At 40.0% G+C, this 144,179-nt stretch overlaps 3 protein-coding genes across 3 annotated transcripts; all 3 read right to left on the bottom strand.

Moving 5' to 3' along the window:
* Positions 1–3,230: 3,230 nt before the first annotated feature.
* On the bottom strand, positions 3,231–6,513 carry LOC134607686 (lymphocyte antigen 6E-like). The gene is made up of 3 exons (XM_063450229.1): positions 6,408–6,513; positions 3,630–3,749; positions 3,231–3,539 (listed from the first exon to the last, which is right to left on the bottom strand). Exons 1-3 carry the CDS (start codon positions 6,484–6,486, stop codon positions 3,331–3,333), a joined length of 408 nt encoding a protein of 135 aa, XP_063306299.1. The 5' UTR covers positions 6,487–6,513; the 3' UTR covers positions 3,231–3,330.
* Positions 6,514–28,794: 22,281 nt separating this feature from the next.
* TOP1MT (DNA topoisomerase I mitochondrial) lies at positions 28,795–71,848 on the bottom strand. The gene is made up of 14 exons (XM_063450989.1): positions 71,357–71,848; positions 66,920–67,035; positions 66,159–66,280; positions 65,501–65,623; positions 64,416–64,603; positions 56,021–56,165; positions 55,755–55,898; positions 55,218–55,403; positions 52,965–53,033; positions 48,996–49,110; positions 46,527–46,654; positions 33,199–33,293; positions 30,093–30,242; positions 28,795–29,043 (listed from the first exon to the last, which is right to left on the bottom strand). The coding sequence occupies exons 1-14, from the start codon at positions 71,782–71,784 to the stop codon at positions 28,941–28,943; spliced, it is 2,112 nt and encodes a 703-aa protein (XP_063307059.1). The 5' UTR covers positions 71,785–71,848; the 3' UTR covers positions 28,795–28,940.
* Positions 71,786–91,448, bottom strand: LOC134609290 (myb-like protein X). Its single transcript, XM_063452970.1, has 9 exons — positions 91,305–91,448; positions 88,409–88,480; positions 87,320–87,429; positions 81,840–81,924; positions 81,419–81,486; positions 75,214–75,291; positions 74,079–74,133; positions 71,849–72,528; positions 71,786–71,795 (listed from the first exon to the last, which is right to left on the bottom strand). The coding sequence occupies exons 2-9, from the start codon at positions 88,460–88,462 to the stop codon at positions 71,786–71,788; spliced, it is 1,140 nt and encodes a 379-aa protein (XP_063309040.1). The 5' UTR covers positions 88,463–88,480; positions 91,305–91,448.
* Between the last annotated feature and the right edge of the window lie 52,731 nt (positions 91,449–144,179).

Here is a 144,179-nt window from a genome sequence, read left to right as displayed (position 1 = left end):
GCTTACATTTTTCCTCTCCAATGTTACTTACCGAGCTTATTTAAGTTAACTTAACGATCTTTAATAGACAACTGTATGAGGTCCTTTAGTTGCTGGGACACTAACTGCAACTACCGAGGGGGTAGAAGTTTTTTTACTTACTATCTCCGGGTTGGTGCTAAGATTTGGGTCTGATAGTACTGTACGTGTGTCTGTGTAATATCAGTGTGTCACTGTGTCTGTGAGTGAGTGAGCATGTATGTCTGATAGTACTGTACGTGTGTCTGTGTAATATCAGTGTGTCACTGTGTGTGTGAGTGAGCATGTGTGTCTGATAGTATTGTATGTGTGTTTGTGTAATATCAGTGTGTCACTGTGTCTGTGAGTGAGTGAGCATGACTGTCTGATAGTACTGTACGTCTGATAGTACTGTATGTGCTGTCAGCCCCTGACGAAGGAGTCCTGTACTCTGAAACGCGCGTCGGGTTTCTCTTGTGGATTTCCCTCACTCACTGAGCACATCACGATGCACGAGGGAATCCTTCATTGACACTTATTCATTTATTATTTTTTCGTTTCTTCGTTAGTTTAAAATGATTGTTTATTCCTCTCTAGAATCTGGACTCGTTTAGTAATGGTAGTTTAAGGGGACAGAGCATAGCGATCTATTAAGGATAGAACACCCATGAAGGTGTTGGGGGGAGTTGATAGGAGTTCAGAATAGTGGTGATTACTAGGAATTTCGTCCTTTATTTTACTACTTATACCACTGTATATACTCTATCCTATCACTCCTAAGTTTGCCACAAGCAACTACAAACTATCGATTAATGGATAGTTTGTGTCCTTTCTCAGACTATGCTACACTGTATCTACTACTCTACCTGTCTAACTTCTATATGAATTTAAGGTATTATGTTTACTTCTTTTCTCCTTTGTGGATTACTCAATAGCAATACATTTCTATACTTTAGCTTTTAATATGCCTCACTTGTCATTTGGACATTGAGATATATCCACTCAGGATTTTTAGGGCTCAAGCACCTCTTGGACACTGACACATTGTATCCTCTCTACAGTTTGTTTAATAAAGTTACAGTGTATCACTGTTTATGTTAGGATACATGTCTATCTAGTGTCTCTATGCTTTCCCTATAGATACCTTTTTTATTTTTACTTTTTGGACATACCTATAGGTATATATTTGCATAAATTAGTGTTCTATTTCAAACACCAGGTTGATTGGGAGCTTCCCCCTTATCCTTTTTAAAGGGGAACTATCCAATCTATACATCTCTCTGCAATTCTTGTGTTTGTGTAATATCAGTGTGTCACTGTGTCTGTGAGTGAGTGAGCATGTATGTCTGATAGTACCGTATGTGTTTGTGTAATATTAGTGTGTCACTGTGTCTGTGAGTGAGCATGTATGTCTGATAGTACTGTATGTGTTTGTGTAATATCAGTGTGTCACTGTGTCTGTGAGTGAGTGAGCATGTATGTCTGATAGTACCGTATGTGTTTGTGTAATATCAGTGTGTCACTGTGTCTGTGAGTGAGCATGTATGTCTGATAGTACTGTACGTGTGTTTGTGTAATATCAGTGTGTCACTGTGTCTGTGAGTGAGTGAGCATGTATGTCTGATATTACCGTATGTGTTTGTGTAATATTAGTGTGTCACTGTGTCTGAGTGAGCATGTATGTCTGATAGTACTGTATGTGTGTTTGTGTAATATCAGTGTGTCACTGTGTCTGTGAGTGAGTGAGCATGTATGTCTGATAGTACTGTACGTGTGTTTGTGTAATATCAGTGTGTCACTGTATCTGTGAGTGAGTGAGCATGTGTGTCTGATAGTACTGTACGTGTGTTTGTGTAATATCAGTGTGTCACTGTGTCTGTGAGTGAGTGAGCATGTATGTCTGATAGTACTGTACGTGTGTTTGTGTAATATCAGTGTGTCACTGTGTCTGTGAGTGAGTGAGCATGTATGTCTGATAGTACTGTACGTGTGTTTGTGTAATATCAGTGTGTCACTGTGTCTGTGAGTGAGTGAGCATGTGTGTCTGATAGTACTGTATGTGTGTTTGCAGGTGTAACTACATGTGTGCATGTAATGTGTGTTACTGTGTTACATGTGTGCATGTAATGTGTGTTAAGTAGTGTTGTATGCATTTGTGTAATGCATAAATAAAGAAATATTGTTTGACTAAGTATTAACACATGTACCCCATATAAAAAAAAAACGTCAGACCCTATAAACCAGATTAAGATGTTCTTAGTGGGTTTTTTTTTATCTATATTACTCCCCAAAACACCCCATTTCCTTCTTTGTTTATTATGTTTTGTGTACTGAATACCCACAGCAGCTGGAATGACAAATATTGGTAACCCGCCTTCAGGGATATTAAACAAACACAATCTCCAGCACTCACAGACACATATACCCAAATGATGTCATTGACACATGCACATATTTACAAACACAGACACAGAGACAGACACACACATGCACCCAAACAGACATACATACACAATTTGGCTTCTTTTTTAGCACACCATCAGAACATATTTGTTATGGGCTGCCTGAGGTTGATGTGAGTCACACTCACAAATTAAATTGATGACTTGTGGTTGCCGTAAATAATTAAGTCTCTCTTTTATTAGTGGGCTGGACTGGGGACACAATATATCAATCTCATGGTCAAGAAAAGGGACCCCACAACTCAGTCATGTCCCTGTGAGTTATATTTCACAGTGTGCTATCATATCGCGCACTATAGTATTTGAAAACATTGTCTGTCCTTTGAAATACCAGGAAGATGACAATAAATATAGACATATATGATATTTTTATTTTCATGCAATACCTCAATATTTACAGAGAGTGAAGACTCGGCCCTGTCAGTTCTGCTAAGTTCAGGCAGGTACCCTGCGTTACTCATTGACCCACAGAAAGAAGGTATTAACAGAACAGTAAATTGCTTTATATTAATTGTTAATTCTGCAGACAGTTTGCCGATCTCAGGGTAGTAATACTTATGGAGACGTTATGCAGCCAAGAAAATAATAAAAAATAATAGAAGTATAAAAATAATATTATTAATGTCCAATTATTTTTTCCGTGAGGGTACAGCTAGCTTTCACTGGTCTTTAGGTTTGTACAGGTACGTCGGAGTTGAGATTACAAGGTTAGACATTCCGTCCAGGTTTAACCAGTTCAGGCCTTTCCTCCGATATTTTGTTGTTATCTCGCCCCAACTCTGGGTACAGGAGAATTCAGTTAGGCCTGGTAATATTATTAGGGCGTCCGCTGTGGTTGGATATTGTAGAATGATCTTTGGGTTCTGGTAAATCACAGAGATGGGTTTCTGATGAGCGTTAAGAAGAGACCCAGACACAGAGCCAGGATGGCGTAGCTGGACTTCACGCTGGTGGCCCCGCTTTTGTTACACAGGTCAGTGCTGCAGCATGACATGGTACCCGAAACAATCAGAATATCAAAACCGCCTGCCTTGCATTCGGACTCACAGGATTTGTAAATGGTGGGCGCAGGCAGACTACCTGTGGGATTAACACAAAGTACTTTAACTCTGGGAGAGGGAAAGGGGAGAAAAGGAAAGGAAGAAAGTCTATGTTATGTTTGACTCTTACCGATTCCCCCAGTAACCACCGAGGTCTGGCAGTAAGTACTGGCTGCCGGGCAGTTGGTCGCATTCATACAGTTGGTGTTACTGGCCTGGTCTTCACACGTGTAACACTGTAATGCAAAGCCTAGAAATAAAAATGCCTAATGTGAGTTAGTCCAGAAGCAAACAAGGCAAACAGCTATATAAAGGGTAGTAGATACCTGGAATAGCCTTCCAGTGGGAGCAGTAACATTGATATAGAAAGGGTAGTAGATACCTGGAATAGCCTTCCAGTGGGAGCAGTAACAGTGATATAGAAAGGGTAGTAGATACCTGGAATAGCCTTCCAGTGGGAGCAGTAACAGTGATATGGAAAGGGTAGTAGATACCTGGAATAGCCTTCCAGTGGGAGCAGTAACAGTGATATAGAAAGGGTAGTAGATACCTGGAATAGCCTTCCAGTGGGAGCAGTAACAGTGATATAGAAAGGGTAGTAGATACCAGGAATAGCCTTCCAGTGGGAGCAGTAACATTGATATAGAAAGGGTAGTAGATACCTGGAATAGCCTTCCAGTGGGAGCAATAACAGCAATATAGAAAGGGTAGTAGATACCTGGAATAGCCTTCCAGTAGGAGCAATAACAGTGATATAGAAAGGGTAGTAGATACCTGGAATAGCCTTCCAGTGGGAGCAGTAACAGTGATATAGAAAGGGTAGTAGATACCTGGAATAGCCTTCCAGTGGGAGCAATAACAGCAATATAGAAAGGGTAGTAGATACCTGGAATAGCCTTCCAGTAGGAGCAATAACAGTGATATAGAAAGGGTAGTAGATACCTGGAATAGCCTTCCAGTAGGAGCAATAACAGTGATATAGAAAGGGTAGTAGATACCTGGAATAGCCTTCCAGTGGGAGCAATAACAGTGATATAGAAAGGGTAGTAGATACCTGGAATAGCCTTCCAGTGGGTGCAGTAACAGCGATATAGAAAGGGTAGTAGATACCTGGAACAGCCTGCTGGTGGGAGCAGTAACTATGATCTAGAAAGGGTAGTAGATACCTGGAATAGCCTTCCAGTGGGAGCTGTAACAGTGATATAGAAAGGGTAGTAGATACCTGGAATAGCCTTCCAGTGGGAGCAATAACAGCAATATAGAAAGGGTAGTAGATACCTGGAATAGCCTTCCAGTAGGAGCAATAACAGTGATATAGAAAGGGTAGTAGATACCTGGAATAGCCTTCCAGTGGGAGCAATAACAGTGATATAGAAAGGGTAGTAGATACCTGGAACAGCCTTCCAGTGGAAGCAGTAACAGTGATGTAGAAAGGGTAGAAGATACCTGGAATAGCCTTCCAGTGGGAGCAGTAACAGTGATATAGAAAGGGTAGTAGATACCTGGAATAGCCTTCCAGTGGGAGCAGTAACAATGATATAGAAAGGGTAGTAGATACCTGGAATAGCCTTCCAGTAGGAGCAATAACAGTGATATAGAAAGGGTAGTAGATACCTGGAATAGCCTTCCAGTAGGAGCAATAACAGTGATATAGAAAGGGTAGTAGATACCTGGAATAGCCTTCCAGTGGGAGCAATAACAGTGATATAGAAAGGGTAGTAGATACCTGGAATAGCCTTCCAGTGGGTGCAGTAACAGCGATATAGAAAGGGTAGTAGATACCTGGAACAGCCTGCTGGTGGGAGCAGTAACTATGATCTAGAAAGGGTAGTAGATACCTGGAATAGCCTTCCAGTGGGAGCAGTAACAGTGATATAGAAAGGGTAGTAGAGACCGGGAATATCCTTCCAGTGGGAGCAATAACAGCAATATAGAAAGGGTAGTAGATACCTGGAATAGCCTTCCAGTAGGAGCAATAACAGTGATATAGAAAGGGTAGTAGATACCTGGAATAGCCTTCCAGTGGGAGCAATAACAGTGATATAGAAAGGGTAGTAGATACATGGAACAGCCTTCCAGTGGAAGCAGTAACAGTGATGTAGAAAGGGTAGAAGATACCTGGAATAGCCTTCCAGTGGGAGCAGTAACAGTGATATAGAAAGGGTAGTAGATACCTGGAATAGCCTTCCAGTGGGAGCAGTAACAATGATATAGAAAGGGTAGTAGATACCTGGAATAGCCTTCCAGTGGGAGTAGTAACAGTGATATAGAAAGGGTAGTAGATACCTGGAATAGCCTTCCAGTGGGAGCAGTAACAGTGAAATAGAAAGGGTAGTAGATACCTGGAATAGCCTTCCAGTGGGAGCAGTAACAGTGATATAGAAAGGGCAGTAGATACCTGGAATAGCCTTCCAGTGTGAGCAGTAACAGTGATATAGAAAGGGTAGTAGATACCAGGAATAGCCTTCCAGTGGGAGCAGTAATAGTGATATAGAAAGGGTAGTAGATACCTGGAATAGCCTTCCAGTGGGAGCAGTAACAGTGATATAGAAAGGGTAGTAGATACCTGGAATAGCCTTCCAGTGGGAGCAGTAATTTCTAACAGTGATATAGAAAGGGTGGTACTTGGAATATTCAGATGGTGGAAGTAGTAAAGATAAAGTGTCGACAATTATTTACGATTTAGTACAAAATAAATAAACTGGCAGAGAGGAAGGTGGATGGAGTTGGTAAGGCTGAAAACCTTTCTGAATATCTCACACCACTGATACAATGTTACAGGTAAAGGCCAAGAAAGTCCGGCATAACAGAAATCGCCAGGAATTATATCATCACAGGCTAATCTGATGGAAATACTATGAATGGACAAAAACAGAATATGACAGCAAATCAAAGTGTCCGATCCTACCTGTCCCTGTGCAGAGGGCAGTCAGCAGGAAGATGGCTTTCAAGGTGTCCATGATGGGTGAATGAGGACCAGTGGACATATTGAAAGCCAGAAGCTTCTTATATAGGGGTGTTGGTTTCTACCAAGTCAATGGGATTTCCTGAATAGGAAGGGTTTTCCTGAATAGGAGACATGTTTCTGGGTGGGAACCCAGAAACATGTCTCCTATTCAGGAAAACCGTTCCTGAAGCTGCCTACCTGTTTATCAAGATTGTCCTGATGTAATTGTATAGAGACAAGACCATCATCCTCCATGGAGACAGAACGAGTATTGTCTTCTCTTTAATCCTAGGTGTGCCTGTTTCTCTGGGATAGAGATCTCCATAATGTAAGGCTGCCCCATGGGATTTCTTGTTAGACACTAGGATTAAGAGATTCAAACAAAACAAGTTTATCTTCTTAATATTGAAAGAACTCTGTGTGCAATGGTGGACATTATCTCCCCCCTTAACATGAAGGAAATTGAATGAGGTTACTGGGTGAGCCCCAGGTTGGTGTTAAATAAATTACTGAAAACACCATTAATTGTAGATACCACCTGCTGGGGTGTCATTTATGGCCCCAAATCACTTGAATAAGATTTTTGTGATGATCCTGTCCCTTAATTGGGGATTAGTCAGTTTACGCATTAAGGACCGTGTTCTTAATATTTTTGTTTTCACGTCTCAGAATTCATCGTGTAACTCAGCTTTAGGTTGTGATAAATTGGATTTTCTTGTAAAATGTGCACAGCTGATATCTTACGCACTGTGTGAAAACCATTAATAAATATGGAGATTAGAAAGGGGGTCTAGAACTGAGACTCAGGAAGATGAACACGAAATCCTTGATTTAATATTCTGGTGTAAGCTTTTCAAATGATCACAATCTGTTACAAGAATCTTTCAAAGGATTTACCGTATCTACAAAAATTCCCATAGAATATAATGGAATCTGTAGATTAAAATGTATCAATAGTGACATTGTAACACTGTTATCTCTCATAAATCTCTAAATCACATCTCACACTTTTTTAAAGTAGACAACCCAGGGTATTGCAAATGGGGTATGTCCAGTCTTTTTAGTAGCCACTTCGTCACAAACACTGGCCAAAGTTAGTGTGTTAAAAACGCAAAAATAATTATGAACGCTAACTTTGGCCAGTGTTTGTGACAAAGTGGCTACTAACAAAGACTGGACATACCCCATTTGCAATACCTTGGGTTGTCTTATTTTGCAAATGGTATGCCATCATGGGCATCTCACTCCTGGGCTACCATACGCTCTCAAAGGCAACATAACCAATTTGGCACATTTCAATGTAAAAAAAAAAACAGTAATACAATTTATCATTTTTAAACACTAATATCTGTGTTCAGCGAAGTCTCCCGAGTAAAACAGTACCCCCCATGTACAGGTTTTATGGTGTCTTGGAAAGCTACAGGGTTAAATATAGTGCTAGCAAATTAAATTCCCTGGACTTTCGGCCTGGGTTGTCAGGCAGGTCTCGCAAATGGTAATCAATAAAATTACTTAGTTATGTAAAAATATTACATAAATACGTAGAATTTAAATATATATCTGTTGTAGAATTATTAGGCCCCTTATAAAACTATAACCCTTACTGGCCCCTTAAATATCATACTCTCATATTCCCTTTCTTAGGCCTCATAGTTTAAATCTTACAAGAATGCTTTGTCCATAGAAATAGTGTGTCAGCAGGAAATGCTAGAATCCTGTTAAGTGAAACACTGTAGCAGATAGTCTTGATAAAATGTATAATTGCTAAAAAGGCCTTGAAGAAAGTAACCTTGGAAGACTAACCTACCAGCTACTCCAAATGGATAGCTGCCAAAGCCCCCCTCCCATCGAGTGAGCTCCCTCGTGCCAGCAAGATGGTGCTGAAACCTGTAGGAGCTCGTCATGACGTCAACTATGACATAAGATGTAACACCCAACAGGGAGGGCATTTAACGAACCACTTTACACCTAAGCCAATTGACAGTGTTTTCTTGCTCATATCTTGATTTCTTACAATGATGTAATTTTGCCTTTAAAAGGGTCTGCGTGCCCGCTTTTTAACAGATGCCATTACATTTTCTGAAGTTCTTTCATTTAACCTGAACTTGTGTCAGTGTGAATTTACTTCTGCGTATACGCAATTTAATCATCTTTAATTTGGTCAGGAACAGATAGTCATTCAAACTCATTGGTTTGCTTAAAATAATCCTTTATCATATACATATTTATATATTTGAAGTATACGTGTAGAATTATGAAATTACTTAAGTAATCATGTATATGGATATATATATATATTATTTTTTATTTATTTATATATATATATATATATAACATGTCATTCTAAGTGTATTTTGATATAACTTTGATATTGTTATTATTTTAAAATGTTTTATTTATTTTTATTTACTTATTATTTATATTTTATAACAATATATATATACAATATATATTGTTATTATATATTATAAATACGTGTGTAATTTAAATCTTAGTGTATGTATATATTAATATAAAAATACACTTAGTATGCCAATATATATATATAAGACATCTTTTATAAATATATAATTATATTTTGATGTAATAAAAATGTTTTCATTTTATTTTACAGATGCAGGGAGACAGCCTGTCAGTTTAGGCAGTCCCCATGCATGCAGATACAGGGGCAGGGGCCATGTATCTGTATATTTTATTTATATAGCACTGACAGGTGTACTCAGCACTTTACAGGTTACATTACAGTAGAGGGAGGTACAGTAAGTGCAGTAGGTATACAGTGTATGTATATTATATTTCTATAGCGCTAACCAGGGCCGGACTGGCCCACCGGGATACCGGGAAATTTCCCGGTGGGCCGTCGGCACCTGGGGCCGGGGTGACCTGCGGCCGCAGGGAGAACTTGATTGGCAGCCGCAGGGGAAGCTCTTCTGGGCCGGCGACCGGTGGGGGAGCAGGCTGTTCTGTCTCTGCTCCCCCTCCCTCGCGGGCTAGAAAGAGACCGGAGCCGGAATATGACGTCATTAAGCTGGGGGAGCAGAGACAGAACAGCCTGCTCCCCCACCGGCCGCCGGCCCAGAAGAGCTTCCCCTGCGGCCGCCAATCAAGTTCTCCCTGCGGCCGCCAGCACAGCAGTCTGCCCACCCACAGGTACCAAAAAGTATGTATGTCAGTGTGTGTGTGTGTGTCTGTCTGTCTGTCATGCTGTGTGTGTGTGTGTCTGTCATGCTGTGTGTGTGTGTCTGTCATGCTGTGTGTGTGTGTCTGTCATGCTGTGTGTGTGTGTGTCTGTCATGCTGTGTGTGTGTGTGTCTGTCATGCTGTGTGTGTGTGTGTCTGTTTGTGTCACGGTGTGTCTGTATCATGGTGTGTGTCTGTCATGGTGTGTGTCTGTGTCATGCTGTGTGTGTGTGTCTGTGTCATGCGGTGTGTGTGTGTGTCTGTGTCATGCTGTGTGTCTGTCTGTGTCATGCTGTGTGTGAGTCTGTGTCATGCTGTGTCTCTGTCTGTGTCATGCTGTGTGTCTGTCTGTGTCATGCGGTGTGTCTGTCTGTGTCATGCGGTGTGTCTGTCTGTGTCATGCTGTGTGTCTGTCTGTGTCATGCGGTGTGTCTGTCTGTGTCATGCTGTGTGTGTGTGTCTGTCTGTGTCATGGTGTGTGTGTCTGTCATGGTGTGTGTGTGTCTGTCATGGTGTGTATGTGTCTGTCATGGTGTGTGTGTGTGTGTGTGTGTGTGTGTCTGTCATGGTGTGTGTGTGTGTGTGTCTGTCATGGTGTGTGTGTGTGTGTGTGTCAGTCGTGGTGTCTGTGTGTGTTTTTAAAAATAATGTTTTACTCACCTTTATTTTTTTTCCAACGTCGTGCTGGTCTCTGCCTCTATGACTGAGATCATCAAGCTTGATGATCTCAGCCAATCCACACCGACACAGGAAGCGCCTCTAGTGACCTTCTGAGTGTCTGTCACTAGAGGTGTCACTAGGAAGCAATGTAAACACTGCCTTTTCTCTGCAAAGTCAGTGTTTACATTCAAAAGCCTGCAGGGACAGGCTATAGACACCAGAAACACTACATTAAGCTGTGTGTGTGTGCGCCTGCTAGTGAGCTTGCTTGCTTGCGTGTGTGTGTGTGTGCCTGCTAGTGAGTGAGCTTGGGTTTTTATGTCAATGAGCTTATGTATATTAGTGAAATTGTTTGTCTATGAGGCTGTGTATCAATGAGCTTGTGTGTGTCAGTGAGATTGTCTGTGTCTGCATGTGAGTATGCTTACTGTATAATTAAATGTTTTACTCTGAAAGGACCAATATATTATATTAGAAAAAGCTATATATATATAACATAACTCTATTATCTGGGGTGGCAAGACATAGCCTTACATATTACATGCAACAATATATGGCGCAATGACTTATGGGGCTGGCATAGATTTTTTTTTCCAGGGCTGCTTTGTATCCCCAGTCCGGCCCTGGCGCTAACAGGTGTACTCAGTGCGTTACAGGTTACATTACAGTAGAGGGAGGTACAGTAAGTGCAGTAGGTATACAGTGTTTGTATATTTTATTTATATAGCGCTAACAGGTGTACTCAGCGCTTTACAGGTTACATTACAGTAGAGGGAGGTACAGTAAGTGCAGTAGGTATACAGTGTTTGTATATTTTATTTATATAGCGCTAACAGGTGTACTCAGCGCTTTACAGGTTACATTACAGTAGAGGGAGGTACAGTAAGTGCAGTAGGTATACAGTGTATGTATATTTTATTTATATAGCGCTAACAGGTGTACTCAGCGCTTTACAGGTTACATTACAGTAGAGGGAGGTACAGTAAGTGCAGTAGGTATACAGTGTATGTATATTTTATTTACACAGCGCTAACAGGTGTACTCAGCACTTTACAGGTTACATTACAGTAGAGGGAGGTAGAGTAAGTGCAGTAGGTATACAGTGTATGTATATTATATTTATATAGCGCTAACAGGTGTACTCAGCATTTTACAGGTTACATTATGGTAGAGGGAGGTACAATAAGTGCAGTAGGTATACAGTGTATGTATATTATATTTATATAGCGCTAACAGGTGTACTCAGCACTTTACAGGTTACATTACAGTAGAGGGAGGTACAGTAAGTGCAGTAGGTATACAGTGTATGTATATTATATTCCTATAGCACTAACAGGTGTACTCAGCACGTTACAGGTTACATTACAGTAGGGGGAGGTACAGTAAGTGCAGTAGGTATACAGTGTATGTATATTATATTTCTATAGCACTAACAGGTGTACTCAGCACGTTACAGGTTACATTACAGTAGAGGGAGGTACAGTAAGTGCAGTAGGTATACAGTGTATGTATATTATATTTCTATAGCACTAACAGGTGTACTCAGCACGTTACAGGTTACATTACAGTAGGGGGAGGTACAGTAAGTGCAGTAGGTATACAGTGTATGTATATTATATTTCTATAGCACTAACAGGTGTACTCAGCACGTTACAGGTTACTTTACAGTAGAGGGAGGTACAGTAAGTGCAGTAGGTATACAGTGTATGTATATTTTATTTATATAGCGCTAACAGGTATACTCAGCACTTTACAGGTTACATTACAGTAGAGGGAGGTACAGTAAGTGCAGTAGGTATACAGTGTATGTATATTTTATTTATATAGCGCTAACAGGTGTACTCAGCACTTTACAGGTTACATTACAGTAGAGGGAGGTACAGTAAGTGCAGTAGGTATACAGTGTATGTATATTTTATTTATATAGTGCTAACAGGTGTACTCAGCACTTTACATGTTACATTACAGTAGAGGGAGGTACAGTAAGTGCAGTAGGTATACAGTGTATGTATATTATATTTATATAGCTCTAACAGGTGTACTCAGTACTTTACAGGTTACATTACAGTAGAGGGAGGTACAGTAAGTGCAGTAGGTATACAGTGTATGTATATTTATATAGCGCTAACAGGTGTACTCAGTACTTTACAGGTTACATTACAGTAGAGGGAGGTACAGTAAGTGCAGTAGGTATACAGTGTATGTATATTATATTTATATAGCGCTAACAGGTGTACTCAGCTCTTTACAGGTTACATTACAGTAGAGGGAGGTACAGTAAGTGCAGTAGGTATACAGTGTATGTATATTATATTTATATAGCGCTAACAGGTGTACTCAGCACTTTACAGGTTACATTACAGTAGAGGGAGGTACAGTAAGTGCAGTAGGTATACAGTGTATGTATATTATATTTATATAGCACTAACAGGTGTACTCAGCACTTTACAGGTTACATTACAGTAGAGGGAGGTGCAGTAAGTGCAGTAGGTATACAGTGTATGTATATTGTATTTATATAGCGCTAACAGGTGTACTCAGCACTTTACAGGATACATTACAGTAGAGGGAGGTACAGTAAGTGCAGTAGGTATACAGTGTATGTATATTTTATTTATATAGTGCTAACAGGTGTACTCAGCACTTTACATGTTACATTACAGTAGAGGGAGGTACAGTAAGTGCAGTAGGTATACAGTGTATGTATATTATATTTATATAGCTCTAACAGGTGTACTCAGTACTTTACAGGTTACATTACAGTAGAGGGAGGTACAGTAAGTGCAGTAGGTATACAGTGTATGTATATTATATTTATATAGCGCTAACAGGTGTACTCCGGTCTTTACAGTTACATTACAGTAGAGGGAGGTACAGTAAGTGCAGTAGGTATACAGTGTATGTATATTATATTTATATAGCGCTAACAGGTGTACTCAGCACTTTACAGGTTACATTACAGTAGAGGGAGGTACAGTAAGTGCAGTAGGTATACAGTGTATGTATATTATATTTATATAGCACTAACAGGTGTACTCAGCACTTTACAGGTTACATTACAGTAGAGGGAGGTGCAGTAAGTGCAGTAGGTATACAGTGTATGTATATTGTATTTATATAGCGCTAACAGGTGTACTCAGCACTTTACAGGATACATTACAGTAGAGGGAGGTACAGTAAGTGCAGTAGGTATACAGTGTATGTATATTTTATTTATATAGTGCTAACAGGTGTACTCAGCACTTTACATGTTACATTACAGTAGAGGGAGGTACAGTAAGTGCAGTAGGTATACAGTGTATGTATATTATATTTATATAGCTCTAACAGGTGTACTCAGTACTTTACAGGTTACATTACAGTAGAGGGAGGTACAGTAAGTGCAGTAGGTATACAGTGTATGTATATTTATATAGCACTAACAGGTGTACTCAGTACTTTACAGGTTACATTACAGTAGAGGGAGGTACAGTAAGTGCAGTAGGTATACAGTGTATGTATATTATATTTATATAGCGCTAACAGGTGTACTCAGCTCTTTACAGGTTACATTACAGTAGAGGGAGGTACAGTAAGTGCAGTAGGTATACAGTGTATGTATATTATATTTATATAGCGCTAACAGGTGTACTCAGCACTTTACAGGTTACATTACAGTAGAGGGAGGTACAGTAAGTGCAGTAGGTATACAGTGTATGTATATTATATTTATATAGCACTAACAGGTGTACTCAGCACTTTACAGGTTACATTACAGTAGAGGGAGGTGCAGTAAGTGCAGTAGGTATACAGTGTATGTATATTATATTTATATAGCTCTAACAGGTGTACTCAGTACTTTACAGGTTACATTACAGTAGAGGGAGGTACAGTAAGTGCAGTAGGTATACAGTGTATGTATATTATATTTATATAGCGCTAACAGGTGTACTCAGCACTTTACAGGTTACATTACAGTAGAGGGAGGTACAGTAAGTGCAGTAGGTATACAGTGTATGTATATTATATTTATATAGCACTAACAGGTGTACTCAGCACTTTACAGGTTACATTACAGTAGAGGGAGGTGCAGTAAGTGCAGTAGGTATACAGTGTATGTATATTATATTTATATAGCTCTAACAGGTGTACTCAGTACTTTACAGGTTACATTACAGTAGAGGGAGGTACAGTAAGTGCAGTAGGTATACAGTGTATGTATATTTTATTTATATAGCACTAACAGGTGTACTCAGTACTTTACAGGTTACATTACAGTAGAGGGAGGTGCAGTAAGTGCAGTAGGTATACAGTGTATGTATATTATATTTATATAGCACTAACAGGTGTACTCAGCACTTTACAGGTTACATTACAGTAGAGGGAGGTACAGTAAGTGCAGTAGGTATACAGTGTATGTATATTATATTTATATAGCTCTAACAGGTGTACTCAGTACTTTACAGGTTACATTACAGTAGAGGGAGGTACAGTAAGTGCAGTAGGTATACAGTGTATGTATATTTTATTTATATAGCACTAACAGGTGTACTCAGTACTTTACAGGTTACATTACAGTAGAGGGAGGTACAGTAAGTGCAGTAGGTATACAGTGTATGTATATATTATTTATATAGCGCTAACAGGTGTACTCAGCACTTTACAGGTTACATTACAGTAGAGGGAGGTACAGTAAGTGCAGTAGGTATACAGTGTATGTATATATTATTTATATAGCGCTAACAGGTGTACTCAGCTCTTTACAGGATACATTACAGTAGAGGGAGGTACAGTAAGTGCAGTAGGTATACAGTGTATGTATATTATATTTATATAGCGCTAAAAGGTGCACTCAGCGCTTTACATGTTACATTACAGTAGAGGGAGGTACAGTAAGTGCAGTAGGTATACATTGTATGTATATATTATTTATATAGCGCTAACAGGTGTACTCAGCATTTTACAGGATACATTACAGTAGAGGGAGGTACAGTAAGTGCAGTAGGTATACAGTGTATGTTAGTATTTGTAGAAGAGTGTGAACGACCGTATGTGATCATTCATACAGCTTTATATACACATATATCTTATATATAATATTTGAATAAATATTTTTATTTCATTTGTCCATAAAGCTACTGATGACAAACAGTGACACTCACAGACATGTTCTGACAATCTTAAATTGTGGTTTTTTTTGGGGGGGAGAGTGTGATAGCTTCGGTCGATTTCCTTTTAACATTTAACAATAATGTGCGCCCAATGTGGAAAGTATCTGCTACTGCGTCATTATCTATCAGGCCAAACATTTCAACTCAACTCTTGTTAAAGCAAAAAGAAAGAGGCTACTGGTCGGCAACTCGAAGCACGGATTGCCCTCCAAATAGACCTTATATCCTTAAATTTACAAAAAGGCTTGTGCTGCAGGTACCCACTCAAGGGAGTCTTTGCATGCAGTTAGCCAAAACAAAAAAACTCTTTAATAGTCCCTCTTGAGGAAGAAAGCAAAAACGTGATTATATATACAAGTGTGAAGTTAAAATAAAGGACCTAGTGGGGTACGGGTCATAGCTATGCCTGGCTGTTACTTATAGCGAACACAAAGGCTAAGGAGATATAAGTGTGGCTTCAAACATATGCCGAATACTCCATTAGAATGATTGTGTCGAAAAGACCAAGGTAGCAGAGTGTGCAGCAACAGTTGCTAAAGCGTCTGATTATATTTTGTATCAAAATGGTGGAAACTGGAAAGATGTATACCCAAAGACTGCAAAATATAAACACAATAGAATATCCAGAAAACACCTAAGATATATGCAATAATACTTTAGTATATATTTTAGGTGGATTGTTTAAGATAATACTTGTTGTATGAGACAAGGGTACAGTTGTAAAGGATATACAACTGTGGATGGCTTAAAGGCTGTGGATTGCAATATAATTGTACCTCAAATTGCCATAAAACTTTTTATCCCTTGCAAAAATGTGAAAACAGGCTCTAAATATCTCGTTAGAATATACAATCGATATATATCACCATGTGAAAATATCTGGAGATGATTTAAGAGCTGATTGGGTTACAAATACAGTTCAAAACTGTTAATATACCTTTAAGTGCCATAAATAAAGTTCAGTGCAAAAAGCAAATCTTAATTGTTAAGGCAGAAGGTATATGCATATCCATGTTCAATCATATAGAAAAGCATAAAATGAATAATGTAACAATATGTACTTAGATGCCTAAACAGCTAAATGTGATTTGGGGGTAGGAGTCCCTAGCATCTTGTACATATCGCATACATATATATACACAAGGTCTTGAAAGTGCTCAGGATCATAGAGAAGACACAGCCCCAGAATTGTCCAAACAAAGAAATTTTAAAAGGTAAAGATGAATCCGCTCATGGTGAGCTGCTCTGCTCGAGCTGCTCTGCTCAACGCGCGTTTCGGCGATACCAGTCGCCTTTGTCAAGAGCCGTTTTCAGAGTGCATGGCGCCTCTTTTTAAATGAGTCTTAGGACTTCCCCCCAGTATGACGTTAGACTCCCTGTCTAATCGGAAAGTCCGTATGGACGGGAGGGGGCGGGGTAATCCCTTCAATCGATACAGGGTCTAAGTTGCAGTTAACCCGAAACGGGAAAGCAAGTGCTGGAATGAATCAGACACTGATTCAAACACTAAATGCAGGTAGCAATATTGGGACCCTGTTGTGAATTTATAGAGATATAAAGGTCGTCCAACATAAACAAACGGATGGATTAAGTACTTAAAAAGGGGTTGTAAAGATTTTACAGTATGTAAACCAAAGTACATCCAATTAGTGTTAAGGGACGATATTATTCTATAATAGGCAAACAGTTGCCATGGTTAGGGATCGAACTGGAAGTTCAAAAGAGGCATAAATGAACACTCAAGAAATAGATGTTCATTATAAATGGAAAAGAAGTAATAAGCATTCTAACATGCAGAGAAACTAAGAGAAATTGTTTGAATGGACGTGTTGTGTTGACAGTTGTTATTAGAGGGTTAATAAATTAAATTAACCTTCAATGAAGTAAAATAAAATAAAATAAAATAAGAAAAAGGGAATTTTAAACCAAACAAATGAACTTAAAGATATATATGCAGGGTATTTACATAGTATGAACAATGTAAAGTTTTGCAAAATAACTTGACAGGATATATGAATTGGAATATTTAGATAAACGGGGCAAAAGAGAACTCCCCCCCTGTACGTACCTGGTTACACAATACCACGGTGGGATCATATCAATGTGGCCACTGTGTGGCTTGTAAGTTCATTAAACGGGACTCCAAAACCATCTCCGATAGCACCGGAAAAAGATTGTTTAAGATCAAGTCTTTTTTCAATTGCAATACCGCGGGTTTGGTATATCTCCTCACATGTTCTTGCCACTTACAATACGTGGGAAAAACCTTTAGACCCTTCAAGGAGCATATCAAAGAGCATGTCAGATCACCTAAACTGCTCGTTGATACCCCCATAGGTCGTCATCTAAAGGAAGTCCATGCTGGTAACCCACAGGGACTTCGTTTCTGTGGATTAGAATTGGTCCGGAAGGATAGACGTAGGGGAAACTATGACCGCTTTTTGAGACAACGGGAAAGTTTTTGGATTTTTCAACTTAAGACACTACACCCAAAAGGTCTCAATGAAGGATTCTCTTTTGCCCCGTTTATCTAAATATTCCAATTCATATATCCTGTCAAGTTATTTTGCAAAACTTTACATTGTTCATACTATGTAAATACCCTGCATATATATCTTTAAGTTCATTTGTTTGGTTTAAAATTCCCTTTTTCTTATTTTATTTTATTTTATTTTACTTCATTGAAGGTTAATTTAATTTATTAACCCTCTAATAACAACTGTCAACACAACACGTCCATTCAAACAATTTCTCTTAGTTTCTCTGCATGTTAGAATGCTTATTACTTCTTTTCCATTTATAATGAACATCTATTTCTTGAGTGTTCATTTATGCCTCTTTTGAACTTCCAGTTCGATCCCTAACCATGGCAACTGTATGCCTATTATAGAATAATATCGTCCTGTATACTAATTGGATGTACTTTGGTTTACATACTGTAAAATCTTTACAACCCCTTTTTAAGTACTTAATCCATCCGTTTGTTTATGTTGGACGACCTTTATATCTCTATAAATTCACAACAGGGTCCCAATATTGCTACCTGCATTTAGTGTTTGAATCAGTGTCTGATTCATTCCAGCACTTGCTTTCCCGTTTCGGGTTAACTGCAACTTAGACCCTGTATCGATTGAAGGGATTACCCCGCCCCCTCCCGTCCGTACGGACTTTCCGATTAGACAGGGAGTCTAACGTCATACTGGGGGGAAGTCCTAAGACTCATTTAAAAAGAGGCGCCATGCACTCTGAAAACGGCTCTTGACAAAGGCGACTGGTATCGCCGAAACGCGCGTTGAGCAGAGCAGCTCGAGCAGAGCAGCTCACCATGAGCGGATTCATCTTTACCTTTTAAAATTTCTTTGTTTGGACAATTCTGGGGCTGTGTCTTCTCTATGATCCTGAGCACTTTCAAGACCTTGTGTATATATATGTATGCGATATGTACAAGATGCTAGGGACTCCTACCCCCAAATCACATTTAGCTGTTTAGGCATCTAAGTACATATTGTTACATTATTCATTTTATGCTTTTCTATATGATTGAACATGGATATGCATATACCTTCTGCCTTAACAATTAAGATTTGCTTTTTGCACTGAACTTTATTTATGGCACTTAAAGGTATATTAACAGTTTTGAACTGTATTTGTAACCCAATCAGCTCTTAAATCATCTCCAGATATTTTCACATGGTGATATATATCGATTGTATATTCTAACGAGATATTTAGAGCCTGTTTTCACATTTTTGCAAGGGATAAAAAGTTTTATGGCAATTTGAGGTACAATTATATTGCAATCCACAGCCTTTAAGCCATCCACAGTTGTATATCCTTTACAACTGTACCCTTGTCTCATACAACAAGTATTATCTTAAACAATCCACCTAAAATATATACTAAAGTATTATTGCATATATCTTAGGTGTTTTCTGGATATTCTATTGTGTTTATATTTTGCAGTCTTTGGGTATACATCTTTCCAGTTTCCACCATTTTGATACAAAATATAATCAGACGCTTTAGCAACTGTTGCTGCACACTCTGCTACCTTGGTCTTTTCGACACAATCATTCTAATGGAGTATTCGGCATATGTTTGAAGCCACACTTATATCTCCTTAGCCTTTGTGTTCGCTATAAGTAACAGCCAGGCATAGCTATGACCCGTACCCCACTAGGTCCTTTATTTTAACTTCACACTTGTATATATAATCACGTTTTTGCTTTCTTCCTCAAGAGGGACTATTAAAGAGTTTTTTTGTTTTGGCTAACTGCATGCAAAGACTCCCTTGAGTGGGTACCTGCAGCACAAGCCTTTTTGTAAATTTAAGGATATAAGGTCTATTTGGAGGGCAATCCGTGCTTCGAGTTGCCGACCAGTAGCCTCTTTCTTTCTACATATTTCAAGGGGTTAAGCCCCACTATATCCTATAACCACCACAACATTGGCGGATGGAGTATATCCATTTCCTCCCAGTGGTTGTTCTTTATCTTGTTAAAGCAACACAACGTTGTAAGGTGAAAGTTGTTGTATAATCCTTCTCTCACCACCAATACTTCCAATTGGTATCCTTTTGAGAGAAATCCGCTCTGCGTTGTGTATTAATAGTGAATGTAATATGCCTGTGTCACCTCTTCCAAGAACTAACATATATCTTTATCCCCTTGTCCAGATAAATATATGACTAGCACTACTAAGGTATTCTACCCGATATTACAAATAAACAGCCAACACCATAGTTCTTACAAGAGAGAAATCTTTACTTAGAATCTGCCCAGTTAAATATTACAGAGGAAGAATGTTACAGAGTTATAGTATTACAGAGTTACAATACATTCATAACACTCATACATTCCATCAATCTAATAATATCTGCTACATTGTGTATGTGCTGTGAGATGTTATGTGCAGCGTGTGTGTCTTACCAACCTACCAAATCTTCTATTTTAAAGGGATTTGTTCCCAGGTTGTAAATAGCCAATTCCTCTGCTCACTTGATATGTAAATGTGATTTACTTTCCCAAGGCCCCAAAGTGTTGTCTATCCTGTTATTTTATTTAAGTGTTAACTCTCCCAGCCATCCCTTTGTCTCTAACCTAAGGTGTGTTTTCCTAAATAGAGACTCCGTTGGAGACTAGTTGATATGTAAATGTGATCGGTGCCTTTCAGGTGCTGTATGTGTCCAACTATCTAAACAGAAACTCCCTTTAAAGATAATTCCTGACCTCCCATACACACAGACATAATCAAGCACAAATTAAACAGATATATATATAATATTTTCCCCAACAAAAGTGAGTTCTCTATTGACGAGTCCTGACATAGTGCGCACGTGAAGAGAGTGCCCACAGGAAAGCATTGAATCAGTGTTTACTATGGGGTTTCCGCGTTTTGCGACACGTTTTACAGTGCGATAGTGACTGGAGGTGGATTTATCCTGCAATGTATAAGATTTCAGGGTTAAACAGACAGAGCACTGCACCCAGATTACTTCATCGAGATGTGGCCTAAGTGAATTTAGGGGTCCTTTAACCCCTTAAGGACACATGACATGTGACATGTCATGATTCCCTTTTATTCCAGAAGTTTGGTCCTTAAGGGGTTAAAGGGACAATCCAGGCTAGAGGTCATCGTACCTGTGAGAATATAGGCTATAAAGACAAAACCATTGAAAAAATAGATTAAAAATGTACTTGTTTTACTAGGTCAACCTGCTCAAATCCATCTCTCCTCACCAACCATGATGTATCTAACAGTGTGTGACAAGTAGCAGAATAAATGAGATTATTGATGCCATCCTGGTTATAAATATACTGTACACACGGACTGTGCCTCTGTATACGTATGGTACAGAGGGTATGGCAAACGTACAAAACACCTGCAGCCCAACCCATTGCGGTTACAGTTGGACAAAGACTCCAGTCAATAGCCTAAACTGGCGGACCAAACCACACAATGTGTGCAAAACCACCATTTTCTCGGAGCCTGCGACTCGGGTCCCCTTCTCTGCATACACACTCCCATATAGCAACCTGCTCCTCAACTCTGAACTGAATATACTTTAGTTATTTTATTGTTACTTTTTAAAATGTTCTTTCCACTTATGCGGGCAAAGTGGGAAGAGAACTAAAACATTACGTGGTTGGCTGATATCATATGCACTTCCCTGCCTCCACTACCTCCTCAGCCAACTATGATTGTCTGGTTCTGGGGGAGGTCGGGGTGGAATGTGAAAGAACTCAGAGAGGATAGTAAGAAGGAGCAGCTGCTAACACAGGAGGGGACAAGATACAAGACGAAGGCGGCCAACACACAGTAAAGACAAACAAAAAAAGTAATACCTTTTAAACCATTTACAGGTACACAGTAAGAGTAAAATTATAGTCTGTATTCCTGTTAGTGTTCCTTTAAGCTCACTGTGCAATTTACAGTGCTAAGACTAACTCCCTGCAAATCTAATTTGCTAAATCGCATTACATAGAAACATAGAATGTGACGGCAGATAAGAACCATTCGGCCCATCTAGTCTGCCCAGTTTTCTAAATACTTTCATTAGTCCCTGGCCTTATCTTATAGTTAGGATAGCCTTATGCCTATCCCACGCATGCTTAAACTCCTTTACTGTGTTAACCTCTACCACTTCTGCTGGAAGGCTATTCCATGCATCCACTACCCTCTCAGTAAAGTAATACTTCCTGATATTATTTTTAAACCTTTGTCCCTCTAATTTAAGACTATGTCCTCTTGTTGTGGTAGCTTTTCTTCTTTTAAATATAGTCTCCTCCTTTACTGTGTTGATTCCCTTTATGTATTTAAATGTTTCTATCATATCCCCCCTGTCTCGTCTTTCATCCATGCTATACATGTTAAGATCCTTTAACCTTTCCTGGTAAGTTTGATCCTGCAATCCATGAACCAGTTTAGTAGCCCTTCTCTGAACTCTCTCTAAAGTATCAATATCCTTCTGAAGATACGGTCTCCAGTACTGTGTACAGTACTCCAAGTGAGGTCTCACCAGTATTCTGCATGAGCACTTCCCTCTTTCTACTGCTAATACCTCTCCCTATACAACCAAGCATTCTGCTAGCATTTCCTGCTGCTCTATTACATTGTCTGCCTACCTTTAAGTCATCAGAAATAATCACCCCTAAATCCCTTTCCTCAGATGTTGAGGTTAGGACTCTATCAAATATTCTGTACTCTGCCCTTGGGTTTTTATGTCCAAGATGCATTATCTTGCACTTAACCACATTAAATGTCAGTTGCCACAACTCTGACCATTTTTCTAGTTAACCTAAATCATTAGCCATTTGGCTTATCCCTCCTGGAACATCAACCCTGTTACATAACTTAGTATCATCCACAGAAATACATACCTTACCATCAAGACCTTCTGCAATATCACTAATAAAAATATTAAAGAGAATGGGTCCAAGTACAGATCCCTGAGGTACCCCACTGGTGACAAGCCCAAGCTTCGAATATACTCCATTGACTACATAGTTACATAGTTAGATAGCTGAAAAGAGACTTGCGTCCATCAAGTTCAGCCTTCCTCACATGTGTTTTTTGCTGTTGATCCAAAAGAAGGCAAAAAAAAAAAAAAAAACCCAGTTTGAAGCACAATTTTGCAACAAGCTAGGACAAAAAAAATCCCTTCTTGACCCCAGAATGGCAGTCAGATTTATCCTTGGATCAAGCAGTTATTACCCTACATTGAAAGATTATATCCTTGAATATTCTGTTTTTGCAAGTATGCATCTAGTAGCTGTTTGAACATCTGTATGGACTCTGATAAAACCACTTCTTCAGGCAGAGAATTCCACATCCTGATTGTTCTTACAGTAAAAAAACCTTTCCTTTGCCTTAGACGAAATCTTCTTTCTTCCAGTCTAAACGCATGGCCTCGTGTCCTATGTAAAGTCCGGTTTGTGAATAGATTTCCACACAATGGTTTGTATTGGCCCCGAATATATTTGTATAATGTTATCATATCCCCTCTCAGGCGACGTTTTTCTAAACTAAATAGGTTTAAATTTGTTAACCTTTCTTCATAGCCGATATGTTCCATTCCTTTTATTAATTTTGTAGCCCGCCTCTGCACTTTTTCTAGTGCCATGATATCCTTCTTTAGAACAGGTGCCCAAAATTGCACAGCATATTCAATATGTGGTCTTACCAGTGATTTATAGAGAGGCAAAATGATATTCTCGTCCCGAGAATGAATGCCCTTTTTCATGCATGACAATACCTTACTGGCCTTGGCCACTGCTGATTGACATTGCACATTGTTGCATAATTTGTTGTCTATAACAATTCCCAAGTCCTTTTCGTGTGTTGTTATCCCTAATTCACTTCCATTAAGGGCATACGTTGCTTGTGTATTCTTTACGCCAAAGTGCATAACTTTGCATTTTTCAACATTAAATTTCATCTGCCATTTGAGTGCCCAGTCCTCCAGTCTATCTAAATCATTCTGCAGCAAAGTAATATCTTGCTCACATTGTATTATTTTACAAAGTTTTGTGTCATCTGCAAACACTGAAACATGACTTTCAATGCTGTCTTCAAGATCATTTATAAAAATGTTAAATAGAAGGGGTCCCAGAACAGACCCCTGAGGGACACCACTTGCCACCTCTGTCCAGCTTGAAAATTTACCATTAACGACAACTCTTTGTATTCTGTTTTTAAGCCAATGTTCTACCCAAGAACAAGCATTTTCATCGAGACCGATTTCCTTGAGTTTGAACACTAATCTTTTGTGTGGAACTGTATCAAATGCCTTGGCAAAATCCAAATAGATCACATCCACTGCAACACCCTGATCTATACTTCTACTTACTTCTTCGTAGAACGCAATCAAGTTAGTTTGACATGACCTGTGCTTCATAAAACCGTGCTGATTTTTGCTGATAACCATATTCTTCTCAAGGAATTCTTGAATATTATCCCTTAATAACCTTTCAAATATTTTACCAGCCAGAAGTTAAGCTCACAGGTCTATAATTTCCAGGCAAGGATTTTGAACCCTTTTTGAATATAGGAACCACATCTGCCTTCCTCCAATCCTCCGGAACACTTCCTGAAAGAAAAGAATCTTGAAAGATTTCTACACTTAGTTCCTTAACTACAACCCTCTGTTGCCTGTCACTCAGCCACTGCCTTACCCATTCAACAATATTGGAATCCAAACTTAAAGATTGCAGTTTATTGATAAGCCTTCTATGTGCAACAGTGTCAAAAGCCTTACTGAAATCTAGGTAAGCAATGTCTACTGCACCACCCTGATCTATAATTTTAGTTACCCAATCAAAAAAATCAATAAGATTAATGTGGCATGATCTCCCTGAAGTAAACCCATGTTGTCTCTGATCTTGAAATCCATGTGTTTTTAGATGTTCAACAATCCTATCCTTTACCATGGTTTCCATCACTTTCCCTACTACTGAAGTAAGGCTTACTGGCCTATAGTTGCCCGACTCCTCCCTATTACCTTTCTTGTGAATGGGCACAACATTCGCTAACTTCCAATCTTCTGGGACTACTCCTGTTAACAATGATTGGAAGCCTGTTCCCTTTAAAAACAGCACTACATAACTATATATAGATATACCAGACTTAGAGCATCCAGTGCTTCCCACATGTTTCATTTGTCTACAGGGATTAAACCATCCCCGTAAAGGATACATTGTTTGTCATCATTTAGTCCATAACAATGTAAACGGCCTTCAGCAAATCTAGAATTCTGACATTTTATTTTGGAACATGTCCGGTAAAGATCAGAGTTCAGATAGTGCAATCAAGTATGTTATCCACCTGCAGTCCCACACTCTGAACAAGCCGTATACCCTGCTATCCCCCTGCAGTCCCACAGCACTGTCAAGCCGTATACCCTGCTATCCCACCTGCAGTCCCACAGCACTGTCAAGCCGTATACCCTGCTATCCCATCTGCAGTCCCACACTCTGGACAAGCCGTATACCCTGCTATCCCATCTGCAGTCCCACACCCGGCTATCCCATCTGCAGTCCCACACTCTGGACAAGCCGTATACCCTGCTATCCCATCTGCAGTCCCACACTCTGGACAAGCCGTATACCCTGCTATCCCACCTGCAGTCCCACAGCACTGTCAAGCCGTATACCCTGCTATCCCATCTGCAGTCCCACACTCTGGACAAACCGTATACCCTGCTATCCCACAGCACTGTCAAGCCGTATACCCTGCTATCCCACAGCACTGTCAAGCCGTATACCCGGCTATCCCACAGCACTGTCAAGCCGTATACCCGGCTATCCCACAGCACTGTCAAGCCGTATACCCGGCTATCCCACAGCACTGTCAAGCCGTATACCCGGCTATCCCACAGCACTGTCAAGCCGTATACCCGGCTATCCCATCTGCAGTCCCACGCCCGGCTATCCCATCTGCAGTCCCACGCCCGGCTATCCCATCTGCAGTCCCACGCCCGGCTATCCCATCTGCAGTCCCACGCCCGGCTATCCCATCTGCAGTCCCACGCCCGGCTATCCCATCTGCAGTCCCACGCCCGGCTATCCCATCTGCAGTCCCACGCCCGGCTATCCCATCTGCAGTCCCACGCCCGGCTATCCCATCTGCAGTCCCACGCCCGGCTATCCCATCTGCAGTCCCACGCCCGGCTATCCCATCTGCAGTCCCACGCCCGGCTATCCCATCTGCAGTCCCACGCCCGGCTATCCCATCTGCAGTCCCACGCCCGGCTATCCCATCTGCAGTCCCACGCCCGGCTATCCCATCTGCAGTCCCACGCCCGGCTATCCATCTGCAGTCCCACGCCCCGCTATCCATCTGCAGTCCCACGCCCCGCTATCCATCTGCAGTCCCACGCCCCGCTTTCCATCTGCAGTCCCACGCCCCGCTATCCATCTGCAGTCCCACGCCCCGCTATCCATCTGCAGTCCCACACTCCGCTATCCATCTGCAGTCCCACACTCCGCTATCCATCTGCAGTCCCACACTCCGCTATCCATCTGCAGTCCCACACTCCGCTATCCATCTGCAGTCCCACACTCCGCTATCCATCTGCAGTCCCACACTCCGCTATCCATCTGCAGTCCCACACTCCGCTATCCATCTGCAGTCCCACACTCCGCTATCCATCTGCAGTCCCACACTCCGCTATCCATCTGCAGTCCCACACTCCGCTATCCATCTGCAGTCCCACACTCCGCTATCCATCTGCAGTCCCACACTCCTTTACACACAAGGCTGCTGATCTGATGCCTTTTCCTATACATTTTTACAGTGTGTGTTATTTAGAAGTGTAAATGTAATCCTATACATTATTTATATTTAAAATGGTATATTGAATACCCGGAGAACCATCATAATATTTATTATGCTTCTGTATTCCTATATTTATCAAAAAGGTAGAGAGTTACAAATAAAAAAAAAATTTAGAAACCACACTTATCGTGTAACTGGGCGCCTCCATCTTAGCTCCCTGTCAATCACCTCAGCATAGGGAGGCAGACAGAGAGGAGGAGAAATGAAACAACGTTTCTGTTTCTTCTCAGTTGCAATGTGTGCTATGGCTGTGCCTAGTCTGAATTTTGACATTTAAAAAACGATAACAAATCATAGACTAGACATTTTATTTAATGGTGTATATGAATCCAATTCAAACTTCTAGCACCAATATACAAAGCCCTTCAAAGATCCCACTTTATCAAATTCTCTCGTTAAACTATCTTCTCGCTACCTCTTGCCCTCTGTTCCCAGTTCTTATCTGCAGGATCTCTCAAGTGCTGCACTGTTCCTATGGAAAGCCCTACCACATCCTTTCAGACTTTCCCCCAGCCCCCAGCACTTTCAGCCTCCTAAAACCAGGGACGTATTAGATGCGAGGCAAACAAGGCATTTACCTTGGGCGGCATTTTCCAGGGGGCGGCAAAAAAAAGCAGCCCCCAAATGCCCAGAGCAAATGTCTTGTTAGCCTTGCAGCCAACTAAAAATCCGGTCGGGCAGCGCTGGCGAGGGAGCACTTGCCCTGAGCGCTCAGCTCCCTCGTGCGCCACCCGCAGAGTGATGATGTCATATTCCGGCTCCCGGCATCACTCTGCGGGTCACAAAGGGGTCTAAGCAGAGCGCTCAGGGGAAAGTGCTCCCTCGCCAGCGCCGCCCCACTAGACCTCAGGGAGAGGTAGAAACCCCCCAGCATTCCCAAAGGTAAGGAGGCTGGGGGGTTAAATAAAAAAAAGTGTGTTAATGTGAGTGTGTGTTAGTTAGTGAGTGTATGTCTGTTAGCTAGTGTATGCGTGTGTGTGTTTGTGTGAGCGTTAGGGGCGCCTGAGTTTTGTCCTGCCTAGGGCAGCACAAAACGAGGATACACCACTGCCTAAAACCCCTCTCTCTGGGAAAACCTTTCTTCCGGGGGAAACATCTAATGTGTTTCAACTGTACTCCTGTCTCTCCACAAATATTGCTTCCACAGTCCACTAGACTTACATTCCATTCTACGATTCTACCCTTGTTACAACCTCTCACAGATACAGGACAGGTACCTCTCCTACCACCCAAATTATTATAATTCCCAGATTAAAATCTCCTTCGGTCACGGCTTTTTTCTGTGTCATCATTTTCATGTTTTTAGATCATCTGCCAATGATATAATATAGAATTACAGCACAAACATTCTTCAATGCTTCAAATACATGCTGGTAAACTGCACTCACAGACATTAACTATTTAATGGTGAGTTTATTTTTTCTGAACACATGAATTTGAAATAGAAAAGAAACCAAAATTACAGGAAGTGACCCAACTTTTATTATATTCTGACAAAACAAAACAAAACTGAAATGCTGTACAATAAAAGGAAATATGACCTTTTGTCTCCCTCCTCCTGTTCACACGAAAAACAAAACAAAACATTACACAATATTTTAACCTCCATAGTTGTAACACAACTGCACACATTAATGATATGTAAATAAACAATGGATAAACTTCATGGACTGATACCATTTAAACGGGCCGAGTGATAAAAGTTCCAACAGGATTATCCCAAACTCAGGTGAAGGACTTTTATTTAACCAGTAATTTTGTCTTCAAACCAAGATGCAGAATGTAAGGAAACCAACGTTGTGCGGTTCATGTTATCGTTCCTAAAATATTTTAATAGAAATTGAGCTAAATTTCGTTAAAGAAAAGAAAAAGCAAGACAGGACTTTAGACTTTAGGATCCTGGTTTTTTCCTTCTTACACAATGCATCCTTTCCAAAATACCCCCCTACATCTGTACTAACTCCATTACAATCCCTTATATGATGTATTCAAACCCATACGTTATTAAAATAAGAACCACGAATGGTCTCTGGTACAGATTCTCTATTCCCTTCTCCATTTTAGCAGTGATGTTTTTGAAACTACATTTAGGACATATGACCAGCAAGCAGGGTCAGACATGAAGTTTAGAGGTAGAAGTTTATTGTTTGTGACTACGGATCCGATTGCGTTAGAATTCAAAGTCCTCATCTGTCATGTCAATTGCCCAGGCAAACTTGTCTCGCTGCGTCTTGTTGTAGATCTTCTCAATAGGCACGCCAAACTTCTTACACCTTAATAAAATAAGGTAAACATTTAACCAGAGCTCATGCTTACAAGTAATTAGACATTTAAATTCAAATTGTGGGACAAAATTATGGGAGTTGAATCAGCAACAGGTGAAAAGCAACAGGTGGAGAAAAGTTTACAATCATTTTAGTATGAAAAACAGTAGAGCAAGGAACAGAGCTGTTACCATGAGGCAGCACACAAACAGTTTCTATGTAGACAAACAAGAATGTTCAATGCCACAGTTCTAAACATCTCAGAAGACACCCTTTGTGCGCAGCCCAGACTGCGGTCAGAGAAGGGTGCTGCCTCCGGGCGCAGCCCAGACTGCAGTCAGAGAAGGGTGCTGCCTCCGCGCGCAGCCCAGACTGCAGTCAGAGAAGGGTGCTGCCTCCGCGCGCAGACCAGACTGCGGTCAGAGAAGGGTGCTGCCTCCGCGCGCAGACCAGACTGCGGTCAGAGAAGGGTGCTGCCTCCGCGCGCAGACCAGACTGCGGTCAGAGAAGGGTGCTGCCTCCACGCGCAGACCAGACTGCGGTCAGAGAAGGGTGCTGCCTCCACGCGCAGACCAGACTGCGGTCAGAGAAGGGTGCTGCCTCCACGCGCAGACCAGACTGCGGTCAGAGAAGGGAGCTGCCTCCACGCGCAGACCAGACTGTGGTCAGAGAAGGGTGCTGCCTCCGCGCGCAGACCAGACTGCGGTCAGAGAAGGGTGCTGCCTCCGCGCGCAGACCAGACTGCGGTCAGAGAAGGGTGCTGCCTCCGGGCGCAGCCCAGACTGCGGTCAGAGAAGGGTGCTGCCTCCGGGCGCAGCCCAGACTGCGGTCAGAGAAGGGTGCTGCCTCCGGGCGCAGCCCAGACTGCGGTCAGAGAAGGGTGCTGCCTCCGGGCGCAGCCAAGACTGCGGTCAGAGAAGGGTGCTGCCTCCGCGCGCAGACTAGACTGCAGTCAGAGAAGGGTGCTGCCTCTGTATGCAATCAAGACTAATCACAGAAGATAGCATCCGAGTGCAGCCCTGAGACTGGTTGGAGATGTCAGAGGCCAAGTTACCTACCAGGCGACACTGATCCTCGGGTCTAGATAGTTGAGCTTAGACGTCCCCAGAGCAACCTGTTTGTTCTCTTCTTTATCGGTAGCCTGTAGCTTCAGCTTCATTAACTGGTCCTCTAACCTCTTATATTGCTTATCCTTCTTCTCCAAATCCCTGAGGGAGAGAAACAATTGCAATGTTATGCAGAGTACCTATACCCCTGATATACAATACTCTAATGGCATGTAAAGCATTAATGGGACACAAGCATAGGCGTGCGCACGGGGTGTGCCGGGTGTGCCTGGGCACACCCTAATCCCCGCGGCACGCCTATGTATTGAGACCGGCAGGGGAGATCTCAGGATCTCCCCTGCCGGCTCATGCAGAGCCGGCGCTATCCGAGCGCCGGCTCTGCTCTCAGCCTCCCCTCACCGGCCCACATGCATGGAGAGAGGCAGGGGAGGACCCGGGGAGCTATTGCCAGCAGCTCCGCCGGGTTCCTCTCGCGAGATCTGAGCGTTGCCGCGGCAACGCTCAGATCTCGCGTGAGTGAACTCTAGCCCTGCGGGGCTAGAGTTCACTCTCCACTGGACCACCAGGGATGGCAGCAGCAGCAGGATCCCCCCTCCCAGGCATAAGGTAAGAAGGGAGGGGGGATAATTGATCTGCCCCCACCTCCACTGGACCACCAGGGAAGGCAGCAAGGAAGGATCCCCCCTCCCTACATAAAGTAAGAAGGGAGGGGGGATATTAAGTAATGTACCCCCACCTCCACCCCCCACAATCACCCACACACACATACACAGCACCAACACACATACAGCACCCACAGACACACAGCACCCACAGCACCCACACACATACAGCACCCTCACACATACATCACCCACAGACATACACACACACAGCACCCACAGACACACACAGCACCAACACACATACACAGCACCAACACACATACAGCACCCACACACATATTACACAAACAGCACCCTCACACTCACACAGCACACTAACAGTACCCTCACAAACACAAACAGGACCCTAACAAACACATACACAAACAGCACACTACCAGTACCCTCACACACAAACAGCACCCTCACACACAGTACATTTACAGCACCCTCACAAGTGCACACACACACACACACACACACACACAAACAGCACCCTGACACACAGTACATTCACAGCACCCTCACAAGCACGCACACATAAACACCCTCACCCACATAGTACACTACCAGCACCCTCACACACACATCACACATCACACTAACAGCACCCTCACACAGCACACACACAGCTTTGTGTGTGTGTGTGTGTACACATATGTGTATATATATATATATATATATACACGCCGCATGTGCTTGTGCTTTAGGGTGCACACCCTAATGCAATAGGCTGCGCACGCCTATGGACACAAGGCAAAATAAACATTACAATACAGTATAGCAGTTATGTTGGACAGAATCTGTGAGTGCTGTCCCCTAATGTTATATCATTAGGAAGCAGTTTGACCAACAACGGGCTCTCCACGGCATCTGTAGCCCACAAGCTCTTAGTATGTAAGAAAACTACAGCACAAGTAGTATATATCTTAGTGATAACTGCAATATGGAAAAGCAACGGTCTTCCAAGTGTCCAGCTTACTGACGCCACTTACTTCTGGTTTTGCTAAATAAAACATTATAGCATCACTACCATGTAAAATAATGGGAACTTAAGAGATACTTTAGATGCTAGATATGTGCAACACTTTGGTTCGTCAATAAACAAAAACCTTTCAATGCACACCAAAGTAATAAATGTGTCTGTAAAAAATGGCTTGACTATAACCGATTCATTTATAGTAATTATTAGTAGTCTGCTTGCAAAGGCGAATGAAGAAAATGTAAATATATACATTTTAATTCTACAATTGCAAAGAATTGTCTAGAACAGTGGTTCCCAAACTTTTTAGATTCAAGGCGCCCTTAATATTGCAGTATTTTCCCATGGCACCCCAAGTCAAAATTTCTAGGTTGTATATCTGTACAGCGCTGCGGCATTTACTGGCACTGTAGTGTAATGTACAGTGTTGGTGTTTGAAGTCGTGCTTGTATACATTTATAGTGTTTTAATACAGGGGTGTGTTTGTATGTGAGGTTTACGTTTGATTGCCGGGGTGTGTTTGAATGTAATGTTCACTTTTAAACGTGGATGTACATTTGTGTGAAGTGTTTGAGTTAAGGGGTGAGTTGTATATTTGTTTTGTTTGATTGCAGGGGTGTGTTTGTATGTGAGGTTTACATATGATTGCAGGGGTGTGTCTGAATGTAATGTTCACTTTTAAATGCAGATGTACATTTGTGTGAAGTATTTGTGTTTGAGTGAAGGGCTGTGTTTATGTAATATTTGAATTAGATTGCAGGAGTGTGCCTGTATGTTGTGCTGGAGTTTGACTGCTTGGATACATGCACATACACACACAGATTTTTATGCACATTAACACACAGATGCATATAAAGACACTGATATATACACACATAGATACAAACCGACATATACACACATGCTCCCTGACACACACAAATATTGATACATGCCCACACCATGACACAGATACACACGGACAAACATACACCCTGACACACACACACACACAATGCGTGCAGCACAGTTCCAGAGCCACGTCCCATCATCCTGTCACTCAGTAACCAGGATGTGAGGTTCCTGCCAAGGTAGCATGTGGTTTAGTCTGCTCCCAGTCAGTAAGGATACCCACATGCTTTATTTTAGTGCATAGGTGACCAGCCTTAAATGTAGATTTAGGGTTCTGCACCTCCAGTAGCTCAGTTCCCTGCATTGGGCAAACAGACGTATGTCAAGTTAAAAGGACACTTCATACTAGCACCACCAAATGTAATTAGACATTCTGCTGCAGAGAGACTCTCCCTGCAGTCTCTGCTCTGTAAACAGTTATGTGAAAAGGCTGTGTTTACATATGTCCCCAAGGACACATCTAGAGGTTGCCACTCAGACAGCCATTAGAGGTTATTTATAAATGTTCCCTATGATATGCTAATTGGCAAACCAGGCTCCCTTCAATGCTTGGAGCACCAATATTTTATTAACTCCTTACCTTTTGGATTTTTCAGTCTTCCTGGCCTTGTTGTCTGCTTTTGCATTCTTTAACTCTTTCTTTGCATCTTTCACCTGCTGTTCTTTTGCATCAATCTGTATAGCCAGAAAAAGAAGGTACGCATATGGGTCAGAATAACAAAATCAGATCAATTTGGAGAAGCCCAGCAGTTTTACTCCGTAACATTGTAAGAATACTAGATGTTTCTAGTTTGGTTAATAAAACATGAATTGCAAATGTTTTGCTTCTGTAGAATGACATCTATAATTATTTTTTATTTTTAAGCAACACTTATTCATAGCAGTATATCAGGAGTAAAAAGCTCACATATATATATAGAACTAGATCCAACTTTCATTTCACACCCTTGCTAAAGGACATTGGCTTTCTTTAAGTCCTCTTTGGTTGTAAGCGCTGCTTATCCCAAGACTGTGCAAGTACTTAGGAGCCAGTGTGATTTTGTGAATCCTGCAGGGCCGGACTGGGAATTAACCCCTTAAGGACAGCGCTTCAGAAGCTTGTCTTTCACTTAATGACAACGGCATTTTTTGCTATTTGCGTTCAACTGCAATTTGCATTTTACTAATTTATTGCACCGACACATATTATATACCGTTTTTTAAAGGACAGAAAGGGCTTTAATTTAATGTAACACATATATATATAAATGCTTATTTATTCTAAAAAAAAATACAGAAATATGCAAAAAAATGAATTTTTGTGTGTTTTTTTTTACAGTTTTTGCAATAATAATGTGCACATAATTAGTGCAGGTTAAGGAAAGTAATTAAAAATAAATTCATTTAGTTGTTCTGAATTACAGAATATATAATGTGTCTGGGATCTTCAGTTTTTTTTGGTAGTTACAGGTCACAAAGCACAAGGAGTAAAATAAACTTTTTATGTGGAGCGATTTTAGAATTTGGTATGTTTGTCTTGTAAGCCTAATAGCCATAAAAGAAAACAAAATTGCCACACAAAAGTATATATTTATATAAAGTAGACACCACAGGCTATTTACCTAAGGTTGTTTTGACACTTTCTACGTAGCCATTTTACCGCCAACCTCTGCTAAATATTGGAGTAAAATTGTGTTTTTTGGGGGTTTTCGCACACAAACTTATAACAAAGAACTTCTCATGTGTATTTTGTAAAGTTGGTGTGTGCTATTCCTGTACAAAGTTTTATTATGTGTTCAGTTACTTCTGCTGAGTACAACGGTACCCCCATTGTATGTCTTTGGCACTATTTCGTGAAGCTACAGTGCCATATAGGAGACCTGTCCTTTTCAGTATTCACAGTAGAATTTTGAGAGACGGATTTAATGAGCCTATGCTTCCATTTGGGGTATTATAGTAGTTTGACTGTTCAAAAAAACCCCACAAAGGCCTACCATTTGTAAAAGTAGACACTCCAGGGTATCTCGTAAGGTGCATATTGTGCCTTAACATGCCCCCATTTTTTTACCATTACATGCCAAAGTATGTGGTAAAAAATAATTTTGTGCATATTTTACATACGGATTGCATTTTTGCTGGGCATTTTGTATATTTCATGTGTGCCACTAAGTTCAAACCCCCCAAATTATGCTCAGCTAAGTCTTCTGAGTAAAAGGACACCCCCATTGTATGTCTATGGCACTATTTCGTGAAGCTACAGTGCCATACAGGAGACCTGTCCTTTTCAGTATTCACAGTAGAATTTTGAGAGACGGATTTAATGAGCCTATGCTTCCATTTGGGGTATTATAACAGTTTGACTGTTCAAAACACCCCACAAAGGCCTACCAATTGTAAAAGAAGACACTCCAGGGTATCTCATAAGGTGCATATTGTGCCTTAACATGCCCCCACTTTTTTACCATTACATGCCAAAGTATGTGGTAAAAAATAATTTTGTGCATATTTTACATACGGATTGCATTTTTGCTGGGCATTTTGTATATTTCATGTGTGCCACTAAGTTCAAAACCCCCAAATTATGCTCAGCTAAGTCTTCTGAGTAAAAGGACACCCCCATTGTATGTCTATGGCACTATTTTGTGAAGCTACAGTGCCATATAGGAGACCAAGCCATATCAGTTTTGACCGAACTTTGAATTTTGACGCCGGGCCTATGTGCAATTTCCAAGCATCTTTGCAGGTTTTAAATTCAAACTACCCCACAAAGGCCTACCATTTCTTAAAGTAGACACCCCAGGGTATTTCAAAAGGCATATTTTGAACCTTAGTGTGGGATAATTTTTCCGCTAGCTTGTACCAGGTGTAGTGGTTATAAGCGTTTTTTTTCTGCCTTTTTGACACACACACATATGGTTTGCAAAATATACTGTGCAAACTCACTTTGTACTACCACTGTATAATACTTCATATTTTGCTCAGCTATGTCTGCTGAGTACAAAAATACCCCCGTATGTACCTTTGCCAGGTATATGTGGACATCGGAGGGGCACATTTGGGACACAGCCATTCCATTTTTTTTTCAAATTTTGAATTTTTACGCTGTGCCCATGTCCCATTTTAGAGTATTTTACCAGGCTATATAATCCAAATACCCCATAAAGCCATACCATTTCTTAAAGAAGACATCCCAGGGTATTTCAAAAGGCATATTTTGAACCTTAGCGTGGGATCATTTTTCCGCTAGCTTGTACCAGGTGTAGTGGTAATAAGCGTTTTTTCTGCCTTTTTGACACACAAAGTGAGTTTGCACAGTATATTTTGCAAACCTTATGTGTACTACCACTGTATAATACTTCATATGTTGCTCAGCTATGTCTGCTGAGTACAAAAATACCCCCGTATGTACCTTTGCCAGGTATATGTGGACATCGGAGGGGCACATTTGGGACACAGCCATTCCATTTTTTTTCAAACTTTAAATTTTTACGCTGTGCCCATGTCCCATTTTAGAGTATTTTACCAGGCTATATAATCCAAATACCCCATAAAGCCATACCATTTCTTAAAGAAGACATCCCAGGGTATTTCAAAAGGCATATTTTGAACCTTAGCGTGGGATCATTTTTCCGCTAGCTTGTACCAGGTGTAGTGGTAATGAGCGTTATTAAATGCATTTTTTTACTTTTTAAAACTTTTTTTACTTTTTAAAACTATTTTTTAAACTTTTGTTTTGATTATTCATTTTTTTTTTAAAGTTTCCTAAACTTTCGTAAAACTTTTTTTTACAGATTTAACATTTTTCTAAGCTTTTTTTTTACGTTAACCCCTAACTAGCAGTAAGCAGCACTAACAGTAAATTCCCCATTTTCCCAAAACTCCCACCCACCCCAGCTAGCAAAATATTTAATTATACAATATTTAAATTAGTTAATTAAATAAATTTAACCCCTGAGGGTTAAAAAATAAATAAAAGTTAATCGTCAGGGGTTAAAAAAAAAAAAAAAATTAGAACAGTATAATACTGTGATCTGTATTTTGATCACTGTAGGCAGTGATCGACTGGCAGGGAAGGGGTTAATTTTATTTGGACTGGGTAAAGGGTTTATTTTTTTAAATTTTTTACTTAAAGGACCACTCTAGGCACCCAGACCACTTCAGCTTAATGAAGTGGTCTGGGTGCCAGGTCCAGCTAGGGTTAACTAATTTTTTTATAAACATAGCAGTTTCAGAGAAACTGCTATGTTTATCAATTAGTTAAGCCTTCCCCTATTTCCTCTAGTGGCTGTCTCACTGACAGCCGCTAGAGGCGCTTGCGTGATTCTCACTGTGAAAATCACAGTGAGAGCACGCAAGCGTCCATAGGAAAGCATTATGAATGCTTTCCTATGTGACCGGCTGAATGCGCGCGCAGCTCTTGCCGCGCGTGCGCATTCAGCCGACGGGGAGGAACGGAGGCGGAGAGGAGGAGGAGAGCTCCCCGCCCAGCGCTGGAAAAAGGTAAGTTTTAACCCTTTTCCCCTTTCCAGAGCCGGGTGGGAGGGGGTCCCTGAGGGTGGGGGCACCCTCAGGGCACTCTAGTGCCAGGAAAACGAGTATGCTTTCCTGGCACTAGAGTGGTCCTTTAAATGTTATTAAAACTTTTTTTTTAACTTAATTTTTTAACTTTTTTAAGCTTATTTTTAAACTTTTTTTAACGTTAACCCCTAGTTAGCGTAATACTAAATCCCCCAATTCCCCACTAACTTCCACCCTCCCCAGCTAGCTAAATTTATAATTTTAAAATATTTAAATTAATTAATAAAATAAATTGAACCCCTGAGGGTTAAAAAAAAAAAAAAAAGAATTAACCTTCAGGGGTTAAAAAAAAAAATCAGATCTTAGTAAAATGTAATCCCTGCCAATTGATCACTGTAGTCAGTGATCAATTGGCAGGGAAGGGGTTAATTTTTTATTAAAATGGGTAAAGGGGGGTGGGATTTGAATTGTACTATGTTTTCTTTCCACCAGGGGGCAGGATCACTGAAGATCCGTCTCCCTGCACTTCACACAGAACCAGGAAGTGCAGGGAGGCGGAGGTGAGTATACACAGCACATGTGCCCGCTCAGACATGCTGTCAGAGCGGGCACATGTACTGGGGCAGCCCGATCCGGTGCTCCCGGTCTGCCTCTAATGCAGAGGCAGATCGGAGCACCATTAACCCCGCGATCGCGGCGATCTGGGGTTAATTTTAACGGGTGACGGACGAGGTCCGTCACTCGTCATTAACGCATTCAAGAGTGCAGATTTACTTTAAGCAGACGTGCCTTTGCATGTAATCAATGTTTAATGGTGAATGTATGTAGGGCACAACTGTGAAAAATTGACGTTCTCTTGTTTATTTTGAAGTCCTGTGGGTGCGCTCTTCACTTTCAATATGTTATTGTGCTGGAGTATGCACCTAGCAACAAGACTCGGCCAATATCTGCTCATTACATATAGTACATATCAATGACATTTCTCTGTGTATTATGCATATATAAATGTACATTAATATATGTGTAAATATTAAAGGCATAATATTATTTATATATATATATATATATATATCTCTCGTGTGTCTCTCTCTCGTGTGTCTCTCTCTCGTGTGTCTCTCTCTCGTGTGTCTCTCTCTCGTGTGTCTCTCTCTCGTGTGTCTCTCTCTCGTGTGTCTCTCTCTCGTGTGTCTCTCTCTCGTGTGTCTCTCTCTCGTGTGTCTCTCTCTCGTGTGTCTCTCTCTCGTGTGTCTCTCTCTCGTGTGTCTCTCTCTCGTGTGTCTCTCTCTCGTGTGTCTCTCTCTCGTGTGTCTCTCTCTCGTGTGTCTCTCTCTCGTGTGTCTCTCTCTCGTGTGTCTCTCTCTCGTGTGTCTCTCTCTCGTGTGTCTCTCTCTCGTGTGTCTCTCTCTCGTGTGTCTCTCTCTCGTGTGTCTCTCTCTCGTGTGTCTCTCTCTCGTGTGTCTCTCTCTCGTGTGTCTCTCTCTCGTGTGTCTCTCTCTCTCGTGTGTCTCTCTCTCTCGTGTGTCTCTCTCTCTCGTGTGTCTCTCTCTCTCGTGTGTCTCTCTCTCTCGTGTGTCTCTCTCTCTCGTGTGTCTCTCTCTCTCGTGTGTCTCTCTCTCTCGTGTGTCTCTCTCTCTCGTGTGTCTCTCTCTCTCGTGTGTCTCTCTCTCTCTCTCTGTGTCTCTCTCTCTCGTGTCTCTCTCTCTCTCGTGTCTCTCTCTCTCGTGTCTCTCTCTCTCTCGTGTCTCTCTCTCTCTCGTGTCTCTCTCTCTCTCGTGTCTCTCTCTCTCTCGTGTCTCTCTCTCTCGTGTCTCTCTCTCTCGTGTCTCTCTCTCTCGTGTCTCTCTCTCTCGTGTCTCTCTCTCTCTCGTGTCTCTCTCTCTCTCGTGTCTCTCTCTCTCTCGTGTCTCTCTCTCTCTCGTGTCTCTCTCTCTCTCGTGTCTCTCTCTCTCTCGTGTCTCTCTCTCTCTCGTGTCTCTCTCTCTCTCGTGTCTCTCTCTCTCTCGTGTCTCTCTCTCTCGTGTCTCTCTCTCTCGTGTCTCTCTCTCTCTCGTGTCTCTCTCTCTCTCGTGTCTCTCTCTCTCTCTCGTGTCTCTCTCTCTCTCTGTGTCTCTCTCTCTCTCTCGTGTCTCTCTCTCTCTCTCGTGTCTCTCTCTCTCTCTCGTGTCTCTCTCTCTCTCGTGTCTCTCTCTCTCTCTCGTGTCTCTCTCTCTCGTGTCTCTCTCTCTCTCTCGTGTCTCTCTCTCTCTCTCGTGTCTCTCTCTCTCTCTCGTGTCTCTCTCTCTCGTGTCTCTCTCTCTCTCGTGTCTCTCTCTCTCTCGTGTCTCTCTCTCTCTCGTGTCTCTCTCTCTCTCGTGTGTCTCTCTCTCTCGTGTCTCTCTCTCTCGTGTCTCTCTCTCTCGTGTCTCTCTCTCGTGTCTCTCTCTCGTGTCTCTCTCTCTCTCGTGTCTCTCTCTCTCTCGTGTCTCTCTCTCTCGTGTCTCTCTCTCTCTCTCGTGTCTCTCTCTCTCTCTCGTGTCTCTCTCTCTCTCTCGTGTCTCTCTCTCTCTCTCGTGTCTCTCTCTCTCTCTCGTGTCTCTCTCTCTCTCTCGTGTCTCTCTCTCTCTCTCGTGTCTCTCTCTCTCTCTCTCTCGTGTCTCTCTCTCTCTCTCGTGTCTCTCTCTCTCTCTCGTGTCTCTCTCTCTCTCTCGTGTCTCTCTCTCTCTCTCGTGTCTCTCTCTCTCTCTCGTGTCTCTCTCTCTCTCTCGTGTCTCTCTCTCTCTCTCGTGTCTCTCTCTCTCTCTCGTGTCTCTCTCTCTCTCTCGTGTCTCTCTCTCTCTCTCGTGTCTCTCTCTCTCTCTCGTGTCTCTCTCTCTCTCTCGTGTCTCTCTCTCTCTCTCGTGTCTCTCTCTCTCTCTCGTGTCTCTCTCTCTCTCTCGTGTCTCTCTCTCTCTCTCGTGTCTCTCTCTCTCTCTCGTGTCTCTCTCTCTCTCTCGTGTCTCTCTCTCTCTCTCGTGTCTCTCTCTCTCTCTCGTGTCTCTCTCTCTCTCTCGTGTCTCTCTCTCTCTCTCGTGTCTCTCTCTCTCTCGTGTCTCTCTCTCTCTCTCGTGTCTCTCTCTCTCTCTCGTGTCTCTCTCTCTCTCGTGTCTCTCTCTCTCTCTCGTGTCTCTCTCTCTCTCTCGTGTCTCTCTCTCTCTCTCGTGTCTCTCTCTCTCTCTCGTGTCTCTCTCTCTCTCTCGTGTCTCTCTCTCTCTCTCGTGTCTCTCTCTCTCTCTCGTGTCTCTCTCTCTCTCGTGTCTCTCTCTCTCTCTCGTGTCTCTCTCTCTCTCTCGTGTCTCTCTCTCTCTCTCGTGTCTCTCTCTCTCTCGTGTCTCTCTCTCTCTCGTGTCTCTCTCTCTCTCGTGTCTCTCTCTCTCTCTCGTGTCTCTCTCTCTCTCGTGTCTCTCTCTCTCTCGTGTCTCTCTCTCTCTCGTGTCTCTCTCTCTCTCGTGTCTCTCTCTCTCTCTCGTGTCTCTCTCTCTCTCGTGTCTCTCTCTCTCTCTCGTGTCTCTCTCTCTCTCTCGTGTCTCTCTCTCTCTCTCGTGTCTCTCTCTCTCTCTCGTGTCTCTCTCTCTCTCTCGTGTCTCTCTCTCTCTCTCGTGTCTCTCTCTCTCTCTCGTGTCTCTCTCTCTCTCTCGTGTCTCTCTCTCTCTCTCGTGTCTCTCTCTCTCTCGTGTCTCTCTCTCTCTCGTGTCTCTCTCTCTCTCGTGTCTCTCTCTCTCTCGTGTCTCTCTCTCTCTCTCGTGTCTCTCTCTCTCTCGTGTCTCTCTCTCTCTCGTGTCTCTCTCTCTCTCGTGTCTCTCTCTCTCGTGTCTCTCTCTCTCTCTCGTCTCTCTCTCTCTCGTGTCTCTCTCTCTCTCGTGTCTCTCTCTCTCGTGTCTCTCTCTCTCTCTCGTGTCTCTCTCTCTCTCTCTCTCGTGTCTCTCTCTCGTGTCTCTCTCTCTCTCGTGTCTCTCTCTCTCTCTCTCTCGTGTCTCTCTCTCGTGTCTCTCTCTCTCTCGTGTCTCTCTCTCTCGTGTCTCTCTCTCTCTCTCGTGTCTCTCTCTCTCGTGTCTCTCTCTCTCTCTCGTGTCTCTCTCTCTCGTGTCTCTCTCTCTCTCTCGTGTCTCTCTCTCTCTCTCTCGTGTCTCTCTCTCTCTCTCTCTCGTGTCTCTCTCTCGTGTCTCTCTCTCGTGTCTCTCTCTCGTGTCTCTCTCTCTCTCTCGTGTCTCTCTCTCTCTCTCGTGTCTCTCTCTCTCTCGTGTCTCTCTCTCTCTCTCGTGTCTCTCTCTCTCTCTCTCTCTCGTGTCTCTCTCTCTCTCTCTCTCGTGTCTCTCTCTCTCTCTCTCGTGTCTCTCTTTCTCTCTCTCTTTCTGTGTCTCTCTCTCTCTTTCTGTGTCTCTTTCTCTCTCTCTCTTTCTGTGTCTCTTTCTCTCTCTCTTTCTGTGTCTCTTTCTCTCTCTCTTTCTGTGTCTCTTTCTCTCTCTCTTTCTGTGTCTCTTTCTCTCTCTCTCTTTCTGTGTCTCTTTCTCTCTCTCTCTTTCTGTGTCTCTTTCTCTCTCTCTCTTTCTGTGTCTCTCTCTCTCTCTCTTTCTGTGTCTCTTTCTCTCTCTTTCTGTGTCTCTTTCTCTCTCTTTCTGTGTCTCTTTCTCTCTCTTTCTGTGTCTCTTTCTCTCTCTTTCTGTGTCTCTTTCTCTCTCTTTCTGTGTCTCTTTCTCTCTTTCTGTGTCTCTTTCTCTCTCTTTCTGTGTCTCTTTCTCTCTCTTTCTGTGTCTCTTTCTCTCTCTCTCTTTCTGTGTCTCTTTCTCTCTCTCTCTTTCTGTGTCTCTTTCTCTCTTTCTGTGTCTCTTTCTCTCTCTCTCTTTCTGTGTCTCTTTCTCTCTCTCTCTTTCTGTGTCTCTTTCTCTCTCTCTCTTTCTGTGTCTCTTTCTCTCTTTCTGTGTCTCTTTCGCTCTCTCTGTGTCTCTTTCGCTCTCTCTCTTTCTGTGTCTCTTTCGCTCTCTCTCTTTCTGTGTCTCTTTCGCTCTCTCTCTTTCTGTGTCTCTTTCGCTCTCTCTCTTTCTGTGTCTCTTTCGCTCTCTCTTTCTGTGTCTCTTTCGCTCTCTCTCTTTCTGTGTCTCTTTCGCTCTCTCTCTTTCTGTGTCTCTTTCGCTCTCTCTCTTTCTGTGTCTCTTTCGCTCTCTCTCTTTCTGTGTCTCTTTCGCTCTCTCTCTTTCTGTGTCTCTTTCGCTCTCTCTCTTTCTGTGTCTCTTTCGCTCTCTCTCTTTCTGTGTCTCTTTCGCTCTCTCTCTTTCTGTGTCTCTTTCGCTCTCTCTCTTTCTGTGTCTCTTTCGCTCTCTCTCTTTCTGTGTCTCTCTCTCTCTCTCTCTCTTTCTGTGTCTCTCTCTCTCTCTCTCTCTTTCTGTGTCTCTCTCTCTCTCTCTCTCTTTCTGTGTCTCTCTCTCTCTCTCTCTTTCTGTCTCTGTGTCTCTTTCTCTCTCTCTCTTTCTGTGTCTCTTTCTCTCTCTCTCTTTCTGTCTCTGTGTCTCTTTCTCTCTCTCTCTTTCTGTGTCTCTCTCTCTCTCTCTCTTTCTCTCTCTTTCTGTGTCTCTTTCTCTCTCTCTCTTTCTGTGTCTCTTTCTCTCTCTCTCTTTCTGTGTCTCTTTCTCTCTCTCTTTCTGTGTCTCTTTCTCTCTCTCTTTCTGTGTCTCTTTCTCTCTCTCTTTCTGTGTCTCTTTCTCTCTCTCTCTTTCTGTGTCTCTTTCTCTCTCTCTTTCTGTGTCTCTTTCTCTCTCTCTTTCTGTCTCTTTCTCTCTCTCTTTCTGTCTCTTTCTCTCTCTCTTTCTGTGTCTCTTTCTCTCTCTCTTTCTGTCTCTTTCTCTCTCTCTTTCTGTCTCTTTCTCTCTCTCTTTCTGTCTCTTTCTCTTTCTCTCTCTCTCTTTGTCTCTTTCTCTCTCTGTGTCTCTCTCACCTTTCTGTGTCAATTTCTCTCTCTTTCTGTGTCTCTCTCACCTTTCTGTGTCTCTTTCTCTCTCTCTTTCTGTGTCTCTCTCACCTTTCTGTGTCAATTTCTCTCTCTTTCTGTGTCTCTCTCACCTTTCTGTGTCTCTTTCTCTCTCTCTTTCTGTGTCTCTCTCACCTTTCTGTGTCAATTTCTCTCTCTTTCTCACCTTTCTGTGTCTCTTTCTGACCTTTCTCCTACCTCCCCCCACTCCCCCCCCCCATTTACCCGAGAGGAGTCAGGGGCGCCGGCCGTGTTCCACGCTGGAGCTCCTGGGCTGCAGCCTCGCCGGTCCGGCGGCACTCTTAATGCTGAGGACTGAAGGAGGAGGGAGCATGTCTCTCTACCATGCTCCCTCGCGGTTCCCACAATTCACAGCAGCTGCTGCTGTGAATTGTGGGAACCGCGAGGGAGCATGGTAGAGAGACATGCTCCCTCCTCCTTCAGTCCTCAGCATTAGGAGTGCTGGCGAGGCTGCAGCCCGGCTGCTCCAGCGTGGAGCACGGCCGGCCCCCTCTAAGTGTGCCACCGGACCGGCCACCCGGTGGCACATACCTGCGCAGCCCCAGATGCTGCGGCCCACCGGGAAATTTCCCGGTATCCCAGTGGGCCAGTCCGGCCCTGGAATCCTGACATAGTGGACAACTGAAAAGGCCTCAACTTCTGGGACCTTTTCAGACGGATTGTACATGGTCTTCCAACCAAAGAGGATTTACAAATGGGAGCCTTATGTACAAGCCTTATGGACAAGAATTGCACAAAATGTATTGACCCCTTAATGCATAAATATAGGTAAAGTCAAGTAAAATTAAAATAGAGAACACTGGCTGGGAACTTTTCCATTTCATCTACTGTGGCCTATTTAGTAAATAACCCAGAATCGGTGTCCATTTTTATTCTGTCCCGACTGGCCACGAGTCGAGCCAGACGATTTACTGTATACTATTGAGAGAATCACAACATAGGCCAGACATAAAGCTCAATACATAGAGTGTGGCTTATACAACGCAGCCCGGCACAGAGAACATGTTATCACGGTTACCCAATAGAGAGAATCAGAGTTCAAACTGTAGGGAGTTTCAGAAATCACGCACATACATTAAAATAAAAATAATTTGTCTTTTTTTTTTTTTTTAAAGCCTCGGGTTCCTCTGTATGCAAGGTTTATTGCAATAATTTGAATAATCAAACTCAGACAAAAGACCACAAGTACTGGAACTTTGAATTGGACACTGTGCTTCTGCCAGACAACAAAGTCGTGGAGACAGACATATAATTACTGGAGAAAAACAAAAAAATAATTACAGGTCTGGGATATCACCAGCATTTATTTACTTTTTATTTGTAAACACATGATTTCACAGCCGCTTTTTATGTATTGTCAGTAACCTGTTCAAGGTTTATTGCAATAATTTGAATAATCAAACTCAGACAAAAGACCACAAGTACTTATTGGAACTTTGAATTGGACACTGTGCTTCTGCCAGACAACAAAGTCGTGGAGACAGACATATAATTACTGGAGAAAAACAAAAAAATAATTACAGGTCTGGGATATCACCAGCATTTACTTTTTATTTGTAAACACATGATTTCACAGCCGCTTTTTATGTATTGTCAGTAACCTGTTCTATATACACAGAATGACAGGCACTGGGTACAGGTCAGCTGTCTGGGAGCTCTGCATTGTCACTAAGACCCCAGCAGCACTGACATGGTTTGTATGGTCAGGAAACCTGTTCTATATACACAGAATGACAGGCACTGGGTACAGGTCAGCTGTCTGGGAGCTCTGCATTGTCACTAAGACCCCAGCAGCACTGACATGGTTTGTATGGTCAGGAAACCTGTTCTATATACACAGAATGACAGGCACTGGGTACAGGTCAGCTGTCTGGGAGCTCTGCGTTGTCACTAAGACCCCAGCAGCACTGACATGGTTTGTATGGTCAGGAAACCTGTTCTATATACACAGAATGACAGGCACTGGGTACAGGTCAGCTGTCTGGGAGCTCTGCGTTGTCACTAAGACCCCAGCAGCACTGACATGGTTTGTATGGTCAGGAAACCTGTTCTATATACACAGAATGACAGGCACTGGGTACAGGTCAGCTGTCTGGGAGCTCTGCGTTGTCACTAAGACCCCAGCAGCACTGACATGGTTTGTATGGTCAGGAAACCTGTTCTATATACACAGAATGACAGGCACTGGGTACAGGTCAGCTGTCTGGGAGCTCTGCGTTGTCACTAAGACCCCAGCAGCACTGACATGGTTTGTATGGTCAGGAAACCTGTTCTATATACACAGAATGACAGGCACTGGGTACAGGTCAGCTGTCTGGGAGCTCTGCGTTGTCACTAAGACCCCAGCAGCACTGACATGGTTTGTATGGTCAGGAAACCTGTTCTATATACACAGAATGACAGGCACTGGGTACAGGTCAGCTGTCTGGGAGCTCTGCGTTGTCACTAAGACCCCAGCAGCACTGACATGGTATGTGTTGGTGGAATGATTGTTTAGAAACAACTGGGGTCTATTTACTAAACAATAAAAAAACAAAAAAAAATTAAAAAAACAAAAACAGGACTTAAATGTTGTTCAGTTTTCACAACTAAACGTTATCAATATCAACCCATTTGTCTAATCACAAAATGCATACTTTGAAGATTCAAAAGAACTTTCAAATTTAAAAAGGGATACCATAAGCACCAGGAATATATAGCTGTATTCCTGACACTATAGCTCCCTCTGCCTTGCTTACGCACCCCTACCGATGTGAATAAATGGTTAAAAACCGTTACTTACTTACCTTACCCCAAATGCCGCGCACGCATTGGACCTCCCTGCAGGAAAGCATTGAATCAATGCTTTCCAATGGAGAATAATCTGACGCTGGATGTCCTGATGCAGAGCATGCGGACGTCCGGCGTCAGTTACCGGACCAAAGGTAAGTTTGGTAGACAGCCACTAGAGGCAGACTTAGACTTGCATAAACATTGCAGCACTAAGTGCAATAGGGATATTGCACCCAGACCACTTCAATGAGCTGAACCCTACACGGATACACCAACCCCTCCTCCCAACTTTACATTACTGCCACTATTCTGTAGTCACAATTCAATGAATATTGGTTTGGAAATAGCAGGGATCCATGTAGCTCATTCTGTTTAGCATTCCGTTAAGTATTTGGAAATCGTGAGTAACTGAATTGCAATAGAGTAATTAGACATAGAAACATGGAATGTGACGGCAGATAAGCGCCATTCAGCCCATCTAGTCTGCCCAATTATCTAAATAAACCATGTCTAAATAGACAAAATTACCGGGATCCCTCTGCAAGTATACTAAATACGAAAAGCAAAAGGACAATTTGTATTTAATACACAACATGCAAGTTTTTGTGCATTTAGAAAGAAATGAAAGCCTAACAGCTTACCTTCGCTTGCAGGTTTTGCATGGACTTTTCAAAGGTTTTGGGTAGCGCCCTCTGGTGGTTACAAAGTAATGCAACAGCTCTGTTTGCCCGATTATAAGACAGGATTTTAGCAGCTACATTATCATCGGCTGTTACAATCCAGAATTTTCATAAGAATTAAATCATTCCCGAGCCATGATGGTCAGAGTACACACATGTAAGGAGAAATCAAATTAGTTACACTGAATAAGAAGAAAAAAAAAAAACAACAAAATTGCCATTTACTCAGCATGGTGTAAATGGAACGGTCAGCAGGTAGGTAGCAGCCATACGGGATAGCAGAGGGATTCATTCTGTGCGACAAGTACAGGCAGGAGGTTATGGTCAGGACGGAGCACACAGGCTGAGCTCACCATAGATGCTATAAAAACTAGGATCAACTAGTGCAAAACTAGTAGGGATCAACCGATAGTTTTTTTTTAGAGCCGATAATCTGTGAACTCTCAGGCAGATAGCCTATAAACTTGCCGATATTCTGTACATTTACCATTTTGAAAAAATAAACTATTTCTAAAGGTAAATGCACAAAATATACATACCACGTGTAGTGGATGCAGTGTGTGTGTGTGTGTATATATATATATATATATATATATATAAATATATATAATGCAGAGTGTGTGTGTGTGTGTGTGTGTATATATATATATATATATATATATACATAATGCAGAGTGTGTGTTTGTATAGTTTGGGTGTTTGTGAAGGGATGTAATTTGTGTAAAATGGGCAGGAGGGAAGGCATTTTTAATATTTATAGGTTTTATTTTTTTGTCCCCCCTCCCTGCTTGTTACCTGGCCAGGGAGGGGGGCTATGACATTCCCTGGTGGTCCAGTGGCATGCACTGATCAGTCTGGGGGCCCGCAGCAAGCAGTTACCTCCCAGCAGCTCCTCCAGCTCCCTGTGTAAATCTCACGGCCAGCGTGTCGCACGGAGCGTTACCATGGTAACCAGTGGCAACGCTCTGATGGCCGCGGGACTCGCAAGATTTACACTGGGAGTTGGAGGAGCTGCTGGGAGGTAAGTAACAGCTTGCTGCGACCCCCCCCCCCCAGGACTGCCGGGCTGGTAATGGGCCTGGTGGTCCTGGGAGGTATTATTGGCAATATCGGTATCTCTATTGGCCGATACCGATATTGCCGAAAATCGTCCGATCCCTAAAAACTAGCTTTTTTTTGCATGTTACATTTTTATAAAATCTATGCAGTAGTGTCCTTACAGAGCGGAGATATGGTGCCCTATTTCTCTCACTATATTGCACAGTCACATTAACAGTAACAGTGTAGCTGACATTATTGAAGAGTTTTACTTTTACAGTAGCAATGCTGGCCAGTGAGCCCCTCAAATCCTGCCTTGGTTTACTTGTGTAGTTGTTTGCACATCATTGTGGGATTGAACCAGCAGCATCGTGGGATTAAGTAGACACAATGCACTTACTAGACCAGTAAGAAAACATCAGTAAATGCAGAAAACCCCCCAAAGTAATTATTATTTAAATGATCATTTTGTAATGCATACATACTAGTACTACCCTCACTCCGGGGTAGTCCCACTTAGTTGGAAGCACAGCTTATCCAATCAAAACTATGCAGACAACCAAGAACAGAGCAGGGGGATTGGAGTGAAGCATTAATGTGCTCATTAACAATGTATTGAATAAAGTAGCAATATAAACATGTGAAATTTCCAGTAATAAGGATATATAAAAAGGTTTCCCTTAATCTACATTTGCTGCCCAAAATAATTTACATTCTGTGACATCAGTGGGGGGCCACATGCTTTCTCTATTGTAATGTGACCCCCAATTCACAGACCAGCTCAGTCATCAGCCGGCATAAAGAGGATGAAATAGTTGTTTGGTTCACAAACATCTACTGTTATTGTGAAGGTTTGTATTTCTGGGACAGTCACAGTCATGTTGTGATCAGCACTTTATTTTCACTTTTATAACTTTTAGCACAGTTCACGCAATGATCTCTATGCCTCTCCCGGCTCAGAGCACAGTGTGGGGGAAAGACAGGCAGACACAATGTTACAAATCATTTGCTGAAGTTTGACGTCTTTGGCAGCAGCGGGACAGCTTTGGATGTCAGGCATGCCCTCAGACAGATTTGGGAGGGGAGGCGGACCAGAGGGAGGACTAAAACGTTAAGTTGTGTATGCTGCCCCAATGGCGGTTTAGCCCTCCAGGACGTGTTAATGGGTTAAAGGGACATTCAAAGAACCATAACGGTACGCAATGGAGGTTAGCACAATTGGGATTGCCCTTTTAAGCGCTCCATTATCTTAGCAACTAGAGCGTACTGTAGTAGTTATGGTGCATAGGTTGCCCCTTTAGACCTAGAGTGATCCCTTGAACATGCAGAACACAATATGGCTGCCCATTGAACATTAAATGAATCAAGGCAATGCAGGAAAGGGCGACTTGCCATTGGTCAGCGCTTTCAGTTGGTTCTGCAGTGTAATGGAGGCATTGTACGTTCGGAATACTTTAGCTGTCAACCCGTCCATCAGGTCCTGCAAATGCTTGTTGACAATGGTGGTCTTGATGGGTGGGGATGTGGGAGAAGAGGAGAAAGTTTCATCAGTATGAATAAATCAAACTACAAAAACCAATAGAATAACTCACAAACCAGGGATAAATTAAACCTACTTGTCCAAAAGGGACTAAAACAGTAGCACAATCGACTTGTCCTGACACTAAATAATTTCAGACAAGAGCAGTTGCCAAGAGACCGAGAGAAAGGATTATTCACTAAACAGAATATTTCCCAAATATAAAATCCAAGCGGAAAAACAGACAAAAAAAAAACCAAAACGTGCTTTGGTTAAATTCTCCAACACAGCTATTATCACCAGCGTTTGTCTCCATTTTCCAATTCAGATTTAATTTGTCAAAATTCAAGTTTAGTGAGTAACCGAGTGTTTAACACACTGTCCCTGCAGAGCGTGTCTAGTGTGTATGCAGGCTGAGTGTAATGTGCGTGTGTAAAGTGTAACGCAATGGAGTCGGACTCGGTTGGTACTTTGCCAGTTAAAAGAACTCCCTGCCCGGTATCTGACACTATGTTCTGGGCATCATGCAACAGCAAACCCACGCCCTGTACCAGCTGCTTGATTGAAGGAGGCCTTTTTGTGGCTGGTCTTGCTACATGAACAGCCTAAACGTATCTGCAAAGTAAATAGTAGAAATATCTCCAGGCACTCAGGATGTTAAAGCCGCAGGCAGGTTTATGGAAACAGAAAAGACAGCAACGTTTCAACCTAACAGGAGGTCTATGTCAAGCTAACACCAGAAACAACATGAGTGTATATATAGCAAACAGTGTGAACAAGCTCCGCAAATAATTCAATAAAAAAAAATCAATACAAAAATATTAACATGATTAATTAGAAGAATTGGTTTAAACAAGCCGTGCAAATTACAACAGAATCCATACATGTAATAAATATGATAATCCGTGACTTACCCCTGTGTATCAGAGGAGGGAGAAAAAATAAATGAAAATAAAGTAAAACAAAATAAAGAAAAAAAGAAAAGAAAAGAAAAATGCAAAAAATAAGCAGAGGGCGCTTACCCTAAACGCCAATGGAGTCACTACCGGGTAGGTGGAATGCATGAAAGCATTTCCTGGTCTTGGAACGCATAGTGGCAGTGCATGCGCACTAGAGAGGGGGATAAATAAAGGCCGTTGGTATAGTAATACACAGACGGCCCTAAACGTTCGCGCGTGCGTACACATGAGCTCACAAAAAATTAGCACAAAACTGTAATAATCCAGTACCTAATCTGCCAAATGGAGACCAATATATGCACACATATAACCGAAGCTAATGAAAAATGTGTATTATATGTGTATTTGTGCGTACATGCAGATTTTTCATTAGCTTCGGCTAATGATGTGATAATTAATCATGTTAACATTTAGATTTTTTTTATTGAATTATTTAATTTTATTGAATTATTTGCGGACCTTGTTCACACAGTTTGCTATATGTTGTTTTGTAGTGTTAGCTTGACAAAGACCTGCCTGCGGCTTTAACATCCTGAGAGCCTGGAGATATCTATTTGCTTTGCTGTTGTGGGATTGCTGGTCCTGCTCTGGAGCAACAGGTGGCTGCTTAGGGATTGAGTGTAATTCCTACCTACAGTTCTGTAAACGTGTCTGCAGGCCAATCAGTACTTTAATTCTGAACCATTTAAAGCTGAAAATCTGTTCCGTCTTTGCCAGTCAGTTATATTCTCTCCATAAAACACCTACACTCCCAGAGCGAGCAAGCTATTCCATATCACACCTACACTCCCAGAGCGAGCAAGCTATTCCATATCACACCTACACTCCCAGAGAGAGCAAGCTATTCCATATCACACCTACACTCCCAGAGAGAGCAAGCTATTCCATATCACACCTACACTCCCAGAGAGAGCAAGCTATTCCATATCACACCTACACTCCCAGAGAGAGCAAGCTATTCCATATCACACCTACACTCCCAGAGAGAGCAAGCTATTCCATATCACACCTACACTCCCAGAGAGAGCAAGCTATTCCATATCACACCTACACTCCCAGAGCGAGCAAGCTATTCCATATCACACCTACACTCCCAGAGCGAGCTATTCCATATCACACCTACACTCCCAGAGCGAGCGAGTTATTCCATATCACACCTACACTCCCAGAGCGAGCTATTCCATATCACACCTACACTCCCAGAGCGAGCAAGTTATTCCATATCACACCTACACACCCAGAGCGAGCAAGTTATTCCATATCACACCTACACTCCCAGAGCGAGCTATTCCATATCACACCTACACTCCCAGAGCGAGCTATTCCATATCACACCTACACTCCCAGAGCGAGCTATTCCATATCACACCTACACTCAGTGGTGTATCTTGGTTTTGTGCTGCCCTAGGCAGGACAAAACTCAGACACACCCCCCCCCCCCGCGCGCGCGCGCGCCACCCCCACCCAACCCTTCCCCGCCTTCTAAATACACACACATTCACTGACAGATACGCATACACTAGCTAACAGACACACACACTAAGACACACACACTAAGACACACACACACTAACAGACACACACAGTCAGACACACACACACTAACAGAAACACACACACTAACAGACACACACTAACACACACAGTCACAGACACACACACACTAACAGACACACACACACTAACAGACACACACACACTAACAGACACACACACACTAACAGACACACACACACTAACAGACACACACACACACACACTAACAGACACACACACACACAAACAGACACACACACACACAAACAGACACACACACACACAAACTCACATTAACACATTTTTTTTTTTTTTAAATTTACCCCCCCCAGCCTCCTTACCTTTGGGAATGCTGGGGGTGGGGGGGTTCTCCCATTCCCTGGTGGTCCAGTGGCTGCAGGACGGCACTGGCGGGCAGGCTGGGCGGCCGGCGAGGGAGCTCTTCCCCTGAGCTCTCTGCTCAGCTCCCTCGCGCGCCGCCCGCAGAGTGAGGCTGGGAGGCGGAGCCGGAATATGACGTCATATTCCGGCTCCCAGTCTCACTCTGCGGGCGGCGCACGAGGGAGCTGAGCAGAGAGCTCAGGGGAAGAGCTCCCTCGCCGGCCGCCCAGCAACCAGCCCAGCATGTCTGTTAGCCGCAAGGCTAACAAGACATTTGCCTTGGGCATTTGGGGGCGGCGTTTTTTGCCGCCCCCTGGAAAATGCCGCCCAAGGCAAATGCCTTGTTTGCCTCGCGGCTAATACGCCCCTGCCTACACTCCCAGAGCGAGCTAGTTATTCCATATCACCCCTACACTCCCAGAGCTAGCTATTCCATATCACACCTACACTCCCAGAGCTAGCTATTCCATATCACACCTACACTCCCAGAGCGAGCTATTCCATATCACACCTACACTCCCAGAGCGAGCGAGCTATTCCATATCACACCTACACTCCCAGAGCGAGCTATTCCATATCACACCTACACTCCCAGAGCGAGCTATTCCATATCACACCTACACTCCCAGAGAGAGCGAGCTATTCCATATCACACCTACACTCCCAGAGCGAGCGAGCTATTCCATATCACACCTACACTCCCAGAGCGAGCGAGCTATTCCATATCACACCTACACTCCCAGAGCGAGCTATTCCATATCACACCTACACTCCCAGAGCGAGCTATTCCATATAACACCTACACTCCCAGAGCGAGCTAGTTATTCCATATCACCCCTACACTCCCAGAGCTAGCTATTCCATATCACACCTACACTCCCAGAGCGAGCTATTCCATATCACACCTACACTCCCAGAGCGAGCACACACCATTTCTTACTGTAACTGTATTAAAACATTACTTACATTGAGTCTGTCAAAGAGATCATCATCTGGGTCTTTATTTTCCATGAACAGTTTCAAGTTCTTGAACACCTAGAAATAAAAAACAAAAAACAAATGTATAATTACATTATAGTCCTATGAATGCACTTTATGACAGAAGATGATAGTGTGCTTAGCACATCGTGAGAAGATCTCGCCATCTGTGAGTGCTGCTGAAATCTTTATTTCCCAGTAAACCACGTCTATGTAAATGATTTTACATTTACTGATTGCTGGGGTATAAAAACTGTAAGGTGACTTTTCAAAGACTAGAGATTTTAGGACTCATCGCATCTGGTGTGCTGAGTGTTTGTGCGGCGCTGCAGCTTGTATTGAGATACAGAGGAGAATCTCATTATTTTAAGACTGGAAGATTGCATAAACATGTGCATGGCTTTGAAATGTACAGCGCTTTATAAATTAGCCTCAATCTTTGTCGTAAAATTCTATAAATTTCACTCCATCAAGTCTCCCACAAAGCTTGTGCTTCTTCTTGGGTGTTCGAGTAAGCATAGAACCTGTACAGTGTGTAGATTTGGGACTAAAAGCGGCACTGTCATGGCCGAATCCAGTTTTTTTTTTTTAACCCCCCCTCCCGACTCCACTACATCTAATTGACCCCTTAGTCACCCCCAAATGCCCCTAAGCTCCCCATATTACCTATTTTTTTATTCTTTATTTTCTGCCTCGACCGATATTCAGGGCGCCGCCATCTTTGTGTGGGTAGAGGAAGTCCCTGTGAGACACGTCATCTGCCCACACTAGATAACACTGAGATTGCCGCACATGCCCAGATAAACACTTGGGCATGCGAATGGGAATTTCATCTATTCATTCATTCGTCAGAAAGACGAATGAATGAATAGAAAAATCAGACGAACAAACACTGTGTATCAGTGTTCGTTCAGTTTATTACAAGGAGGGAGCTACCGGCGCCATCCAATCACAGTGCTCTGTCATTTTACACAGCGTGGAAAAGTTCTTTGGAATTTTCCCACGCTGTGTAAAATGACAGAGCACTCTGATTGGCTTAAACCAACCAATCAGAGTGTTCTTAGCCTAATTGCAGGGGCGGGGCAAGGCTTTATAAGCCCTCCTCTCCTCCCTCCCCCTCAGAGCTCAGTCTGCGTGGAGCCCTCCATGGGTAAAGAAGGAATTTTTTTTTTTTGCACTCTGCTTTTTTTAATTTTATTTTCAGTTCGACGGGTATGTTTGTTTTTTGTTTGGCCCTTTTTGGGGCTGAAAAAAGAAGATTTTAGAAAAAAGAAGACGCTGAATTGTAAGTTTAATTTTTCTTTACAGGTTAGTTATTTTATTCCCCCCTCACTATTTTTTAGGGTGAGGGGGGTAGGTAGGGGGTAACTTTTTATTTTGGTGCGTGGGGGGGTGGGTGGGGTGACTAGGGGCTTAGGCACCCCCCCCCCCACCAAAATAAAAAGTTACCCCCTACCTACCCCCCTCACCCTAAAAAATAGTGAGGGGGGAATAAAATAACTAACCTGTAAAGAAAAATTAAACTTACAATTCAACGTCTTCTTTTTTCTAAAATCTTCCTTTTTGCTTACTGCAAGATGCAGCCGTGGCACAAATTGAATCGAAGTTTCATTCATTCGAATGAAATTCCGATACGAACAAAGTGCTGAATTGAGTTCTAAAACAAACGAACATACGGTCTAAAATGGCAGGAAGCATCGCAAGACCACAGAGGAAAGGTAAGAATTATGGGAAAATTGCTCTGACCAGCGGAAATGAAGCACACTTTGCTCCTCCGCTGGTCAAAGCTGGTCAAGCGGAGGAAACCTCCATAAGGCAAAGAGTCCCTTACTTTGTCTTATGATTTTAAAGAAGACAGGAAGAAAAGAATAACAGATCCCGAGAAAGGGGGATAAGAGGAAGAGATTGAGGAAAGGTAAGTTCGGCATGACAGTGCCGCTTAAAGGCTTTCTGTATAAAACATTATTGGTTATAAAAGCAAAACAACCCGCTGTAATACTGAATTAGATCCACTCTTAGAATTATAATACTCCTAAACATGCTACTAAAAAATATACACACATAGACAATGTAATTTAGATGAATATATCACGGTCATATCTCCAACAATTAACTATTGCAAACCAGAGGCAGTTGCTAAACTAGTTTGCATTATATTCCATTTTGAATTTTACCTTACAGTGATAGACTATACGTACAGCAGAGTTTTGAAGGGAGGGGAAGATAATGGGACTTTGTTACCTCCTTCTCCACGGGGACCTTGTTATAATATCGGATTGAATCTTTTCCCAGAAAGTCGAACTCCACCACATTTTTCTGCCCATCTATCTCAGAGTGTAGCTGTATGTGCTCGACTCTCAGAGAGCAGCAGCCCACAGTGTCTGCCGTTTCACCTTCTTCTTTCTCATTCCCCGCCCTGAGTGCAAGCTGTTAAATGGACAACATTCTCAAATTAATGGATTAAAAAAATATTAACCATGTAACTTTAAACGAGTGCAACTTTAAGCTGTAACAGGGTGTAAGAACACAGAACAGAGATATGAAATAACTTTTCCCATTGGTTAGTCCCAGGTGAGAGAAGATAAGACCAATCCCATCCACATGGGCAGTTCAAGACCTGCGCGAGGAATACAAACACCAGATGATCGCTCCATTCTTCTTAGCCTTGTCAGTGAGGTGTAGCGGATACCCCTCTAGGAACAGCGAGTCAGGTTTCAGCTCTAGATCACACTTTGCCACGGAGACATAAGTCAAAACAGACAGTAGGAGATGCGTCACCTTATCAATGAAATAGAGGGCCACTGCTCTCTGTCGCTTCATCATCTCACGAGACTTCCAATCTGCACGGTACTTAGATCGTATCTGATCAACTACATTCTTCAGACGGCGTGCTGTTTCATACTTCTGCCAGTCTTTCTCTCCCTAAACATTGCAGATAGAATTGCCGATCAGTGGACTTTAAGTGGCTTATTATTGTGGTGCATGTTAAATGTAACTACATCACACATCGCTTGGTCATGTTCTGGTAACTAGATCTCACTCACCTTAAGTTTGGAGCTGGGGTTTAGCATGATGTACTTGATAGAATTCTGGATATTTTCAGTCCATGAAGCCAGCCAAGTAACTGAATTGTCATATCGAACTTCCTTCCACTTGTGACCAGCAGGTGGCTCAGGAACTTTTGATTCTCTGGGAAGGGAAATGTGGATAGGGATTAGAATTTTGATACATTTTATTGCAATTATATTTGTGCAACAATGGTGTTCACAAATACCTTAAAGGAATCCTATAGTGTCAGGAAAACAAACCCGTTTTCCTGGCACTATAGGGTCAATAGGTCCCCCTCCTCTCACTGGGCTGAAGGGGTTAAAACCCCTTTAGCTACTTACCTTAATCCAGCGCCGGGCTCCCTCTGCACTGGTGACCTCTCCTCCCCCTGCCGACGTCAGATCCAGAGTGGAGCGGAATGCGCATGCGCGGCCGGAGGCAAGTGCGCACATTCAAACCTGCCCATAGGAAAGTCTTACTCAATGCTTTCCTATGGGCAGGTTTCGTGAGGATGTCCAGCGTCATTTCAGTGCGATTTACTCACTGAGAATCGCGGAAGCGGCTATCAGGGAGACAGCCACTAGATGCTGGATTAACCCTGCAATGTAATCATAGCAGTTTCTCTGAAACTGCTATTTTTACAGGCGCAGGGTTAAAACTAGGGGGACCTGGCACTTAGACCACTTCATTGAGCTGAAATAGTCTGGGTGCCTATAGTGGTCCTTTAAGGACATATGATAGAACATTTCCATCATGCAGTATTTTTCCAGCAGGGGCCGTTTCCCTGTTGGTAACCAGGAACCCCAGGTATTATTTGATTCCTGGGGCCAGAATCATGGGGTTAAATCCCTGCTCACACCAGGAAGCCCAGGTGTCAATAGTTGCTCTCTGTCAGCTGGGCACATTTTTAGTGGTCCCAGACTTTTTGATGCATTTAAATGCCTATATCTAAATCACTGTGTGAGCATTGTTAAATTCCTGTTTACACCAGGAAGTCCAGGTATCAATAGATAAATGGAGCAGCCATCTGTCAGCTGGGGACATTTTTAGTGCTCTCTGACTGACAGGTGAGTTGCATGCAGTGCTGAAAGTCCTTTAACTCGATACAGAACACTGCAGCTAAGCGATTAAACTCAGCTACAGTCATTCTCTTAAAGGATATGGTGCATGGGAGACCCACAGGCCCTAAGGGTCACCCTCTGTGCCGCAATGTCATTCTGATAAGTGCTGGACTTTGTCATTTGCCCAACACAGATTGCAATGCACTGGGCATACTATCTTCAGTATTGCAGATAGGAAATTGCCATACTTAAAATACCCAGGAGATGGCAGCAATGTAGCTTAGAGCCTCTTTACTAATGTCAGTACGGCTTTAAACAGAGGAAAACCTTTGGGGTTAAGATTAAATTTAAGGATTATGATTTGGCTTAGAGTAAGCATTTGGGTTATTATTAAGTTTATGTTTAAGATAAGGTTTAGAATTAAGGGTAGTATTGGGATGCTTATGTTTCAGGTTACGGCTCGGATTATGGTTGATTAAAATTAAGGTCAGAATGGGGATCCCTCGATTGACAGTAGCAGAGTAAACCCTAAAAGATTGCTAGGTTTAGGATTAGAGGGACACTATAGTCACCAGAACAACTACAGCTTAATATAGTGCCTCTAGTGTGTATAACCAGTACATTAAGTTATTTTCATGTAAAAACTGCCTTTGCAGAGGAAAAATAGCAGGGTTTACATTGCTGCCTAGGGACACCTTCAGTGGCAGTCACTCAGACAGCCACTAGAGGTTCCCCTACATTCTGAACATTTCTCATAGATATGCATTGATTCAATGCATCTCTATGAGGACGTGCTGATTGGCCAGCATGGTGTTTGGCTCCGCCCCCTTCACAGGAATGATCAGAATTGATTATTTCAGTCAATCCAAAGCTTTCCCATAGGAAAGCATTGAATTGGCAGTGTCAATTCTGGTGATCTCAGCCAAGGAGGCGGAGCCAGCACCAGCAGACCCGCTAGGTGCTGGAATAAAGGTAAGATATAAGGTAAGGGGGAGCCAGCCACCTAACTATGTTTTTTAACATTATAGGGTTAGGTTACATGCTTGTATTCCTGATCCTATAGAGTTCCTTTAAGAGTATAATTATATGATTAGGGTATAGGTTAGGATAGATGTACGGTTTATGATTAGAGTTATGGTTATATTTGGTTTATAATTCGGGATAGTTTAGGGATTTAGACTGTTACTTTCCAAAGATTTACATATTGCTCTTTGCTGTACTCAGGTGCTGCTGCTGGGTACGGCTAAGAATTTTATTACAGTGGAACACATGAGATTTAGAGAATAAGCATACTGTGTATGTAAAAATAAAAATAAAGTCTCCGCTTTTGCAATTGGTATTTAAACATTTTAAAATATAGGAGTTACTTAACCCCTTAAGGACCAAACTTCTGGAATAAAAGGGAATCATGACATGTCACACATGTCATGTGTCCTTAAGGGGTTAAATGTCCCAAATATCCATCTTCAATTTGCCATTTTTCCCCCCAAAAAATGTACTGGGCAGGATATATTTTCATCCCTGTTTTTAAACAACTTGACAAAAAGTAAGCGAAGTGGGTCACATTCTATACCTGGGATATATTGCTGAACATAATTTAGTGATTTTTTGTCTTTTTTTTTTTTACACACACTAGCATATATTAACTTTAAATTAAAATTCTATAACATTTTTAAGACATTGGGGCTAAAATGGCTTAACAATAAGGCTCAACATATACCCATATGGAGTGTCTCCCTTCACAAATTCATTACATTTATTAAAATTCTAATTGTTAAAATTGAAATGTTTAGGTCTCATATGTTGAACCCTAAAAAAAAAAACATATATATATATATATATATATACACACACACACACACACACACACACACACACCTTTTTTTCTCCAAAAATTGGCTCCTTAAGCGGCTAATATACAGGTGATACTTGAAAAATTTGAATATCGTCCAAAAGTTCATTTATTTCACTTATGCAATGTAAAAGGGGAAACGAATATAGGAGATAGACGCATTACATGCAAAGCAAGATAGTTCAAGCCGTGATTTGTCATAAGTGCGATGATTATGGTTTACAGCTCATGAAAACCACAAATCCACAATCTCAGTAAATTAGAATACTACATGCAATCAATAAAACAAGGAGTGTACATAGAACAATATTGGACCTCTGAAAAGTAGAAGCATGCATATGGAATTAGTACTTTGTTTGGAAGCTATAAGCCTGTGGCACTGCTTAGGTGTTATGGAAGACCAGGATGCTTCAATAGTGGCCTTCAGCTCTTCTGCATTGTTCGGTCTCATGTCTCTTATCTTTCTCTTGGCAATGCCCCATAGATTCTCTATGGGGTGCAGGTCAGGCGAGTTTGCTGGCCAATCAAGCACAGTAATCCCACGGTCATAGAACCAAGCTTTGGTGCTTTTGGCAGTGTGGGCAGGTGCCAAGTCCTGCTGGAAAATGAAGTCAGCATCCCCATAAAGCTAGTCTGTGGAAGGAAGCATGAAGTGCTCCAAAATCTCCTGGTAGACTGCTGCGTTGACCCTGGAATTAATGAAGCACAGTGGACCAACACCAGAAGATGACAAGGCTCCCCAAATCAACACAGACTGTGGAAACTTCACACTGGATTTCAAGCATCTTGCAGTGTGTGCCTCTCCATTCTTCCTCCAGACTGTGGGTCCTTGCTTTCCAAATGAGATGCAAAAGTTGCTCTCATCAGAAAAGAGGACTTTGGACCACTGAGCAACAGACCAGGTCTGTTTTTCTTTAGCCCAGGTAAGACAGTTCTGATGTTGTTCTGGAGCAGCTTGACAAGAGGAATACAACATCTGAAGCCCATGTCCAGGATCTGTCTGTGTGTGGTGGCTCATTCCACTCCTTGTGAAAGTCCCCAACACATTTGAATGGCCCTTTCCTGACAATCCTCTCCAGGCTGCGGTCATCCCTGCTGCTTGTGCACCTTTTTCTTCCACACTTTTCCCTTCCACATAACTTTCTATTAATGTGCTTTGATACAGCACTTTGGGAACATCCAACTTCCTTCGCAATCACCTTTTGAGGTTTTCCCTCCTTATGGAGGTTGTCAATGATGGTTTTCTGCACAACTGTCAGGTCAGCAGTCTTCCCCATGATTGTGATTCCTACTGAACCAGACTGAGAGACCATTTAAAGGCTCAGAAACCCTTTGCAGGTGCTATGGCTTACTTAGCTGATTAGAGTGGGACACTGTGAGCCTAGAATATTGCACCTTTTCACAATATTCTAAATTTACTGAGATTGTGGATTTGGGGTTTTCATGAGCTGTAAACCATAATCATCGCACTTATGACAAATCATGGCTTGAACTATCTTGCTTTGCATGTAATGCGTCCATCTCATATATTAGTTTCCCCTTTTACGTTGCATTACTGAAATAAAGGAACTTTTGCACGATATTCTAATTTTTCGAGTATCACCTGTAGTGCTTTTGTTTTGTTTGTGGATAATCCTTGCATGTTTGCACCAGGTATATTTACACAATACACTGGCTTCAAAATTCATCCCTGAAGTGGACAAATGCTCTGCATACAAACACAGGTGAGCATAGACGGTCAGAAACTAGCTTAAAAGGGACACTCCAGACACCTAAAGCGCTTTATCCTACTGACATGCTTTATGTGTAAAGTTACCAAGGATTGCAGATGTCAATAGAAATTGTTACTTGTATAAAATAACCTTGTTACATCCCGCTGGTTATCATATAACCGGTCCTGCTACTTCCTGGTTTGTTTAGCTCAGTGGAGCTAAACTCAAGAGGCAACAATTTCCCAGAGCACCCCTTGGAAAGAGTTCTCATTGCGCTGCATTGGGAGGTCTGATTGGACAGACACAAAGACTGGGAGGGGATAAAGGGGAGAGTTCGCAAAGACTGCAGACAAGAGATGTGCAGCTTTTGCAAACTGTTTCTAGATATACCCCAAGTGGAGTGTCCCCTTAAGTGGGAAGGCTTTGACATAGGCAGAATACTTTTAATAGGACTACACATACACGACCTATGGACAACCTGACTGCACAAATTAGGGGCACTGTGAAAGCATATCATAACGTTTGGGAACTGTGGATGGCGGGAGACAGTGGAGGTGGGGGGGGAGGGTTGCGATAGTATTCACCCCGAATGCAGTAATAAGAATCCCAACCCTGACCCTCTGATGTGGCTGACCACAGGAACAGACTCCTACCATGAACAGGCCAATCCTGGGGTACCCCTTATATATACACACTAATGCTGACCCCTGCTTGTGACCCAGGCAACCACCATGACTTCTGAACCAGGAGCCTCTCCACATATGCACCACCTGTCTCTTCCCAAGTCTTCCTCTCCCCTTTCTATTCATTTATCCAGTGGGCCAAAATCAAGCTACGTAAGGGAAATGTTTATTATGTTCTTTCAGGTTATTAAAATAACAAAACGAAAAACTTGTCGTCACATTATACTAATGCATAGACTGAGAGGAAGCCAACTCATCAGGCAACAATTAGACAACAGAACCTAAGCCAACTATTGCACAACCTCATGTATGCAACCATGCTATGTAATCTGAATGCATTTATATTTTGTACTGATGTACGTGCAATGGAAGCGATGACAAACGAAAAATAAAGAATTAAAAAATAAAAAATAGGACTACACATTTACAGATACATAGAATATCTTCCAAATGTATTCAGACCGTTGACCAATTCTCAGTTTAAAAATAAATAAAAATAAATCCTATATATTTAAATATTGTTTACAATTTAAAAGCAATTTGTTTAACCCCTTAAGGACCAAACTTCTGGAATAAAAGGGAATCATGACATGTCACACATGTCATGTGTCCTTAAGGGGTTAAGGTGATGCTGATTTTATGCCGAAAAATATTTTGAATAAATATTTAAAACTAAAATATGAAGTTTGCAAATATATTCACCCCTCTGGTCTGCAAACATTTACATACCTGAAAAATGCCCCAATGACAAAACAATTATCTAAGAACTGGGCTCTACCTGTAAGATACTAAAGTAACAGCGATTTCTCTCTGAATAACAGTCACACTCTAGATAAGGATGGCAGGCCAGCCTGTAGACCTGCAGCAATGCTTTGACAATGAACTGTGACACATTCTACAGCAGTAAGACAGTGTGCTCAAACTAATACACCAGTTAGGAAAGGAACATCGAAATGAAATCTGCTGGATCGATCATCTGGAAGTAGAGGCTACATCACATCACCTGGGCACAAGCAAGGAGGAATGTGAAGAAGAGCCAGTCAGTCACTTTAAAGGAGCACTATAGTGCCAGGAAAATAAACTTTGTCCTAAGCACTATAGGGTTATAATAAGGCCCCCCCCCCCCATCCCGCTGGGATGAAGGGGTTAAAACCCTTCAGCCACTTACCTTAATCAAGTACCAGGCTCCCTCGGCCCTGGTGACCTCTCCTCCCCCTGCTAACGTTAGCTCCGAATGCGCATACGCGGCCAGAGCCGTGAGCGCATTCAAACCGTCTATAGGAAAGCAGTACTCAATGCTTTCCTATGAATGTCCAGCGTGTCCTCAATGCGGCCTCTAGTGGCTGTCAGGGAGACAGCCACTAGAGGCTGGATTAACCCGCAATGCAGGGTTAAAACTAAGAGGACCTGGCACTCTGACCAATTCATTGAGCTGAAGTGGTCCTTTAAAGGAGAAAACCGTTATGAGCATTTGGATATAATTTAGCTAATCTTGTAATAAATGGTTGGTTTGGCTTACATACGGCTAAGACATTGTGTAGGGTAGGAAAGGTGAACCCATTACAATACAGAGGTCAGTGGCAGAGTGTGGAGTACAGTTGCACCTGTCATCCATTTCAATAGCTCTGCATTAACGTTTGTCTGTTTGGGATGGTGGCAGGAAAGGAGCCACTGCTCAGAATCAGCTACAATTCAAACGCAAACAAAACACCTATAACTCAACACGATCCATACAGAGAAGCCTGGTGGTGGCAGCATTATTAAGATGTGGGGGTGCATTCATCAATAGGCCTGGTAGTCTTAAGTCAGGCCGAAGAAGAAAGGGAGAGATCAGTACCTGGGAACATGTCTTTAGTGTTGAACCATTTGAGAAAAATGATAGATTTTCAAGGGGTTTGAATACTTTTACAAGACATTGTAATAAGCTCAAAAATATGCTGGGAAGTGCCATAGTGGGTTTCTAGGATACCATAAATTAAATGTACTCAAGTAATCAACAAAATATTTATACAAACCTGCTGTGTTACTACATTTCTAAATGTCCTTTAAGCGGTGTTCAGAAGCAGAATGCCAACAATTACAACTACTGGAGACCCTTGTTCTGCTCATTAAGGTCTGTTGTGCGGGAACCTATGGGATAAAGGCAACAACCAGCCTGGACTGCCTAATCTACACTTTGTAAAATATTTTACAATAATTAACATCTTGTAGTCTGACTAATATAGTGCATATATTGTGTCCTTTACAAAAAATTGTTAGTTGTTAAGGTAGTTATTGTGGACTACAAACAGAAAGTGTAATTGTGGGGGAAGCTGGAGTGCTGTGGAGGTTATTAAAGGGACACTATAGTCACCTGAACAACTTTAGCTTAATGAAGCAGTTTTGGTGTATAGAACATGCCCCTGCAGCCTCACTGCTCAATCCTCTGCCATTTAGGAGTTAAATCCCTTTGTTTATGAACCCTAGTCACACCTCCCTGCTTGTGACTTGCACAGCCTTCCATAAACACTTCCTGTAAAGAGAGCCCTATTTAGGCTTTCTTTATTGCAAGTTCTGTTTAATTAAGATTTTCTTATCCCCTGCTATGTTAATAGCTTGCTAGACCCTGCAAGAGCCTCCTGTATGTGATTAAAGTTCAATTTAGAGATTGAGATACAATTATTTAAGGTAAATTGCATCTGTTTGAAAGTGAAACCAGTTTTTTTTTTCATGCAGGCTCGGTCAATCATAGCCAGGGGAGGTGTGGCTAGGGCTGCATAAACAGAAACAAAGTGATTTAACTCCTAAATGACAGTGAATTGAGCAGTGAAATTGCAGGGGAATTATCTATACACTAAAACTGCTTTATTTAGCTAAAGTAATTTAAGTGACTATAGTGTTCCTTTAACCCCTTAAGGACCAAACTTCTGGAATAAAAGGGAATCATGACATGTCACACATGTCATGTGTCCTTAAGGGGTTAAATTATGAAATTTATAATGGAAGTGGTGCAGGTACAAAGGATTATTCTGGTCTCAAGGCTTTTTGCTTTACGTACTAACAATGCCTACACAGATAACTGTTTAGCACCCCAGATTACTCACTTGCTGCAGTTTATGATGACATCTTCTGGCATTATACGCAACTTTAGCATTCCCATCTTTGGGTGGTCTCCTCGGCCCCTGAAGAGGCCTGGGGGCTCAATCTTGAAGTTTCCAATCTTCTCCCGATGTCCATCCAGCGTACAGTATCCATACTCTTCCTGCAGCTTACTGGCCTCTTCCTTCAGTTTCTAGAAAATGTAAGCGCTGTAAATAACGGTCACACAGGCGCAGGGCAGAGATAAAGGAGCATATTAATGGCAGTAAGAGTAGTGTTCCAGTTGGGTTTCATTTCTGCAAGTCCCCCTATGCTTGACTTTTAGACGCAGAACTGATTAGCGTATAGGTCTGCATTGCTCTAAATATGTATAATACAAGTCTTGCTTATTATGATACAAGACAAAAACTTTTATAATGTGGGTCGCTATTTCAAAGTGTTTGATCCTAATGACAATCAATACTGGGTGTAAAAAGGAAAATGTGACTGAAAAAAAAAAAAATTATTACCAGTACTAGATACTCCCAATCTCTTATTGGATCACCAGGAATTAGATCAGTTCTGACACATTCTAAACCAATGAACGCACAAGTCACAAAAGAATCACCAATTTGGACAGCTCAGGGGACTATTGTGTGCCAACAGACTGAGTATTCCTACATGTGGTGAGAGGAAAGATACGTAAACAATCTATTGCATGGATGACATTTGGATAATAGATGTAAGTCCATGAATTCTGGCCTATTAAATGCTGTCACTACATAGGTACTCATTTATTCAGACGTACGACGTCTACAATACATTGGAGACCAGTGGTGACCCCACCACGGCTAACAATTACATTTATATACCAAACAGCAAGTTACAGTGATTTGGAAAGTCCAGCTTAAAACAGCCAGGCTGCAACTCAATTAGAGTGGGTGAAGTTTGCCTACATTTTAAAATTCACTTTTAACACAAGTCGATTCATTTAGTTAAACCCAATAAGTAATTACATTCTGAATATTAAAGGATCAAACAAGTAGGCATTCTTCTACAGTATAATTAACTGTATTATGATTTATTTTTCACGCATTGTTTTAGTTCTTACCTGCTTCTCTTCCTTAGGCAATGCCTTCCGAGCTTCATTCTTATCTACATAATACTTGTGAATTTCTGTGAAATCACACTTGTGCAGATGCCTAATTAACTTTCGTTCTTCGCTTGCCATTTGCTGAAACAAATTGTTAAGGGGTAGAGCATATAATAAGAGCTAGTAAAGGATTTTACAGACACATTCATAGTGTAACACCCCCAGCCCCCATTGGAACATTTCATCTGTTAGAAAACATGGCAAACAATCTTTTTAAAAAAGAAACAAAAATTCTAAGAATTTTAAAATGAGTGAATTTTACTTTCAATGTTAGAAATTACTGCACTATATATTTTTTCTCCTCCGAGGTAAAAATGTGGGAGGAAGGATATACATCCAAATGACAAAGTCCACAGACATTCTCTCAGATCTCTGTTTGAACCAACTGAGCCCTACCAGTCCATGCAAGTCTCTTAAAGGGACACAAAGTATTAGAATCGACACAGCATTAAGAATCCCAGCAAATCAAACACCGGTTTTCGGAGTAAAGAGTGTTTGCATTGTTAGCTAGGAACACCTCTTGTGGCGGTCACTCTACAAGCTAACAGGAGTTTATGTTATAAGTAAACTTTGACAGGCAAAACATTTCAGCAACAACCATGGAAACTCCTCTCACCTCTTTCCAGTCAGCAAAGAAATTCTTCTGGAAAACCTCCTTTGTAGTGTATTCATGGTCCAACATTTTAGCATAAAAAGTAGCGACTTCTTCAGTGGCGAGAGTTAGCTTCATGGGATTCCCTGCAAACAGAAGTGAACGTGAAACTCCAGGCCTGCAGATTACTTTATATTGTTAGTAATTTGGTAACATGCATTGTTCATAATTAGTACCGCAGAGTATATGCAGTTATTGTTACACTGAATGGAAAGCCTCTGCTGGGCTATCAATCTCCATTTACACACTTTAACGCTGTTCTATGCCATACACATTATAATGGGCACAGAACTCATTAGCACTGGAGCCTCTGGGATACTTACCATGCGGGCCCTTCCCGACGATGAATCACTAACTGTATTTTGACATTAATAAATAGATCTACATATATAAAATCGTAAAATACTCTATATTTGTAATCCAAAAGAAATGTACATCCAAAAGAGGAATCGAGGACGTTCATCAGGACATGTATTGATAGTTCTGCCACACAGAACTAAGAAAATAACCCAATTTCTTAATTTCTCCCACTTTTTGTTTTGATTCATGTTGTAATATTTGATGTGAAATGAACGCCCTGTTTCTACTGAACAAAATTATATATAATAAGTGTGGGAGCACTTAACATGAAAGAGGTGAATTATGGTTGAACAAACATATAGTCAAATTCTAGGGTTTGTTATTATCAGAACTTGTACAATTGCCTCCATCCTTAAAGCTCTCACCATCGTAGTAGAAGCGAACGTTGTCTGGAAGGGGCTCGTAAAGAGGGGCAAAATAGGGACCTTTATGTTCCAAGAATTTCCATTTCACTCCATCTTCATAATTGGCTTCTTCCCACCTAATGGGAAGAGAGAAAAAGAAAAAAGCCCCTTCATAATACATGGTAGCCCCTATAAAACTGGTACAAAACACTACAACCTGGAAATTATACTTTAGACGGCTATTTAGAAAACAAACACTTTTTATACATATGACATGTTTCTATTTCTCCTCTTCATTTGCAGTGTAATGATTACCTTGGAGGGTTAAACACACCTTTAGGGGCTGTTACAATGACAATCAACCAATAAAAGTCACGAGAAACGGAAGTCCCCATAGAAAAGCATGTATTCAATGTTTCACTATGGTGGAAGCTTTGATGCACGTACCCATCAGGTTTACAAAGATCCTCTATGAGACGCATTTGGATTGGACAATAGCCAGAGGACGCCATGCCTTGGCACTGGGAAAAAGTAGGAAAAAAATTTATATATATATACATAAAATATCTATATATCTCAAATGGGAGCAGGTTTAACACGTATTAATCAAAATTAAGCCAGCAAACCAAAAGAAGGGGATCTCTCTAAACCCTTCAGGAGATGAACAATGGCAGCCCCATTCTTTCTTTGTTATATATATTTATGGCTCACGGGAGAGGAGGGCTAACCGTAAAAACATTTCAATAGTAAGCACCTATTTATCTGACAGATGGATTACTCCAATGAAAGAGAAAAGGGATAAACCAATAAACTAACAAGGAATCTTGAAAACTGCCAGAGTGAAGACACCTATAACAAACATCCTAGCAACCTACTTTTCTAACCTATCCTTACCCTCTGTGTCACTATACCCCACTGCCTCTAGCTCATTGAGAGGGCCCTCAATCCCTCTGTTCCGGTGCGTCCAACTTGTCTGGTTACAAATACATGTCTGTTAGTCCACCCATTGTACAGCACTACGGAACTTGTTGGCGCTTTATAAATAATAATACTACAGTAGGGCAAGGATTGACTGAGAGCTCAGATAAACTCTGCGGCAGTAACAGTTAAAGGACACTGACTGTCAGACTCAGCAAGTTATCAGCATGTCTTTCCAACTGTAACATGCAGTCAGACTGGTTACAAGCTTACCAAACTCTAGCACATGTAAATAGTCTCCTCCTATTGCAACTGAAACGGCACCCAGACACGACAGCAATGCCACCCGTCAGCCCCAGGAGCAGCCGGCAGCCGCTCTGGAGCATGTCCGTTCAATGCATAAGGAAAGGGTTTGGGAGACATTCAGATGCAGTGTGGATGCAGGCACATGGCTCATTGTTGCAGCTCAGATGACCTTTCACACAGATTTCTTACTTCCTGGTTTTTAACCAATAACGTAGCTGCAGGAGAGTGCTGCTGGGATTAGGTTTTAGATGATAAAGTCTCAGTATCTGCAGCTGACAGACTGGCAACAGGTTTGTGGAATACGTACAGCTAGAATTTAATCCTTTCAGTGCAAGCACATACATCCTGTAAACCTTCCTTGTGTGTGACTGCTAGACTTTGGACCCCTGCATGTCACATTTGTTCTTGTATCCGTTTTAGCAATCTAACATTTACACGTCTGAATGTCTTGTCAAGATTGAATAAAACATTGAAAACGACCTACATGAGATGTCCCACCTCCTTTTAATATTCAAGATTTAGCAAACTTTATGTTCCAGTTCAGACAAGGTAAATCCAGGGCAAACATTGCAAACGGGAGAAATAAAATCATTGTTTTATCGCTGTCTGCTCTTTCTATGCTGTCAGAGCTTGTAACAATGATTGACAAGGAGCCAAGATGGAGGCGCCCAGTTACAAGATAAATGGGGTGTGGATTTCTACATCAAACTTTACTTTCACACCTCAAAATAAAATTTTACAAAAATAAATCATATTTAATATAGGCACAGGTAAACCTAAAATAAAAAAATCCTGGGAAGGGACAGTTCCCTTTTAGAGCTATATTAAAAGTTTTACTCTAAGTTGTGCTGGCTACGATTGAGTACCCTGGACCCGATCCCCAGTAATGAGGCAAACCATTTTGCAAAGGTTTGTCCTCTTACCTAGGACCCGGATGCAGTCACCATTTATTAATTGTCCTCTTACCTAGGACCCGGATGCAGTCACCATTTATTAATTGTCCTCTTACCTAGGACCCGGATGCAGTCACCATTTATTAATTGTCCTCTTACCTAGGACCCGGATGCCGTCACCATTTATTAATTGTCCTCTTACCTAGGACCCGGATGCAGTCACCATTTATTAAAGGACCACTATAGTGCCCTGAGGGTGCCCCCACCCTCAGGGTCCCCAATCCGCCGGGCTCTAGGGGGTGGAAGGGGGTTAAACTTACCTCTTTCTCCAGCGCCGGGCGGGGGACTCTCCTCCTCCTCAGCTGAATGCGCATGCGCGGCAGGAGCTGCGCCCGCATTCAGTCAGTCCTTAGGAAAGCATTCACAATGCTTTCCTATGGACGCTGGCGTCTTCTCACTGTGAAAATCACAGCGAGAAGCGCGGAAGTGGCTCTAGCGGATGCCACTAGAGGCTGGATTAATCCATTTATAAACATAGCAGTTTCTCTGAAACTGCTGCTATGTTTATGGAAAAAAGGGTTAATCCTAGCTGGACTTGGTACCCATACCACTTCATTAAGCTGAAGAGGTCTGGGTGCCTATAGTGGTCCTTTAACGGAGTCAGTTCACCGCTCTCAGCCACTTAATGCAATTCTGTGGAAAGAAATATACAGTAGGCAGGCCAGAACTCTTGTAACACACTGCCTAATAATACCTGAATTAAGCTGCTGGAGGTGGCGTTACACCACCAGCAGCAAAGAGTTAAAATGCAGTATATGCAGCATTTAATAGCAAGAAACTAAACATACAGACTCCTTTAAATCACTGAAGAGGTCATGATGCTTGGAGTAAGCCAAGGGTCCTCAAACTCCGGCCCCCCAGATGTTGCTGAACTACAACTCCCATGATTCTCTGGCTATCTATGTAATTCAAAGAATCATGGGAGTTGTAGTTCAGCAACATCTGGGTGGGGGGCGGAGTTTGAGGACCCTTGGAGTAAGCCCTTAGGACACTGCTTACGTCCCCTTGCACACTCACTCACAGAAGAGCCGTATGGGACTTCATCAGGATCAGGCATAATTTAAACAAACATTGATCATATTTTAATGAAAATTTAATAAACTTTGAATTTTTAACTCTTCAAGTCCGTGAGTGCTGATCACTACCCAAGATCTACATTTGCTTCCCTGGATTACTAGCAACCGGCATATACTTCACTAAAGCGTGAGTGCAAGTACTGCCTAGATTTTGATAGATATATATGTACATATAAAAAAATTTAATTTTTTTTTTAGAGGCATTTTATGTTCCTGGAGATATGAAATTTGTTTGAAGAGCATCCTGATCATCAGATTAAGTATAGTATTACAATTGGTGTACTATTTTATTATATGTGTGATGTAATTGTAAGTGGTTGGGAGCATATATAATAGCTTATATTATTTTTACACGTCAACACTTTGTTTTCGTTTTGTCTTAAGAATAAAGCATGACTGACAACTATTGCATGGATTGTGCACAAGCAATCTCACCAAAAGCCCTTAAAGGACCACTCCACACCCCAAAAGCACTTCAGCTTGCTCAAGTGCTTTATGGCTGAGGAGTATCCTCATTTACCCCAAGTTTATAAAAGTGCTGATTTCTATGAGAAATCGGCACTTTTATAAATTAACTAGAGAACACTCCCCTGGCTGTCAAACAGCCAGGGAGGACATGTGCGTGAGTGTGCACGAGCCAGCACCGCACGTGGGAAACAAGTCAGAGGCTTCTCAATGTGAAGAGACTGAAAGGCTGCAGTCATAAGAACTTTTATTTTAGACTACACTCCCAATGAATGTATGTATTCATTGGGGGTATATCTACTAAACTGTGGGGGTTTGGAAGAGTGGAGTGGTCCTTTTAGGATGATCACCACAGAGTCCGTCCAACCTCTGCCAACTTTAACAGACGCATACGGCTATACAAAGAAATCAATCTACAAACAGGTGATTCATTATATTAAAATAAGGAATTGAACATTTCAAAAAGTTTACTTTTTTTTTTTTAAACTAGATTCCTGTATCCGCTTATTCTATATAATCCCGGTAGAGTGATACAGTCCCTCTGAGCAGATGACTCGTTTGTGAGGGTGACACTAACAGAAGTATAGCAAGCCTAACAGCAAGTCCTGATTTGCAGGTCCAGGGAGCCACAGTCAATGAAATCCTAATCTCATTAATGGGTCTGACAATTGCTTACTTTTAATACATACAACAATGCTCAGCCACTGCTACTACTGCCCAAACTCCCCTGAGACACATACCATTTCCACTTGGAATTGTCCTCCACCTTCTTTTCTACTTTGATTTTTTTGGCTGTGGACACTCTAGCTCCACCATCCACCTTCCTTTTCCTACTGGATGACCCTTTATCATTTTGGTTGCAATCATGCTTCTCAGAGTTATCCCTATATTTCTTTTTCTTGGTCTCAGACGATTCTTTCATTGTCTCTTCATCCACTTCTCTCTTGATTCCTTTAGAGGATTTCTCATGCTTTGAATGGTCTTTCTTCTTATGAGTCTTCTCCTCTAGTTCCTTCTCCCTTTTTTTCAACTTTTCTTTCTTCTTTGACCTTTCAGCAGAGCCGCTCTCTTTCTTTTCATGACTTTTTTCCAGGTCAGCAGTGTTTTCCACCGTTTCGGGAACAGCCTTATTATCTACAATCTTTGTAGTTACAACCATTTCTACCATCCTAGTTTCCTCTGTGATGTTCTTCAAATCACTTTCAAATTCTGTTAAACTATGTCCTGGAAACTTTTCTCTCTCTGTTTTAAGATGCACCAATTCTTCCCTAGTTTTGTTTTTGTCTTTAGACTTGTCTGAGTGTTGTTTCTTCTTTTTTTCTATTGTAGTTGGTGTCTTTTCCGAGGACTGTGTGGTCTTATTGGTGACCACCTTATCTAAATCAATCTTATTTTGCTTTGGGCCTTCCATGGACACGCCTGAGCTTTCCTTTTCTGTAATTTTGTTACTTGAGGACTGACTGTTAGATATTTCCTTCTTTATGGTGGTTTTCTTGTCCTTCCTCACATTTTCCCTATTTTCACGGTCTGTTTTGTCATTTCTTTTACATCCAGTGCTTTCTGACACTTTGTTTTTCTCTTTCTCCCCACGATCAGAACCTTCTTTTCTCTTCGACTCCTCAGCATGCTCCTTCAGTCTTTTCCTTTCAGACTTTTCTGATTCTTCAATTTTATAGAGCTTCTGCACAGGTTTGAACTCTTTCTTTTTGGAACTGCCTGCCACTTCTTGTTGGTTTTCCTCTATAACAAGACATTCTTTACTCTTTGGGTAATCCACAGTATTCTGGTCATCTATGTGCTCTTCAGAGTAAACTTGAACCACCGGTTCTTTGTTATTTTGGGAAGGATCTTTACAATTTGAGCTCACTTTCATAGAGTCACCCGAAGATGATTCAGAATTTCGATTTGAAATCTGCAAGTAAAATAAAATACTAAGATATTTAATATTTCTCAGACAGCATTCTTTTCCAGGGAGTTTTACCCAGACACGTAATGTTATTAGTAATACACGAACATATTATGAGATGTATTGGTAGCTCTTACATATGTGCACGATGAAATTAATAAAATATAGGGTTTTAATGGTGCTACAGTTGTAAAAATTTAATTGCAAGTCACATATAGTTTGCCTCTGTATACCCATTGTCATTTCTTTTGTATTCCTATATAGAATGGCCACTAATTTGTTAATTTGCAGGTTCGATTTATTATTCATAAAAAGTATCTTACCATGAATAGTACATTTAACAATCTCAAAGTACACCCTGAGGTCCCAAAGCTATTAATGGTAATAATTTTATTGACATTGCAAAATTAAAAAGGGAGGGGGAGTGAGCTGTCATCTCTCTGCTCCCTCGCGTGCCCTGCAAAGATGCCGGGAGCCAGGAAATTACGTCATTCCGGCCCCTGGCATACTAAATGGGGAGCAGAGCATGGAGATGACAGCAGCCTCACTGGACCCCAGGGAAAGGCTATCCACTCCACCTATCCAAAAGGTAAGGAGGCTTAGTGAGTTTCAATCAAAATCATTTTTAAAATTTAACTTCTGAATGTGTGTCTCTGAGATTGTGTGTGTGGGTCTGTCTGCAAGCAAGTGTATGTCTGTCTGCCTCTTAGCGAGTGTCTGTTTAGGTGACCGGTCCCCCTCTGAGAAAGGTTTTACTTACCTGTTTTCCCACGCAGCGACAGTCTTGCCGTGGCTAATGTATGTACCTGTGTGTCAGGGTATGTGTGTGTGTGTGTGTGTGTGTGTATCTATCTGCGTGTGTGTCAGGGTATGTGTATATCTGTCAGGGAATGTATCTGCATGTTTGTTCGTATAGGTGTGTCGGTGTGGGTATTTTTGTATGTGTGTGTGTGTCATTTGTGAATTTGCATGTGTGTCAGTGTATGTATCGGTGTTTCACTGTATATGCATGTGTGTCAGGATATGTATCTGTGTGTCAGTGTATATGCATGTGTGTCAGGATATGTATCTGTGTGTCAGTGTCAGTGTTTGTATCTGTATGTTTGTGTATCGTTGGGTCTGTGCATCTGTATGTATGAAAGCATGCATATCTGTATCTATTTGTCTGTCAGTGTTTTCATGTGTGACAGTTTGTGTGTCTGGGGCAGAGGAGAAGCAGGAAGAGCATGGGGCAGAGGAAAAGCCTAGAACATGGAAAAGGGGGAGATTGAACAGAGAAAAATGTATACATTTGAAATAAATGCAACTATATTATTTACAACATTTTGCTAATGTGAGGGGTACAATTTATGGAAATGGGCTGCCAAGGGGGACTCAAGTGAAAAACCATTGGTTTTGGGAACCATTGGTCTAACTCTATATGGTATCTAAAAAGTCTGCTTCTTATGGTTAAACATTCATTGTAGTTTAGCAAATAAATTGAGCACCAGAAAAAGGAGGGAATTCTGCACCATTTTACAGAATACCCCAATTCCCTTCATTTTATAACAACTCACCTCTCCTGTAACTTTAGCTTTCTCAATCTCATAATTACAGTTCAACTCTTTGGACCTTAAATATAAAGAAAATGAACAAAATATAGTTTGACAAGCCATAAAGGAGCAACATAGACACTAAAACAGAGTACAGGAGAACAACTCAAGTCGTTTTTGTTTTACTGTAAACCAGCTACAAATGGTTTCCCAAGAGATGACTTCACAAACTGGGGTTCAGTCAGCTCTAGTTTCCATTTGAATATCTGAACTATTTGCAGCGTCTTCAATACTGGGCACTATAACTAGAACCTCTTCAACGAGGACTTGAGTACAAAACAAAACACAACAAACCCGTCTTGTTGAACTTAGTGGAGCTTTTGAAAAAAAAGGTGTGTACTGCCAACAGCCATAAGTTTGTTTAAAGTGACCCTGTCACAACAGTTTGCTGAGCAGTTCCCATTATCCTAGGACTGGAAGAACTTTTGACAAACAAAGCACAGAGGGACACTTTGCAAGTTTAGAAATATATTTTTTTTTAAAAGGAAATTTTCTGGTGTATATTTTTATTGTATTATCTATATAATCCGTTAGAAAGTCCCTTGACTCTCCCCACCAGCAACTGCACTGCCATCACTGTATCTTTGTGGGCGTTACACTAATGTGAACAACCCTAAGCCCTCCCTAGGGTCATTGCTTAGAATACACCTGCAAGCACAGTGATCGTCTCTTAGAATGGAAACTCCAGGAATATCACAGCAACTAGAGAGTATGTGCTGGAATAGCAAGAAAACCGTCTGCCTGTAGGAGGCTTGTCTGGTGCTCCCCATCACAGACTCTATTCAAGGAAGCAATTGATGTCTAAAATGAATTTAAGACCCCATTAAAAGCAAATCGTTAACAAGACTCCCAGACTAGGATATCAGTCTAGCTACATTGCACATCTCTATGTCCTTCATTTCGACATGTACCATTTCATTGCAGATCAGTCCCTTTGTTCTATATGCTAGGCCTAGGTCGTCCTGGACCAATAATTGGTCACCCCCTCCCCAGTAGCCATTCCCAGTATCCCCCTCCAGAGGGAATGTGAAGGTTTGTCAAGTTTGGAGTATTACAGTTGGAGATTGGTGTCTAGGCATTGTAAGTCCTCCTTACTCACCCTTCTTCGTTGTTGTTGGTGCAGCTAGGAGTGACAACATTGCTGTTCTCATCCAGCCACGGTGTAGTTACCTTTGGACTAAAGAAAGAAAGAATTAAACTTTACTTGGATTTCCATACATTGTAGGTGAAAGGTTTTGTACATGTAAAATCAGTCACTTGAGTGAGATCTGTATGATATGAAAGTGGACCTGTTATTGACAGAGCATTAACCCAAAACATGTTTTGCATTTGTATTCAAAGTTCACAGTCAACCCCTTGCATTGCCAGGATAACACCTCCCATTACTGTGTCTCACACAGCCTGCACAAAAAAAAAAGGAAAAGACATAAAATTGAGTAGTGAGACTGCACGAGCATGCTTTATACATCAAAACCAACCCACACGGTAACCTGGCGACCTTAAAGTTCTGATGCTTTAAAAGAATGCAAGAGTGGTAACTGCGTGGAACACGATTTTAATGAAGTAACAGTAAAGAGTGAAATGCTCTATATGCAAATCTTGAAATATATTTAAAAAAAAAAAAAAAAGAGGGGGGTGGGGTGGGAGGAGGGGAGAGGGGTACGGGGAAAGTCATATTTGGAAGCCTAGATGTTCTCAACTGCAGTCACAAAAAAATAGGATTCTGTACAAGGTTTTAACCCCTTAAGGACACATGACACGTGTGACATGTCATGATTCCCTTTTATTCCAGAAGTTTGGTCCTTAAGGGGTTAAAAAGTAAAAAAAAAAAAAAAAAAAGCTTGGTTTCCTTCACTTGTGTAATCTGTTTTTTTTTACAAATGACTACTTTTTAAAATAAACAAATTAAAAAAAAAAAAATGTTTCCATCTATTTAAAAGCTTGTAAAACAAGTAATTTCTAAGATGCATGTGACTTAAACTCTGACCCGTCTCCTTGACTGAGATCAACAAATGTAATGACCCAATCCCAAAGAAAACATTGGGAGGCTATTGCACATGTGCGGCCAAAACACTGCGCCAACCAGCAGTTCCTCATATTGAGTGAATGCCGAGCATTGAGCACGGACTCAGAAAGCAGCTCTAGTGGCTGTCTGAGTGACTGCCACTAGAAGTATTCCTAGGCAGTAATGGAAACACTGCCTTCTCTCTTGATATGGCACAGTAACAAAGCAAAGAGAAACATATTCATGGTATGCAGGGGCATTAGAAAGTTAGATTATACCAACGCATGTTACAAGAAATTCTATAGAAGGATCACTTCACAGGGGGAAACACACCAAAACATAAAATCACACACTGCCAGTCAATAGTCTTGTTTTTATTGAACTTTGGATCAATAGCAAAAACACATGAGGAAGGCTGAACTTGATGGACACAAGTCTCACTTAAGACAGTTTAATGTCTCAGCATGCTCGAATAATAAGGCACACAGCAAATCAACTTGAGAATCCCCCCACATATCACTTTTTGAAGGTATAACCAAAGATTCAGGGGATTATTTCTACAATGGAAGTCACATTTTCTTCAGAAAGATATTCCAGGTACTGGAAGTCTGACACCATTCGATGCAGGACAGAGGTCTTCCGTAGCATATTTGAGTCAAAGTGTTGTGAACTAGCATTTAGGACTCCCCCTGTGTTTTTAGAATCGCTGAGACAAGATTGGAAAGGCTGGGAAAGGGATGTCAAAGGAAGTTTTTGCTTATAAGCATCATCAACACCACATCCAACCAAACAGCACTATACACAAAATATAACCCAATTCATATATATGACTATTGAAATTTTTTTTTTTAGACCTGGCTTTAACTTTATTTTAGTTTTTCAATAGATTAATATATATATATGTAGAGTAGAGTTATATTTTAACAGTGATGGTATCTACATTTGCAGCATTATGCAGGGATTTAGATAACTTATACATATTATAAAGGGACGGATGACTTGGTACACAGCCCCTAGTTAGAAACTCAGCTTAGTACACATATGTTAAAATATGCCTATAAACTAAGAATTTTAGTACTTAAATAAGAAAGCCATGAATGTATTATATAGTACAAATAAGCTAGCGGGTATAGAGACCAGGGAAAGCCAATCTTTCAGAGCTATATGATGTCCTGGGAGTAAAATTATATATGCAAGTACACAGTATGGTTAATTTCTGAAATTTAAATACTGGCATATTGTGGTATGGATATGACACTTTGATGTATATAGTAATATAGCACTTAGTATCACTTTAGACAATATATGAGGCACTTTAATGTACATAACAAACACTATGGATCACTTTACCATATAAATGGCATGTAGCACTTTAATGTACATATTAGCAATTAGTATCACTTTAAGATTACATAAGACACTTTATTGTACAGAAAAGCAATTTTGGCCACTTTTCTATATATTTGCATATAGCACTTTATTGTACATAACAGCAATTAGTATCACTTTAAAGTTTGTAGCAAGCACTTTTATTCATACACAAGGTCATTTTTATACACATGTGTAGATAACATAGTTTTATATTTTTTTGCATATGTTGTGGTATATAACAGCATCAACTTGTTAAGTCATAGGAAGCACTTTATTGTATACATTCTTCAGTATAGTGGGTAACACGCGAGACATATATTGTTGTGTACCTTTATTTTATTCTAATTGGTTCTATTATCCTCTATTAGACATTGTATGCGATAACATTATATTGTTGAGAATATCAGCCGAGATCATGGAACCGGATCTCTCTTTCCCTGTATTATTATGCTACTGTAACTGTAGATCAATATGTATATTGTGATGTTTTTTAGTCTATGGGTTTGATCACTGTGTAAGCGCCCTGGCGATTTGGAGTGTCATCCCGTTGCCGGGGAGCTTGTCAACATTTCGGGTAACCCCGGCAACGAAAGATGACGCGAACACGCCATTTCCGGTTTCGGCGTGTTCGCACATGCGCACAGTCATGGGAGAGACGCCGGGCGCTCGGGAACACAGGTAGTGAGTGTTTTTAATAATTTAAGTATTAGTCTGTTTAGCTATATATAAGCAAACATTTGTAAATTTATTTTTTGTGCTGAATTGATCCTGATGAAAGCCACAAGCAGTGGCTGAAACGTTGATGACAGCAACTATGTTTTAAGATGTTGGAATAAAGAAGAATTATTTTACTACTATAACAGACCGTGAGTGCAAGCCTTTTTTCATTATATTTTATAAGTCTTTTGGCTATGGCTGTAATGCACCCGGCATTTTTTTAATTTTGAAAGTGTGTGTGCTGGGTACCATTGGAAGATATATATATATATATATATATATATATATATATACACATACATATATACATACACACACACAACGTGTATTTTATAGAATTGGATGACGTTAGTTACAAATATTCCACTGTATTATTGTGTTATTATTGAAAATTCATTAATAAAACCATTTGAAGAGATAGCATTGCTGCAGAGTGTTTCACACATGAGTTGCATCTGCAGTTTGCTTTCACCCTAGTCTCCAGTTCATCTAGAACGGTGTTTAAGTGTGTAGACTGTGTTAGCCATTCAATGATTTGAAATCCACCAACTTGTTCTTCTCTTCTAAGTCCAGACATAGCTGGGGTAAGTCTATTTGTTCAGGGTATCACCCACTCAGTGCAAGTCACCAACTCTGGATCCAGCACGAGAGCCCCAGGCCATCATTTGTTTGCCTTCATGTTGGACAGCTGGTGTCACACAATAACGAACCATTCTTTCACCTACTCGAGGCTATCCAAAAATGCTGCACAATGAACCAAAGATTTTCTAAGATAGATTCATTATGCCATACGAACAAATTTTAGTCTTTAGTAGTTGTGACGAAGGTATCCTCGCCACTGGTTTTTGGAGGGCCCTGTCTGCCAGCCTCCTACCCTGGGACTACGGGCCCTGTGATAACCCTTGTTTAAAAGTACTGTTTGTGCCCTTTTGGATGGTACAGTAGCCCTTCGAACTTTCGAAGTGACACTTCTAACTCTCGAACAGTCAAAGTGGCCGCTATTCGACAGTCGAACACGTGGCGGCGGTGGCCATCTTGTTTAGTCGAATGTGTTCAGCTGTGTTTTGTTGTTGAGCTCATGGAACTCAAATCGGACACGCGACGGCACAAACACCGCTGAACAGTTACCTTCCATGGAACTTCAGCTATTCAAAACAGCATTCGGTAAGCAGAAAGCCACGAACAAAGGACATATACTGATTACATTCACGAATGGCACGTTCAGTTTCTCGAACAGTATTTAGACTATTGGAAATAGACCTGCCGCACATTCTGATTCTCTGGAACGGTTTATGAAATGAAACCATGCGTGCAGTCGGTCAAAAAGAAACTTCCAGGAATTTCCTAAACCCCTGATCTGATCTGGGTGATTTCTGAATATGTGGTTCACCCAGGTCAGGGCTATCAGGGCATGTACCTTTGTGGGGATTTTGTGTGTTTTGGGGTTCAGAAAAATCTGTGTTTTTTTTGCCTGGATATAATTAAGTTAATACATTATCTGCCTTGATTACCTCTTAGGCAGAGGGGAGGGATTGTGTATACTGTATGGGAGTGTCTCACTGTATAACGCTGTTTTTATTGGTTTGTTAATTTGTGTCCCTGTGCCCAACAAGGTCTACGTGGGTGTCACCCTTTTTGGGAAACTTGCATGAAAGGCCAGTGTGGCTCCATTAAAAGAGAGTTCCTGCTTACCCTCAACATAGAGTCTCATCTTGTGTGGGGGAAACGAATGTATCTATCCTGGGGATTGCTACATCACTATACTTTCCTGGGATTATAATCACTAGCTCATTTAGGAGCGGTTCTTGCTACGCTCTCTGGAGTAGGAGAGGTTCATCCACTGGAAGCTGGATCCTGGTCTTGGGTCCAGGATGGGTGGAGGACGGAGAGTTCGCAGCCAAGCTGTAACGCTGGATGTGGGGACTGTGGGGCTGATGGTGTCGGGTGGAGTGCTCCTCTGTGAGCACTAGGAGCATCGAGTGACTGAGGCACCCGGTCAGCCACAGTAGTCCACTAACATTGCATCACAGCCCATGCAAGCCTCTTTAAATTTATTTACAGCAATGGCTTTCTTACCGCCACTCGTCTTTAAACCAAAAGCGCAAAGTTTTCTCTTGACAGATGAAAATGTGACTTGTTTACTCTGACCAGTGTTAATCTGTGCTTCATTAAAGGAATACGCCTACCCCCATAACCATAACAATTAAAGGGACACTATAGCCTGTTGTATTTGTTCTGGTGAGTAGAATCATTCCCTTCAGGCTTTTTGCGGTAAACACCTTCTTTTCAGAGAAAATGCAGTGTTTACATTACAGTCTAGTGATAACTTCACTGGCCACTCCTCAGATGGCTACTAGAGGTGCTTCCTGGGGCAGTGCTCCACAATGTAACCGACATTCAGTATCACCCACTGCATGGAGACACTAAACTTTCTACATAGAGATGCATTGGTTCAAAGTATTATGATTGGCTCAGATCACCACTTCTGATGTCAGTCAAGCAGACAGATCCAGCAGCAGACGCCTGGGATGAAGGTAAGATTTTACTATATTTAGCGGTAAGGAAGTAAATGAGGTTTTAAACACTATAGTGTTCGTTTAAACTGATTGAAGTGTTTATGGGGCGAAAGAATGTATAAAGTATAAAGCAGGTTTTGCTGGATATAGCATCAGCTGAAGATCCCGGGTTAATTAAGGATGCCAGTCTTTGGAGTGTAGGTTCTCAGTTCAGTTCCTGTAGAGATATTGATAAAGCCTGCATTGTAAATGTAACAGGAAACGTGTGTTGGCGCTTCTACGAATATAAAGTGTGCATACTGGTGTATCAAAAAGTGTTTCCCTAACACCTTTGGTAAAAAGATATATAATGTAAAAGAGAGTGATGCATCAAAGTTTAAACACAAAATACTATTATGTTGTGTCTTTACAATTCATCCTCTGTTGCATTTAATCTTCAATGGCTGCTCATTTGGGCATTTTTAAAAATGTTGTGGCTTTATTTAAACTGATGAAAAATTCAGGATAGAAACACAAGGGTTCAGATGTTATAACAATCCATTACTTTGATGGAAAATCATTGACACCTTGAGCACTAAATCAATATGATTTTTTTCTCACGTAGCCAACTGCCAGGGCTGCTCATGTGCAACTCACTCGATCATTTAAAAATAGATAAATAAAAGATTATAACATTGCACACACAGACATGCTACCTTGAAGCCAGATGACCTTGCAGCAGGTTTTCAGAGGATGCAACAGAGCTTTCGACTTTATAGGAGTTCTGCAAACATTAAATGAGCACAAAGTCATTCAGAAACATTTATCACAAACATTTGATAATTCTATATAAACTGGGGTGATAAAACATGTCAGATGTTTAAGAACACCTCCCATGATGCTTTGCAAGCCTTCTGATTGATAAAGCATAATGGAACTTTTAGTTTTACCTTGGGCTAACCAAAGGAACAATCCGAGCAGTTATTGATGCACATACATGTACCAAGGATTTGGTTAAAAAAATAAAAATAAACAATATATATATTGAATTTTTTTTCTTTTGACTATACATTTGCACATAATGGTTATTTTTTAATACTTCATCTTTTACTCAAATTCATAAACATACACACTCACCTCATTATGAAGATCATTCTGGAAAGGTTTCTCTTCCTTCGAACGTTTGGACATTTCCCTGTGGTCCCCATTCAGCCATCTTTTCCTAGACAGGATTGCAGGTTTGGGTTAGAGTGGAGAAACAATCTATCCAAACACACTATTGGGAAACTGTATGTCAAGGCGTGTGTTTCTGTGTATCAGATACATACACACACAGATACACATTGACAGACAGATACACACACCTTGACACTCAGACACACCAGCACAGACAAAAAACTGAAAATAGAATACTGTTGGCACGATAACCACTGCAACTGGCTAGATAAACACTCAAACCATTTGAGAGATCACTTTATGTCATATCCTCTATTTAGTGCAGAAGCGGCAAAACTGACCCAGAGGAGCAGAGCTTAGCTCACTGACACTTGCAGGCCTTTGTTCAGTGCAACTAATGAAAGCTCCTAGTAGGAAATGGAAAAAAGGTGAAGTAAAAAAAACAAAATATATATATTATATATTTTTATATGTAAATATGATTCCCAAGGACAGTTTTCTATATAAGATACATTACAGCCCAAATTTTAATCAGCATGAAACAGGTTAGTTATGGAACATGTGGCTACATATTCATTGCTTTTTTGTTTTTTCTCTGTTTAAAAAAAATAAATAAAATAAAAAATAAAATGCAGTGCTGGGTATTCTTACAAATTAAAAGTTATTTTGTTACAACAAAATGCAGTGTGTATATTATGTATTATGCTTGAAATTAAAGCACAACTTTTCAGTAAATAAAACTTAATATAAATAGGATTGGCTGAGACTGTCAAGGAGGCAGATCAGGGACAGAGCAAGCACAAGTCCGACATCGGCTTGGCCAATCAGCATCTCTTCGTAGAGATAAATTGACTCAATGCATCCCTATGAGGAAAGTTCAGTGTCTCCATGCAGAGGGTGGAGACCTTGAATGGCAGTCACACTGTGTGTATAGACCATGCCCCTGCAATCTCACTGCTTAATTCTCTGATTAAGAATCAAATCACACTATTGTCAAGATTAGTAAAAAAAAAAAAGTTAACAGTAAAAAAATATACATATGACAAAGTAGTCCCTAACTTTGCCTTTTGTTTAAAGAATAAATAAATGAGACATGGAAAAAAGATAAAATACTGAAAAATAAGAGGGGGGGGGGGGGGGGGTGGGGGTGGAGAGAAAGGCAAGTTTGAGGTGACAGAGCCACTTAGCTCATGTGAACTATAAGAGCTTTTTTGCCAGTACTTGAGAACAGCAATCAACAAATAAAAACAGTCTCTTCTAATCCTCCTGTTGACCAGACAGAAAGCAATCATTTCCATCCAAGAGACACTCCTTGCTTGCTGAAGTTCTTTAGTGGTGAGGTGCCCATTACTCATGTTTTAGCAAAGTGTCTATTTCATGGGAAAGGACTTTAACAAAACAGGATAGGAGCACCCCTGGCTGTCAAGATGACACCGTGAAAACATTCTCTTTCAGTACAAGCTAGCTATAGTTGTCTAGCAATAAGTTTTCTTATAGTTTAGCATAGGACAATGCGTCCATGAGAAGAATCTGTTTTTATTTATCATTTAATTCCATGAAGTGGGCCTGGCCAAGGAGACCCTACAGCAGTAATTTGGGAGTTATTCAATAAAATGTTAACTAGCTTTGCCATTCATTTGTAAGCACTGAATAAAACCATTGTTAACACCAGCTGGGTTATTTTAACGCATTGATTAGAACACATATATGATGCCATTGTACAGCGCTATATAAAGAATAAAATAATAATAATGGACATTTCAACAACAGGAGGAAAGTACCAAAAGCTCACCACAGGGGGCACTACTCCCTTTATACTCCATCTCTGTATCATATCTATTGTACTGAAAACAAACAAACTATGTATAACTAAAACTCCACCCCAATCTCCTAGTGCAGTAATCACGCAAGGCTTGTCACATCAGCAGAGCTCCTATTATACGCAGTCAGCCATCTAGCTAAATATCATGGCGGTCTTCATGTACAGGATCAAGCACAAAGGGATTGGAATCGCAGAACTGGTAAGGTGTTGGATTAAGAAAAAGAGTATAAGCAACAGAAAGACTGTGGGAGGGGTGCGGGAGACATGGGCGTAATGCTGAGCTGTATGGATGCATAGCAATAGAGCTCCGTAAGAGACCGCGAAAAAACACTTTAATAGACACCAAATCAAATCCATGTTCAATAGAAACTCGATGTCTGAACGCTTCCAGGAGGATGGACAGCTACACTTATTAGAGAACATGTGTCAAACTCAAATCGGCTGTTAAAGTAGTCTATTTGTTATGGTTATGTAAGGGTGAAAATGTCTCCACAATCTCATGGCTTTGTTCCTGCCTGGCATAAGGACTTGGGATATACTATAAACGGCATTAAACTTGGGATATACTATAAACGGCATTAAATGGTTGAGTGCCTTCCAGATCCACATAGGGGCAACACTGCGTGCTTCGCATATAAAAACGCTTTGTAAGATAGCATATAGGTGGTATATGGTCCCAGCTAGGTTAACCTGTATCGACAGTGAGAAATGCTGGAGATGTCTGGTACAATATGGTGGGGTTGCCCTTTGTTGCATATGTAACGGTCAAGAGTACGCAAACTGATATTTAAAGTAACCAGAATCTACAATCCTCCTCAGGCGGAACCCTGTTATTTATTCTAGCTGATCAAAATAGCAGACATGTTCTTAAAATTATATTCCTTTGCTTTTAATCTAGGAGCCAGATATTTTAAACTCACAAAGACTTATTTTCAACTCAAAAAAGAGACTCTAGTAGTAACCAGGATCACTACAGTTTAATGTAGTGGTCCTGGTGTCTATAGCATGTCCATGCAAGCTTTTCAGTCTAAACATTGCCTTTTCAGAGAAAAGGCATTGTTTACATTGCTTCCTAGTGACACTTCTAGTGGCAGTCAGACAGCTACAAAAGTGCTTCCTATCTCCTATCTACGCTCTGCATGGAGGTGCTGAACATTCCCCATTGAGATGCATTGATTCAATGCACATCTATGGGGAGATGCTGATTGGTGCAGCGTTTTGCAGCGCACGCACAATAGCTTCTCAGGGCTTTCCTATAGGACAGAATTGGATTGGCAGAGATCATCAATGGTGACCCATAGAGGCGGAGCAGGTCACAGGAAAAGTGAAGGAGAGTAAAAACCCTATTCCCATGTGATAGGAGGGGGACTAGTTACCTAAACACACTGACAGAGACGCACACACCATGACAGACCAAGACACACACAGACAGACATTTGTTTTAATCCAATTCTATTCCCCCCATCCTCCCTACCTTTGTGAGAGCTGGAGTGGATCAGTTTTCACTGGGGTTCAGTGGGCGGTCGACCGGGGAGCTGTGATTTCCCTGCTCTATTTCCTTGGCTGTTTAGTTATGCCATATTCTGGCTCCGGCATCACTAAGCAGCGTGCGAGAGACATCACAGCTTCCACGCCGTCAGCCAACAGGACGTGCAGCCGGCCGCCCGTGTGGGAGGGAACAGGCTTACAAATCCCAGGATTTGTCGAGCCCAGTCTTATCCTGATAACGGCAAATATATTAATTGCCAGCAACTGAAAATCTACCATAGTGGCCACAATCACAGATATAGAGGCACAAGTATCTAAACTGGTCACACGAACAGATGATAAGACGGAGACAAACAAAACAAACTTATTGGGCAGACAGAGAACATGCATCATGTACCACCTCCAATCCATCCCACTTTGTCCCTCCTGACCAAACTGTATTTATTTCTTTGTATTTTCAGTTACCACTTATTTTGCATGCGTTGTGTAGTGGGGCCGCTAAACTGTGAATTTACCAGATTGTTCTGTGATGTGTGTTACTGTCTTAACATTTCTTTTGTGTATTTTCACTATCTGTGTATTTCCCTCTAGGTGTTCTTCTGAGGTGGCTGCTCCCTGTTCGGGAGAGCCGCCACAAACAGAATCCATTCACCTCCCGAACGGGGACCACCCCAAAACTCCAATTAGTATGTTGTGTTGGAACGTTCGCACCTTGCAACGAGGTGTCAAAAACTCAAAAACTGCAAGGGAAGCCTTAACGCGTGCCTACCCAAGGTGGCGGCCCGTTAGTTAGACTAATGCCATCCAGGAAGAGCATTTGTGGATTGCTTCCCACCTCGTTCGGTTACCGAACGGGGACCTCCCCAGTGCCCCTTGGAATGTTCACACCAATCAATTAGAATGTTGGCAACTTGCAACACAAGTGTGAAACCTCAAAGTTAGTAATTGAGTGCTTCCCTGTGTGGCTGCCGTTCGTATGGACGAGCGGCGGCCAGGGGGAGCATTCGTGTCCCGAAAGGAGACACTTCCCTCGCCTGGTTTCACCCAGGGATCCAAAGAACGGAGACAGTCACCGTTCTCTGGGGGGAGGCCCTGAGATTATTGGAGACACTTTGTGGGGACATGGCAGTTTGGCGGGCTTTCTGTAACTGGGAGTCCAGGATGCGGAAGCTTTGCCGCGCTGGGGCTCCCAGGTACAGAGGCTCATGGGATAAAGAACCCCTGGTCACTGGAGGTGGGAAACCCCGAGGAGGAGTGGCAGGAACAGGGGACAAAGGGACTGGAGTTCCATTTCCGTCAGGAGATCCCTGGGAGGGGACATTGTCTTCATATGTGTTCCACCCCTTTCATGGGGAAAAGTATAAAGCCGCGTGTGGCCCAAAAGGTTGTTGTTGTACCCTTGGAACTGTGTGTCTTTGTTATACATAATCTGTATTCAGCAATAGATTTCCCACTTATTTGTGAATGCATGGCTATCCATGGTAAAAAAGTAAATATAGAAGAAGAAAAACAAAAAAGAAAGAAAGTAAGCGGTTAATAATACAGCTTAGGAATTCATATAACAATTAAAAACTCCCACTACACTGGGCAGCATCCTAAACCCTAGGATTTTACCTACGTAGTCATCGTTTTACTCTGTTGGAATAGAGCCAAACTCTCAAACACAAAGTGTCACTTCACAAAATAGAAAATGAACAATGAATTGTTAAGCATTGACCAGAGAATTTTAGGTTAAAGGCCAAAATAACCCAAGTTGGAAACAAAACTCAAATTCCCCCTTTTCCACAATCTTGAATGATTTGGTCTTAAACTTTATAATATCTGGCAATGCACAGTTTAGTAAAAAAAACCATAGGTGATTAACCACTACACACAATTACAATTAGAATAATTTGATAATTGTCAACACGAATAAGAAATACAGTAAAGGGGCAATAATTACAATAACTATGTTCAGTTTAATGAAGTTATATTATTGAAATGATTTAACTAATTAAAAACAAACACCTGTGACAAGGTCTAATGGGCTAGAAAACTACATTCCAGCTTGGCTGTTTCAGAGAAAATCCTATCTGTGATGCAGAGAAGCTAAAAGAAAGTGAATACAGAGCCGTAAATGGTCCGTCCATACCGGTGAGACTCTTTGGTTTTAGTGGATGATACAGCGTCGTCTCCAAAGCAGTTGTTCCTAATTATTTTCACAGGTGCAGATATAGGCCTTCCAAGCTCTTTGTGGCAAGTCTGCGTAGAAAAAAAAATATATATATACATATATATTTTATAGGAGGACTGCATAGTGATAAGGAAAACAAAACCCTCTTCATACAATGCATAATTAAACCAGGTCAGCTTCCAAACGAGCAAACTACTATACAGCAATGGTGCCGGGAGTTACAAGTACTGGAGAGAATTCACTGATTTTTTAACAGTTTGACACTTACCTGGGTCCTCCAATCTCCAGGATGTCACTAAAGCAGACGTTCCCATTCTGTTTTAGCAATACAGTTTCATCCCTGTTTGGACTTCATTAAACGGACACTATATGCACCCACACTGTTAAATCTCATCGAAGAGAAATTGCAATGTTTATATTGCAGGGTTAAGACTTTCTTTGGTGGCTATCTTCTAAACGGCCACTAGAGGCTCTTCCTGCAGTTTCACAAAGTTTAACTGCATGAGGACGTCCAGGGTTTTGAAAATCCCCACAGGAAAGCAAGGATTCAATTGGGTTCCCCCCATCACTGTGAGGTCACTTGGTGCTAGATTCACGTAAGTCAATATAAGGATTTTTAACCCTTTTTAAACACGCGGGGCACACACCTGGTATATGAGGGACAGGGCACACTGACTATTAGCCCAAGGTCTTACACTTTAGGGGTTTTAAACTATTGTAAACAGAATACCAAATCAAACTATTTAAGATAATATAGCTGTGATGACAGAGAAGAGACCTTTTCCAAGTCAGCTATTCATATTTACCGGTAATGCATTTTTATTCAGTGATGCCTATGAATCAAATCAGTAACAGATGTTTAATGTGAGCAAACATCTTGCTTTCCAAGCACACAGCAGCAACGATAAACTGTCTCAATAAATGGGATATTAGTATTGTAAACCCATTCTCAAAGCAATGCAATTTTATCTGCAGGTCGGAAGGACCTCAATGTTACTGTAAATAAACTGCCAACTGTCATGACTTACAGAAGAGAATGGCATTTACCGAGTTTGTGTCTTCCAAGTGTTGGTTAAGGGTGTTTATTTCCTCTGCAGACATTGCCAATCAATGATAGAACTGAGGGGAAGAAAAGTAAATATGAATATCAATGCATTTTCTGCGAAGTTTGCAGCTCTTACACCAAATTTACACTATACAATTATGTATTTTTTTTAAAGGAGCACTTCAGGCACCATCTCAATTAAGCTGTTGGTGCACAAAGGTCTCAGGCTCCTTCTTACATCAAAGAGTTAAACCATTAGCAAATAGTTCAAAAACTGTGCAGACTTTCCCCTCACTTCCTATGCAGGTCTGAGGCTACAATCAGAAAGCCTCGAACTGAGCAAGTTCAGCCGATCACTAGCACCCCATTAACCCCTTAAGGACACATGACATGTGTGACATGTCATTATTCCCTTTTATTCCAGAAATTTGGTCCTTAAGGGGTTAAATAAAGACAGTGAAAGAGATTTTCCAACCCCACTCCTCAATTGTGACCTACTAACAGGCTGAGGGGCTCAGCTGACAATCTCACTGGCATCCAGCCAGAGGCTTCCTGACTAAAACCCACGGACCAGCATAACAAGGGAAGGGGCAAAGCAGCAGAGTGCGATTTTGCAGACTTTAGTTGAACACCAGAGTAATATGGCTCGGGAACCTTACTTGCACCATAACTTAATTCAGATCAGTTTTGGCACCCTGAGAGTTCTGTTACATTTTGAAAGGTTGTGTTTGTAGCTATACTCAAGTCCCTCAGTGACCTTATGACACCCAGTTACTGAGGTCCAAGATTATTTAAAGAAATTGGGGAGCTCTCTTAGCTTCCCCCCCAGTTACTGCACTCAGCCATTTTCCCTGCTCCCCAAGGATCATCCATACCACAGTTACCTTGGGCTTTAAGCTTATCTTAGCCCCTACTCCCAAAGCTTCACCCCATCCTCTCCTTGTCCCTCTATCAGCCCCCCCCCTCTCCTAGTCCCTCTATCAGCCCCCCTATCCGCTCCTTCTCCCTCTATCAGCCCACCTATCATTCCATTTTATCCCATTCCCTCTTTCAGCCCCCCATTATCCCCATTCCCTCTATCAGCCCCCCCCCATTCCCTCTGTCAGCCCCCCCCCATTATCCCCATTCCCTCTGTCAGACCCCCATTATCCCCATTCCCTCTGTCAGACCCCCATTATCCCCATTCCCTCTGTCAGCACCCCCCATTCCCTCCTTACTCCGAGCCCCCCATTATCCCAATTCTGTCAGCCCCCCCTTATCCCCATTCCATCTGTCAGCCCCCCATTATCCCAATTCTGTCAGCCCCCCATTATCCCAATTCTGTCAGCCCCCCATTATCCCAATTCTGTCAGCCCCCCATTATCCCAATTCCCTCTGTCAGCCCCCCACTATCCCCCATTCCCTCTGTCAGCCCCCCATTCCCCCCCAGTAGTTCTGTCAGCCCCCCCATTCCCTCTATAAGGCCCCCCCATTATCCCCCATTCCCTCTGTCAGCCCCCCACTATCCCCCATTCCCTCTGTCAGCCTCCATTCCCCCCTTACTCCGAGCCCCCCCAGTAGCTCTGTCAGCCACCCCATTCCCTCTATCAGCCCCCCCCATTATCCCCATTCCCTCTGAGTCACCCATTATCCCCCTTACTCCGAGCCCCCCCAGTAGCTCTGTCAGCCACCCCATTCCCTCTATCAGGCCCCCCCCATTATCCCCATTCCCTCTATCAGCCCCCCCCATTATCCCCATTCCCTCTGTCAGCACCCCCCCAACCTCTCCTAGTCCCTCTATCAGCCCCCCGTTATCCCCTTACTCCGAACCCCACATTCCCTCTGAGTACCCCATTATCCCCATTCCCTCTGTCAGCCCCCCATTCTCCCCCAGTCAGCCCCCCATTCTCCCCCATTCCCTCTATCAGGCCCCCCCATTATCCCCCATTCCCTCTGTCAGCCCCCCACTATCCCCCATTCCCTCTGTCAGCCCCCCATTCCCCCCTTACTCCGAGCCCCCCCCAGTAGCTCTGTCAGCCCCCCCATTCCCTCTATCAGGCCCCCCCCATTATCCCCCATTCCCTCTGTCAGCCCCCCACTATCCCCCATTCCCTCTGTCAGCCCCCCATTCCCCCCTTACTCCGAGCCCCCCCAGTAGCTCTGTCAGCCCCCCCATTCCCTCTATCAGGCCCCCCCATTATCCCCATTCCCTCTGAGTCCCCCATTATCCCCCTTACTCCGAGCCCCCCCAGTAGCTCTGTCAGCCACCCCATTCCCTCTATCAGGCCCCCCCCCATTATCCCCATTCCCTCTATCAGCCCCCCCCCATTATCCCCATTCCCTCTGAGTCCCATTATCCCCCTTACTCCGAGCCCCCCCAGTAGCTCTGTCAGCCACCCCATTCCCTCTATCAGCCCCCCCCCCCATTATCCCCATTCCCTCTATCAGCCCCCCCCATTATCCCCATTCCCTCTGAGTCCCCCATTATCCCCCTTACTCCGAGCCCCCCCAGTAGCTCTGTCAGCCACCCCATTCCCTCTATCAGGCCCCCCCCCATTATCCCCATTCCCTCTATCAGCCCCCCCCCATTATCCCCATTCCCTCTGAGTCACCCATTATCCCCCTTACTCCGAGCCCCCCCAGTAGCTCTGTCAGCCACCCCATTCCCTCTATCAGGCCCCCCCATTATCCCCATTCCCTCTGTCAGCGCCCCCCCCCAACCTCTCCTAGTCCCTCTATCAGCCCCCCGTTATCCCCTTACTCCGAACCCCACATTCCCTCTGAGTTCCCCATTATCCCCATTCCCTCTGTCAGCCCCCCATTCTCCCCCAGTCAGCCCCCCATTCCCTCTATCAGCCCCCGTTATCCCTTTACTCCGAGCCCCCCCATTCCCTCTGTCGGGCCCCGTTATCCCCTTACTCCGAGCCCCCCGTTACTCCCGATGTTGCCGGTTGACGTTGCTCGCGGTCGTGCTGGTCACGTGTCCGGTTCTCGCGCCAACCCCGCAGTGACCGCCTACATGTCTATGACCGCCTCTGCGGGTCACGCGCATCCTCTCCCAGCATGCCGCGGGGCCGCGCGAACCGGAAATGACGATTAACCGTGCCTGCCTGACTGGTTACCTAGCAACGCAGAGCCGGGGGTGAGATATTGGGGGCAGTAATAGTATCATATAATGGTGTAATATATTGGGGGCAGTAATAGTATCATATAATGGTGTAATATATTGGGGGCAGTAATAGTATCATATAATGGTGTAATATATTGGGGGGCAGTAATAGTATCATATAATGGTGTAATATATTGGGGGCAGTAATAGTATCATATAATGGTGTAATATATTGGGGGGCAGTAATAGTATCATATAATGGTGTAATATATTGGGGGCAGTAATAGTATCATATAATGGTGTAATATATTGGGGGGCAGTAATAGTATCATATAATGGTGTAATATATTGGGGGCAGTAATAGTATCATATAATGGTGTAATATATTGGGGCAGTAATAGTATCATATAATGGTGTAATATATTGGGGGCAGTAATAGTATCATATAATGGTGTAATATATTGGGGGCAGTAATAGTATCATATAATGGTGTAATATATTGGGGCAGTAATAGTATCATATAATGGTGTAATATATTGGGGGCAGTAATAGTATCATATAATGGTGTAATATATTGGGGGCAGTAATAGTATATAATGGTGTAATATATTGGGGGCAGTAATAGTATATAATGGTGTAATATATTGGGGGCAGTAATAGTATCATATAATGGTGTAATATATTGGGGGCAGTAATAGTATCATATAATGGTGTAATATATTGGGGGGCAGTAATAGTATCATATAATGGTGTAATATATTGGGGGCAGTAATAGTGTCATATAATGGTGTAATATATTGGGGGCAGTAATAGTATCATATAATGGTGTAATATATTGGGGGGCAGTAATAGTATCATATAATGGTGTAATATATTGGGGGGCAGTAATAGTGTCATATAATGGTGTAATATATTGGGGGCAGTAATAGTATCATATAATGGTGTAATATATTGGGGGCAGTAATAGTATCATATAATGGTGTAATATATTGGGGGGCAGTAATAGTGTCATATAATGGTGTAATATATTGGGGGGCAGTAATAGTATCATATAATGGTGTAATATATTGGGGGCAGTAATAGTGTCATATAATGGTGTAATATATTGGGGGGTAGTAATAGTATCATATAATGGTGTAATATATTGGGGGCAGTAATAGTATCATATAATGGTGTAATATATTGGGGGCAGTAATAGTGTCATATAATGGTGTAATATATTGGGGGCAGTAATAGTATCATATAATGGTGTAATATATTGGGGGCAGTAATAGTATCATATAATGGTGTAATATATTGGGGGGCAGTAATAGTATCATATAATGGTGTAATATATTGGGGGCAGTAATAGTATCATATAATGGTGTAATATATTGGGGGGCAGTAATAGTGTCATATAATGGTGTAATATATTGGGGGCAGTAATAGTATCATATAATGGTGTAATATATTGGGGGCAGTAATAGTATATAATGGTGTAATATATTGGGGGCAGTAATAGTATCATATAATGGTGTAATATATTGGGGGGCAGTAATAGTATCATATAATGGTGTAATATATTGGGGGCAGTAATAGTATCATATAATGGTGTAATATATTGGGGGCAGTAATAGTGTCATATAATGGTGTAATATATTGGGGGCAGTAATAGTATCATATAATGGTGTAATATATTGGGGGCAGTAATAGTATCATATAATGGTGTAATATATTGGGGGGCAGTAATAGTATCATATAATGGTGTAATATATTGGGGGCAGTAATAGTATCATATAATGGTGTAATATATTGGGGGGGGCAGTAATAGTGTCATATAATGGTGTAATATATTGGGGGGCAGTAATAGTATCATATAATGGTGTAATATATTGGGGGGGGGGCAGTAATAGTGTCATATAATGGTGTAATATATTGGGGGGCAGTAATAGTATCATATAATGGTGTAATATATTGGGGGGCAGTAATAGTATCATATAATGGTGTAATATATTGGGGGGCAGTAATAGTATCATATAATGGTGTAATATATTGGGGGGCAGTAATAGTGTCATATAATGGTGTAATATATTGGGGGGCAGTAATAGTGTCATATAATGGTGTAATATATTGGGGGCAGTAATAGTATCATATAATGGTGTAATATATTGGGGGGCAGTAATAGTATCATATAATGGTGTAATATATTGGGGGGCAGTAATAGTATCATATAATGGTGTAATATATTGGGGGGCAGTAATAGTGTCATATAATGGTGTAATATATTGGGGGCAGTAATAGTGTCATATAATGGTGTAATATATTGGGGGGCAGTAATAGTATCATATAATGGTGTAATATATTGGGGGCAGTAATAGTATCATATAATGGTGTAATATATTGGGGGCAGTAATAGTATCATATAATGGTGTAATATATTGGGGGCAGTAATAGTATCATATAATGGTGTAATATATTGGGGGGCAGTAATAGTATCATATAATGGTGTAATATATTGGGGGGCAGTAATAGTATGATATAATGGTGTAATATATTGGGGGCAGTAATAGTATCATATAATGGTGTAATATATTGGGGGCAGTAATAGTATCATATAATGGTGTAATATATTGGGGGCAGTAATAGTATCATATAATGGTGTAATATATTGGGGGCAGTAATAGTATCATATAATGGTGTAATATATTGGGGGGCAGTAATAGTGTCATATAATGGTGTAATATATTGGGGGCAGTAATAGTATCATATAATGGTGTAATATATTGGGGGCAGTAATAGTGTCATATAATGGTGTAATATATTGGGGGGGGCAGTAATAGTGTCATATAATGGTGTAATATATTGGGGGGCAGTAATAGTGTCATATAATGGTGTAATATATTGGGGGCAGTAATAGTATCATATAATGGTGTAATATATTGGGGGGCAGTAATAGTATCATATAATGGTGTAATATATTGGGGGGCAGTAATAGTATCATATAATGGTGTAATATATTGGGGGGCAGTAATAGTGTCATATAATGGTGTAATATATTGGGGGCAGTAATAGTGTCATATAATGGTGTAATATATTGGGGGCAGTAATAGTATCATATAATGGTGTAATATATTGGGGGCAGTAATAGTATCATATAATGGTGTAATATATTGGGGGGCAGTAATAGTATCATATAATGGTGTAATATATTGGGGGGCAGTAATAGTATGATATAATGGTGTAATATATTGGGGGCAGTAATAGTATCATATAATGGTGTAATATATTGGGGGCAGTAATAGTATCATATAATGGTGTAATATATTGGGGGCAGTAATAGTATCATATAATGGTGTAATATATTGGGGGCAGTAATAGTGTCATATAATGGTGTAATATATTGGGGGCAGTAATAGTATCATATAATGGTGTAATATATTGGGGGCAGTAATAGTATCATATAATGGTGTAATATATTGGGGGCAGTAATAGTATCATATAATGGTGTAATATATTGGGGGGCAGTAATAGTGTCATATAATGGTGTAATATATTGGGGGCAGTAATAGTGTCATATAATGGTGTAATATATTGGGGGCAGTAATAGTATCATATAATGGTGTAATATATTGGGGGCAGTAATAGTATCATATAATGGTGTAATATATTGGGGGGCAGTAATAGTATCATATAATGGTGTAATATATTGGGGGGCAGTAATAGTATGATATAATGGTGTAATATATTGGGGGCAGTAATAGTATCATATAATGGTGTAATATATTGGGGGCAGTAATAGTATCATATAATGGTGTAATATATTGGGGGGCAGTAATAGTGTCATATAATGGTGTAATATATTGGGGGCAGTAATAGTATCATATAATGGTGTAATATATTGGGGGGCAGTAATAGTGTCATATAATGGTGTAATATATTGGGGGCAGTAATAGTATCATATAATGGTGTAATATATTGTGGGGCAGTAATAGTATCATATAATGGTGTAATATATTGGGGGGCAGTAATAGTGTCATATAATGGTGTAATATATTGGGGGCAGTAATAGTATCATATAATGGTGTAATATATTGGGGGCAGTAATAGTATCATATAATGGTGTAATATATTGGGGGGCAGTAATAGTGTCATATAATGGTGTAATATATTGGGGGGCAGTAATAGTGTCATATAATGGTGTAATATATTGGGGGGCAGTAATAGTGTCATATAATGGTGTAATATATTGGGGGGCAGTAATAGTATCATATAATGGTGTAATATATTGGGGGCAGTAATAGTGTCATATAATGGTGTAATATATTGTGGGGCAGTAATAGTGTCATATAATGGTGTAATATATTGGGGGGCAGTAATAGTATCATATAATGGTGTAATATATTGGGGGCAGTAATAGTATCATATAATGGTGTAATATATTGGGGGCAGTAATAGTATCATATAATGGTGTAATATATTGGGGGCAGTAATAGTGTCATATAATGGTGTAATATATTGTGGGGCAGTAATAGTGTCATATAATGGTGTAATATATTGTGGGGCAGTAATAGTGTCATATAATGGTGTAATATATTGGGGGGCAGTAATAGTATCATATAATGGTGTAATATATTGGGGGCAGTAATAGTATCATATAATGGTGTAATATATTGGGGGCAGTAATAGTGTCATATAATGGTGTAATATATTGGGGGCAGTAATAGTATCATATAATGGTGTAATATATTGGGGGCAGTAATAGTATCATATAATGGTGTAATATATTGGGGGCAGTAATAGTGTCATATAATGGTGTAATATATTGGGGGGCAGTAATAGTATCATATAATGGTGTAATATATTGTGGGGCAGTAATAGTATCATATAATGGTGTAATATATTGGGGGGCAGTAATAGTATCATATAATGGTGTAATATATTGGGGGGCAGTAATAGTATCATATAATGGTGTAATAGTATCATATAATGGTGTAATATATTGGGGGCAGTAATAGTGTCATATAATGGTGTAATATATTGGGAGGCAGTAATAGTGTCAGATAATGGTGTAATATATTGTGGGGCAGTAATAGTATCATATCATGGTGTAATATATTGGGGGGCTGTAATAGTATCATATAATGGTGTAATATATTGGGGGCAGTAATAGTATCATATAATGGTGTAATATATTGGGGGCAGTAATAGTATCATATAATGGTGTAATATATTGGGGGCAGTAATAGTATCATATAATGGTGTAATATATTGGGGGCAGTAATAGTATCATATAATGGTGTAATATATTGGGGGGCAGTAATAGTATCATATAATGGTGTAATATATTGGGGGCAGTAATAGTATCATATAATGGTGTAATATATTGGGGGGCAGTAATAGTATCATATAATGGTGTAATATATTGGGGGCAGTAATAGTATCATATAATGGTGTAATATATTGGGGGCAGTAATAGTATCATATAATGGTGTAATATATTGGGGGCAGTAATAGTGTCATATAATGGTGTAATATATTGGGGGGCAGTAATAGTATCATATAATGGTGTAATATATTGGGGGCAGTAATAGTGTCATATAATGGTGTAATATATTGGGGGGCAGTAATAGTATCATATAATGGTGTAATATATTGGGGGCAGTAATAGTATCATATAATGGTGTAATATATTGGGGGCAGTAATAGTATCATATAATGGTGTAATATATTGGGGGGCAGTAATAGTATCATATAATGGTGTAATATATTGGGGGCAGTAATAGTGTCATATAATGGTGTAATATATTGGGGGGCAGTAATAGTATCATATAATGGTGTAATATATTGGGTGCAGTAATAGTATCATATAATGGTGTAATATATTGGGGGCAGTAATAGTGTCATATAATGGTGTAATATATTGGGGGGCAGTAATAGTGTCATATAATGGTGTAATATATTGGGGGGCAGTAATAGTATCATATAATGGTGTAATATATTGGGGGGCAGTAATAGTGTCATATAATGGTGTAATATATTGGGGGGCAGTAATAGTATCATATAATCGTGTAATATATTGGGGGCAGTAATAGTATCATATAATGGTGTAATATATTGGGGGCAGTAATAGTGTCATATAATGGTGTAATATATTGGGGGGGCAGTAATAGTGTCATATAATGGTGTAATATATTGGGGGCAGTAATAGTATCATATAATGGTGTAATATATTGGGGGCAGTAATAGTGTCATATAATGGTGTAATATATTGGGGGCAGTAATAGTATCATATAATGGTGTAATATATTGGGGGCAGTAATAGTGTCATATAATGGTGTAATATATTGGGGGGCAGTAATAGTATCATATAATGGTGTAATATATTGGGGGGCAGTAATAGTATCATATAATGGTGTAATATATTGGGGGGCAGTAATAGTATCATATAATGGTGTAATATATTGGGGGGCAGTAATAGTATCATATAATGGTGTAATATATTGGGGGGCAGTAATAGTATCATATAATGGTGTAATATATTGGGGGGCAGTAATAGTATCATATAATGGTGTAATATATTGGGGGCAGTAATAGTGTCATATAATGGTGTAATATATTGGGGGGCAGTAATAGTATCATATAATGGTGTGATTTATTGGGACAGTAATAGTATCATATAATGGTGTAATATATTGGGGGCAGTAATAGTATCATATAATGGTGTAATATATTGGGGGGCAGTAATAGTGTCATATAATGGTGTAATATATTGGGGGGCAGTAATAGTATCATATAATGGTGTAATATATTGGGGGGCAGTAATAGTATCATATAATGGTGTAATATATTGGGGGCAGTAATAGTGTCATATAATGGTGTAATATATTGGGGGGGCAGTAATAGTGTCATATAATGGTGTAATATATTGGGGGGGCAGTAATAGTATCATATAATGGTGTAATATATTGGGGGGGCAGTAATAGTATCATATAATGGTGTAATATATTGGGGGCAGTAATAGTGTCATATAATGGTGTAATATATTGGGGGCAGTAATAGTATCATATAATGGTGTAATATATTGGGGGCAGTAATAGTATCATATAATGGTGTAATATATTGGGGGCAGTAATAGTATCATATAATGGTGTGATATATTGGGGGGCAGTAATAGTATCATATAATGGTGTAATATATTGGGGGCAGTAATAGTATCATATAATGGTGTAATATATTGGGGGCAGTAATAGTATCATATAATGGTGTAATATATTGGGGGCAGTAATAGTATCATATAATGGTGTAATATATTGGGGGGGGGCAGTAATAGTATCATATAATGGTGTAATATATTGGGGGCAGTAATAGTATCATATAATGGTGTAATATATTGGGGGCAGTAATAGTATCATATAATGGTGTAATATATTGGGGGCAGTAATAGTATCATATAATGGTGTAATATATTGGGGGGCAGTAATAGTGTCATATAATGGTGTAATATATTGGGGGGCAGTAATAGTATCATATAATGGTGTAATATATTGGGGCAGTAATAGTATCATATAATGGTGTAATATATTGGGGGCAGTAATAGTGTCATATAATGGTGTAATATATTGGGGGCAGTAATAGTATCATATAATGGTGTAATATATTGGGGGGCAGTAATAGTATCATATAATGGTGTAATATATTGGGGGGTAGTAATAGTATCATATAATGGTGTAATATATTGGGGCAGTAATAGTATCATATAATGGTGTAATATATTGGGGGGCAGTAATAGTATCATATAATGGTGTAATATATTGGGGGGCAGTAATAGTATCATATAATGGTGTAATATATTGGGGGGCAGTAATAGTATCATATAATGGTGTAATATATTGGGGGGCAGTAATAGTATCATATAATGGTGTAATATATTGGGACAGTAATAGTATCATATAATGGTGTAATATATTGGGGGGCAGTAATAGTATCATATAATGGTGTAATATATTGGGGGGCAGTAATAGTATCATATAATGGTGTAATATATTGGGGGCAGTAATAGTATCATATAATGGTGTAATATATTGGGGGGCAGTAATAGTGTCATATAATGGTGTAATATATTGGGGGCAGTAATAGTATCATATAATGGTGTAATATATTGGGGGGCAGTAATAGTATCATATAATGGTGTAATATATTGGGGGGCAGTAATAGTGTCATATAATGGTGTAATATATTGGGAGGCAGTAATAGTGTCATATAATGGTGTAATATATTGGGGGCAGTAATAGTGTCATATAAGGGTGTAATATATTGGGGGGCAGTAATAGTATCATATAATGGTGTAATATATTGGGGGCAGTAATAGTATCATATAATGGTGTAATATATTGGGGTCAGTAATAGTATCATATAATGGTGTAATATATTGGGGGGCAGTAATAGTATCATATAATGGTGTAATATATTGGGGGGCAGTAATAGTATCATATAATGGTGTAATATATTGGGGGGCAGTAATAGTATCATATAATGGTGTAATATATTGGGGGGCAGTAATAGTATCATATAATGGTGTAATAGTATCATATAATGGTGTAATATATTGGGGGCAGTAATAGTGTCATATAATGGTGTAATATATTGGGGGGCAGTAATAGTGTCATATAATGGTGTAATATATTGGGGGGCAGTAATAGTATCATATAATGGTGTAATATATTGGGGGGCAGTAATAGTGTCATATAATGGTGTAATATATTGGGGGCAGTAATAGTGTCATATAATGGTGTAATATATTGGGGGCAGTAATAGTATCATATAATGGTGTAATATATTGGGGGCAGTAATAGTATCATATAATGGTGTAATATATTGGGGGCAGTAATAGTATCATATAATGGTGTAATATATTGGGGGCAGTAATAGTATCATATAATGGTGTAATATATTGGGGGCAGTAATAGTATCATATAATGGTGTAATATATTGGGGGGCAGTAATAGTGTCATATAATGGTGTAATATATTGGGGGGGCAGTAATAGTATCATATAATGGTGTAATATATTGGGGGCAGTAATAGTGTCATATAATGGTGTAATATATTGGGGGCAGTAATAGTGTCATATAATGGTGTAATATATTGGGGGCAGTAATAGTATCATATAATGGTGTAATATATTGGGGGCAGTAATAGTATCATATAATGGTGTAATATATTGGGGGCAGTAATAGTATCATATAATGGTGTAATATATTGGGGGCAGTAATAGTATCATATAATGGTGTAATATATTGGGGGCAGTAATAGTATCATATAATGGTGTGATATATTGGGGGGCAGTAATAGTATCATATAATGGTGTAATATATTGGGGGCAGTAATAGTGTCATATAATGGTGTAATATATTGGGGGCAGTAATAGTATCATATAATGGTGTAATATATTGGGGGCAGTAATAGTATCATATAATGGTGTAATATATTGGGGGCAGTAATAGTATCATATAATGGTGTGATATATTGGGGGGCAGTAATAGTATCATATAATGGTGTAATATATTGGGGGCAGTAATAGTATCATATAATGGTGTAATATATTGGGGGCAGTAATAGTATCATATAATGGTGTAATATATTGGGGGCAGTAATAGTATCATATAATGGTGTAATATATTGGGGGGCAGTAATAGTGTCATATAATAGTGTAATATATTGGGGGGCAGTAATAGTATCATATAATGGTGTAATATATTGGGGCAGTAATAGTATCATATAATGGTGTAATATATTGGGGGCAGTAATAGTGTCATATAATGGTGTAATATATTGGGGGCAGTAATAGTATCATATAATGGTGTAATATATTGGGGGGCAGTAATAGTATCATATAATGGTGTAATATATTGGGGGGTAGTAATAGTATCATATAATGGTGTAATATATTGGGGCAGTAATAGTATCATATAATGGTGTAATATATTGGGGGGCAGTAATAGTATCATATAATGGTGTAATATATTGGGGGGCAGTAATAGTATCATATAATGGTGTAATATATTGGGGGGCAGTAATAGTATCATATAATGGTGTAATATATTGGGGGGCAGTAATAGTATCATATAATGGTGTAATATATTGGGGCAGTAATAGTATCATATAATGGTGTAATATATTGGGGGGCAGTAATAGTATCATATAATGGTGTAATATATTGGGGGGCAGTAATAGTATCATATAATGGTGTAATATATTGGGGGCAGTAATAGTATCATATAATGGTGTAATATATTGGGGGGCAGTAATAGTGTCATATAATGGTGTAATATATTGGGGGCAGTAATAGTATCATATAATGGTGTAATATATTGGGGGGCAGTAATAGTATCATATAATGGTGTAATATATTGGGGGGCAGTAATAGTGTCATATAATGGTGTAATATATTGGGGGCAGTAATAGTATCATATAATGGTGTAATATATTGGGGGGCAGTAATAGTATCATATAATGGTGTAATATATTGGGGGGCAGTAATAGTATCATATAATGGTGTAATATATTGGGAGGCAGTAATAGTGTCATATAATGGTGTAATATATTGGGGGCAGTAATAGTGTCATATAAGGGTGTAATATATTGGGGGGCAGTAATAGTATCATATAATGGTGTAATATATTGGGGGCAGTAATAGTATCATATAATGGTGTAATATATTGGGGTCAGTAATAGTATCATATAATGGTGTAATATATTGGGGGGCAGTAATAGTATCATATAATGGTGTAATATATTGGGGGGCAGTAATAGTATCATATAATGGTGTAATATATTGGGGGGCAGTAATAGTATCATATAATGGTGTAATAGTATCATATAATGGTGTAATATATTGGGGGCAGTAATAGTGTCATATAATGGTGTAATATATTGGGGGGCAGTAATAGTGTCATATAATGGTGTAATATATTGGGGGGCAGTAATAGTATCATATAATGGTGTAATATATTGGGGGGCAGTAATAGTGTCATATAATGGTGTAATATATTGGGGGCAGTAATAGTGTCATATAATGGTGTAATATATTGGGGGCAGTAATAGTATCATATAATGGTGTAATATATTGGGGGCAGTAATAGTATCATATAATGGTGTAATATATTGGGGGCAGTAATAGTATCATATAATGGTGTAATATATTGGGGGCAGTAATAGTATCATATAATGGTGTAATATATTGGGGGCAGTAATAGTATCATATAATGGTGTAATATATTGGGGGCAGTAATAGTGTCATATAATGGTGTAATATATTGGGGGGGCAGTAATAGTATCATATAATGGTGTAATATATTGGGGGCAGTAATAGTGTCATATAATGGTGTAATATATTGGGGGGGCAGTAATAGTGTCATATAATGGTGTAATATATTGGGGGGCAGTAATAGTATCATATAATGGTGTAATATATTGGGGGGCAGTAATAGTATCATATAATGGTGTAATATATTGGGGGCAGTAATAGTATCATATAATGGTGTAATATATTGGGGGGCAGTAATAGTATCATATAATGGTGTAATATATTGGGGGGCAGTAATAGTATCATATAATGGTGTAATATATTGGGGGGCAGTAATAGTATCATATAATGGTGTAATATATTGGGGGGCAGTAATAGTATCATATAATGGTGTAATATATTGGGGGGCAGTAATAGTATCATATAATGGTGTAATATATTGGGGGGGCAGTAATAGTATCATATAATGGTGTAATATATTGGGGGGCAGTAATAGTATCATATAATGGTGTAATATATTGGGGGGCAGTAATAGTATCATATAATGGTGTAATATATTGGGGTCAGTAATAGTATCATATAATGGTGTAATATATTGGGGGCAGTAATAGTATCATATAATGGTGTAATATATTGGGGGGCAGTAATAGTATCATATAATGGTGTAATATATTGGGGGCAGTAATAGTATCATATAATGGTGTAATATATTGGGGGGCAGTAATAGTGTCATATAATGGTGTAATATATTGGGGGCAGTAATAGTATCATATAATGGTGTAATATATTGGGGGCAGTAATAGTGTCATATAATGGTGTAATATATTGGGGGGCAGTAATAGTATCATATAATGGTGTAATATATTGGGGGCAGTAATAGTATCATATAATGGTGTAATATATTGGGGGCAGTAATAGTATCATATAATGGTGTAATATATTGGGGGCAGTAATAGTATCATATAATGGTGTAATATATTGGGGGCAGTAATAGTATCATATAATGGTGTAATATATTGGGGGCAGTAATAGTATCATATAATGGTGTAATATATTGGGGGCAGTAATAGTATCATATAATGGTGTAATATATTGGTGGGCAGTAATAGTATCATATAATGGTGTAATATATTGGGGGCAGTAATAGTATCATATAATGGTGTAATATATTGGGGGCAGTAATAGTATCATATAATGGTGTAATATATTGGGGGCAGTAATAGTATCATATAATGGTGTAATATATTGGGGGGCAGTAATAGTATCATATAATGGTGTGATTTATTGGGACAGTAATAGTGTCATATAATGGTGTAATATATTGGGGGCAGTAATAGTATCATATAATGGTGTAATATATTGGGGGGCAGTAATAGTATCATATAATGGTGTAATATATTGGGGGCAGTAATAGTATCATATAATGGTGTAATATATTGGGGGGCAGTAATAGTATCATATAATGGTGTAATATATTGGGGGCAGTAATAGTATCATATAATGGTGTAATATATTGGGGGGCAGTAATAGTATCATATAATGGTGTAATATATTGGGGGCAGTAATAGTATCATATAATGGTGTAATATATTGGGGGGCAGTAATAGTATCATATAATGGTGTAATATATTGGGGGCAGTAATAGTATCATATAATGGTGTAATATTGTCAGGGCACCTGAGGTCTCTACCTTTGAGAAGGGTAGAGACTTAGTTGTTTATCCGTCTAGACACGCCATATCTTCCGTTCCTCGCGGTCCATCCAGTCATTCTAACGCTGGCCGCAAGGGATCCGCTTCCTTTTCTAACATGACGCTCGATACGTGACGTCTTGACGCTATCCCGAGCGACCTGCCACTCTATTGGCTTTATCCAATCAGCACCCAGCTGAGGCGTGTCTACTCTCCGGACTCAGGGTATTTAAGCTTGCTTCTCTCGTCAGCTCATTGCCCTGTCGTGGTTCTAGCTTGTCTAGTCACTCAGTGCTCTTGTATTCTAGTATTCTCTTTGGTTTTGACCCGGCTTGTTGTACTATTCTGCTTATCTCTGTTATCCCTCTGACCCGGCTTGTCTCTCGCTTACCTGTCTTCTCGTTCCCTCGACCTCGGCTTGTCTCTGACTATTCTCTGTTATTCTCAGTACGTTAGTCCGGCCATTCTAAGGCCCGGTATACGTACCTTTCTACTGTTTGTACTCTGCGTGTTGGATCCCTGTCCCGATCCTGACAAATATATTGGGGGCAGTAATAGTATCATATAATGGTGTAATATATTGGGGGGCAGTAATAGTATCATATAATGGTGTAATATATTGGGGGGCAGTAATAGTATCATATAATGGTGTAATATATTGGGGGGCAGTAATAGTATCATATAATGGTGTAATATATTGGGGGGCAGTAATAGTATCATATAATGGTGTAATATATTGGGGGGCAGTAATAGTATCATATAATGGTGTAATATATTGGGGGCAGTAATAGTGTCATATAATGGTGTAATATATTGGGGGGCAGTAATAGTGTCATATAATGGTGTAATATATTGGGGGGCAGTAATAGTATCATATAATGGTGTAATATATTGGGGGCAGTAATAGTGTCATATAATGGTGTAATATATTGGGGGCAGTAATAGTGTCATATAATGGTGTAATATATTGGGGGCAGTAATAGTATCATATAATGGTGTAATATATTGGGGGCAGTAATAGTATCATATAATGGTGTAATATATTGGGGGCAGTAATAGTATCATATAATGGTGTAATATATTGGGGGCAGTAATAGTATCATATAATGGTGTAATATATTGGGGGCAGTAATAGTATCATATAATGGTGTAATATATTGGGGGCAGTAATAGTGTCATATAATGGTGTAATATATTGGGGGGGGCAGTAATAGTATCATATAATGGTGTAATATATTGGGGGCAGTAATAGTGTCATATAATGGTGTAATATATTGGGGGGGGCAGTAATAGTGTCATATAATGGTGTAATATATTGGGGGGCAGTAATAGTATCATATAATGGTGTAATATATTGGGGGGCAGTAATAGTATCATATAATGGTGTAATATATTGGGGGCAGTAATAGTATCATATAATGGTGTAATATATTGGGGGGCAGTAATAGTATCATATAATGGTGTAATATATTGGGGGGCAGTAATAGTATCATATAATGGTGTAATATATTGGGGGGCAGTAATAGTATCATATAATGGTGTAATATATTGGGGGGGCAGTAATAGTATCATATAATGGTGTAATATATTGGGGGGGCAGTAATAGTATCATATAATGGTGTAATATATTGGGGGCAGTAATAGTATCATATAATGGTGTAATATATTGGGGCAGTAATAGTGTCATATAATGGTGTAATATATTGGGGGGCAGTAATAGTATCATATAATGGTGTAATATATTGGGGGGGGCAGTAATAGTGTCATATAATGGTGTAATATATTGGGGGGGGCAGTAATAGTGTCATATAATGGTGTAATATATTGGGGGGCAGTAATAGTATCATATAATGGTGTAATATATTGGGGGGCAGTAATAGTATCATATAATGGTGTAATATATTGGGGGCAGTAATAGTATCATATAATGGTGTAATATATTGGGGGGCAGTAATAGTATCATATAATGGTGTAATATATTGGGGGGCAGTAATAGTATCATATAATGGTGTAATATATTGGGGGGCAGTAATAGTATCATATAATGGTGTAATATATTGGGGGGCAGTAATAGTATCATATAATGGTGTAATATATTGGGGGGCAGTAATAGTATCATATAATGGTGTAATATATTGGGGGGGCAGTAATAGTATCATATAATGGTGTAATATATTGGGGGGCAGTAATAGTATCATATAATGGTGTAATATATTGGGGGGGCAGTAATAGTATCATATTGTGGCGAAACCAGCTTCGCCACTGTGAACTGGAGAGGCCTGGTTGCTAGCCTCCTGCCCGCTGACTATGGTCCCTGGACATATTGCACTTTCAAAACTATAATTGGGCATGTATAATTTATATTGCTGCTACTGGCCCCTTAAAATTAGCGATGGACATTTTGGGACTACTGTCCCTTTAAGACTGTGAAGCATATTCTATTGTACTGCCTGTATATTGTATATGTATTCATGTGTTAAGTTTAACCTGGGTGATATGTATGCAGCATTCACTGATTGTTCGGTAGAATCACTCCATTCATTATATTGAGTGAAACTACCGAACAACCAGACCACCCAGGAATAAGTGTGCCTCCAATTACCGTTTGCAACAATGTTGCAAACAGGTAATTGGCATTCCATGTAATGTATTCTTTGTCCTCTGGGTGGCCGCCATTCGGGAAACAAACACGTGGCGGCGGCCATCTTAAACTACCGAACAGCGGTGTTTTGCCGTCGAGTGTCTGGAACTGAAATCGGACACTTGACTAGGCAAACACCGCTGAGACCTCCATACTCCCAGAAATTCGTATAGAAACTACCGAATGACCCGCCGTTCGGTAGAAAGAAACATACGAACTAGGGGATTCATGCGAATTCCCCTTAGTCTCTATAACCCAAGTAATTCGTCTGTTTCATTCAATGTTTGTGACCGACCGCAGGGCCAAAATGCATGGAACTGTTTTCGGATACTTTACCCATGCGGTCGGTCAAATCTTTGGAACCTCATATCTCCCGAACCATTCATCCGAATGACCTGATTCTTGAATATGTTGTCCCCCTGAATAAGGGCTATCAGGGGATACCTGTTTTGGAGGTGTAGCATATGTATTTGGGGTACATCCAGGAATTGGGGAAAAATGTGTACGGTATAATTATGTTAAGTGCTAATCTAAGGGGAGGAAATGTGTGGGAGGTACATCCATGTGATTGGTTAAATTCATCCTCCCCCTGGGAGTGTCCTGAATGTACTTGGTTGTAATAAAAGCCAGACTGGGTGTCCCAGTCCAGAGTTCTTGCTTAACCCTCAAAGCGATGTGTCGTCTCGGTCTTTGGGGGAATGGGATTGTATGCTGACTGCCAAGAGTGTAAGCCGATGTCTGCTTTTCTTGTTCAGCTGTTCCAGTGTTCGTGTGGTTCCAGTCGGGAGAATGGTGTTTGCAGTAGCTGCCTGTGCATCTGGAAAGGGGATTATCGCCTAAACTGGGTTTTATCCTCTTGTAAGTGAAACGGTCCGTTACACATATAATGGTGTAATATATTGGGCGGCAGTAATAGTATCATATAATGGTGTAATATATTGGGGGCAGTAATAGTATCATATAATGGTGTAATATATTGGGGGCAGTAATAGTATCATATAATGGTGTAATATATTGGGGGCAGTAATAGTATCATATAATGGTGTAATATATTGGGGGCAGTAATAGTATCATATAATGGTGTAATATATTGGGGGGCAGTAATAGTATCATATAATGGTGTAATATATTGGGGGCAGTAATAGTATCATATAATGGTGTAATATATTGGGGGGCAGTAATAGTATCATATAATGGTGTAATATATTGGGGGGCAGTAATAGTATCATATAATGGTGTAATATATTGGGGGGCAGTAATAGTATCATATAATGGTGTAATATATTGGGGGGCAGTAATATTATCATATAATGGTGTAATATATTGGGGGGCAGTAATAGTATCATATAATGGTGTAATATATTGGGGGGGCAGTAATAGTATCATATAATGGTGTAATATATTGGGGGCAGTAATAGTGTCATATAATGGTGTAATATATTGGGGGGCAGTAATAGTGTCATATAATGGTGTAATATATTGGGGGGCAGTAATAGTATCATATAATGGTGTAATATATTGGGGGGCAGTAATAGTGTCATATAATGGTGTAATATATTGGGGCAGTAATAGTGTCATATAATGGTGTAATATATTGGGGGCAGTAATAGTATCATATAATGGTGTAATATATTGGGGGCAGTAATAGTATCATATAATGGTGTAATATATTGGGGGCAGTAATAGTATCATATAATGGTGTAATATATTGGGGGCAGTAATAGTATCATATAATGGTGTAATATATTGGGGGCAGTAATAGTATCATATAATGGTGTAATATATTGGGGGCAGTAATAGTGTCATATAATGGTGTAATATATTGGGGGGGCAGTAATAGTATCATATAATGGTGTAATATATTGGGGGGCAGTAATAGTATCATATAATGGTGTAATATATTGGGGGCAGTAATAGTATCATATAATGGTGTAATATATTGGGGGGCAGTAATAGTATCATATAATGGTGTAATATATTGGGGGGCAGTAATAGTATCATATAATGGTGTAATATATTGGGGGGCAGTAATAGTATCATATAATGGTGTAATATATTGGGGGGCAGTAATAGTATCATATAATGGTGTAATATATTGGGGGGCAGTAATAGTATCATATAATGGTGTAATATATTGGGGGGGCAGTAATAGTATCATATAATGGTGTAATATATTGGGGGCAGTAATAGTATCATATAATGGTGTAATATATTGGGGGGGCAGTAATAGTATCATATAATGGTGTAATATATTGGGGTCAGTAATAGTATCATATAATGGTGTAATATATTGGGGGCAGTAATAGTATCATATAATGGTGTAATATATTGGGGGGCAGTAATAGTATCATATAATGGTGTAATATATTGGGGGCAGTAATAGTATCATATAATGGTGTCATATATTGGGGGGCAGTAATAGTGTCATATAATGGTGTAATATATTGGGGCAGTAATAGTATCATATAATGGTGTAATATATTGGGGGCAGTAATAGTGTCATATAATGGTGTAATATATTGGGGGCAGTAATAGTATCATATAATGGTGTAATATATTGGGGGGCAGTAATAGTATCATATAATGGTGTAATATATTGGGGGCAGTAATAGTATCATATAATGGTGTAATATATTGGGGGGCAGTAATAGTATCATATAATGGTGTAATATATTGGGGGCAGTAATAGTATCATATAATGGTGTAATATATTGGGGGGCAGTAATAGTATCATATAATGGTGTAATATATTGGGGGGCAGTAATAGTATCATATAATGGTGTAATATATTGGGGGCAGTAATAGTATCATATAATGGTGTAATATATTGGGGGGCAGTAATAGTATCATATAATGGTGTAATATATTGGGGGGCAGTAATAGTATCATATAATGGTGTAATATATTGGGGGCAGTAATAGTATCATATAATGGTGTAATATATTGGGGGCAGTAATAGTATCATATAATGGTGTAATATATTGGGGGCAGTAATAGTATCATATAATGGTGTAATATATTGGGGGGCAGTAATAGTATCATATAATGGTGTAATATATTGGGGGGCAGTAATAGTGTCATATAATGGTGTAATATATTGGGGGCAGTAATAGTATCATATAATGGTGTAATATATTGGGGGGGCAGTAATAGTATCATATAATGGTGTAATATATTGGGGGCAGTAATAGTGTCATATAATGGTGTAATATATTGGGGGGCAGTAATAGTATCATATAATGGTGTAATATATTGGGGGCAGTAATAGTATCATATAATGGTGTAATATATTGGGGGCAGTAATAGTATCATATAATGGTGTAATATATTGGGGGGCAGTAATAGTATCATATAATGGTGTAATATATTGGGGGCAGTAATAGTATCATATAATGGTGTAATATATTGGGGGGCAGTAATAGTATCATATAATGGTGTAATATATTGGGGGGCAGTAATAGTATCATATAATGGTGTAATATATTGGGGGCATTAATAGTATCATATAATGGTGTAATATATTGGGGGGGCAGTAATAGTGTCATATAATGGTGTAATATATTGGGGGCAGTAATATTATCATATAATGGTGTAATATATTGGGGGCAGTAATAGTATCATATAATGGTGTAATATATTGGGGGGGCAGTAATAGTGTCATATAATGGTGTAATATATTGGGGGGCATAGTATCATATAATGGTGTAATATATTGGGGACAGTAATAGTATCATATAATGGTGTAATATATTGGGGGGTAGTAATAGTATCATATAATGGTGTAATATATTGGGGGCAGTAATAGTATCATATAATGGTGTAATATATTGGGGGCAGTAATAGTATCATATAATGGTGTAATATATTGGGGGCAGTAATAGTATCATATAATGGTGTAATATATTGGGGGCAGTAATAGTATCATATAATGGTGTAATATATTGGGAGCAGTAATAGTATCATATAATGGTGTAATATATTGGGGGGCAGTAATAGTATCATATAATGGTGTAATATATTGGGGGGCAGTAATAGTATCATATAATGGTGTAATATATTGGGGGGCAGTAATAGTATCATATAATGGTGTAATATATTGGGGGCAGTAATAGTATCATATAATGGTGTAATATATTGGGGGCAGTAATAGTATCATATAATGGTGTAATATATTGGGGGCAGTAATAGTATCATATAATGGTGTAATATATTGGAGGGCAGTAATAGTATCATATAATGGTGTGATTTATTGGGACAGTAATAGTGTCATATAATGGTGTAATATATTGGGGGCAGTAATAGTATCATATAATGGTGTAATATATTGGGGGCAGTAATAGTATCATATAATGGTGTAATATATTGGGGGCAGTAATAGTATCATATAATGGTGTAATATATTGGGGGGCAGTAATAGTATCATATAATGGTGTAATATATTGGGGGCAGTAATAGTATCATATAATGGTGTAATATATTGGGGGGCAGTAATAGTATCATATAATGGTGTAATATATTGGGGGCAGTAATAGTATCATATAATGGTGTAATATATTGGGGGGCAGTAATAGTATCATATAATGGTGTAATATATTGGGGGCAGTAATAGTATCATATAATGGTGTAATATATTGGGGGCAGTAATAGTATCATATAATGGTGTAATATATTGGGGGGCAGTAATAGTATCATATAATGGTGTAATATATTGGGGGGCAGTAATAGTATCATATAATGGTGTAATATATTGGGGGGCAGTAATATTATCATATAATGGTGTAATATATTGGGGGGCAGTAATAGTATCATATAATGGTGTAATATATTGGGGGGGCAGTAATAGTATCATATAATGGTGTAATATATTGGGGGCAGTAATAGTGTCATATAATGGTGTAATATATTGGGGGGCAGTAATAGTGTCATATAATGGTGTAATATATTGGGGGGCAGTAATAGTATCATATAATGGTGTAATATATTGGGGGGCAGTAATAGTGTCATATAATGGTGTAATATATTGGGGCAGTAATAGTGTCATATAATGGTGTAATATATTGGGGGCAGTAATAGTATCATATAATGGTGTAATATATTGGGGGCAGTAATAGTATCATATAATGGTGTAATATATTGGGGGCAGTAATAGTATCATATAATGGTGTAATATATTGGGGGCAGTAATAGTATCATATAATGGTGTAATATATTGGGGGCAGTAATAGTATCATATAATGGTGTAATATATTGGGGGCAGTAATAGTGTCATATAATGGTGTAATATATTGGGGGGGCAGTAATAGTATCATATAATGGTGTAATATATTGGGGGGCAGTAATAGTATCATATAATGGTGTAATATATTGGGGGCAGTAATAGTATCATATAATGGTGTAATATATTGGGGGGCAGTAATAGTATCATATAATGGTGTAATATATTGGGGGGCAGTAATAGTATCATATAATGGTGTAATATATTGGGGGGCAGTAATAGTATCATATAATGGTGTAATATATTGGGGGGCAGTAATAGTATCATATAATGGTGTAATATATTGGGGGGCAGTAATAGTATCATATAATGGTGTAATATATTGGGGGGGCAGTAATAGTATCATATAATGGTGTAATATATTGGGGGCAGTAATAGTATCATATAATGGTGTAATATATTGGGGGGGCAGTAATAGTATCATATAATGGTGTAATATATTGGGGTCAGTAATAGTATCATATAATGGTGTAATATATTGGGGGCAGTAATAGTATCATATAATGGTGTAATATATTGGGGGGCAGTAATAGTATCATATAATGGTGTAATATATTGGGGGCAGTAATAGTATCATATAATGGTGTCATATATTGGGGGGCAGTAATAGTGTCATATAATGGTGTAATATATTGGGGCAGTAATAGTATCATATAATGGTGTAATATATTGGGGGCAGTAATAGTGTCATATAATGGTGTAATATATTGGGGGCAGTAATAGTATCATATAATGGTGTAATATATTGGGGGGCAGTAATAGTATCATATAATGGTGTAATATATTGGGGGCAGTAATAGTATCATATAATGGTGTAATATATTGGGGGGCAGTAATAGTATCATATAATGGTGTAATATATTGGGGGCAGTAATAGTATCATATAATGGTGTAATATATTGGGGGGCAGTAATAGTATCATATAATGGTGTAATATATTGGGGGGCAGTAATAGTATCATATAATGGTGTAATATATTGGGGGCAGTAATAGTATCATATAATGGTGTAATATATTGGGGGGCAGTAATAGTATCATATAATGGTGTAATATATTGGGGGGCAGTAATAGTATCATATAATGGTGTAATATATTGGGGGCAGTAATAGTATCATATAATGGTGTAATATATTGGGGGCAGTAATAGTATCATATAATGGTGTAATATATTGGGGGCAGTAATAGTATCATATAATGGTGTAATATATTGGGGGGCAGTAATAGTATCATATAATGGTGTAATATATTGGGGGGCAGTAATAGTGTCATATAATGGTGTAATATATTGGGGGCAGTAATAGTATCATATAATGGTGTAATATATTGGGGGGGCAGTAATAGTATCATATAATGGTGTAATATATTGGGGGCAGTAATAGTGTCATATAATGGTGTAATATATTGGGGGGCAGTAATAGTATCATATAATGGTGTAATATATTGGGGGCAGTAATAGTATCATATAATGGTGTAATATATTGGGGGCAGTAATAGTATCATATAATGGTGTAATATATTGGGGGGCAGTAATAGTATCATATAATGGTGTAATATATTGGGGGCAGTAATAGTATCATATAATGGTGTAATATATTGGGGGGCAGTAATAGTATCATATAATGGTGTAATATATTGGGGGGCAGTAATAGTATCATATAATGGTGTAATATATTGGGGGCATTAATAGTATCATATAATGGTGTAATATATTGGGGGGGCAGTAATAGTGTCATATAATGGTGTAATATATTGGGGGCAGTAATATTATCATATAATGGTGTAATATATTGGGGGCAGTAATAGTATCATATAATGGTGTAATATATTGGGGGGGCAGTAATAGTGTCATATAATGGTGTAATATATTGGGGGGGCATAGTATCATATAATGGTGTAATATATTGGGGACAGTAATAGTATCATATAATGGTGTAATATATTGGGGGGTAGTAATAGTATCATATAATGGTGTAATATATTGGGGGCAGTAATAGTATCATATAATGGTGTAATATATTGGGGGCAGTAATAGTATCATATAATGGTGTAATATATTGGGGGCAGTAATAGTATCATATAATGGTGTAATATATTGGGGGCAGTAATAGTATCATATAATGGTGTAATATATTGGGAGCAGTAATAGTATCATATAATGGTGTAATATATTGGGGGGCAGTAATAGTATCATATAATGGTGTAATATATTGGGGGGCAGTAATAGTATCATATAATGGTGTAATATATTGGGGGGCAGTAATAGTATCATATAATGGTGTAATATATTGGGGGCAGTAATAGTATCATATAATGGTGTAATATATTGGGGGCAGTAATAGTATCATATAATGGTGTAATATATTGGGGGCAGTAATAGTATCATATAATGGTGTAATATATTGGAGGGCAGTAATAGTATCATATAATGGTGTGATTTATTGGGACAGTAATAGTGTCATATAATGGTGTAATATATTGGGGGCAGTAATAGTATCATATAATGGTGTAATATATTGGGGGCAGTAATAGTATCATATAATGGTGTAATATATTGGGGGCAGTAATAGTATCATATAATGGTGTAATATATTGGGGGGCAGTAATAGTATCATATAATGGTGTAATATATTGGGGGCAGTAATAGTATCATATAATGGTGTAATATATTGGGGGGCAGTAATAGTATCATATAATGGTGTAATATATTGGGGGCAGTAATAGTATCATATAATGGTGTAATATATTGGGGGGCAGTAATAGTATCATATAATGGTGTAATATATTGGGGGCAGTAATAGTATCATATAATGGTGTAATATATTGGGGGCAGTAATAGTATCATATAATGGTGTAATATATTGGGGGGCAGTAATAGTATCATATAATGGTGTAATATATTGGGGGGCAGTAATAGTATCATATAATGGTGTAATATATTGGGGGGCAGTAATATTATCATATAATGGTGTAATATATTGGGGGGCAGTAATAGTATCATATAATGGTGTAATATATTGGGGGGGCAGTAATAGTATCATATAATGGTGTAATATATTGGGGGCAGTAATAGTGTCATATAATGGTGTAATATATTGGGGGGCAGTAATAGTGTCATATAATGGTGTAATATATTGGGGGGCAGTAATAGTATCATATAATGGTGTAATATATTGGGGGGCAGTAATAGTGTCATATAATGGTGTAATATATTGGGGCAGTAATAGTGTCATATAATGGTGTAATATATTGGGGGCAGTAATAGTATCATATAATGGTGTAATATATTGGGGGCAGTAATAGTATCATATAATGGTGTAATATATTGGGGGCAGTAATAGTATCATATAATGGTGTAATATATTGGGGGCAGTAATAGTATCATATAATGGTGTAATATATTGGGGGCAGTAATAGTATCATATAATGGTGTAATATATTGGGGGCAGTAATAGTGTCATATAATGGTGTAATATATTGGGGGGGCAGTAATAGTATCATATAATGGTGTAATATATTGGGGGGCAGTAATAGTATCATATAATGGTGTAATATATTGGGGGCAGTAATAGTATCATATAATGGTGTAATATATTGGGGGGCAGTAATAGTATCATATAATGGTGTAATATATTGGGGGGCAGTAATAGTGTTGTTATGGTACTTTTTCAGTAAACCAAAATGTTTAAGTGTCTATCTGTTCCTGTCCAAATTAAAGAGAATTGAATTGCGTATATACGCTGAAGTAATTCAGTCTGACACACGGAGTTCAGGTTAAAATAACTTCGAGGAAATTTATTGGCAAGTGCAGAATCAGCGGGCGCGCAGGCCCTTTTAAGAGACATTTTCGTCATCATTGATTATCAAGATATCAGTGAATAAACATCATTAATTGGATTAATTGTTAAGTGTCTGGGTTAGTGTCCACCTATCAATATAATTAATTGGATCAAAAGCTAAGTGGTTAGTTCCGTGTCCTCCCACCAAGAGGTGGTACTTTTCCGGACACGGGTGGGGGACAAGGGGTCTTGAGCGTCATTTTACTCGGTCGGTGATGTCAAATCTCGTGGTTAGGTGCAAGGTCTCTTATGAATAGAACATTTCATTACTACTGTGTTCTCATGGCCTTTAAATTATATTATGTTGCGAGTTAGGGGAAATTCAACAGTTCCTGGGTTAGTCATATCCTTATGGAGAATACTGTCCTTGTCTATTGTATTAGATGTGCTGAGAAATACTGTCATGTAATGTAGTTTTAAAATGAACAAGTCAGGTTAGGAGGACAAAATGGAGGATTGTCACAGCATAAGGTTAAAATGGAGTTAGTGCAATAATTGAATACAAGTACAATAAGGTTTTTTAATAATTCTACATCAGTCCCCCCTATGAAATGTTAGATTCTAAGAGATAAAACTTTATTAAGTTAGTACCAGGAAGACGTGTTAACCCAAAGGCACAGAAACCCTGTGGCCGCTAGCTAGGTGTTAATGCAAAGTGCAAGGCTGTCCCTAGTTCTGACCCTGATAGGCTAACTCATCCGTCAGTATGGCTCTCGAACACTTCACACCCATGGGTATCCCATGGCAGCTAATCCACCACTTCTCCAACACGGGGTCTTTACCATTCACTGACAGATGCTGTCCCTAAGTTAGTCCCTTCCTAGAATTCCTGCACTTTATCATCAAAAGGGATGGATTGCAGCGGCAAACAGGGTGAGTTGAGATCCTGGAAATCTTGGTCATAAACATCAAGTAGTGTGAAAGTGGGTGCCGCTTGGTCAATAGTCTTCGTGAGAGCTTTCCTTAGGCAGGGGAAGACACAACAAAAGAGAAGAGCAAAGATAAAAAAAGAAATTAGTATTGCCATACCAATATACATTAAAGCCTTTTTCCAACCTGTCATCCAACCAAACCATCTGTCCCAGGGATCTTTTATCCCAGAATTCCTTTTTAATTCTTCTGAGAGGTCATTTAATTTTGCTATGGCTAATGTAACTTTACCATTAGGACCTGTGTTTTCTGGGATGTAGGTACAACATGTCATGGTGTCGGGCAAAATTTTACATACCCCTCCTTTTTCGGCTAGGATCATATCTAGGGCTATTCTATTTTGGAAGGCCATTTGGGATGTTGCCTGCAATTGTTCGGCTAATCCCTGGAGGGCATCTCTGGTGTAATTAACAAAACGCTGTTGATTGTAATAAATGTAGTTTATCCAATTTAAGTTCTTGTTTGCAGTAACTATGGTAAAAATTGATTCAAATCCTGCAGCAACTTCATCTCTTGCTTTAAATTCATTGGGTACCCCCCTAGGCACCCCAATGGCATCAATGTAAATGTGAGGGTCAAAACTTCCTTTTACTGGGGCTTCACGCTTGGCCTTAGTGTGGCTGGACTCATGGGTGTTGGTGTGTGTGTCAGAAATAATGTGTATAGGCATAATGACCTTGGCCAATGTACACTCCCCCCACCATTCTGTGTCCATTCTGGATCTTAACTGTAAATCCCCACACAACCAGTAAATATCTCCCAGTGACCTAGTGTGCTGCTGCAGCAAACGTACAGGAACAGTTCTGTATGTACTACAATAACCTGCGCAAAAGTTACCCACAAATTTACCAATCCCATCATGTTTGGCATAGCAAGTGTAATTACCTTTATATACAGTAACACCATGAGGAGGTCTTACATTTTTGGCTATAAGAGGATACTCCGTTGTCCATGCTTGACATTGAGACCTGTTGAAATTATATTGGTAGGCAAAAAGACTTAAAATGCATTTTTCATCATCTACTGGCAGGGTTAAAGGTACAGTGCCCAGATGAGGCCGGGCACCACCACACACATAGCATGCGGTTCGGTTATGTTTGTTGGCATTATATTTCATCCATTCTAACCATAGGTTAACATCATTAAAACCTGTTTCAGCGGCCATAGTATCTTCAAAGGTGGGGTTAGCAATGGCCATCATGTCCTTAAAGGACTGGATGTGTGGTTTTAATGGGTTTGTGACCATATGAGTAGCTCCTCGCCACTCAGGGGAATTACACATATCTTTAAGGTAGAAATGCCCTAATTTAGTATAGTGGCCCTTTTTCCAGTACATTCCCAATACATACTGGTCTGCATCTGTTGGGCTTGGATGTTCAACATTAAGAATTAATTTCATTGGTGTGCCTCCTCCAGGCTTTCTCAGAGTCATTCTTTGAAGGAGGGACCTACCATGATCATCTACTTTAGATAAGGCACTTTTTGGCTTGTAGCCCCAGGAAGGTCCGGCATTCCATCCCGCCGCCCCCCAATGGCCACAATCATGTCCCCATTGTTTGTCAACTACACAAACATATGGATCTTTTGCATGAGGGATATCTCTATAGATATTCTGGATCTGTGTTGTAGTGAATGGGCATTCTACGATGTCACAATAATCAAAGGTATAGGTAGCCACACGGGTACATGATGAATTATACCAGAAGGTGTACCCACTAGCATCTTTAGTGATGGCTACTTGCTGGGCCTTAATTAAACTAATTAAGGAGACAATGTACCAGAGGTACATGGTTGTGCGGTATCTGCTTCCTCTGGGGCAGGAGACTTCTTGCAGTGGGAAGCGTGGATCCAATGTGGCCTGCCGGCCAATTTGACGGAAGTTGCGGTGATCAGGAGAACTTGGAATGGCCCGTCAAATCTTGGTTCCAGGGTGCTTTTCCGCACGAACTTCTTAACCAGAACCCAATCTCCGGGAAGCAGGTTATGGGTACCTGTGTTCAGATCAGGATCTGGAATTGAAGAGAAAACTTGGGCATGTATTTTGTTCAAGGCACTTGCAAGTTCAGTTACATAGTCTACTAAAACATCTGATTGAAGCTGTAACTGCTGTGGATAATAACAACCTAGCCTGGGTGCTGTCCCAAATAGAATTTCATATGGGGATAACGAGTGTTTCCCTCTAGGTGTGTGCCTAACGCTGAACAAAGCTATTGACAGACTTTCTGGCCAGGGCATTTTTGTTTCTTGTGACATTTTTAACATTCTGGCTTTTAGAGTGCCATTCATGCGCTCTACTTTACCACTACTTTGTGGGTGGTAAGGGGTGTGGAAGGCTAGGGTCACTCCCAGAGCAGTCCAAATTTCTTTAGTCACTGTTGCTGTAAAGGCTGGGCCTTGATCACTTTCAATGACTTCTGGAAGTCCAAATCTACATACAATGTCTGTAAGTAGGCGTCTTGCGGTTGTTTTTGCAGTGATATTGGCTACAGGGTAGGCTTCTGGCCAGCCTGAAAACATATCCACCATTACTAGTGCATATTCATGAGACCCACTCTTGGGCATTTGGATATGATCAATTTGAATTCTCTGGAATGGGTACATGGGTTTTGCTAGGTGCTTTGCAGGCACCTTGATTGGTCTTCCTGGATTACATTTTGCACAAATGACACAGGCCCTGCAGAAGCTGTTGATCAGGGTTGTGATTCCAGGTGCTTCATAATATTTTTGAATGAGGGCGGCCATTAGGTCTTTTGACAGATGTGCAGGCCCATGGGCCCATTGGACAACTGCTGGGTATAAGCTTCTTGGAAGGCAAAATTTAGAATTGTTGTAGTAAATTCCGTCCTTTAGGACAGCTCCTTTCTTCTTCCATTTCTGGATTTCTTCAGGGGTAATTGTAGCTTGTTGTTCTCGTAGAATTCTTAGGTCAGTAGGAAGAGTTTGTAAGGTAAAGATAGGAACTTCTTCTTCTTGACCGGACACTTCTTCGTCCACTTCCTGCAAATCTCTGGCTGCTTGCTTAGCAGCCTGATCAGCCAAATGGTTGCCCTTTGCTTCATCTGAATCCAATTTCCCATGTGCCTTTACTTTCAAAACGGCCACTTCTTCAGGGAGTAGGAGGGCATCCATTAGTTCCTTGATTGCAGAGCTGTGTTTGACTGGTGTACCGGCAGTGGTAAGAAATCCTCTTGTCTTCCAAATGAGACCGAAGTCATGTGCCACACCCAGAGCATATCTTGAATCTGTATAGATGTTGGCACGCTTTCCCTTGGAAATCTTGCATGCTGAAGTCAGGGCTTGCAATTCAGCTTCTTGCGCAGACATTGCTGGCGGTAGAGGTGATGACTTGAGAACTTCCTCTGTTGTGGTTACGGCATATCCTGTATGGTATTTTCCTTCTTCATCAGCATACCTTGAACCGTCCACAAACAGAGTAAAATCCGGATCCGGTAATGGATTCTCATGCACAGTTGGTAAGTGTACTGTTTCCATTTTCATCTGTTCGAAACAGTCATGAGGAGTTTCTGGGTCATAGTCATTTGTTATAACTAGGTCTTTAAATTCTTTTTCTAGGAAGTGGCGTGGCCATGCTTCTAGAAGGTCAGTTGTTGGGTATTTGACAATACCATTTTCCTGTAGCTGTTCTTCATCCATGGTGGCCCATAACTTTGCCATGGGCCCAAGATCATTCCATGACTTTGTCTTCAATTTGGTAACAGGAATATGTGGGATAGCAGTATCCCAATGGCGGTAAAGGTAGTTAAGTTGTTGAGGTAATTGGACCAAGACCATGCTATTGCCTTCAGAGTCACAATAGAAATCTTGAGCAGTGAGCTTAACATCAGTCCAATGGTAGAGCTCATCTTCATAGCAAGGCTCGGGAGTAATGTCTGGTTTGTACCACATGGTACAGAAGGCGTAATCTGGGCCTTCACAGAGAGGCTTTTCATCTTCATAAAATGTCAAATGTGGATGCATGACTTTCTTGATACATCCACAAAGCAGGTAAATGTAGGTTTCATCTGTGATAAATCCATAATAGATACCCCCCTCAGGGAGTGGAAGAAGAGTGGATGGGTTAAGAACTTGACATCTTTGGATGGAAATGTTGTCAGGTAGAAGAAGATGGCACTGCAGGCGTAGGTGTCTGGCTGGAGACACGTGCTTGAGCTGGACTTGGTTGATGATGGCAGAAATGTCATGAGGGGCCAAAACAACCAGGGGGTGGCCAAGGACCAGGTCTGAGGTTCTTTCTATGAGCTCTCTTGCAGCAAAAACAGCCCTGAGACAGGAAGGGGTCCCTCTGGCCACAATGTCCAGTTGACATGAGAAATATCCAATAGGCCTCTGGCGGCCTCTTAAGTCATTGGTTTGGGTGAGAACTCCTGTTGCGTGGCCTTGTCTTTCAGAGACAAATAATTTGAAAGGTTTGGAGTAATCAGGTAGGCCCAAGGCAGGAGCAGAAGCAATGGCACGCTTAAGAGATTTGAAATTGTCCAGAGCTTCGTTGGTCAGGCCGAATGGATCTGACTTGAGTGCATCGTAGAGAGGTTGCATAAGCAGAGAGGCCTCTGGGATCCATGCTCTGCAGTAGGAAATGAGGCCTAAGAAGGCATGAAGAGATTTTGAAGTCCTTGGGGGTTGAATGTCCAGAATTGTTCTGACTCGGTCCCGAGTGAGATGTCTGGTACCTTGAGATAGGCAATGTCCAAGGAAAATCACAGAAGGTTGACAGAATTGCAGCTTGAGAAGTGAAGCTTTGCATCCTTGTTCTGCCAAATAGCAAAGCAGACTGATTGAACATTTTTCAGTAGTGGGTATATCATCTCCACAGAGCAACAAATCATCCACATACTGGAGTAAAACAACTTCTGGATGTTCAGCTTGCCATGGGTCAAGAATAGTACACATAGCTTTGGCAAATTGACTTGGAGAATTTTGTGCCCCTTGGGGCATGACAGTCCATGTATATTGTTGCATTTCATGGGTGAAAGCGAACAGGTATTGACAGGATGGATCCAGTGGAACACTGAAAAAGGCATTAGCTAGATCAATGACTGTGAAATACTTTGCAGAAGGTGGGACTCCAGAGAGCAGGGTATGGGGGTTTGGTACAAGAGGGGTGTCCAGGACAGTGGCTTCATTGACTGCACGGAGATCCTGAACCATCCTGTACTTTACTGGCTCACCTTTTAGAGTCTTTTTCTTCACAGGAAATAATGGAGTATTACATTCTGATTTACACTCCACTAAAGCACCCTTTTCCAGGAGCGCTTTGATGTGAATAGAAATGGCTGCAGCCTGTGCTGGTTTTAGAGGATATTGTGGTTTCCTTGGTAACTTAGCTCCTGGGATAAGCTTAACCACCACAGGTGGGACATTTAGATGACCTATATCCTCTGGGCCTGAGGACCATAACTTAGCAGGCACCTGAGTTTTTAACTCATCTGGGAAATTGGACCTAGGTTCTGCTGCTTGCTCATTGGATATATCTAATTGCAGCATCAAAGGTATGGAGCACAGGGCTGAAGTGTCAGAAACAGATAGAGGTGTAGACATTTCTACCTGTCCATCTGGAGTGAAGGTTATAGACGCCTGTAGGCGTGAAAGGACATCAGCGCCTAACAGGTTAATTGGGCATGTGGAGGAAACTACAAAACGAGCAAGTAAGCTTGTGCCAACCCGCAGAGGGGTTGTTAGAGGACTGTGTCTCGGTTGGCCATCCACTCCAACACAGGAGACATCAATACTTGACAAGAAAGATGGGTCTGGCAGGTCTTGTTCTCTGAGAACACTTCGGGCTGCGCCTGTGTCAATAAGAAACGTGGTAGGTTGGCCTTCAATGGGTAAAGTTACTGTGGCAAGTGGCCCCCCTCCCTTATCCCCTGTAAACACTGCCATGACAGGGGTTAATGACACAGGTTTGCCAATTTCCTAATCATCATCTGGTTCCTCAACAATTGGAACCGTTTTCATGGTCTTAGGGGCCGGGGCAGGCTTGGGAAACTTTTTGGGCTCCCCTGTAGGAAACTTTTTGGGCTCCCCCGGTTCCCTTTTGGGTTCTGGACAGTCACTTCTGTAGTGTCCCTTAGCCCCACAATTAAAACATGATACGTCCTCTAACTTGACACCCTTGGTGCCAGGGGCGATGGGGGTGGCACGGGCCACCATGAGAGGAGCTGAATTGGGTCTTCTGGGGGTTTGGGCAGATTCCAAACCTCTAGCAACTAGGAGTAACGTATCTAGGGGAACAACCTTGTATTCAGGGCGTGCAGCAATGATTCCCTTGCGTATGGAATCCTTAACACCTTGGACAAACGCACCTGATAGCATTTGTGAATGAATTTTGTCAGTGAGATCAAATCCCAAATCTGTAAACATTTGATATAATCTTGCATGAAACCTTTCCACTGATTCTCCTTTGTCTTGCACAACATCAGTAAGGCCAGCAGCTTGATCTGCAAGTTTATCCTTAGCCCAATCTCTCAATTGATTGCAAAAGGTTACTCCGGAGGGATAATCAACATCACTTGTAAGCAGATCTGTACTGAGGTGGCGGGCCATGCTGGGCCAATATGCATCCCCTGCTTTAATAGCACAAATGCTCAGTAGGTCACGCCAGGCGGCGGAATAAGTCTTTTGTATCTGAACTATCCCTCGGTAAAAAGGCATAGGCTGTTTCTCTGGGTCAGGGAGAGATTTCATTAAAGCACTAGCTTGTGTGGGGTTAAAAGCGACATATTTAGGAGGGGCCTGTTCTCCCCGACCCTGATGGCCGAAGGGATCTTCAATAGAACGGTGGGCTCTCGCAGCCTCCATTGAAACCTGGGACAGCCTGTCATCCTCTCCCTCATCTAGCTCTATTATCTGGGACCTTCTGCGTGAGGGGATCACCTGAGGAGACAGGGCCGGGGGATAGGAGGGAGCTCCGGAGGCGGGAGTTGCCATTGGGTCATAATCTTGGGACCGGTAATCACCGGGAAGCACCGGCATCAGGGGTGCTGAATGGCTGGGGGCCGCCATATTGGAGGCGGGGAAGGAAGTTGCATTGGGGTTAAGGGAAGACGTGGCGGCCATGTTGGATGTGGGCACATCCGGGGCAGACTGAACCGGACTGGGCATGACCGGAACCTGGGGAGTGGCTTGGGGAAAGGGGTATGGCCAGTGAGGATAGGGGTATGGGAAGGGGTATGGCCAGGCCATTTGGGTGGGAGTTGGGGCGGAACCTGGAGTGGGCAGTGAGGTTGGGGAGGGATTAGCAGAGGGGGTGGGAAACTGGGCTGTGGTCGGGGCGGGCGAGGGAGAGGGTGGAGAAGAGTCAGTAGAGGCGGGTGAAGAAGGAGGAGCCGGAGTGGGATCAGCAAGATTGACAGTGGCAGGAGAGGAGGGGTTAGTGAACTGGGCAGATGCAGATGGGAGGGTAGGATTATCTACGGAGACAAAGTGTGAGGAAGGAATGGCAGATGAGATGTTAGCATTAGACTCAGAAGGTGGCTTGGGGATGGATGAGGATGATGGGAATGTTAGGGAAGGAGAAGGGGAAAAGTAGGATCCATCAGAATTTAGGACCGGGCAAACGGGAGAGGTGACGGGATGGGGATTGGGAGGATTGGGAGTGGGATACATAGTCAGCTGGCAATCTCCCATTGCTGACTGGACCTTTGGGATAGACATCCCCCGGGCGCCATTTTGGGGCGCTGGCTGAGGAAGAGCCCCAGCAACACAACTATTATGGTACACAAACAATTTCACACCCTTGTGAATTATTTCTTCCTCAACCCAACCTTCTTGCTGAATAGCCTTTGCTACTCTGTACCATGCTTCAGCTGTTTTTAATAAATTATAATTTGCAAGCTTGCCTTTCTTTTCCATCAACAATCTACGCCAACTTTCTGGTTGTAACCTACCACATGTCGGCACAGCAATTTTACAAACTTTTGCAATCTGTTCAACACCTTTAACCATCTCCTCACCCTCTCTGTCATCAACTAAATCACATGCTAACCAGCCCTTACTGGGCTTACCTAAATCCTGCCCCATAATCCCTTCTCCCCTACACCAGCGTCCCAGATATAGGGAAAGATAAGGAAAATTGAACCAGAACGTCTACAATGCTCGACTGCCACCTGAGAATCGTGGGTCTTTCTCAAGTGCGTCTTCCCAAAACGTAGACTAGTCACTGAATCCGCCTACCCGGGGTGGTAGACACGGATTGGAGCGAGGTGAGAAGTGTGTGACCAATCACTTCTCTATTAAGAGGAATGGGAGTGGATAGTATAATAGTACAGGAAGTGTAGAAAAGGTAAAGAGTAAGGAAAGAAAAATCCTTAGAGACAGATACAGGAGTTTAAATGACTCCACATTAAACAAACAAGACAACAGTACAGTTGAAATACAGTGCATGCATCACAGTTCAAATGAAATCAACAGTAATCCCTTTCATTCTACATGTGCTTACTCCAAAGTCACCTTTCTCAACCTCGTAGTGTCCCCGCTCGGAGAATGACTTCCTCAAGTCTCACTACCAGCGGCCAAGGATAACAGCTAACACCGGTCCGAAATCCTTTCTAGCCTCCCTCGTTACAGCAGTCCACTTAAAGTGGCCACGCCACCCTCACTCCCGTAGTGCCCTTATAAAACCCACTCTATAAGTCTCACTACCACGTGATGCGGAAAACAAGCAATGCCTGCCTGAATCCCCCCAGGAAACTGAGTCCCCTGCCACAAGGCTAAGTCTCCTATCACAGTTAAAATAATCAGTGGACCTCTCAACTCAACTAGAGCCGAAGGGTCCGGGTCAGGACGTCCCCAACTCAACTAGAGCTGGATGGTCCGGGTCAGGACGTCCCCAACTCAACTAGAGCTGGATGGTCCGAAAGCGCACAGTGAAGCTAGCTAGGCTATCAAAGTGACACAAAATTGGATCACAGGAAACTATGATTCTACACAGATCCCACAATTCCACAAACTCCTTTTTCCTTACAGCCACAGCCACGAGGCTCCTAAAAGAAGTAAACAGGCAAAGAAGACCCCCAGGAACACATCCACAGGTCAACCCCCCTTTTTCCCTACAGCCACAAACACGTGGCTCCTAAAAGGAGTAAAACAGGCAACAGGACTTCAGGCAAATCCCTCGGGTCCACCCCCCCTTTATCCCAAAAAGGGGAAAACAGACAAACACAGGACCCTCAAGCAAACTACCACTGGTCCACCACCCCCCCCTTTATCCCAAAAAGGGGAAACAAATAAACATTCAGCCCGGGCAACCAAACTAGACACACCCAGGCAACAGATAGACTAAATGCAGGTAACAAATGGGTAATAAGACTCCGGGCAAGATATTACCTGTCTTTGATGTCCTCCCGGGAAGCAGTCACAGACACGTGGACGGGTCAATCAAAGGGGCCGGAACGTACCGGTGGCTCTGCAGAAGTCTCTACCGTGTAACTGGAGGTGATCAGTCTCCCTTTCCTTCCCCCTGGATTCCTCCGTCCACCCTTGTCTTCCTTAGGACGGCTCACCGGCCAGACATAGCCCGGAGTCCCTGTTCGGGCGCCAAAGTTGTTATGGTACTTTTTCAGTAAACCAAAATGTTTAAGTGTCTATCTGTTCCTGTCCAAATTAAAGAGAATTGAATTGCGTATATACGCTGAAGTAATTCAGTCTGACACACGGAGTTCAGGTTAAAATAACTTCGAGGAAATTTATTGGCAAGTGCAGAATCAGCGGGCGCGCAGGCCCTTTTAAGAGACATTTTCGTCATCATTGATTATCAAGATATCAGTGAATAAACATCATTAATTGGATTAATTGTTAAGTGTCTGGGTTAGTGTCCACCTATCAATATAATTAATTGGATCAAAAGCTAAGTGGTTAGTTCCGTGTCCTCCCACCAAGAGGTGGTACTTTTCCGGACACGGGTGGGGGACAAGGGGTCTTGAGCGTCATTTTACTCGGTCGGTGATGTCAAATCTCGTGGTTAGGTGCAAGGTCTCTTATGAATAGAACATTTCATTACTACTGTGTTCTCATGGCCTTTAAATTATATTATGTTGCGAGTTAGGGGAAATTCAACAGTTCCTGGGTTAGTCATATCCTTATGGAGAATACTGTCCTTGTCTATTGTATTAGATGTGCTGAGAAATACTGTCATGTAATGTAGTTTTAAAATGAACAAGTCAGGTTAGGAGGACAAAATGGAGGATTGTCACAGCATAAGGTTAAAATGGAGTTAGTGCAATAATTGAATACAAGTACAATAAGGTTTTTTAATAATTCTACATCAGTATCATATAATGGTGTAATATATTGGGGGGCAGTAATAGTATCATATAATGGTGTAATATATTGGGGGGCAGTAATAGTATCATATAATGGTGTAATATATTGGGGGGCAGTAATAGTATCATATAATGGTGTAATATATTGGGGGGGCAGTAATAGTATCATATAATGGTGTAATATATTGGGGGCAGTAATAGTATCATATAATGGTGTAATATATTGGGGGGGCAGTAATAGTATCATATAATGGTGTAATATATTGGGGTCAGTAATAGTATCATATAATGGTGTAATATATTGGGGGCAGTAATAGTATCATATAATGGTGTAATATATTGGGGGGCAGTAATAGTATCATATAATGGTGTAATATATTGGGGGCAGTAATAGTATCATATAATGGTGTCATATATTGGGGGGCAGTAATAGTGTCATATAATGGTGTAATATATTGGGGCAGTAATAGTATCATATAATGGTGTAATATATTGGGGGCAGTAATAGTGTCATATAATGGTGTAATATATTGGGGGCAGTAATAGTATCATATAATGGTGTAATATATTGGGGGGCAGTAATAGTATCATATAATGGTGTAATATATTGGGGGCAGTAATAGTATCATATAATGGTGTAATATATTGGGGGGCAGTAATAGTATCATATAATGGTGTAATATATTGGGGGCAGTAATAGTATCATATAATGGTGTAATATATTGGGGGGCAGTAATAGTATCATATAATGGTGTAATATATTGGGGGGCAGTAATAGTATCATATAATGGTGTAATATATTGGGGGCAGTAATAGTATCATATAATGGTGTAATATATTGGGGGGCAGTAATAGTATCATATAATGGTGTAATATATTGGGGGGCAGTAATAGTATCATATAATGGTGTAATATATTGGGGGCAGTAATAGTATCATATAATGGTGTAATATATTGGGGGCAGTAATAGTATCATATAATGGTGTAATATATTGGGGGCAGTAATAGTATCATATAATGGTGTAATATATTGGGGGGCAGTAATAGTATCATATAATGGTGTAATATATTGGGGGGCAGTAATAGTGTCATATAATGGTGTAATATATTGGGGGCAGTAATAGTATCATATAATGGTGTAATATATTGGGGGGGCAGTAATAGTATCATATAATGGTGTAATATATTGGGGGCAGTAATAGTGTCATATAATGGTGTAATATATTGGGGGGCAGTAATAGTATCATATAATGGTGTAATATATTGGGGGCAGTAATAGTATCATATAATGGTGTAATATATTGGGGGCAGTAATAGTATCATATAATGGTGTAATATATTGGGGGGCAGTAATAGTATCATATAATGGTGTAATATATTGGGGGCAGTAATAGTATCATATAATGGTGTAATATATTGGGGGGCAGTAATAGTATCATATAATGGTGTAATATATTGGGGGGCAGTAATAGTATCATATAATGGTGTAATATATTGGGGGCATTAATAGTATCATATAATGGTGTAATATATTGGGGGGGCAGTAATAGTGTCATATAATGGTGTAATATATTGGGGGCAGTAATATTATCATATAATGGTGTAATATATTGGGGGCAGTAATAGTATCATATAATGGTGTAATATATTGGGGGGGCAGTAATAGTGTCATATAATGGTGTAATATATTGGGGGGCATAGTATCATATAATGGTGTAATATATTGGGGACAGTAATAGTATCATATAATGGTGTAATATATTGGGGGGTAGTAATAGTATCATATAATGGTGTAATATATTGGGGGCAGTAATAGTATCATATAATGGTGTAATATATTGGGGGCAGTAATAGTATCATATAATGGTGTAATATATTGGGGGCAGTAATAGTATCATATAATGGTGTAATATATTGGGGGCAGTAATAGTATCATATAATGGTGTAATATATTGGGAGCAGTAATAGTATCATATAATGGTGTAATATATTGGGGGGCAGTAATAGTATCATATAATGGTGTAATATATTGGGGGGCAGTAATAGTATCATATAATGGTGTAATATATTGGGGGCAGTAATAGTATCATATAATGGTGTAATATATTGGGGGGCAGTAATAGTATCATATAATGGTGTAATATATTGGGGGGCAGTAATAGTATCATATAATGGTGTAATATATTGGGGGCAGTAATAGTATCATATAATGGTGTAATATATTGGGGGCAGTAATAGTATCATATAATGGTGTAATATATTGGGGGCAGTAATAGTATCATATAATGGTGTAATATATTGGGGGGCAGTAATAGTATCATATAATGGTGTAATATATTGGGGGGCAGTAATAGTATCATATAATGGTGTAATATATTGGGGGCAGTAATAGTATCATATAATGGTGTAATAAATTGGGGGCAGTAATAGTATCATATAATGGTGTAATAAATTGGGGGCAGTAATAGTATCATATAATGGTGTAATATATTGGGGGGGCAGTAATAGTGTCATATAATGGTGTAATATATTGGGGGGGCAGTAATAGTGTCATATAATGGTTTAATATATTGGGGCAGTAATAGTGTCATATAATGGTGTAATATATTGGGGGCAGTAATAGTATCATATAATGGTGTAATATATTAGGGGCAGTAATAGTGTCATATAATGGTGTAATATATTGGGGGGCAGTAATAGTGTCATATAATGGTGTAATATATTGGGGGCAGTAATAGTATCATATAATGGTGTAATATATTGGGGGCAGTAATAGTGTCATATAATGGTGTAATATATTGGGGGCAGTAATAGTATCATATAATTGTGTAATATATTGGGGGCAGTAATAGTGTCATATAATGGTGTAATATATTGGGGGGCAGTAATAGTATCATATAATGGTGTAATATATTGGGGGGCAGTAATAGTATCATATAATGGTGTAATATATTGGGGGGCAGTAATAGTATCATATAATGGTGTAATATATTGGGGGGCAGTAATAGTATCATATAATGGTGTCATATATTGGGGGGCAGTAATAGTATCATATAATGGTGTAATATATTGGGGGGCAGTAATAGTATCATATAATGGTGTAATATATTGGGGGGCAGTAATAGTGTCATATAATGGTGTAATATATTGGGGGGCAGTAATAGTATCATATAATGGTGTAATATATTGGGGGCAGTAATAGTGTCATATAATGGTGTAATATATTGGGGGGCAGTAATAGTATCATATAATGGTGTAATATATTGGGGGGCAGTAATAGTATCATATAATGGTGTAATATATTGGGGGCAGTAATAGTATCATATAATGGTGTAATATATTGGGGGCAGTAATAGTATCATATAATGGTGTAATATATTGGGGGCAGTAATAGTATCATATAATGGTGTAATATATTGGGGCAGTAATAGTGTCATATAATGGTGTAATATATTGGGGGCAGTAATAGTATCATATAATGGTGTAATATATTAGGGGCAGTAATAGTGTCATATAATGGTGTAATATATTGGGGGGCAGTAATAGTGTCATATAATGGTGTAATATATTGGGGGCAGTAATAGTATCATATAATGGTGTAATATATTGGGGGCAGTAATAGTGTCATATAATGGTGTAATATATTGGGGGCAGTAATAGTATCATATAATTGTGTAATATATTGGGGGCAGTAATAGTGTCATATAATGGTGTAATATATTGGGGGGCAGTAATAGTATCATATAATGGTGTAATATATTGGGGGGCAGTAATAGTATCATATAATGGTGTAATATATTGGGGGGCAGTAATAGTATCATATAATGGTGTAATATATTGGGGGGCAGTAATAGTATCATATAATGGTGTCATATATTGGGGGGCAGTAATAGTATCATATAATGGTGTAATATATTGGGGGGCAGTAATAGTATCATATAATGGTGTAATATATTGGGGGGCAGTAATAGTGTCATATAATGGTGTAATATATTGGGGGGTAGTAATAGTATCATATAATGGTGTAATATATTGGGGGCAGTAATAGTGTCATATAATGGTGTAATATATTGGGGGGCAGTAATAGTATCATATAATGGTGTAATATATTGGGGGGCAGTAATAGTATCATATAATGGTGTAATATATTGGGGGCAGTAATAGTATCATATAATGGTGTAATATATTGGGGGCAGTAATAGTATCATATAATGGTGTAATATATTGGGGGCAGTAATAGTATCATATAATGGTGTAATATATTGGGGGCAGTAATAGTATCATATAATGGTGTAATATATTGGGGGGCAGTAATAGTATCATATAATGGTGTAATATATTGGGGGGCAGTAATAGTATCATATAATGGTGTAATATATTGGGGGGCAGTAATAGTTTCATATAATGGTGTAATATATTGGGGGCAGTAATAGTATCATATAATGGTTTAATATATTGGGGTTGCAGTAATAGTATCATATAATGGTGTAATATATTGGGGGGCAGTAATAGTATCATATAATGGTGTAATATATTGGGGGCAGTAATAGTATCATATAATGGTGTAATATATTGGGGGCAGTAATAGTATCATATAATGGTGTAATATATTGGGGGCAGTAATAGTATCATATAATGTTGTAATATATTGGGGGGCAGTAATAGTATCATATAATGGTGTAATATATTGGGGGGCAGTAATAGTATCATATAATGGTGTAATATATTGGGGGCAGTAATAGTATCATATAATGGTGTTATAAATTGGGGGCAGTAATAGTATCATATAATGGTGTAATATATTGGGGGCAGTAATAGTATCATATAATGGTGTAATATATTGGGGGGCAGTAATAGTGTCATATAATGGTGTAATATATTGGGGGCAGTAATAGTATCATATAATGGTGTAATATATTGGGGGCAGTAATAGTATATAATGGTGTAATATATTGGGGGCAGTAATAGTATCATATAATGGTGTAATATATTGGGGGGCAGTAATAGTATCATATAATGGTGTAATATATTATTGGGGGGTAGTAATAGTATCATATAATGGTGTAATATATTGGGGGCAGTAATAGTATCATATAATGGTGTAATATATTGGGGGGCAGTAATAGTATCATATACTGGTGTAATATATTGGGGGCAGTAATAGTATCATATACTGGTGTAATATATTGGGGGCAGTAATAGTATCATATAATGGTGTAATATATTGGGGGCAGTAATAGTATCATATAATGGTGTAATATATTGGGGGGCAGTAATAGTGTCATATAATGGTGTAATATATTGGGGGCAGTAATAGTATCATATAATGGTGTAATATATTGGGGGCAGTAATAGTATATAATGGTGTAATATATTGGGGGCAGTAATAGTATCATATAATGGTGTAATATATTGGGGGGCAGTAATAGTATCATATAATGGTGTAATATATTGGGGGCAGTAATAGTGTCATATAATGGTGTAATGTATTGGGGGGCAGTAATAGTATCATATAATGGTGTAATATATTGGGGGCAGTAATAGTATCATATAATGGTGTAAAATATTGGGGGCAGTAATAGTATCATATAATGGTGTAATATATATGGGGCAGTAATAGTATCATATAATGGTGTAATATATTGGGGGCAGTAATAGTATCATATAATGGTGTAATATATTGGGGGGGCAGTAATAGTATCATATAATGGTGTAATATATTGGGGGGCAGTAATAGTATCATATAATGGTGTAATATATTGGGGGCAGTAATAGTATCATATAATGGTGTAATAAATTGGGGGCTGTAATAGTATCATATAATGGTGTAATATATTGGGGGCAGTAATAGTATCATATAATGGTGTAATATATTGGGGGGCAGTAATAGTGTCATATAATGGTGTAATATATTGGGGGCAGTAATAGTATCATATAATGGTGTAATATATTGGGGGCAGTAATAGTATATAATGGTGTAATATATTGGGGGCAGTAATAGTATCATATAATGGTGTAATATATTGGGGGGCAGTAATAGTATCATATAATGGTGTAATATATTATTGGGGGGTAGTAATAGTATCATATAATGGTGTAATATATTTGGGGGCAGTAATAGTATCATATAATGGTGTAATATATTATTGGGGGGTAGTAATAGTATCATATAATGGTGTAATATATTGGGGGCAGTAATAGTATCATATGGTGTAATATATTGGGGGGCAGTAATAGTATCATATACTGGTGTAATATATTGGGGGCAGTAATAGTATCATATAATGGTGTAATATATTGGGGGCAGTAATAGTGTCATATAATGGTGTAATATATTGGGGGCAGTAATAGTATCATATAATGGTGTAATATATTGGGGGCAGTAATAGTATCATATAATGGTGTAATATATTGGGGGGCAGTAATAGTATCATATAATGGTGTAATATATTGGGGCAGTAATAGTGTCATATAATGGTGTAATATATTGGGGGCTGTAATAGTATCATATAATGGTGTAATATATTGGGGACAGTAATAGTATCATATAATGGTGTAATATATTGGGGGCAGTAATAGTGTCATATAATGGTGTAATATATTGGGGGGCAGTAATAGTATCATATAATGGTGTAATATATTGGGGGCAGTAATAGTATCATATACTGGTGTAATATATTGGGGGGCAGTAATAGTATCATATACTGGTGTAATATATTGGGGGCAGTAATAGTATCATATACTGGTGTAATATATTGGGGGCAGTAATAGTATCATATAATGGTGTAATATATTGGGGGCAGTAATAGTATCATATAATGGTGTAATATATTGGGGGGCAGTAATAGTGTCATATAATGGTGTAATATATTGGGGGCAGTAATAGTATCATATAATGGTGTAATATATTGGGGGCAGTAATAGTATATAATGGTGTAATATATTGGGGGCAGTAATAGTATCATATAATGGTGTAATATATTGGGGGGCAGTAATAGTATCATATAATGGTGTAATATATTGGGGGCAGTAATAGTGTCATATAATGGTGTAATGTATTGGGGGGCAGTAATAGTATCATATAATGGTGTAATATATTGGGGGCAGTAATAGTATCATATAATGGTGTAAAATATTGGGGGCAGTAATAGTATCATATAATGGTGTAATATATATGGGGCAGTAATAGTATCATATAATGGTGTAATATATTGGGGGCAGTAATAGTATCATATAATGGTGTAATATATTGGGGGGGCAGTAATAGTATCATATAATGGTGTAATATATTGGGGGGCAGTAATAGTATCATATAATGGTGTAATATATTGGGGGCAGTAATAGTATCATATAATGGTGTAATAAATTGGGGGCTGTAATAGTATCATATAATGGTGTAATATATTGGGGGCAGTAATAGTATCATATAATGGTGTAATATATTGGGGGGCAGTAATAGTGTCATATAATGGTGTAATATATTGGGGGCAGTAATAGTATCATATAATGGTGTAATATATTGGGGGCAGTAATAGTATATAATGGTGTAATATATTGGGGGCAGTAATAGTATCATATAATGGTGTAATATATTGGGGGGCAGTAATAGTATCATATAATGGTGTAATATATTATTGGGGGGTAGTAATAGTATCATATAATGGTGTAATATATTTGGGGGCAGTAATAGTATCATATAATGGTGTAATATATTATTGGGGGGTAGTAATAGTATCATATAATGGTGTAATATATTGGGGGCAGTAATAGTATCATATGGTGTAATATATTGGGGGGCAGTAATAGTATCATATACTGGTGTAATATATTGGGGGCAGTAATAGTATCATATAATGGTGTAATATATTGGGGGCAGTAATAGTGTCATATAATGGTGTAATATATTGGGGGCAGTAATAGTATCATATAATGGTGTAATATATTGGGGGCAGTAATAGTATCATATAATGGTGTAATATATTGGGGGGCAGTAATAGTATCATATAATGGTGTAATATATTGGGGGGCAGTAATAGTATCATATAATGGTGTAATATATTGGGGGCAGTAATAGTATCATATAATGGTGTAATAAATTGGGGGCAGTAATAGTATCATATAATGGTGTAATAAATTGGGGGCAGTAATAGTATCATATAATGGTGTAATATATTGGGGGGGCAGTAATAGTGTCATATAATGGTGTAATATATTGGGGGGGCAGTAATAGTGTCATATAATGGTTTAATATATTGGGGCAGTAATAGTGTCATATAATGGTGTAATATATTGGGGGCAGTAATAGTATCATATAATGGTGTAATATATTAGGGGCAGTAATAGTGTCATATAATGGTGTAATATATTGGGGGGCAGTAATAGTGTCATATAATGGTGTAATATATTGGGGGCAGTAATAGTATCATATAATGGTGTAATATATTGGGGGCAGTAATAGTGTCATATAATGGTGTAATATATTGGGGGCAGTAATAGTATCATATAATTGTGTAATATATTGGGGGCAGTAATAGTGTCATATAATGGTGTAATATATTGGGGGGCAGTAATAGTATCATATAATGGTGTAATATATTGGGGGGCAGTAATAGTATCATATAATGGTGTAATATATTGGGGGGCAGTAATAGTATCATATAATGGTGTAATATATTGGGGGGCAGTAATAGTATCATATAATGGTGTCATATATTGGGGGGCAGTAATAGTATCATATAATGGTGTAATATATTGGGGGGCAGTAATAGTATCATATAATGGTGTAATATATTGGGGGGCAGTAATAGTGTCATATAATGGTGTAATATATTGGGGGGCAGTAATAGTATCATATAATGGTGTAATATATTGGGGGCAGTAATAGTGTCATATAATGGTGTAATATATTGGGGGGCAGTAATAGTATCATATAATGGTGTAATATATTGGGGGGCAGTAATAGTATCATATAATGGTGTAATATATTGGGGGCAGTAATAGTATCATATAATGGTGTAATATATTGGGGGCAGTAATAGTATCATATAATGGTGTAATATATTGGGGGCAGTAATAGTATCATATAATGGTGTAATATATTGGGGCAGTAATAGTGTCATATAATGGTGTAATATATTGGGGGCAGTAATAGTATCATATAATGGTGTAATATATTAGGGGCAGTAATAGTGTCATATAATGGTGTAATATATTGGGGGGCAGTAATAGTGTCATATAATGGTGTAATATATTGGGGGCAGTAATAGTATCATATAATGGTGTAATATATTGGGGGCAGTAATAGTGTCATATAATGGTGTAATATATTGGGGGCAGTAATAGTATCATATAATTGTGTAATATATTGGGGGCAGTAATAGTGTCATATAATGGTGTAATATATTGGGGGGCAGTAATAGTATCATATAATGGTGTAATATATTGGGGGGCAGTAATAGTATCATATAATGGTGTAATATATTGGGGGGCAGTAATAGTATCATATAATGGTGTAATATATTGGGGGGCAGTAATAGTATCATATAATGGTGTCATATATTGGGGGGCAGTAATAGTATCATATAATGGTGTAATATATTGGGGGGCAGTAATAGTATCATATAATGGTGTAATATATTGGGGGGCAGTAATAGTGTCATATAATGGTGTAATATATTGGGGGGTAGTAATAGTATCATATAATGGTGTAATATATTGGGGGCAGTAATAGTGTCATATAATGGTGTAATATATTGGGGGGCAGTAATAGTATCATATAATGGTGTAATATATTGGGGGGCAGTAATAGTATCATATAATGGTGTAATATATTGGGGGCAGTAATAGTATCATATAATGGTGTAATATATTGGGGGCAGTAATAGTATCATATAATGGTGTAATATATTGGGGGCAGTAATAGTATCATATAATGGTGTAATATATTGGGGGCAGTAATAGTATCATATAATGGTGTAATATATTGGGGGGCAGTAATAGTATCATATAATGGTGTAATATATTGGGGGGCAGTAATAGTATCATATAATGGTGTAATATATTGGGGGGCAGTAATAGTTTCATATAATGGTGTAATATATTGGGGGCAGTAATAGTATCATATAATGGTTTAATATATTGGGGTTGCAGTAATAGTATCATATAATGGTGTAATATATTGGGGGGCAGTAATAGTATCATATAATGGTGTAATATATTGGGGGCAGTAATAGTATCATATAATGGTGTAATATATTGGGGGCAGTAATAGTATCATATAATGGTGTAATATATTGGGGGCAGTAATAGTATCATATAATGTTGTAATATATTGGGGGGCAGTAATAGTATCATATAATGGTGTAATATATTGGGGGGCAGTAATAGTATCATATAATGGTGTAATATATTGGGGGCAGTAATAGTATCATATAATGGTGTTATAAATTGGGGGCAGTAATAGTATCATATAATGGTGTAATATATTGGGGGCAGTAATAGTATCATATAATGGTGTAATATATTGGGGGGCAGTAATAGTGTCATATAATGGTGTAATATATTGGGGGCAGTAATAGTATCATATAATGGTGTAATATATTGGGGGCAGTAATAGTATATAATGGTGTAATATATTGGGGGCAGTAATAGTATCATATAATGGTGTAATATATTGGGGGGCAGTAATAGTATCATATAATGGTGTAATATATTATTGGGGGGTAGTAATAGTATCATATAATGGTGTAATATATTGGGGGCAGTAATAGTATCATATAATGGTGTAATATATTGGGGGGCAGTAATAGTATCATATACTGGTGTAATATATTGGGGGCAGTAATAGTATCATATACTGGTGTAATATATTGGGGGCAGTAATAGTATCATATAATGGTGTAATATATTGGGGGCAGTAATAGTATCATATAATGGTGTAATATATTGGGGGGCAGTAATAGTGTCATATAATGGTGTAATATATTGGGGGCAGTAATAGTATCATATAATGGTGTAATATATTGGGGGCAGTAATAGTATATAATGGTGTAATATATTGGGGGCAGTAATAGTATCATATAATGGTGTAATATATTGGGGGGCAGTAATAGTATCATATAATGGTGTAATATATTGGGGGCAGTAATAGTGTCATATAATGGTGTAATGTATTGGGGGGCAGTAATAGTATCATATAATGGTGTAATATATTGGGGGCAGTAATAGTATCATATAATGGTGTAAAATATTGGGGGCAGTAATAGTATCATATAATGGTGTAATATATATGGGGCAGTAATAGTATCATATAATGGTGTAATATATTGGGGGCAGTAATAGTATCATATAATGGTGTAATATATTGGGGGGGCAGTAATAGTATCATATAATGGTGTAATATATTGGGGGGCAGTAATAGTATCATATAATGGTGTAATATATTGGGGGCAGTAATAGTATCATATAATGGTGTAATAAATTGGGGGCTGTAATAGTATCATATAATGGTGTAATATATTGGGGGCAGTAATAGTATCATATAATGGTGTAATATATTGGGGGGCAGTAATAGTGTCATATAATGGTGTAATATATTGGGGGCAGTAATAGTATCATATAATGGTGTAATATATTGGGGGCAGTAATAGTATATAATGGTGTAATATATTGGGGGCAGTAATAGTATCATATAATGGTGTAATATATTGGGGGGCAGTAATAGTATCATATAATGGTGTAATATATTATTGGGGGGTAGTAATAGTATCATATAATGGTGTAATATATTTGGGGGCAGTAATAGTATCATATAATGGTGTAATATATTATTGGGGGGTAGTAATAGTATCATATAATGGTGTAATATATTGGGGGCAGTAATAGTATCATATGGTGTAATATATTGGGGGGCAGTAATAGTATCATATACTGGTGTAATATATTGGGGGCAGTAATAGTATCATATAATGGTGTAATATATTGGGGGCAGTAATAGTGTCATATAATGGTGTAATATATTGGGGGCAGTAATAGTATCATATAATGGTGTAATATATTGGGGGCAGTAATAGTATCATATAATGGTGTAATATATTGGGGGGCAGTAATAGTATCATATAATGGTGTAATATATTGGGGCAGTAATAGTGTCATATAATGGTGTAATATATTGGGGGCTGTAATAGTATCATATAATGGTGTAATATATTGGGGACAGTAATAGTATCATATAATGGTGTAATATATTGGGGGCAGTAATAGTGTCATATAATGGTGTAATATATTGGGGGGCAGTAATAGTATCATATAATGGTGTAATATATTGGGGGCAGTAATAGTATCATATACTGGTGTAATATATTGGGGGGCAGTAATAGTATCATATACTGGTGTAATATATTGGGGGCAGTAATAGTATCATATACTGGTGTAATATATTGGGGGCAGTAATAGTATCATATAATGGTGTAATATATTGGGGGCAGTAATAGTATCATATAATGGTGTAATATATTGGGGGGCAGTAATAGTGTCATATAATGGTGTAATATATTGGGGGCAGTAATAGTATCATATAATGGTGTAATATATTGGGGGCAGTAATAGTATATAATGGTGTAATATATTGGGGGCAGTAATAGTATCATATAATGGTGTAATATATTGGGGGGCAGTAATAGTATCATATAATGGTGTAATATATTGGGGGCAGTAATAGTGTCATATAATGGTGTAATGTATTGGGGGGCAGTAATAGTATCATATAATGGTGTAATATATTGGGGGCAGTAATAGTATCATATAATGGTGTAAAATATTGGGGGCAGTAATAGTATCATATAATGGTGTAATATATATGGGGCAGTAATAGTATCATATAATGGTGTAATATATTGGGGGCAGTAATAGTATCATATAATGGTGTAATATATTGGGGGGGCAGTAATAGTATCATATAATGGTGTAATATATTGGGGGGCAGTAATAGTATCATATAATGGTGTAATATATTGGGGGCAGTAATAGTATCATATAATGGTGTAATAAATTGGGGGCTGTAATAGTATCATATAATGGTGTAATATATTGGGGGCAGTAATAGTATCATATAATGGTGTAATATATTGGGGGGCAGTAATAGTGTCATATAATGGTGTAATATATTGGGGGCAGTAATAGTATCATATAATGGTGTAATATATTGGGGGCAGTAATAGTATATAATGGTGTAATATATTGGGGGCAGTAATAGTATCATATAATGGTGTAATATATTGGGGGGCAGTAATAGTATCATATAATGGTGTAATATATTATTGGGGGGTAGTAATAGTATCATATAATGGTGTAATATATTTGGGGGCAGTAATAGTATCATATAATGGTGTAATATATTATTGGGGGGTAGTAATAGTATCATATAATGGTGTAATATATTGGGGGCAGTAATAGTATCATATGGTGTAATATATTGGGGGGCAGTAATAGTATCATATACTGGTGTAATATATTGGGGGCAGTAATAGTATCATATAATGGTGTAATATATTGGGGGCAGTAATAGTGTCATATAATGGTGTAATATATTGGGGGCAGTAATAGTATCATATAATGGTGTAATATATTGGGGGCAGTAATAGTATCATATAATGGTGTAATATATTGGGGGGCAGTAATAGTATCATATAATGGTGTAATATATTGGGGCAGTAATAGTGTCATATAATGGTGTAATATATTGGGGGCTGTAATAGTATCATATAATGGTGTAATATATTGGGGACAGTAATAGTATCATATAATGGTGTAATATATTGGGGGCAGTAATAGTGTCATATAATGGTGTAATATATTGGGGGGCAGTAATAGTATCATATAATGGTGTAATATATTGGGGGCAGTAATAGTATCATATAATGGTAATATATTGGGGGCAGTAATAGTGTCATATAATGGTGTAATATATTGGGGGGGCAGTAATAGTGTCATATAATGGTGTAATATATTGGGGGGCAGTAATAGTATCATATAATGGTGTAATATATTGGGGCAGTAATAGTGTCATATAATGGTGTAATATATTGGGGGGGCAGTAATAGTGTCATATAATGGTGTAATATATTGGGGGGCAGTAATAGTATCATATAATGGTGTAATATATTGGGGGGCAGTAATAGTATCATATAATGGTGTCATATATTGGGGGGCAGTAATAGTATCATATAATGGTGTAATATATTGGGGGCAGTAATAGTATCATATAATGGTGTAATATATTGGGGGGCAGTAATAGTATCATATAATGGTGTAATATATTGGGGGGCAGTAATAGTATCATATAATGGTGTAATATATTGGGGGCAGTAATAGTGTCATATAATGGTGTAATATATTGGGAGGGCAGTAATAGTATCATATAATGGTGTAATATATTGGGGGCAGTAATAGTATCATATAATGGTGTAATATATTGGGGGGCAGTAATAGTATCATATAATGGTGTAATATATTGGGGGCAGTAATAGTATCATATAATGGTGTAATATATTGGGGGTCAGTAATAGTGTCATATAATGGTGTAATATATTGGGGGCAGTAATAGTGTCATATAATGGTGTAATATATTGGGGGCCGTAATAGTGTCATATAATGGTGTAATATATTGGGGGCAGTAATAGTATCATATAATGGTGTAATATATTGGGGGGCAGTAATAGTATCATATAATGGTGTAATATATTGGGGGCAGTAATAGTGTCATATAATGGTGTAATATATTGGGGGGCAGTAATAGTATCATATAATGGTGTAATATATTGGGGGGCAGTAATAGTATCATATAATGGTGTAATATATTGGGGGCAGTAATAGTATCATATAATGGTGTAATACAGGGAGTGCAGAATTATTAGGCAAGTTGTATTTTTGAGGATTAATTTTATTATTGAACAACAACCATGTTCTCAATGAACCCCAAAAACTCATTAATATCAAAGCTGAATATTTTTGGAAGTAGTTTTTAGTTTGTTTTTAGTTATAGCTATTTTAGGGGGATATCTGTGTGTGCAGGTGACTATTACTGTGCATAATTATTAGGCAACTTAACAAAAAACAAATATATACCCATTTCAATTATTTATTTTTACCAGTGAAACCAATATAACATCTCAACATTCACAAATATACATTTCTGACATTCAAAAACATAACAAAAACAAATCAGTGACCAATATAGCCACCTTTCTTTGCAAGGACACTCAAAAGCCTGCCATCCATGGATTCTGTCAGTGTTTTGATCTGTTCACCATCAACATTGCGTGCAGCAGCAACCACAGCCTCCCAGACACTGTTCAGAGAGGTGTACTGTTTTCCCTCCTTGTAAATCTCACATTTGATGATGGACCACAGGTTCTCAATGGGGTTCAGATCAGGTGAACAAGGAGGCCATGTAATTAGATTTTCTTCTTTTATACCCTTTCTTGCCAGCCACACTGTGGAGTACTTTGATGCGTGTGATGGAGCATTGTCCTGCATGAAAATCATGTTTTTCTTGAATGATGCAGACTTCTTCTGATACGGGAGAAACTGACGGAAGCGAAGCACAGAGAGATGGACACAGGTTTCTTCAGGAAGGAAGAGATTCTTTATTGGATCACCGATCGGGACTCAGAGGGACTAACGTCACCAAAATACAACAAGTTCTGAGCCCCGGACAATAGTGCAGGCTCCTTATATAGGCACATAACTCCTCCCATATTAAGCTCCACCCGCACATTCTCTTGACCAATCAATACAAATAAGAATTAACTTCCTGCTTGACCGCATGGCTTGTCCAGCACAATGGAGGAGGGGAATACTACATCCTGTATTCTTGCACATGCTCCGTACACTACTGATCGTATCTTGCCTCGTGCAACCAACTGATCGATACGTCAGCATATGCACGTACACATGCCACGTGGTAATCTCGGCCTACTAAATTTATTTTTACCGAGATTCCACCACATTCCCCCCTTTGATGCCTCTTGATATTTCACAATTACTTGAGGCATCACTTAACCTTAGTTTGCATACACCGCAAGTTACCTTGAACCAGACCAGACTTATCTTATGATGTGAATCTTCAACATTCATCTTCCTGCATTGGTTCTCCCTGATCTAGAGCCTTATATTTATAAATTGCCATTATCTGTGCAGCAGCCTTCCTCTCTGCTAGATTTTCTATCAGACTTTGCACAGATCTAACTACTAAGGGTATAAGACACGGTAGGAGTAGACACAACATTAAAATCAGTAGGACTCCACCTACCACTGCCTTAAGCCCTCCAAACCACTCATACCAGCTACCAAACCAACTACTTGGATTATACCCTTTCCATACCTGAGTAGGCACATGCGCTAGTTTAACCATATGGCTAGTAAGCTCAGCTATTGCTTGCCCTTCGTCATCTATTTGAAGACAGCAATTGCTCAGGTTAAACTTCCCACATACACCTCCCTCTACTGCCAAAAGGTAATCCAAGGCTAATCTATTTTGGTAGACTGCTGTCCTCATCCTGGTATTATGCTTCGCTAGAAGATTGAGCGCTTGTGATGTCTCGTTAGTGATAATCTCAACCACCGCCTGTAATCTTATAATACGGTTGAGCATATAAATAGGGGTTCTATAACCAAAGGTACCATCTTCTGCCCACGTGGCTGGCCCATAATAATCTATAATACGCTGGGGAGGCCATTCATCATCTTCCCA

This window comes from Pelobates fuscus, chromosome 4 (genome assembly GCF_036172605.1).
Source record: "Pelobates fuscus isolate aPelFus1 chromosome 4, aPelFus1.pri, whole genome shotgun sequence".
Taxonomy (NCBI): domain Eukaryota; kingdom Metazoa; phylum Chordata; class Amphibia; order Anura; family Pelobatidae; genus Pelobates; species Pelobates fuscus.
Note: the sequence above shows the minus strand (reverse complement) of the source record. Positions and strands in the feature narration are given on the sequence as shown.

What these genes read in the sequence shown, in the direction of transcription:
- LOC134607686 (XM_063450229.1), bottom strand. Translation starts at nt 6,486, where the DNA reads ATGTCCACTGGTCCTCATTCACCCATCATGGACACCTTGAAAGCCATC. An exon ending in TGCCCTCTGCACAGGGACAG is followed by an intron (nt 3,750 to 6,407) that starts GTAGGATCGGAC and finishes TTTTATTTCTAG; the next exon opens with GCTTTGCATTACAGTGTTAC. An exon ending in GGTGGTTACTGGGGGAATCG is followed by an intron (nt 3,540 to 3,629) that starts GTAAGAGTCAAA and finishes TTAATCCCACAG; the next exon opens with GTAGTCTGCCTGCGCCCACC.
- TOP1MT (XM_063450989.1), bottom strand. Translation starts at nt 71,784, where the DNA reads ATGGTAGAAATGGTTGTAACTACAAAGATTGTAGATAATAAGGCTGTT. An exon ending in CCCTCTATTTCATTGATAAG is followed by an intron (nt 55,404 to 55,754) that starts GTGACGCATCTC and finishes TCCATTTAACAG; the next exon opens with CTTGCACTCAGGGCGGGGAA. An exon ending in ATCTCTTTGACAGACTCAAT is followed by an intron (nt 49,111 to 52,964) that starts GTAAGTAATGTT and finishes CCACCCATCAAG; the next exon opens with ACCACCATTGTCAACAAGCA.
- LOC134609290 (XM_063452970.1), bottom strand. Translation starts at nt 88,462, where the DNA reads ATGTCTGCAGAGGAAATAAACACCCTTAACCAACACTTGGAAGACACA. An exon ending in AAAACCAAAGAGTCTCACCG is followed by an intron (nt 81,925 to 87,319) that starts GTATGGACGGAC and finishes AATCCTGTCTAG; the next exon opens with GAAAAGATGGCTGAATGGGG. An exon ending in CAAGGTCATCTGGCTTCAAG is followed by an intron (nt 75,292 to 81,418) that starts GTAGCATGTCTG and finishes TTCTTTCTTTAG; the next exon opens with TCCAAAGGTAACTACACCGT.